The sequence below is a fragment of the Strigops habroptila genome, chromosome 10 (assembly GCF_004027225.2).
Source record: "Strigops habroptila isolate Jane chromosome 10, bStrHab1.2.pri, whole genome shotgun sequence".
In the NCBI taxonomy this organism is placed as follows: Eukaryota; Metazoa; Chordata; class Aves; order Psittaciformes; family Psittacidae; genus Strigops; species Strigops habroptila.
The window spans coordinates 18,406,382-18,550,560 of record NC_046359.1 but is presented as its reverse complement, the minus strand read 5'-3'; the positions used below and the strand labels follow the sequence as shown (position 1 = coordinate 18,550,560).

At 38.1% G+C, this 144,179-nt stretch overlaps 4 protein-coding genes across 6 annotated transcripts; 2 read left to right on the top strand and 2 right to left on the bottom strand.

Moving 5' to 3' along the window:
* Positions 1–8,025: 8,025 nt before the first annotated feature.
* MAP1LC3C (microtubule associated protein 1 light chain 3 gamma) lies at positions 8,026–10,034 on the top strand. The gene is made up of 4 exons (XM_030499448.1): positions 8,026–8,124; positions 8,198–8,253; positions 8,395–8,501; positions 9,510–10,034. Exons 1-4 carry the CDS (start codon positions 8,067–8,069, stop codon positions 9,718–9,720), a joined length of 432 nt encoding a protein of 143 aa, XP_030355308.1. The 5' UTR covers positions 8,026–8,066; the 3' UTR covers positions 9,721–10,034.
* Positions 10,035–41,075: 31,041 nt separating this feature from the next.
* On the bottom strand, positions 41,076–74,545 carry EXO1 (exonuclease 1). Of its 3 annotated transcripts, none has more exons than XM_030499754.1 (14): positions 74,490–74,545; positions 58,541–58,714; positions 57,259–57,378; positions 56,254–56,377; positions 55,214–55,351; positions 54,787–54,999; positions 52,947–53,134; positions 51,981–52,077; positions 51,146–51,362; positions 49,542–49,794; positions 47,780–48,260; positions 47,172–47,273; positions 43,287–43,480; positions 41,076–41,422 (listed from the first exon to the last, which is right to left on the bottom strand). In XM_030499754.1, the coding sequence occupies exons 2-14, from the start codon at positions 58,699–58,701 to the stop codon at positions 41,326–41,328; spliced, it is 2,385 nt and encodes a 794-aa protein (XP_030355614.1). In that variant the 5' UTR covers positions 58,702–58,714; positions 74,490–74,545; the 3' UTR covers positions 41,076–41,325. The 3 variants fall into 3 exon arrangements, with proteins under 3 accessions (XP_030355614.1, XP_030355613.1, XP_030355615.1); XM_030499753.1 differs by lacking the exon at positions 74,490–74,545 and adding an exon at positions 59,121–59,237; XM_030499755.1 differs by lacking the exons at positions 41,076–41,422; positions 74,490–74,545 and adding an exon at positions 59,121–59,143 and having other exon boundaries at positions 43,283–43,480.
* On the top strand, positions 66,273–70,599 carry LOC115613794. Its single transcript, XM_030499756.1, has 2 exons — positions 66,273–66,367; positions 68,300–70,599. Exon 2 carries the CDS (start codon positions 68,349–68,351, stop codon positions 69,297–69,299), a length of 951 nt encoding a protein of 316 aa, XP_030355616.1. The 5' UTR covers positions 66,273–66,367; positions 68,300–68,348; the 3' UTR covers positions 69,300–70,599.
* Positions 74,494–140,495, bottom strand: WDR64 (WD repeat domain 64). The gene is made up of 28 exons (XM_030499952.1): positions 140,348–140,495; positions 139,504–139,634; positions 132,562–132,664; positions 131,934–132,037; positions 129,503–129,532; positions 123,382–123,480; positions 121,554–121,768; positions 120,933–121,067; positions 118,109–118,188; positions 111,087–111,226; positions 99,129–99,255; positions 96,881–97,029; positions 94,877–95,000; positions 93,384–93,553; positions 92,181–92,357; positions 91,155–91,285; positions 89,771–89,863; positions 87,975–88,068; positions 86,540–86,582; positions 85,139–85,260; positions 84,208–84,313; positions 82,454–82,515; positions 81,945–82,054; positions 80,980–81,165; positions 78,061–78,160; positions 75,581–75,661; positions 75,367–75,400; positions 74,494–74,608 (listed from the first exon to the last, which is right to left on the bottom strand). The coding sequence occupies exons 1-28, from the start codon at positions 140,493–140,495 to the stop codon at positions 74,565–74,567; spliced, it is 3,138 nt and encodes a 1,045-aa protein (XP_030355812.1). The 3' UTR covers positions 74,494–74,564.
* Between the last annotated feature and the right edge of the window lie 3,684 nt (positions 140,496–144,179).

The window sequence follows — 144,179 nt, the reverse complement described above, 5'->3', positions numbered from 1 at the left end:
TTTGAAAGGCGCAGAGGCATCCATCTGTCGGCCTGACCCAGTCTTGAGGGAGGTGTGTTGCCTGCCAGGGGCTCGGATCAGAGATGTTGCTGAGAGGCTGCCTGCTCTAGTAAGTCCTGCTGACTGTTACCCACTTCTAGTGGTCCATGTGGGTGCTAGAGATATAGATAGGAGTAGCCTGGAGAACATTAAGAAGGACTACAGAGCCCTGGGAGAGGTGGTTAGGGGCTCTGGAGCTCAGATAGTTTTTTCATCGATTCTCCAGGAGAAAGGGGAGGACCTTAAAAAGGCTACGCGTGTTTGGCAGGTTAATAATGGTTAGAACAGTGGTGCCATAGTCAGGGGTTTGGCTATTTAGAACATGGGACTCAATTTGGGAGGCCAGGTCTACTAGAGGCTGGTGGAGCTGGTCTGACAAAGAAGGGGAAGAGCTGTTTTGGTAGGAGGCTTGCCAGGCTGGTCAAGAAAGCTTTAAACTAGATGTGTTGGGGGAGGGGGTCACTGATCCATCCCAACACTCCTGGTCAGTTGCCAGCACCTGTAATAAGTGCTTGGAGCAGTGTAGAGGTATTTCAGCTGCTCCAGCCGTTGAGTCGGCTTCATTTGGAGCTCAGCTAAGATGCCTCTATACAAACGCCCGTAGTATGGGGAACAAGCAAGAGGAATTAGAGATGTGTGCAAGGCTACGGGAATATGATGTCATTGGTATCACAGAAACATGGTGGGATGGCTCCTATGACTGGAGTGTTGGAATGGAAGGTTACAGGCTGTTTGGAAAAGACAGGCCCGGCAGACGGGGAGGGGGAGTTGCTATTTCTATCAGTGATAGACTGGAGAGTATGGAACTCTGTCTGGGGACAGGTGATGAGGTAACAGAGTTTGTGCGTCAGGGTCAAAGGCAGAACAGCGATGGGGGACATTACTGTGGGGATCTGTTACAGACCACCTGATCAAGAGGACTCTGTGGATGAAACGCTCTACAGACAGAAAAGAGCAACCTCACGCTCGCAGGCCCTGGTCCTCATGGGGGACTCCAACCATCCTGACATCTGTTGGAGGGATGGTACGGCCCGGCAGAAGCAATCCAGGAGGTTCCTCTATTGTGTGGAAGACAACTTCCTCTATCAAGCAATAGAGGAGCCGACAAGGAGAGGTGCCATGCTTGACCTCGTGCTCACCAACAGGGAGGGACTGGTTGGAAATGTGATGCTTCAGGGCAGCCTTGGCTGTAGCAATCATGAAACGGTCGAGACTGAGATCCTCAGGACAGTGAGAAGGGCATGCAGCAAGCTCACTGCCCTGTACTTCAAGCAAGGAGATTTTGGCCTCTTCAGGAACCTGCTTAGTAAGGTTCCATGGGATAAAGCCCTAGATAGAAGGGGGGCCCAAGACTGCTGGTTGATATTCAAGGATCTCCTGCTACGTGCTCAGGAGTGTTGCATCCCGACTAGAAGAAAGTGCAGCAGGAGGGCCAGGGGACCTCCATGGATGGATAAGGAGCTGCTGAGGAAACTTAGAGGGGAAAAAAGAAGCTTCTAGAAGGTGGAAGCGAGGACAGGAGGCCTGGGAAGAATACAGGAACGTTGTCCGGGAACCTAGGGACCAGGTTAGGAAAGCTAAGGCCCAGCTAGAATTAAATCTGGCAAGGGATGTGAAAGATAACAAAAAAGGCTTCTACAAGTAGGTAGCAAATAAAAGACAGACTAGGGACAACATGAGCCCTCCATGGAAGCTATCGGGAGAACTGGCTACCCTGGATTTGGAGCAGGCTGAGGTTCTTAATGACTTCTTTGCCTCAGTCTTCACTTGCAAATGCTCTGACCACACCACCCAAGTCTTGGAAGGCAGATGCAGGGACTGTGAGAATGAAGACCTTAGGCCCACTGTAGGAGAGGATCAGGTTCGAGACCATCTTAAGAATGTGGACGTGTGCAAGTCCATGGGACCTGATGAAATCCATCTGCGGGTCCTGAAGGAGCTGGCGAATAAAGACGCTAAGCTACTGTCCATCATATTTGAAAAATCCTGGCAGTCAGGTGAAGTTCCCGATGACTGGAAGAAGGGAAATATAACCCCCATTTTCAAGAAGGGGAAGGTGGAAGACCCGGGAAACTACAGACCAGTCAGTCTCACGTCTGTGCCTGGCAAAATCTTGGAGCAGATTCTCCTGGAAAGCATGCTAAGGCACATGAAAAACAACGAGGTGGTTGGTGACAGCCAACATGGCTTCACTAAGGGGAAATCCTGCCTAACCAATTTGGTGGCCTTCTATGATGGAGCCACGGAACTGATGGACAGCGGCAGAACAGTTGACGTCACCTACCTGGACTTGTGCAAAGCGTTTGACACTGTCCCGTGTGACATCCTTGTCTCTAAATTGGAGAGACATCGATTTGATAGATGGACCACTCGGTGGATAAAGAACTGGCTCGATGGCCGCACGCAAAGAGTTGTGGTAAATGGCTCGATGTTCAGTTGGGAAACGTAACGAGTGGTGTCCCTCAGGGATCGGTGTTGGGACCGGTCCTGTTCAACATCTTTGTCAGCAACATGGACAGTGGGATCGAGTGCGCCCTCAGCAAGTTTGTTGATGACACCAAGCTGTGTGGTTCAGTTGATACGCTGGAGGGAAGGGATGCCATCCAAAGGGACCTTGACACACTTGAGAGGTGGGCCAATGCCAACCTTATGAAGTTTAACCAAGCCAAGTGTAAGGTCCTGCACCTGGGTTGGGGCAATCACAGGCACAGCTACAGGTTGGGCAGAGAAGAGATTCAGGGCAGCCCTGCAGAGAAGGACTTGGGGGTGTTGGTTGATGAGAAGCTTAACATGAGCCGGCTTCAGTGTGCGCTTGCAGCCCAGAAAGCCAACCGTATCCTGGGCTGCATCAAAAGAAGCGTGACCAGCAGGTCAAAGGAGGTGATCCTGCCCCTCTACTCTGCTCTCGTGAGACCTCACTTGGAGTATTGTGTACAGTTCTGGTGTTCTCAACATAAGAAGGACATGGAGCTGTCGGAACAAATCCAGAGGAGGGCCATGAGGATGATAAGGGGGCTGGAGCACCTCCCGTGTGAAGACAGGCTGAGAAAGTTGGGGCTGTTCAGCCTGTAGAAGAGAAGGCTGCGTGGAGACCTCATAGCAGCCTTCCAGTATCTGAAGGGGGCCTATAAGGATGCTGGGGAGGGACTCTTCATTAGGGACTGTAGTGGTAGGACAAGGGGTAACGGGTTCAAACTTAAACAGGGGAAGTTTAGATTAGATCTAAGGAAGAAGTTCTTTACAGTGAGGGTGGTGAAGCACTGGAATGGGTTGCCCAAGGAAGCTGTGAATGCTCCATCCCTGGCGGTGTTCAAGGCCAGGTTGGACAGAGTCTTGGGTGACATGGTTTAGTGTGAGGTGTCCCTGCCTATGGCAGGGGGGTTGGAACTAGATGATCTTAAGGTCCTTTCCAACCCTAACTATTCTATGATTCTATGAATTAATGTTGAGAGAGATCTGAAAGTCTTTAAATGGAAGACAGAGCACTCAAGAAAAGCACGATTAGAGCACTTGAAACCTAGCATAAGAATATTAATCCATCCCAATGAGATGAACACCAGCAGGACAGTTAAAGCTAAGAGAGAAGGGATGAAATGAATTTAACTGAAGTTTCTTTTGCAGAAGAGACATTTTAAGCTCAGAATCCCAAGATCTGTTGCAAAACAGTTGTGTAGTGTCCCATTTAAAATAACAGAACTCATTTCTAATCCTTGTGGCTATGCTAAAAAAGCTGTAACAGCTATGATCTAGGTTCAATATGAGGGTTAAAAAAACAGAAGACAAGGGAAAAGAATCAGAAGTACATATAAACACTAGTCAATCAACCCAGAAATACCACTGGTGAATTTTAAACTTACCTCAGCATTTTGAGAGAGGCTCAGTTTGTGATCTGAGTCTTATTAGCAGATGAGTTCAGACCATAAATCTGAGATACAGGACTAAGCATTCCCTAAAACATAAGAATACTCCGGCTAGTTTTTTTGCATAAAGACTTCTGAGTTCGGAGAGTTAGTTACTGGCACACAATTACTTTTGGCTTACCCACAAGTGTAGGTCTGTTTCTGTGTAACAGGAAGAGAAACAGACAGGTTTAGAGTTGTTGAAGGGAAGAAGGCGGCAAAGGATTCCCTACTTGTAACTAGCCAAGTTCAGGGAGCGTGAAAATATTCAGGATGGTTCTTTTAAAACTCATTAAATTAGCTGGCTGAGTCTGACTGCTTGAGGGCTTTTCAAACCCCTCTTGGCTATTTTATTTTCACTTACAGACAACCCGCATGAAAGCATGCATTTAAGATAACTGCATAATACTGTAGAACTTCTTAGGCTTTCTCAGTGCGACAAATAAGCCTTCATTTTGCCAAGTCACATTTTTTCCCTAGAACATCATGCTTCAGCTTCTCTTCCTATTCAGTTAGGCTGCTTAAATAAATAAATCTTGGTTCCTCTAGCTCTGTATCATTCATATTTAAACCATTAGTCTATACATAACTGGTTTGTGCCTTCTGCACTTCATCCCTCATCCTCTCTTGCTTACCTATCCACTTGTGTTCAGGATTATTAAATGCTGTATGGAATTTATAGCCAGAGTGAAGCCCTGTTTGTCATCCAACTTCTGCTACACTGAAATTAACTCAGTAGAACCTGCATACTGACTTACAAAGAAAAAGTAATCTCAGTTTATGGCATACTAAAGTTCTTTTCACCATGCAAGAGCGAAGCAAATTTCTTCCACTGGAATGCAAATGACTTCTAATGCTGTCCACATTTTTACATTTACATTTATATATATATATACACACGTTATTTTTTTCTCTTGGCTAAGTCTGACCCCTGGGCTTGCCTTCATCAGGCATTGGGCTGTTCAGCTAGCTTGGCGGAACAGACTAACAAGCTTCAGTCCAGCTTCAGTCTGGGAGCCCTGCATCCTGAGCTCTGTTAGGTAAACCTTTGGTAGTTTAAAATGCCACTGCCCCCACCCTACCGATGTGCCAGATGCTACTGCCCTGGTGGCAGGAGTGGACAGGCACTGATGCCTCGCCTGCCCTTGGCTACTGTACTGCGCATTAACCAAGCCGGGATCAGCTCTTGGCTGCTGGCACAAGCTGCGCCGGCTGGGGAGGCAGCCTCCAGCTATGAGGAGGGGCAGGCAGCCAGGTGGTTAGTTTTAAACTACCATGGCTTAAATTTCCCAAGCTCAGGAGTTAGAGCCCCTTGATTATTCCTATTCCTTAAACCTTACAGCACTTTAAACCATGAGGGTACAGGAATACTAGAGAGCACTGGCAGGCTTCTGAAGGCAGAATGCAGTGCAATTACCAGATTTAGCTGTATGCTTACTTCAACAAGCAAAATCTTGACAAGAGCCTCACAGCAGTCACACGTACTACTTGAGCAGTCTGATCAGAGCATCTCGGTTCTCTGGCTAATGTAGGCAGCTCTTGATTCTCAGCTCCACAACAGCTCACAGATCCACCCAAAAGGGTGCTGCTCATCACACAGTACTTGGAGAAAAATAGATGTCTGCTTTTGGGTGTGTCATGCCTCTGTGACACATCTGAGTGTTCAAGAACACTGGCAGAGGGGAGGAAGAGAACTCCAATACACCGATGCAAAAACCTCAGCATCTTTTACACCTTGTTGTTGTTGTTGTTGTTACAGAACTTATTATAACCAACCCAAGCCATAGGAGATCACAGATAGCATCATTCAAACTTTCATACCTGCTGCAGTGATGTAATTCAAACCTTTTGCTTCAGAGCGGGAAAGAACGGAGGAGAATTCACAAAACCCAAGAAGAAAAATTCACCATTCAAAGCAATGTTTAGCATTTCTCTTTAAGGAAATACTGAGTTACAGATCCACTAGATGGCAACAAGTCGCACCAGACAGGTTAACATTATGGTGTTATCCTGTCTTTGTGGTATGTCAAGGCTAGACCTTTTTGAAAGCAACATGTACCTCTCTGCTTAAGCTCTGCTTAAGTACTCTGTACTTTATATCTCATCTTTCTTCTTGCAGCAGTTACTGTACAGCTTTGGAAGTGTGATTTTAGCATGCAGCAAGCAGCTGGCCAGGGATTCGCTAGTTTTCAAATCCAATCACTTTTTTTTTTTTTTTTTTGTTAATTCTGTATTAGACATGGTGATCCTGTGCTCGTACTCCAAAAATGTGGAACCAGTTAACGTTTGTACCACAGCCTTATCCATGAAGTGGTGTTCGCAATGTTGCACGCATTCTTTGCATCTTGGATTTTTGCAGCTGCCATGATTATTTCTACCTCATTTTATCTTGCCTGTGACATTCAGATTTCAAGTTCTTCAGAGCAGGCTTGGTTTTTTTCTGAGCTGCCTATATTTTGCTTGATGACTTGCATATCCATACAGACCTATATGATTTGCATGAAGAATAGCTACCAAACAAGAACAATTTGAGAGAACTTACTTTTTCTAACTCTTCAGGCCTTTTCTCTAACACTGATAAAGACCTTTTTCTGAGAAACATGAACATGAATGAAACAGAACAGTCTAAAAAAAAGGCATCACATTAGAGTCCCTTCATCACTCTCCCCCTACTTCCCTACCCACTTCCCAAAAAATTCAGAAATTTGAGATGAAAAAGTGCAAGAGACAGAGTAAGCAGTGAAAACTGCTAACTTCTGCTGAGTCAGACTCTATATGATTAGGCCCATGAAGCTGGGATCACTTCAGTATAGAGAAAATGGGTATACCAAAAATCAGTTACACAGCTCCAAACCTGGGACTTAGGAAGATGCTATGTACGTGGCAATGAAATTGGACTAGATAAAGTATGCAACTGCAAGTTTGTGCTTTCATGTTCAGGGACTTACAGGACTCCTACGAGTGTAGTCTTTGGACATCAAGCAGGTAAAAATAGAACAATTCCCTTTGGTCCTTCCATTACATCAGTACCACATGGGGGAGCTTGTGCTGTCACTAAAGCTCATCACTTCCAGACCAAGAGGAAAGGACAGCTCAGCAGTACTAACAGCAGCCACTGGAAACTCGGTTCTGGAAAGGCTGGTCTAAAATCATGACATATGCATATGTAGTGCACACACACTTTAATAAAGATTTTCCTTTTCAAAATGATCTTAGGTGACAGTCATTGATTTTGCTTTGAAAAAGCAGCCAACCCTATAACTCATAAATTCTGGCTCATAAATGATAGCAACTTCCAGTTGCTCTTAGCCTGGTAGATCAAATCAAATAAAAATGACTGTATTTTTAAAGGGATAAGCAAAGCAAATGAGTGTTGCGGATCAGTTCCAGCATCCACTGAGATGACTTACACAAACAGCAACCAGCCTTAGGTTGCCTGTACTCCTTGCTGAGCCATGTTTGTCTGCAAAGCCATCTTGACAGCTGGAGTAAAAGTAGGTCAATGAGCCAAAAAGGCAGGGAATCTGTCTCATCATATTTGGCAAACAGATGGACCTGAAGTCTGTTTGGAAACCCTTAAAATCACAACCATGCCTTAGAGACAAAAATAGAGTTAAAACTCACTTCCCAAGTCAGTCAGAAGATAAGCAATCTGCTAACCTGAGTATATGAAAAATGGGGTTGGTTGTTTTTTGGGGTTTTTTGTTTGCTTGTTTGTTTTGTTTTGGTTTTGGTTTTGTTTGCAGGTTTTTTCCCCCTTAAAACCAAAGAAGTAGTTTGAAGGCAGTTTGTAAATATGAAGAAGGTAACTGACCTTTTGGACTGGCCATCTGGAAAGGGAAGACAGATGGAGACAGTCCAGCCTTGAGCTACCGTAGGGTAGTCCCTACCCCCTCTCACAAAGTATTATATTGCCTCGCATGTAAAATCTCTCGCACTTTAAGTAATTTAAGAATAGAAAGGATGGCGCCTCGGGGAGAAGAAAACGTGCGGAGAAACAAGACTCGGTGCCGAGCGGAGCGGCTCAGGCAGCACCGGGCACGGCGGGGCGGAGCCTGCGCTGGCCCCATAAGAGGCGCGGCGCGGGGCAGCGGCAGTGTCTCCCGGAGCACTGCGGCGGGAGGGAGGATGCAGGCGGTGCCCGGGGCGCAGCCGGTCCGGCCGTTCAAGCTGAGGAAGAGTTTCGGTAGGGGTGGCGGGGGCGCGGCGGGTGGAGGGGGGCTGCGTTCACGCGTAACGTTCTCCTCTCTCCCGCGCAGCCACGCGGCTGGAAGAAGTAGCAGGAATCCGGGCGAAGTTCCCAACAAAAATCCCGGTAAATCTCAGTTTTGTTTTCGGAGGTCATTGCTGCTAGTTAAAAAGAACCGCTGGGAACTGTTCTGTGAAGTGTAGGAGGGGTGGAGGGAAGGGACCTGCATGGTCTGGAGTTTTCCAAGTATGACTCTAATTAACACAGGTAATTGTTGAGAGATACCATAAAGAGAAATACCTTCCTCTCTTGGACAAAACCAAGTTTCTTGTTCCCGAGGAGCTGACCATGACACAGTTCATAACCATCATCAGGTAGGTAGTGAGTGCCTGTGCGTCTGTGCTGCAGTTGGGGCTTGCTGCTGTTCTCTGAGCAGGCATGTCTAGTGCTGCACTGGAGCATCTTGCTTTCTTGGCTTGTGAGGAGGACCAAGGTGTTAGCAATGGCTTCCCTTTCTTGTGAGTGTTGAAAGAAAATCAACAGATGTTTTCGCAGGTGCCTTTGGGGAAAAGATGTGGTCTAACCTTTTCTGGATTCATAAAATCTTCTGTCTTCCCCCTAACTGTAGTGAATAAAGACTACATTGGACTCCTGCTCTGCTTTCTTCCTGCCTGATGAACTTGGCACTGGAGCTCTGAGGTTCAGTTCTGCTTATAGCTCTTGCTGCCTTGCTCTCCTTCTGCACTGTGCTGAATTTGCTCAAGGTCAAAGCAACTCCTAGGTGTGGGTGGCATGAAATGTGCTTCAAAATTATTCTTAGTAAAACACTACAGAGAAGAAGCCTCACAAAGTGTTAAGGGATGTTCTCTGACAAAGTATGAAAGCTATGTGCTTACCAACACACTTTTTAAAGTATGGAAAAAAATCTTTCTAGATAAGTTGTGTAAAAAGGTGCTTTTTGCTCTTGGACAACTTAGGTCCTGATCTTGCTATGTAATGCCTCTGAAAAGGACTCTTCTTTTGAAGGTAGACTTCATAATAAGTGTGACAGACCATGTTGGAATCCTTTACTCTAGCTGTGCTGCAGAAGTTCTTGGTTTCTGCTCAACACTTTTTCCCTGGTAATTGGGAACTCAAAGCCCAGGCTCAGTAGCACTCATGGTCTAACAATGTAAGGCTTTCCCCAAAGCACAAGCCTTTCAGCTTCCAAACATACAGTTAACTTCCTGTTGATGAAGACACTAAACCACATGATGACTTTCCACAGCATTTCTTGTATGTAGTTCATGCAACTGCTCTGCCCAATGTATTTCATAGACTGAAATTGAAACCTTATTAAATTTGCTAATGCTTAATCTTCTATTTCTCTTCCCTTCAATTAGAAGCAGGATGGCTCTAACTGCTACGCAAGCTTTTTACCTGCTGGTGAACAACAAAAGCCTAGCCAGTATGTCCTTGACAATGGCAGAAGTGTACAGGGACTACAAAGATGAAGATGGCTTTGTGTATATGACATATGCATCCCAGGAGATGTTTGGATGCTCTTTACTCACTGCTCAAGGGAGAACTATGGAATGCCTTCAAAAAACTTAAGGTTGGGACCATGTGCCGCACTGAAGTGGTTTGCTATGAATCATGCCTGTGACATGAACCTTGGAGATGCTCCTTCCAATATGAATTCTGTAGTGAGGAGTCATGACCCAAAAGCTGGCAGGACCAGCTAAAGGCAGAAATGGTGGCACACTTTTTCCTAGATGATAATTTGGATATATTTTTATATTTGAAGACACTATGGGTGTTTCTGGAACTGCACCTCCACTTTTTTGTAATATCGATCTTTATGTAACTGACTTTTAAGGTGTCCTTAAAGCCTAAGTCTAAGAGCAAAATAAAGCAGCTTTTAAGTATTGAGTTGAATGTTAGTTTTAATCTGGGGAAAGACTGTAAAAGTCTGTGTAGGAGGAAGTCCTAGAATAATTCTAGGAATTTGAGCTCAATGCTTCTTAAATGAAACATTGCTTGCACTGCTACTCTGAATTTTTGAATGGAATAACAAAGCTTAAGTTGGGTCACATGGGGGAGAAAAACATATCTATAAATGGTTTGTCAAGCTGAATATCCAAGCTGCAAGATTAGTACTGTACTAGTACTAGAGCAGGGTTCAAATGCAGTGTTAAGTTTGACACCTGAAAAAACTACTGTCAGTTGTTACAGAAAACACCGAGTATCTGTGATATATAGATAACTACTTGTTTAAGCAAAACTGATTGATAGTATAATCTAAATGCAGATAGTATGATTTAAAGTGTAGCTTAATCAAGTTTTCAAGAGTCAAGTTTGTTCTTGCTACTGTATTCAGCTAGTCTGGTTGCTGTAGACAGACTATTGTATCCATCCCCACTTGTTGTATCCATGACCTGTTTGTCAGTTCCCCCAAAGGACTTCAGTGACCCTTCTTTCAAGATGGATGGAGCTATGTCATGTATCTTGTGACTGAAGTATGCTGGTGTCTCTAGAAAATGTCAGAACTGCCATGTAGTGAGCTGCTGATTCATCTTAACATACAGGCTTTGTTCCTAAATGTGTATTAAAGGAACACTTGACATGAGGCTTAGACTGAAATACAGCTCAAGCTATCTTTCCTGGTCCTCTCATATGTGAGGAACGTAATGGAAAGTTAAAATGCCCTGATCATGTATGATCAACTTAAAACACCAGGTCATGTAAAAATCTGTCACAGTGTGCAGTTAATTAATGAACCTCTGGCAGCCTTAGCTTAGGATTGGTCAAATTGTTACAACATGATGCAATCTTTCTGTTTAGTACCAAACTGATTTGCAGAATGATTAATGTAGGAATTACTAGACTGCAAAGAAGTGTTGACAGTATCTGAATTATGCATGAGGAAGGAATGTGTGTGTAAGCTTTTTGTGGTGGTTCTCTTGCACTAATAATCTCTTGAATTTAAAGCTCTGAACAGACCTGGGTTCAAGCCTCTAAACCAGGGCTTTAGAGCAGTACCTGCCTTAGTGAAGGCGGTGTTTGCCAACTCATGTTTCATGAGCTGAGGAACAAAGAAATCATCAACCTGACTGACTCAATGGAAAGGCTAAGGCTATGTCAGTATAGGTTATGAAAACATGTGCACTTTGGGATCCCAGAATCAGTTGCTTGGATAGATTTCACTTATGCTTGTAATGGAAACAGTTTCCCTTGCACAAATTGAACTGAAGCAGTCATTTGTTACCAGCCCTCAGGGAGGCAGAGACACCTGTTTGGCAGGAGCACCACACAGCAATGGTGAACAGCTGCGTGAACCTTGGGGTGGGGGAGCGAAGGGAAGTCTCGCTATGTTCAAGCTCTTGTGCCAGTCTAAGAGCTGGGCTGGTATTTTGCTTCATTGTCTCCTCTGTCTTCCTGTCTTGTGTGGTACTTGGTACATGAAGAGAAAAGCACTACAGATTCTTAGCTGGAACAATTTTATGTCTAACAGCCAACTCTGGTTTGTAATGTAGTGGCTGAGGCGTAATTGTTGATCCCTCCAGCATTTATTGATGTTAGGCTATGATGTCTAATAGGCTGAGCCACAGATCGAGCCAAAAAAGTTACACAAGGAGAAGGTCAGTTGCAGGTAAAGAGCATCATTATAAACCTGTTTAAACTGGCCTGCTGAACCTAGGGAGAAGTCCTGTGAACTGGGAGAGCTTCATCTTTGGGTAATAGTAACAGACCTACCCTTATACCAGGTATTGAAGCAGGTAGGATTAACCATCAAAGACTGCTTTCAAAAAGTCTTAAAATAATAAACTAGGAGTTAGATCCCCAAATAAATCAGTTATTCTGCTTGTGGAGCTGCTTTGGTGTGAGTAAAAGCTTTGAATTCAACCTATTGTCTCTTGAAGTGCAAAGAACAAGGATTAGAAAAGAAGCAAATAAACTTTGCTCTGACACAAGCAACTGAGATAACTGCAGCTACTTCCAATGTAGATGCTCTTTGAAGAGCTAATATTTGCTTGAGCAAATACCTGTTGATTAGAGACAGGTACACAGTTTTCGCAGTGAAGGACACCATACTGTGATAAATAAATTTTCATTCTAAAATACCCCCAATGTAAAAAGAGAAGGCAGAGATGCCATTTGTCTATTAAAGTATCTTCATTTCTGAATTAGGGTATGGAATTGTGTTCTTTGATATCAGTAATATCCACCAGAGAAAACATTTTGAGGATACTTCTGCCATAGACTGCCAACTAAATCCTGGAAATTGCTCAGTGTTCTGGCTTCAAAGTGCTTATGTATGTACATACTCTGCTGAACTTGTTAGATGGGGTCCACAGCACTCAGGCACTTGTAAGAACAAGCACTGTGTCCACCTGCAAATATAAAAGCAGTTCAACCGAAAGGACGCTTGACATTGTGGAATAAGGGCTGAAATTGCCTTTGCCATTGAAGTGGGGTTTTTTTGAGTATTCTGTAAAATGGAGTAATGGGGGAGACAAGTGGAATCGTGAAGAAAAAAACCCCCAAACATCTAAGTTCTGATTTTCATAACTTCAGGGTATGAGCTACAGATATTGCTAGAGTTACTAAAAGGGAAATAGAAAAGCAGCTAAAATCTGAGACTGCAACCTTGCTGCAGAAAAATGGTATAATGGAAAGTGCCATTCATGTCTGTAATGTATCCCTGCACAGTGACTGCTCTGGGAACAGGATAGTTTTCTTGTCTTCAGGACCTGAGCAAACATCACTCCTGTGGTGCATGCTCTGGGCTGCATGCACTCTGAATGCTCATAAGGGCAATTGGAGAAGACCAAAGTAACAATTCATAAAAACATCATAAGCTCTTGGGCTCGGTTAAAAAAAAAAAAAAAATATTCTTACCAGTGAATTTGAAGTGCGTAGAAATAATTTTTTTTTCCTGTGCCAGCTAGTATTAGAGATTTAGCTGTCTGTAGTTTCCTTCCTACAGCCGATGTCGTACAGCCGTCTACAAGCACAGCTACAAACTGTACAATGCTTTATAGAGTGCAAATTGGCATTTGTTGCTGCAAGGCAAACATGATAACCTCAGCTTGGGCTTTAGCACATAAGCAACAGCAGGAGCTTTCCAAACTGTTTGGATTTGAAAATTACTTAATATTGTGTGTGAGTAGAATCAATGAATGAATGGGGATACTAATCTCAATCAAGTACTGCAGGCAACTAGTCTTGTAAACTTTGATGGGCTTTTTATTGTTTTCTCATGCTAACTACTTCCAGATGGTGGTAGTGTGTTTAACTGTGCATCTTTAATTATTTAATTTTTTTAAACTCTGAAGCTAAGTTGGAGGGTATCTTCCTCCTCAAATGAGTTTGATTTGTTTATGTAAGATACAGTAAATTAAGAGGGCCAATGGAATAACAGGACGGACCATAACCTTCAGCATCAAATTGCACTGCTGTATTCCCCTTTCAAGAGACGCCCTATAGAAACCATGAGGAGAAAACCAAAAGACCTAAACAGGAAAGAATCTATTTTTAGAATGCTGGCTTTTAACTTATGGACTATGAAAGGGAAGAGAAGAGAGGGAGGGTTTCTGTAGGAAACTTCCAAGGTATCCATGAAATGCAATTGAGAAGTACGATTTCATATATATTTACAGTACAACCCAGGTATAGAACTAATGGCGCACACACTTCTCATGCTTTGCAATGGTAGCTGTACCTGCTTTTTTCCCCGGTGTTTTTAAGTTGCTGCCTGAGAGTACAAGCTTCTTAGTTATCTGCTACTTGTTCTTATACAGTCCACAACATGCAAAGGCAGTGAGGTCCTATAATAAATAGCACTCTGACCCTAGTAAAGAGGAGCATAAATATAATTCTAATGAAGGTGGCTAACGCCCTGAAGGCTCCCCTCCAGAAAGTCACAACTGTATCACCCTGCCTCTCATTTTCCACCTGGTGCCTCTCTTGTGACTGTAATGTTCCTATGGCACACAACTGTAGCAGCATTGTCCAGGTGGGTTTTGAATAACGTATAGCAAGTATTGATGCTAGAGTTTGAAAAGCAGCGCTGTCCCTTCCCTTGCAGTGCCAGACCCTCTAGAGGGAAGGAGTGTGCCCAACTGGGTGCACATGGAGTTTCCAGAGCATGCAGGCAGGGACTGAGGAGGGGCTGCTTGGGCCGCTCAACACTTACATCATGTCCGGCAGGGACTGTAAAGGGCCTTTATGAGACTGCTCATGATTTGTTGCAGGGTGGGCTTGGCTGATGGTGTTTATTTTTGCAAATACTTTACAACACTTTCTTTCTGTGAGTAACAGCATGGTCTGGATCTTAATCAGCCCTTCGGCCCAAGCCTGTTTAATGTCAGAAAAGTGAGAAGGCTATCGATTACGCGTTCCATGAGATGATGCAAAAAGAACCTGGTTCAGTTGCTGTTGATCAAGACATCCCTGGTAGATCTAAAGCTTATTTCCCATCCTTAAGAACAGAACAAATCCAGCCTGCCAGATGGATTTGCAGGGAAATCTTTAGGTCAGCTAACCAATGAGTGGCTGAGGAGAGGGGATGGAGTGGGCTAGGGAGTTAAGCGTGTGTATCCATGCTTCCACCCAAAGCAGCTGCAGACATGTATTCTTCACAAGCCTGCCTGTGACTGCCTGGAAAGCCTGAGCCTCAGTGTGACCTCACTAAGGCAACTATTATGCCCATTAGCTCACAAAGAGAAGTTATGAGAAAGAAAACACAGACACACATGCTCACAGATGGAGGGTGGATATAGCCTTTTCCTGAATAAAAAAGCAAAATCTGTCAATGGAAAAAACCACACAGGAGGGTGCTGAAAAGAAGACATGGCGAGCAAAGAAATTCTATTCTTGGTGCTGGCACTACTTCACAAGGCGATTTGGCCTTTACTCTGAGAACTTAAAAACTTAATGTCAAGTGATGGATATGATGATACAGTATCTGTCTGACTCTCCTCCACTGAAATGCTGCATCTGTGGTCAAAAATTAGAAGAGAGATAGTGATATGAGCTGCATAAATGAATGCTGACTGGCTGAGAGAAACTAATTTTCCAGCAGCTTGATGTGTTAGTCACCAACAAAATAAAAAAGGCATCAATAGGAAAAACAGCTGTTGTGCTGCAGGTGAGGGCAGGATCATCAGCTTAGTGCAGACACATCTGTGCTGTCTAGACTGTGAGGGTAACCCAAGCATTGCAGGGGTTATGAAGATAATTTTGCTATTCAAAACTATATTGGCTCTGTTATAAACCTGTCAAAACTGTCAAGAGAGGCCTCAAGAGGAAATGCTGCATTTTCCTAGGAGGCAGCTGGATTTAGCTTAACCCTCAGCTCTTCCCAGCCATCCTCATGCTCGCTGACTTTTGTTCCCATTCTGTTTTTGGACAGCGACCAGGCCTTCTGTGTTTGCAGAACCTGGGTACAGATTCCAAGATTGCTGAAAACTATAAATAATATGCCCTTAGTTGCCATGTAACAAACTTGTATGAGAATTCACAGCTGTTCTGTTATTGTAATTCAGCTTATGCTGGAGCCACAAAATTTGGCTATGCCTTGGTCTTTCTCAGGCTTCTAAGGCTCTATCAAGTCTGGAGCAGCAGTTTAAATGAGATGGCTGAGGCTGTTACTGCTATTTAGACAGCTTCCCCCCTTACAGTGAATTCAGTTAAGACAGAAAAGGTGTCACATTCCTTCTGAAGAACAGCTGAGTGTTTTAGCCTTGCTCATCAGTGTGAACTGTATAGCTACAGGCACAACAAGGTACGTTAATGTAGCAGCTTAATCCCATGCCCCATCTTATCCAGCTGATTTTGCCATGGAAGGAGGAGGATGCCTCACATGAGCTCACCCAGTGGCAGGCTGGTGAGAGGTGACAGTCTCCATGAAGGGGTTGGTGCTAGGGGAGGTTATGAGAAACTGCGGGAGGGAACTGCTAGTGGTATAGGTAGATCGTGAAGATTATATGGTCTGCAGGCTAGGCCATGTCAGGACCTTAAAGGAAAGTTTCCTTTGGCTCTGACATCCAAGGCAGCTGGCTCATTAGGCAGGTGTTGAGCAAGATTACTGTCCTGTGTTTCACAGAGGAGCATTCTTTATAACTTAGTGGACAAAGCATGGGGGAGACCCTGCTGTGATTCCCTTTTCTCCCTGAAGAGGCTGAGCCACACTCCACACTGTGAACCCACCGTAGCACCTGTCTCTCTGGACCCAGCACATGAAATTAACTTCCTGCTGCTAGCAGCTATGGCCTTCATCAGTAAAGCCTAGACTGACAGTGGAGGTGTGTGGCTGAGGATCTTGAACCCACCTCCCAAACTAGACCCCCAGCCTACCTTTCCTTTCTGCAAATAACTCCAAATGCAAGATCTGTGAGAGGCTTCAGTTTTACTAGTGGAAAATTTAGGCAAAACCCTATAAAGTAGATGAAGCAATTCCAGTAGAAGCTGGAGCATGCACTGAAATTACTGCCTGGAGCCATAAAGGCCGCAGAGCTAAAGCTACCATGTTACAGTTGATGAGAGGAAGCACTTATCCACAGGAGGTGGAGAGAAGAAGGAAAGGTCAAGCGCTGTAGCAGACATGAAAGGTTTTATGTTTAATTTTCTGCAGAGTTTTTCTTCAAAATACGGTTTTGCCAACTATCTTGTTTCCCAATTCAAACTGCTGTATTTTTTTCCCATCAAATTAATTTTACTTGTGCTGGTTTGTCAGGAGGGAAAATCCAAATCTCAACTTACTTTTATATGAGGGAGAAGATGAATTAAAGAAAATGCTTGTTGGCTATACAGTTACACCTGAGCGACTGCCATAAAAATTTGCAATATGTATGGGAACACTCGGGTAACATTGAAAAGCCAAAACAGGGGTTATTCTGTTCTAGACATGTCTCCTCATTTTAAAACGAGGTGGAGCTTTCTGCTAATTCTTAGCATAGGAAATTTTGTGGGGGTTTTTGGATGTGTTTTGGTTACATATAAATGAAATCCACTTTTGTTCAGGCTATGTTTTCTGATCTTTTACTAATGTATGATTTGTTAACTGCAGAACTGCATAAAAAGCTATAGTGAAGTACCTAAATGTCATGTTACAAAAAACAGAGCAAGGAGATGCAGCAGCAAGCAGTTGGCCAGCACGCAGAGGAAATAAATCTATAATAATTCGTAATATTTTATATGCATAAGATCCAGAGCTGGCCAACAGTAATTTGCAGAGTGGACACCCTACATGTATTCTCGTCAAAGAGAACAAGAAATAAGAAACTGAAGAAGGTGAGCAGTTAGAAAAGATGTACTTTATCCAAATGACTCTCCAAAAGTAAACAAGTCAGCAGAGTGCCTGCAGGCTGAGGCTGTGATGCCTTTTTCAGAGCTTTCTCTATCCATAAAGCATGTTTTGAAATGGTACTGGCTTAGTACTCACACAGAGCTGAAGAAATATGTTCAGTTTCTCATTTGGAGGAATAAGCCCATCTTGAAGTTAGTCTTGATTTGCTGTATTTCGTGTCTAACTTGTCTATTGAGTGATTAGATTGCTACCTCATTTGGTGATTCAGAAAAAACTCCAGGAGATTCTAGTGGTGAGCTCCCCTGCTCCTTTCACAACTGTTTCCAAAGCACTTCATTTATGAAACATACAAAACCTACACACACACACACTATATACTGCTGAAACACAATTTCAGGTGAGGAGGGTAATAGCCAGAAGTACAGTGTCTCTAAAACAAAGGGAGGAAAAGGGAAGAAAGTCATACATGGCAATGGAGTGAGTGAGGCTCTTGTTAAATAAAGCACCATGAGACTGCACTTCAAGGTATCCTTCAACACTTATCACGAGGTGGGACAGAGGAGAATGAGGAAGAATAGCTGAAACAGTTACAGGAAAAATCCATCCCAACGTGTGTGCAGCAGAAACCACACATTCTGACTGCTTGTCGATCATTATTTTCTCAATGCAGCAGTCCACTGTTTGGTAACTATATCAAATACCTCTTTAGTAAGTAGTTACCTCTTAGTTCTCCTTGTACTTATACAGAGATACAGAAACTGTGTGCTGCTCCATCTTTTCTACGTAACTAGAACCAAAGCTTAAATTACAGTTTAGGTAAGGTTTGAATAGTTTCTTTGAAGGCACTTTGGCAAATGTAAACTAGGAAAAGCCACAGCACCAAGCAATTAGACAATTTTGTAGATTCACAAAAATAGTTTTGAGAATTACTTTGCACATTAGCAGATTAATCTGTGAATCTTAGAATTTTACTGAAGTAAGAAAATACTGAATCAAGGTTGCCTTCAATATGTTTGTAAACAGGGGAGCAGGAGTACAACACAACTTGTCTATGCATAGACTGTGAAATTCAGTAGGTTATTGTTGGTAAGCTCCTTAGAGGATGTTATAGTCAAATTGAAGTTGAGAAAGACAGTCATGCTGCAAACTGAATCTTTTAGTCTGTATGTATATATCTTCTCATTTTGATGTAGGGCCTACCCTTCTGAAAACCTTTGTGTTTTGTGAGATTAGTACTATAAGAAATATAGATAGCAGGGACAGCACCTATATTCAAGATATTTGAAAATAAAATCTTTTGCACAGCCCAGGATTTTTCTCTATACTTTTATTTTCTAACACTTAACTAGGCCTGTGAGTACTGTTTGTGGTATTTATGTAATCAAAGTTAATGCACCACTGAAGTCTGCAACACAACCTTCATCAATAACTGCTTGAGGGGTTTTGAGCCATGCTAGATTATGCAAAGAATAAAATAGGTGTTTCAAAGTATTCTTGGTCTGGTTCTGGGACACTAGAGGAAATAAATTGGATGATTTAAAAAAAAAATAAATCTACAGCAGGCCAGAATTCAATGCTCAGACAGCTCTCAGTGCTCAAAATGTGTCTTTCCAATTAATGAATTTGGCCCAGTTTATGTTTTACTGATTTAAAACAGAGAATAGTTTAACAGTGATTTCAAAACCGTAGAAGTTGAGGCCAGAAAGAATCCTGATGCTTTGTGGGTTTGAAGTGAACATGCTAAATTTAATGAACCTTGCATCTTATATCATAGTTGCCACTGCACCTGAATGCTTATGTCTACCAGCAAAAGAATTAGTAATACAAAAAATGTGCTCAGAATCACACTTAATGATACTTTTACTTACACACATTTTCATATTTCTGTCATATTCTCAGGAGTGTTCAGCACCAGTTTGGCTCCAGAATAAATTGCCGAAGATGTGTTTATTAAATTGTGGTTCTAAGTGTGAGCTAAGCACTGTATGAAGACTTATTTTTACAAAATATTGGAAAGAGATTGTTTTTGTTGTAACTAACTCCTTGATTATTTTGCAGCAGAAGTCTTGATGCATTGCAAGAGAGCACAAAGGAAATCTATACATGCTGGAGGTCTTCCTCCTGACTAAAATTTACTCATCTGCTTGACGTCATGGAAATTTACAAAGATTAATCAATGTCGGCTCCTGTCTTTTTCGTCTTAATGCTGTTTGCTTTATATCTGGGTTTAATCTCTGGTTTAAACAATCAGATTTTATGGAGTTTACCACACAAATTGAGAAGTTTCTTCTCTATCTCTTTGTTCACGTATAAAGTATTTGCTAATACAGTTGGTGCTCATCTAGCACCATTATTCCCTATGCTTCTGAACAAATGAAGACATAAATCCAAAGGCAAAAAAAACCTCCATGTAATAGCTAGTCCTGTGTATCTTATGGGTTTGCAATAAGAAACATAAATAACGTTGGCAAAGGGTTTTACAGGAAGAGTGAAGAGGGCTTTCCTCACTGCCTGGGCACTATTCAAGAGGGATAAACACAGAAACTACATTTGGACAAGATAACCAGCTGCACAAAATACAAGATGGAAAACAAGTGGCTGGTGACAGTTCTTCTTAAAAGAGTCCATGGATAGACTGAATCTCAAGCCAAGCATGAGTCAACACTACCATGCTGTTGTGAAAAAGCAAACACCATACTGGGATTGCTAAACAGGAGTACAGCTGCAAGATGTGTGAATAGGCCTTCTGCTGCACTCAACAATGGTAGGACTGTAGCTGAAATACTGTGTGTAGTTCAGTCACTACACTCCAAGAAGGATATGAACTACCTGAGAATTCAGAGAGTAATGATGACGAGCAGAAATTCAGACTGTGCCCTATGACAAAAGATGCTAGAACTTAGGTGGTTTAGCCTCAAGAAGAAAAGGCTTGAAAAGGATATGATATTCCTCACAAACAAAAGGCTCTTTGAAAACGAGGGTAAAGAATTTTTTCTCTTGTTTACATTGGCTGTTATGAGAGGTAATGGGCTTAAATTGCAGCAAGAAAAATCTAGGAAAGCTTCCTAACAAAAAAGGTGGTGAAATGCTGTGGTGACTTGCCTGCAAGGTTGCGGAGTGTCCATTTCTGGAAGAGTCTAAATTAATCCTGTCATGAGGCAATGCAAAGATTTCTGGAGGCCCTTTTCCAGTCCTTGTTTCCTTCAATTCTGTGTTTTCTGTTAAAATATCTTGTTCCTTAGACATGAAAACATTTTGCTTGTTAGCCATGGACTCCACTCCTACTGTCACTTCCAGACCCTCTATGCCAAACTCACAAAACATTGTTAAAACAGAATGTTAATGTCCATTTGCCAAGATTATTTATGTATTTTACAAAGGTACTTTCTATACCCTGCCACCTCCCATACTGTGCTTTATCTGAAATTCTAAAAATATTTAGAAAGAAACACACCACCACAACTGAGTAACAATAGCTGAGATGTATTAGACTGTTGATATTTCACAGGACAACAGACAGGGAGTGAACTCATGAGCAGTGCAGTAGATGGTTTTCAGTAGTTCCATCAAATATCAACCTATTCCACCGTCCCCCTGCACCTTCCACAACTATCTGCCTGGTCTCTGTTTTGGTACCTGCCTAATATTTCAACTACATTATATATGATAAAGATTTTTTCCCAAGTTTTCTGTTTCTAAGAGGAATTTCATCCTCTGTTACTTGTCATAAAGTAGAGACACTATGCATCAAGTTTTATTGCCGTATGTGCCTGCCTCTGTGTGCATCTCTGATGCCTAAGATCTCTTTACAATCACTAGGCTGAAAACACATAGGTTAACCAGAACCAGTTTTTCTTTACACATCACCTACTTGCCACACACAGAAAATGTACAGGCTACTTTACTTTCACACGGGTGCTGTTTTAGGTCTGCTTTCAAAAAGTTTATATTGATGCAGGTGTATGGGCATGGTTTCAAAACAGCATGGGGTGATTTTAGTCTGTGCTGCTGCTGAAAGTGTTAATGTTTGAAATTAATCTGACAAAGTCTAGGTCTATGATCCAGCTGTTCCCATGAGGTCAGCAGAGCCCCTACAACTGGAGAAGTGTCTTCGATCTCTTGGCTACTCATGCAAGTGAATCCTATGATTAAGGCAAATTTGTTATCCTTATTAAAGATATAAAATTGAGGAATGAAGTTATGCTCTGACTTTATAAGAGTCAAATGTCAATTACAATTGCTAGACCATAAAAGAGTCATTGTTGATATCACTTAAGACACTTGAAAAGTCAGAAAGGACTAACTGAAATCTAATATTGTGACAGTATTTTGAAAGAGTAAATGGATTAGCAAAGGTAAACACACACCTTCCAGCCTGACATCAGTAATGGTAGGGCATATCAAGGACTTGATTAACTGGTAGTTTAAAAGGAGATTAATATTGATGCTAACATGTGCTTACTGAAAAGATATCTTGTCTATTACAGTATTCACTAAGATTACAGTTTAGGATTAAACAGGTACTGATATTCACATGTTAAAACTTCCACTTAATCTGTCAGATGCCTGCCTTGGTATTATGCAAGATTTTTACTAAAGGAGCTAGAAAAATGCGCTAACCTATAAGCAAATCTCAAAAAACTCTTGAAAATTGGGAAATCATCACCAAGTAGTTATACTTCTAATTCAGTTCGGTATAGGCATGTTTCTAGACCTGTACTATTTTTAGCACAGCATTTTAAACAGTAGTCTGGAAGAAAACCAAATCAATATTCCCCAGCATAAATTTGTCACTGATAAAGCCTGCAGACGTCTCAAGAACACTAATAAAATGTGAAGGGCAGGTCACTGCTACTGGGTGACACAAAGGTGAGCACATACAGTGGTAACAGAATAGCCACATACAAAATCTGATCAGGGCTATAATTACAGGAGAACATACTGGGTGTTGTCTCATAGAAGAACATGAGAATCATCATATGGTAGCCACTATGTGTTGCCAATCATCAAAACCGGCTAACAAAATCCTTGGACATGTGTACAGGGAAAATAATTTTAATCTTACTTCTGCACCTGGCACTGGAATGACTGCTGCTACATTCAGTCTAATGCATACAATTCAGGATTGATGTTGCAACTTGGAGAAAGCTCAAAGAATTGCCAGGAGAATGATTCAGGGTTGGGAAAACAATAAAAGGAGAGAGAGAGGTTCCAGGAACTCGGCTTATTTACCTTACCGAGGACAATGGATAATAGATGGCTTAAACTACTCTTTCTAAATCCTTAATAATTGAGGCAGAAAGCATTGATAATGGGCTTTTCGGTCCAGCAGATAAATGCATGGCAAGCTCCAACAGGTAGGCATTGGAAATAAATGAAGCAAGACTGTACACAGAGATACCTTTTTTGTTTGCTGAAGGTAATTAACACAGGAAACAATGTGTTAAAAGTAACAAGTGGATTTTCTCGTCTCTAGGAATTTAATAATTGAATGTTTTTTGACAAGTGACCTTTAGTTCAAACCCTCAGTGTAAATGAAGCCTTACAGCTGTACTATGGTAAGAAGATATGACCTGTATTATGTTTACATCTATGTGAAAACTCACCAGAAGAAACCAGCAGTGGGAGATGGAAGAAGGTAGAAAAAAATGAAAGAATGGAAATAAGTAGAATTTTGTTCCATTTATCTAGTTTCTTGAATTGCTTGTTTTGACAAAGGTCTCTATCCACTAGAGTTCAACAGTATCATTTCATTCCGTTTCTAGAGCAACATGCAACATTATTATACTGTGTCAAAGAGCAGCAAGGGTTCAAGCACACAGCTAGCTGCCTCAGACAGGTCTACCACTTGTGTCCTGTTGGTATATCTGAGATATAACCTGGCATTCTTTCCAGTCATGTCTCCAGAGGGAGACTATCACTTTCCTACTGCCCAGATATACCCACATCTGAAATCTAAGAAGAAAAACAAAAAATGGTTTGCCCTCATGTTTAGGATGACCATGGGATCATCCAAAACTGGACATATATCATTTAAAATTTCTGTTCTCTCATGTCAGCTCCAGAGACCAGGACTGATATGGCATGGAAAAATCCCTGTGTTGGACAGAAAAATTGAAGGGAGTTGTTCCATGTTTTTCCTACTTAACAGCCTGTGTCTACTCAAATGTAAAAGATGGTATAAGCGTTGATTTCATATAAGGAGCAAAACATGTTACTTTTTTGTAAGATGATTTCTTTTTCAGACAAAACCAGAAAACATAAACTGTATCTATGTAGTCTTTTTCCATTTGTGACAATCCTGTTTCCATGGGCTTATCACTGCCATGCTTTTTATCACCTTTTAAACATACAAGTCCACACATTGCCACAGCCATATGCTCTGTTCCTTTTTCTCTTGACAGCTGCAGTGTGGCAGTCACATGGTGTGAGCTCCTCACAAGCCACAGCATCATCAGCTGAAATAGAAAAGCCTTAACCTCATCCTTTCACCGAAGACTAAGGAAGGGATTAAAAGACAGGTACTGTGCTTTGATGCTCATGATGCGAAAGTCTCTTGCACCCCTAGAAGAGACCACTCAACTAGGCTGGTTATCACACAGATACTGTCATTTAGAAGGTACACAAAGTGGAATAATATAGGGAGAATTTTCACCTCGAACAAGTGGAACCAGGGGAAAAAAACCTCAAACCAACCAAACCAAACCAAAACGGCCCATGAAACAGCTTCTCCCTTGAGGTTCTGTTCCATCACTCTCAGTTATAAATTATTTCCAACTATAACTGTAATTCCTCACCTGTTCACCTTAAAGTCAGTTTTTGCTCCTACCTACACATTTCTCTTGATAATATTCTTGCTACTCTTCAAACACGTATCCCTCCCCGATGGCACTGGATTCCCCAAAGTGGAGTGAGGGGCACAAAAACTTGGATTACCTAAAGTGGGAACACCAACTCACCCTGCTCCTGACTTCCAACCTAAGCTCCAGCAATGAATCAGCAGAAATACCCCCCTGTCCTCTGAGTCCTGAAGCTGATCTCCTGTCACAATACCTCAGCTCCTCCATGACAGTTTTCCTCTTTTCTGAATCTTTCCAGATACTCCCAGCAGCTGTCTTTGCCTGCCTACAGATGGAAACTTTGCCCGCTTACTAAGCAAATAATTTTAAATGGAGCCATGGTAGAAAAGACAAGTAAATTTTAACCTAAAAGTAAGATATACTCTGTAGCCGTATATTTTTTAACCAGTCTGTAAACTCCAAAGATTTTTGCAGATTAAAGTTTACTTTGGTTTGGCCCTCTATGAGACATCAAATCCCACTATACTGTATTAGCTACAGCTGCTATTCCTGGCCCTATTCCGCTCTCAAAATGTTTTCTGTCTTGAACCCTATGTTCACATAGAGTTACTTAAAGAGTTTTCACTAGCTAAGCCTGTTGAGATGAATCATCCCTCCTGCAAAGGTGTTGTGGGATATGCAGCAGAGTAATAAGAACATTAACTTGGTTACATCACATAAATAAAATCATACATGTCAGTCATGCATTGCTGTGATAGAAAAAGTGACTCAAATGAAAAGAAATCCTAACTGATGTGGAATGAGCTTTCCCAGCCTAGATTACCTAATAGCAGGATAGGTGTAGCTTTAAACTATACTAGAATTAGGCTGGGTTTGTGTACATTAGTTACAGGGGCAGCATCAAACACATCTCTGGGTTTAACTGCTGATGTCTATGAGATTTTTGACCTAACAACTATCCAGCATAATAAGTCAACTTTTGGTGGGTCATATGCATGCAAATATGGCCTCAATAATCCATCATTCTTACCGTGCTTTTCAGGGATTATTTTGCCTCACACTAGCTGCAACAGACACTTTGTGAGCCAGAATCTCTCGTCCAGTCACACCAGGTTCTAGGCAAGCCTGATGGGTAGAGCTAAGGTAGGTGTGAATGACTTTCAATGTCTGCAGGTGCTGCAACTGCTCAGGATACAGGCCAATTCCTAGATTACAGCACAGCTGGCTGCTCTGACTGGTGCGGGGTTTCCCACGGTCCTGAAGTACAAACATATAATCTGTCCCTAAAAAAAAAAAAAAAAAAAAAATTAAAAAAAAGGGTGTTTTTTAGAAGAAATCTATGATAAGTGATGGATTCTCCTTCAGCACAACTGGAATAGACCTCTCAATGCAGAATGCCACATCTATTTTTGGAAAAGCACAAGCGGAGCCAATTGAATGATCTCACTGGCTAGTAATTTCTTTGAAATAGTTTATCACATACATGAAAATACACTGCATTACATCACTTCAGAAGTCATCGCTGTTTTCTTTTTAATTAACTTATAGTATTTTTTTTGATATTTAAACTTCAGTACGTGTGGCTTCAAGTGGCATTGTAGAAACCATTGGATATCATAGAATCACAGAATGGTTTGGGTTGGAAGGAACATTGAAGACCATGTAGTGCCCACCCCTTGCCACAGTCAGGGACACCTTCCACTACACCAGGTTGCTCCAAGCCCCATCCAGCCTGGCCTTGAACACTGCCAGGGATGGGGCAGCCACAACTTCTTGAGGTAACCAGTTCCAGTGCCTCAGCACCCTCACAGGGAAGAATTTTTTCTTAACATCTAATCTAAATCTCCCCTCTGTCAGCTTAAAGTCATTCCCCCTTGTCCTGCCACTACACGCCCTTGTAAAAAGTCCCTCTCCAGCTTTCTTGTAGGCCCCCTTTAGGTATTGGAAGACTGTTATAAGGTCTTTCCTGAGCCTTCCTTTCTCCAGACTGACCATACTCATGTAGTTGTTTGGGAATGCAGCACTGGAGAAGTTAATTATGCATATGCAGTATTTATTGGTTGACCCACAGGTATTTAAAAATTACAGAAGACTACTAAGGCTATTTCAACCTACTCTTCTCTAACACCCAAACAGACATATACACATTGGCATCCAAAATCCATATCACATATAGGAGACTGAAGTTTTCCAAACCTAAATTAGTGGCATTTAAATAAGAAACCCACAAAACCAAATCAAGTATTAATGCTGCTTGCTAGAGCATGCCAGCATTTCACAACAGATATAAATGTGGGAGATTTAGCATTTTTGCTCTCATTATCCTGCAGGCACAGCTGAGGAATGTTCAGACGATCTCAACCACAGCCATATTAGGATAGCATTAGGTACACATCTCAAGTCCAGAAGGAGTTTTATAAGTTATTCTCCAGACAATGAAGGCTTAGACATATAACTCACTGGACTGATGCATTCTTGGCCGTCGTCCATTCATTTAGTATTGTACAGAATAAAAGTGCATCTTTGGTTTCCTGCTGAAATACAACTGTTTTCCAAGAATATTGTTTTATCACCCAAGGTTATACGCAAGCACAACTTTCAGGGCCAGGAGAGAGGGGTATTGAGATGAACTTTTGTTCCTAGAACTAGGTCTGGGGTGCGTGGACATCCCTACTGCTTCCTTTTACACATCTCTACCATTTGATGCCCCTCTTTTTAGCTTTTCTGGTGGAGAACCTAAACTAAAGCAAGAGAGACAGTGCTGTTTCTAGATCTTCTAAAAGGTGACTGATGGTAAGTTTATAGTCATTCTTTCTTATGAATCAAAGTTTTTGGGCTTCTGTATTTATACCATTCCTTTCTGACCATCTATGACCCATTGCAGAGGGACCCTATTACCAGATATAATTTTCAAGTTGCTTTCAGGTGATTTCAGGAATGCTGTCTTCTTGTTGCAGTGCAGCGTTGGGATTCAAGGTGCCTGAGTGCTATTTTTGGCTCTGTCACTAGTTAACAGGAGAATAGTGCCTAATCCTCCAAGACCCAATCTTACTGTTTCTGTTTTTTAAAAAATGAGGACAGTACTTCTTACCTCTGTTGCTTTGAGATCTGCTACAGAAAACTGTAAAATCTAGAAGTGACTGCAACTCATAAGTTACTCTTGCTACAACTGTATGTACCACACGTATCATATTCTGTCAAGCAGGTAAATACTCTGGAAAACTTGCATCCTTACAGAGATAAGAAGGTATGGCACAATATATAACACATTAGGTAAAACATAAATATGATGGGGTAACTTCATCTACCTGTCATGTCTGTGATTTCTAGTAGTACTCTGAGTAGGGAAGCCCAGCTTGTGCACCTTTTCTGACCAAGTGTATTTGTGAATCACTGGTAAATGGTCTCTTCCAAGATATTAGGTCTCTAGAAGCACAAACAAAGTAAATGTAATACAAATACTGTAAACTCCTCCCCACAGAGGAAGTGTAAAGTTCCAAGTTGCAGTTCAGAAGGATGTAAGTTTAAACTGTCCTTGAATCTTTATGCACTTTTAATATGTGTATCTACACTTAATCTTCATGGATTGCTCATAGCTTGGCTTGTTTACAGCTTCAGTGAATTTATTGTTTAGATCTCTAGAAAGAAGTAGGAATGGAGCAGGAAGATAAGGCTGAAAACTCAGCTTCAAAACATTCAAAATTAATTGAAGAAGATTGATCTAAAAAGGAAAAATCAGTTTCCTTATTTAGCATAGAAAGATTCAGAACAACTGGTTTGAATGTCTCTAAAGTCGTATTTCATTTCTGTTAATATTAATAGACTAGGAATAGAAAGAGATCCAGGTCTTACACAGAATTAACAACTATGGCTATGAACAAAAATAATAATTCTGTTCAGTGGTCCACAGAAAGACAAATTGAAATGAAAAATTGTGATTGAACCATCACCACCCTGTGAGATATTCTTGTCGGTCTGAAAAATGAAATGAAAACCCATATGAAAATAGAGAGCTGCTACTTATAATGTTGACAATAATTATGTTCAGCTTCAACTCAGTTGCATTCAGCAGCTGACATCCTATCATCCCAAGTGGGCATGACCTACTGCAAACATTTGTCCAATATAAAATCTTCAAGGGATCCTAGGGAGTTTGCTGTTAAGTTTTCAGAATGGGCCTACAAGTTACAACTTGTATACAAATTTTACTTGTGCTTCGCATCTTTGCTAGATATTGGTATTTAATTTATAAACTGAAAATGAAGTTTAGCCAAAAAACTTTACCAGGTCCTTAACCAATCTATTCAAGGGAAGTTACTTTTAGCAATGATGTTGACTTTCTGCTGCTGCACTTTTTTCATTAGCTCTTTTCCCATTTACAGTTTCTATTTTCTTCTTTGCAGAAACATTGTTCATGGTTATGGGCTGACACCTCATCTTTCCTTAGTCTTTTCTAGACTAAACAATGCCAATTCCTTCCACCCTCCCTCATGTTCCCTCTAGACTGTTGCTCATTCTTTTTTACTCCTTTCTGGATTGTCTCCAGTGTGTCTACATTTTTCTTGAAGTATGGTGCCCAAAACAGTACTCCTTGGCACTCTCCAGGGTCAAGGAGAGTGGAAGAATTATGTTATACACCTTATGTAGAACATTTGTACTCCAAAATCACTTTATTTTGCTTAAATTTGGTAATACTTCATACGTAACTGTAGGGATATAATTTATTAAACTGAAAATGTATATTCAGAGATAATCTTTCTGTATGAAAGCCGGGTTCATGTATAGTTTTGTGATGAGGGTCTTAAGGCCTCAATATCGTAAACATTTGTTTTTCTTTACCACAAGGCATGCCAGTAAACCAAAAGTCACCTCTAATGTACTATACAGAATGGTCCCTATTTACAGATCCTCTAGCAGGCACACATGGCTTTCAGAGATGGAGGGCAGTGGTCCTATTTTGTGTTTTATTAAAATAGCAACAACTATTGCCCTGCTTTCTAAAGACACGGAGCGAGTTCAATTTGAGAAGAGCTTTGCCTACACGAAACATCAGACCACCGTTACTTTCGGAGATTTGAATGCTGTTACAAAGTATAAAAGTCTTGCTACCTTAATATACCTTCAAGCTGAAACACAGTTTCATTAAAGTCAATTTCATATTGTTAACTTGGCTTTCACCATTATTTCTAAACCTTGTAGGTCACAAGTGTTGTTTACTATTTATAATTGCTCTACCAAAATACTCTTGGATAATGGTCTATAGAGACTAATGTAGCATAAATATTTATTCTAGTAATTGATACACCCCTGCACCCCCCACTATTACTTACTGTGTTGCCTTAAATTTTTGCCTCCTACAAAGAAAGAGGATTTGGGACAGATCTTAATGGGATTTCCTAGCAAAACTTGAAGATTATTTTCTGGTGTGAGAGAAGGTAGGAAGGATGTAGAACAGCAGTAAAAATGTCCTGACCATAGATAATTTACTCCTTATTCTTCCACAAATTTCTTGCGTGGCATGAGCAAGTGACTGAACTATCATGTGTCTCTTTGTATTTCATGAGCTATTTGAGAAACAAACATTCTTTTATTCCTTCAAAGCAAACATTTTTCCCTGTTTATTGTGGGACAGATTCCTGTCTGACAGCAGAGAAAGAACAAGTGACTTTGCCAGTATCTTCGCATTAAAGTATATGATATCCACTTTGATTTTGAGACATTATTAGCTTCAGGGGTGCAATAACATTATGCTCCTATGTACTGGTCATTACTTTTAAGCCAAATTTCAATTGGCTTTTAAGAAGGGTGGGGGAGCACACCCACTGGCAGTGCTCAGCTATATCAATAAAAGCTACAGATAAAGACCACCATTTGTACCAGTGCAAATTTTGCATTCTCTCAGTTTCTTCTGTTAAATAATGATTTAAAATACATAAAAGCTTCAGGTAACAGGTAAGTTAGAGTGGTCAAAGTTTTAAGACAAGTATAGATAATTTTTTTTTTTTAAGATTTGGCTGCCATTCTGGTATTTGCTCAGCAGAAATAACATTCCCTTCTTTGCCCCAGTCTCCATTTAAATTTATTTATATATTAAAGCATCAAAGTTTCTTTTGCTCCTTAATCTACTTTTTAAGCCAGCGGTGACAAGTGGAGAGAAGGAATTTTGTGAATTTTCTGGAAAAGTTACAATAGTCTACAGCAGCAATTTTCCTGAAATGAATGGTTGTTTAGTATGTCTTCAGTACAGTCCACTCAAGAGTTCTGTAATTTCCTAGGGTATAGATTGTTATTCTAATCTTATTTACCCAACCTTGAATTTAGTTCACTGACTTCATTGTCTTCAAGGCAAAAAACACTGCCTATTGAACTCTACAGCTATTAACTCCTGTTTTCACTCACTCCTTTCTTTCAAGTTGCAGACTTGCTTAGTAGCGCCAGTATGAAAGTTGAGTAGTAATTTCAAATATACTTATTCTAGCTTTCCTCTACTATAGCAAAGAACAAGATTTGACCTGCAGTCACGCTTTCATTTTCCCATGCAAAGACATACACAGTAAGAGACGGTGAGACTAGATGCCTGAGACAGTTCCATTTTACTCAAGACTCGTTGACTTCCATGAATTGACATAGGTGCCTAAAACACCAGCCCAAGAAGTGAATTTTTGTCATGTTTGCCCAGTCCCAAGTGTACTAGATCTTTGACCTCTGGATAATATTTGAGCAACAGCAATAAATATTACTAATTATTCTGTGTTAAATGTGACATGCAACATTTCAAGAACAGAAGAGTTAACGATAAAAGTTTTTATTCACATCTATTTCCTTATTTGTGTTTGAAATACTTGACTTGCGCAGTTCAATTCCATAGAGCTGGAGGCAATCACTGGAAGTCACTAGAAGCCATAGATACAGGACTATATCTGCTAAAACTTTCTGGAAGATGCTCACTGAAAAAGCTTGTGAATTTTCAAACATCATTTCCTATTGCCTAATTCAAATTCTTCTTGTTGCAACTTAAAATCATTACTTCTTATTTTATGCCAATGGACATAAGTAATAGTTTATTTCCTACTTTGTTTCTACCCTTTATGCACATGAACAAGATGAGGGATAAGGGCCATTATCCCCTTATCTCAAAGGACATGGCTGGCCACATAAGTATGCCACTAAGCCAGCCTCCTCTGTCCCCCCAAATCCATTTGCAGGTATGGAATTTTAGTGTGGACTCAAGTTTTTGGTTTTGGTTGTTTGTGGTTTGGTGGTTGTTTGGGTTTTTTTGTTGTTGTTTTTTTACTTTTCATTTAACTACCACTATTTCTGTTATATTAAAACACACTTGAAATGTATGTGCTAAACTGTGCATTTAGTAATGCAGCATCAGCGAATTCAGACCAAAATGTCAATGAACCAGACAGTACACCACAACTTAGCCCTACTTACTTCTGTACCCTCTCAGCCAAAGATTACACCTTCTCCCCAAACCCGAGCACAGGACTTAAACACTGGTTTGTCTATGTCACAAATTAATTACCTCTAGACAATACAGATTTGCGCAGTTCAAATGCCATTTGGTTTAATCTTTTCTTATAAGACAGCTGATTGCGGTAGAGCATGTGTTAGTAGGAGTGACACAGTAGAAGCCCGTCTAGTTACGCAGCACTAACGGGGACAATTGCAATGATCCCTAAATTAAATTTCGTTAATTTGGGGTGACATTAGTTTCCCCTGCACTTCCATCAGCAATACCTGCCTGCAAACATAGTCTCCTGGCCACCCACCTTCCCCATGGAAAAAAGGTCACACATCCTCTGTTCCACTCAATTTCTTTTCTCATCCTGATGTTGCTCTATACTAAATTTATAGGGATGGAAAAGGCAGAGACGAGCTCATTTATACTGGAATACAGACAATAAGATACTACTTGAGCATTAGAAGTAGTAAACTGAATTAGCAATTGACATCCACCATAGTGCATTCTGAAACACAATTAATTTGCTCAAAATACAATTCATTCTGTTTTGAACCTGAAGCTGCTTAGACCTAGTGCCAAAAAGTACTGTTTCGCACAAACAGATACCTTAGTTGTTCCATTTATGGCTTTGTATCTTTTAACCCTTGCTGCCTTTGACAAGGGATGCTTTTTGGTTATAACCAATTTCCAAAAGAGGATTAAGGTTTGGCAGTTGTCAAGCCACAAGATAATATTGGGTTGCTGAGAAAAATAATGTACTTTTAGGCAAATTAAGACCATCTGTCACAAAAATTGACTAAACCTCAAGAAACACAATGCAATATGCATTATAATGTGAGGAGGTTGGAGTGCTGTAAAGGTCTGATACAATCTTCTAGAAGAACCCTATTCATTCACAGGGGAAAAATTAACTTCAGAGACACAGACACTTTTGGATTTTTTTTACAGTTATAGGTAGGCAGCTCTGATAGTCCCTGAGAGGCAGAAGATACAATTCTAAATCCTTTGTTTTTTTAACGATAGCTGGTTTTATCTGTTACGATACTTAAATTAATGTAAATTTGCTAGTTGCAATGTACACTAATAGATGTAAATGTACTTAACTGCAATCCAAGAATCCAGGAACCTGGAACATTCCCTCACTGGCACATTTCTGAGAAAGACTGAAAACGTCCTCTGCTCTTTACATTCCAGATTAATATAATCCTCTCTCTGTATTAAAAACAGAAGATGCAATTGCCCCACCAAGACCAAGTTCTGCTCTCTGATCTGCGAAAAGTCTGTCAGAAAGTGGTAATGGAGAAGACAGGGTTCAGCTTCCTGTGAGCACACATCTTCCAGTGGCAACTTATGAGTGATATCATTTCAGGACTCTGGTATTGGCAAAATGTGCATGCCAGACACAGGAAACCGAGAAAAACAAGACAAACCACAGAAGCCTCCAAAATTGTATCATTTTTATAGTTTAGTGAGAAGATGGATGTTCTCACTGCAACTGACCTCCAAGAACTAGATTTTTAAGCCAATACAAATATTAGCTTAGTCTCTGAATTTTCATGTAATATTAGACACAGGACAATCCAGCTTAGTTTTGATCAGCTTTTTAGACCATTAACCAATCTGGGTTTTGCTTAACAACTCCAGATCAGGAGAATGGTTGCTTGTTTGTTTGGGGTTTGTTTTACTTTTTAATACTGGTTACCTTCAAAACAAAACCAAAAACCAACCAAACAAAAAATGTTCAATGGTTTATAATACTTAGCAGCCATAATCTCAGAAGTCAGTGTTCTTTATGTTTATTCTAGAAACTATTTATAAATCAATATTTACATTATTTAGTTTTAGCTAAAATTTTTTTTAAAATGTACATTGTAATTCAGATGAACACTGAAGGTCATTATATTTGTTAATAAAAAATGGTTTTAATATAGTAAAATTAGCATTAACTAATTTTAAATGGTCTTGATTGGAGAAAAAAGTTGAGAGGTGAACTAACTAAAATTGTATTTAGTTTAGCCAAATTAGCTAATTGCTAAAAAAAAAGATGCTAATGATAGAAACATGCTAACTGAGCTCAAAACATCCACACTCACGTGCATTCACTGAGTGCCTTGAATGAACAACTATCAGCTGAATGCATATTTGACAACTGTTCTACTTAAAACTACTTTTATTTGTATCACAAAAATGGTTTCTGCAACAGGCATTTTTCCCAGGTTGGCCATAAATTCTAAACAAGAGAATAATGAACAAGACAGCTGTGGTCTGGATTTTTGTTAACATTACCTTCAGTACTAAAACGTAATATTATTTTTAGCCAGTATTGCTAGTCCCTATACAGCAAAAATTGTTTCAACAGTTCCAGGTGTGACAACAATGCCAGTTAACCCAACTAAGAAGTTGGTATTGCATTCTTGATGCCCAGAACCTTCCCAAATCAAGGTACTACAGCTCTAAACACAGCAAGTGTATTTATTCAGGTTGAGAAGAGTTCCCTCTTTGTCTTATGGGTATAAATATAAATAGGATATACATTTTTTTCTTCTTGACTATAAAGAATCATAATCATTAACTAAATTACTGTTACACAATAAATGTATGTGCAATCTCCAACAAGAACGAATTGTAGGGTGTCAATACTAGAACATGCTGAACCTCCCCCAAGATGCCAGTACTTGGCTTTCTGAGTAGAAGTGTTCCAAATTCCTTATGTCTGAGCATTTGCAAGCAGAAGTGAACAGGAGAATGAAGTGTCAATCCAAGTAAATAGAGCAGAATCTCCCCTGCCTAGCACTTGGCTTTGTGCCAACATAATACTAGTTATGAAGGAAATACTGCCTTTGGTCTAAACAACTATTTAAGCAATTCTAACTACTGTAAGAACACAATTGTATCATAAGGTTCCATATATCAGTCAATTTTCTTTTAAAGAAAAGAAGAATCAGTTTGCTACAAGTGGGGTCTCCACTCATAAGCTGATGAGAAGGAAAAAACCAGTGAGATAAGTAAATCATCCTTGACCTGAGATTTGTGGTGAACCATAACAGGATCTCCTGAAATGTGAGCCTCTCCACAACGAGATGTCTTGTGTGTTCAGCTGCATCCTATATGAATTCAGATGTATTCATTCTCTTAGTATACTTTTAACATAACTCACAGCAGCATATAATCAGGAATTCCAATGGACTGCTACAGACACATAACCAACTTAAATATGCTGGTATAAAAAACTCTTCCAATTCATCCAGCTTGAAGAGAAGCAGTAAATATCTGGAGTAAACATTTGAAAAATGCCCTAGCCAATGCTATTTTGATAATTTGGCTAACCATGAAATATTGATAAAACGTAATCTATGTTCTATTTACTATTTGCAATTCTCTCACTTTAGAGTATAAGGAAAAAAGCCTTCGCGTACTTCCTTCTCTAAAAACAAGCACTCTGTTCAAATACAGGAAGCAGGAAAGGTAATTGTTTCTTGAAAAAATACTACTATAATGCTGTAACACCTAACTGCAGGCACTGCAGGAAGTAAAAATATATCTGGATTTTTAAGTTTCTAGGAAGCAGTCTTATTAGCCTTGAGTTTAAAAGCTCTGTTAAACCAATAACACGATTTGCTGATTCGACGTTGTACTTTGATATATGTCCGTTGTATCACACACGTTTCAAGTGCAATCCAATTCTTGTTTCATTTCACTTGACAGAATTTTATAATTATTGTTTTGAAAGTGCTGACTAGTAAGAATGTGACAACAAAATATTAATGGTTTTTGTTAGAAAATTTAGTTTAAAAATGATGAAGTAGGAAACTTTTCTGCTGTTGACAGCCAAAAAGTTTAGTGGTCTATGTAAAACTGATCTATTAGTCTCATTTGTAACCAGCTCTGAATTGGCATAAATATACTTACAATGGGAGCAAGGGGCAAGCTGCGCAGGTTTGTAACTACTAAGTAGTTTATTTTAAAGAAACAAATACCAAGCAATTAAAACAAACACCCTCCACCCCTCAAAAAATATTGTAAGATCTAAGCCAAATTTTCTTTCCGTTACTACCATGGGGGTACTGACACCTTCTGGAAGCGAGTGAGGTGGCCAGACAAAAGCTTCTGATCCACTTCCAACTGTAAAGAACTGCCAAAAATAAAATTCATTTGGCTTCAAAGTGGTAAGTTCTACCCTATTTCCAGAGGCACTCTCACTCAGAACTGAATATTGAGTTCTGCTGAGTACTCAAACAAATCATTAATGAGGAAGGATAATAATAATTTCAGAGAAATCTATGAGAATTAAATCCAATAAGCATGAGCTTAGAAGAAATACATTTAGTCGCTCCCTTCATGACGCAACTAACTGATCAATATTGTTGAACTGACCTCTTTTAATACAGCACACAAAAATAACACAAGCCAATAGACTAAAGACAAGCCAGACAAACTATAATGCAAATCCATCATTTGAGTGCTTGTGCTATTACAGTTGTTGCAATGATTTCTCCTTCGCTGCAAGTAATTAAATGGGATGTTTTCTAAAAAAACAAACGCTTGTGCTCCCTGAGATACTGGACTTGAAACAAGCTGAACAAAATCCTAAATACCTGTTTGACACAGGCTGTATAGTAGTTCATATTAACTCCTACTGTTTTTAAAGTAAAGCAAAGAATAAAACTTCCGATTTTCCCAAACTCAGTCTTGTCTGTCTTTTAGTACTGATCTATGTACCTCAGACATTTAGAGTGCCTTGCTACAGGTCATATGTACATTTGTAACACTAAACACTATTACTTTGAAGGCATTGAAGAATCCTTCCCAAAACAGGACCTCACACAAGTATATGCCGTGTTCCAAACCCAGAATTTTACATCTGTTAGAAGTAAGAGTTTGCCTGGAGCACAGAAGTCTAGGAAGGAGAGCTATTGGAACAGAAACTAGTCCTTCACACAAGGCAAGTCTCCCCGACAAGCATTTTTATCCTCCTGACCTAATGTTTCCTACAGTCTCCTATATGAAGGAAGAAAATATGTAGTCCTATATGCCACAGAGAAGAACTGGAAATCAACAGTAGTCACATGTTGGATTTTGGGATGCATAACCTGAACTCAACAATGAAAAGAAGGCAGAGGGTCCTACTCCAAATGAGGCATTAACTCATATCATTCACTGCAGAACATTAGTCTTCAGTCTAAAGTGAAGGTCAAAATTTAAGTTTAAAAAGTGATCACAAATGATTTAAAAAAAAAAAAAAAATCGCAATAAAAGTAATTTAGATGCAGCATCAGATTTTAAACAGATGGAGTGGTGTATTTTATTGTATTACATAAACTATTCAGGGAACAGTAGAGGTGTCCTAATCTGTTTCTCACAGAAGTTATTAGCTGTACCTCAAATTAATTTAACTCCTCTTCTTGCAAAATCTGTCAAAATTTACTCCATGCCTAGAATATGCATTCTGCGGACACAAAGAAGATGCGAACTGTTTTAAATACATGCCGTAAGCATGGAATTCCTCAGTCTCTACTAAAATAGTCTGTAATTGAGAAGGTTGTTATGCAGGATTTGTAATAGTAAGAAAAATACCTGCTTAATACCGCTCCTGCAGTAGTTTCAGAGGAATCCCCCATATACTTCATGCTTTACGGTGCAAAACACCAGGAGAGACAACCCTTTCTTAAGCCTCTTTCAAAGCAATATTACCACAATCAGCCAAAAAGAAGTCTTAAAACTCTGGATACTTCCAAAAAGTTATTTTTCCATCTGAGCTTGAAGGAGACAAGTTTTAAATGTCTATGGAGATACGCACAGGTATACGTGCATGTTTCTCCAGCAGTTACTTACTGCTGCAACTGTTCTCCAGCTCTTCTGATTTCCAACACCTTCTTCAAACCTGATCCCTAGAATGGTTGTTTTGTTGTTAACTCTCCCTGCTGGTTTTTCTTTTTATGACAAATTCTGTTATTTTTCCTCAATCTCTTTCCCTGTCACATTTCAGTTTCATCATCCAGTGCAACTACTTTTGTATGCAGAATTCATTCTACTTCTGGCACAGCACAAACACATATTCTCTGTAAAGTCATTGTTCTGTCTGTCTTGCATTCCCTAACAGTTGTTATTCTATGAATTCAGAAAGGCTCTACAACATATGACCTATCCCACAGATATGGAAGTTGCTGTGACTTACCAAATATGATCATAAAAGAAGATTAAGGCCTCATCAGACCCAGGGCCTAATCATCTAAAGCCCTTTCTCATATTCTCATGATCATTGGGTTTTGCCATCCATAATTCCTAAGATATGTCATCAATATTTTACAACAGAGACACTTGAAGCCCATATTTGTGATGGCTATTCTTTTAGGGTACTTAGATCTAGTTTAAGTTTTTAACTTGTTGGAGTGATCCAGAGAAGGTCCACAAAGATGCTCAGAGGACTGGAGCACCTCTCTTATGAAGACAGGTTGAGAGAACTGGGGTTGTTCAGCCTGGAGAAGAGAATGCCCTGGGGAAACATCAGAGCAGCCTTCCAGTACCTAAAGGGCCCTACAAGAAATCTAGAGAGGACTTTTTATAAGGGCATGTAGGATGAGACAAGGGTAATGGCTTTAAAACTGGAAGAGGGTAGATTTAGATCAGATATTAGGAAGAAATTCTTGACTGGAATGTGGCAAGACACTGGCACAGGTTACCCAGAGAAGCTGTGTTGCCCCATTCCTGGCAGTGTTCAAGGCCAGGCTGGATGGGCTTTGAGCAACCTGATCCAGTGAAGGTGTCCCTGCCCCATGGCGGGGTGTTGGAACTAGATGATCTTGAAGGGCCTTCCCAACCCAAATCATTCTATGATTAAATTTATGTACTCAGCAAGAAATAGTAATTCAGCACTAGCTCATCCTATACCTGTATAGCACTTTTGAGCTAACAAATTCAGGAATTGTTTTCAGTCTTGTCTTTCCCTCCCCACACTTTCTCCTGTCCTGTTGCTATCAGATTAAAGCTCTTTCTAATTCTGCTCTTGAAACTACATTGCCTGGTTTCTGCATTACCTACCCAGCTGGCATAAATATTCAGACACCCTGTCATCTCACTGCCAAACTCAAATTAACACGAGACAGCCACAGGAACAAGTATATTAATTTCTAGACTGTTACAACCGAATTGGGGTTGCTGAAGCCAGATTCAGGTCTGTTATCAGTATAAGATAATCTCAGCAAGGGATCTCCCCCCCTTTTTCTTCCCTCCTAAACTAATAATTTTAATTTGGTACCATATCGTTCCTAGACCAAGGTGCTGTTGAAACAATCAGCAGGTAATTATTCTTTGACGCAAATACTAAGAGCAAAGAATTGTCTCTCAGCTTCACAATCTCAGAATTATAACCTTTTTTGTTACCAACAAAATGAACACACTAATTGATATATAAAATCTGAATACTATGAGCTTCTAGTATTTCATAAAGCAACAATATGCCAATAATACATAAAAAAATGCCACAGTACTGCAAATTCTATTAAAATACTATTATTTAAATGTAATGACTGTTTTTACAATCTCTTTGCAAAGCCTTATGGTCTTTGAATTTTCTTCAGTCCCATAAAAGTGACGCTAGCCACTGTATTGATTCAGGTGAGAGGGAACAAGTGGTTAACAGCAACTGCTGTAATTAGAACAAAAAGGTTTAAGCAGAAACACTCATTTGAATTTGGACCAGTTACTTACCTACAGTTTCGAAACCATTACTTGATTTGGATGATCACAAACACACATATTAATTCTCTGTGATACTGAATATTTGCAGTTCATAAGACTATTCTGCTGAAGGAATGGCTAATCAGCACCTTGATTAGACCACCATTAGTAAATTTATTTCTATATTATTTCCAGACCAGATTCACCCTTTCAATAGGATATAGCAATGCCATCTGCTTTGTGAGAATACTTTGAAGTCCTGCTGATAAAATTAGAGAGTATTAGTTATAGAAACTAAAAAAGTAAAAAGAATATCAGATTAAAAAGCAAACAACACACAAAGACATATGCCTCCAAGTTAAGTTGCCATCTGCTTTCATTTCCTCCTACTCATTTCTTGTTTTCCGACCACCCTCATATCCTCCATCTTTCAAATCCCTGTTTTTTAAAACAACTGAACTCTCCCTCCTTCTTGCCAAGTGGTTTGTTTGGGGTTTGTTTTTTTTATTATTATTATTATTTTCACTGGGGCATGTTTTATTTTATTTCCTCCACCCCAATTTCTCCTAGTTTCAGTTCTTTATATCCCATAACTTCAGCACAAATGTAGAAATCAGATGACTGCTCGTACAAACATACACATGACCTACTCTTGTAAGCAGCTTTTTTGTGATTTAATGTAGCTGGTCACCTTAGATTCGCAGATGCAAATTCTCTTACAGAGAAAAAAGGTACATTGAAAGAAAAGAGAAACAACCCACAAACCCCCACAAAAAACCCACCAAAAAAACCCAACCCAAAAAACCCAATAAATCCAACCTGCCTCTCATAGGTTAATTTCAAACTTTAAATATCTTCAAAAAGCTCAAAGATGAAGGGAAAGTATTCATCTCAGGAATGGAGAGGATACATTTCACATATCTTTTTGCATCTTCACCTGCTGCAGAAAGAGATATTATTCTTTCCTAAGAAAAGGAAAAAAAAAAAAAAAAAATCCCCTGAATCTTTACGCTGACTCACATCCTGATTTTAATGGTAGAAATCTGAAATCCCATCTTATTATTTAATGATAATTTAGTCACCCAAAGCAAGGACCCTAGTTTCTGGAGTTTTTCCTTTTAGTTGATCAGCTGTTGAAGGCTGAAAATTGATTTGTTGCAAGGACACTTTTTTGTAACTGTTAGCTCCAAGCACTGATATTTTCCATACCTGTGGCTGGATAAGACTACAGATGTGGAAAGAGTAAGTATAACAGAGGAAAACACTATTTCTTCAGAGATCATTCTATTAATGTGAGAATTTGGGACCATGTGATATTCCTTTCTGCAATCTCCAAGTTATTCCCACCAATAATATGACTGTATCAAACAGAAAGCTAACTGCTGAGAGAGCGGATCTTACCTTACAGGGAAAATATATAGTTATCAGAGTGCTGGAAGTATAGTGAAGGGTGTTATGAACACTGAACAGCAGCTATATTCCTGTCTTGGAGCCGGCTTAGTCTCAAGAGGAAAGAAGGAAGAGGCAAAAAAAAAAAAAAAAAAAAAAAATTGACTATTAAAAATAAAGGCACAAACTTGTTCTGCTGCTGTTGTGTACAGGCAAAGCCACGGCTGCTGTAGAAACTCGGACTGCATGTGTGACCTACATAAAATGCCCAGGAACAGCTGAAAAAGGTTTGGACAAAATTTAGCATGGGGACTTGGAATAAGAGAACATAGGCATCTGAAGGATTTTATTCCAGTCAGTATAAAACTGCACTTTTCAATTCACACTTTTATAAAAGAGATGACAAATCACTAGTCAGCCTAAAATATAGTTGGTTTTCTAAGAATCTTTTCTATATATATGAAATATCCAGAAGGTAAATTTATATGATGATTGAAATTGCACCCTATTGCGCACAGCATACAGGTCATTGGAATATAGCCCTCTGCACATGACTATGTTCCAGATGATTAAAGATTTCTTCTTCTGTTTCGGAGTAAGCTGTATATTATCTTTGATTGGAGACAATGGATCCGACTTTTTACAAGAAGGAAGTTTTCGTACTCTCTGCACAAAAAACAAAGACAAAACAAAACCCAAGAATGTTATATTATATGTTTCAAACCACAGGCCTGTAAGAAACATATGGTTTAAAGCAAAGCAAGAGGCCTTGTCTAACTACCCATTTACTTACCTATGAATAAGCCCAAAATAAAAATCTGTGATGGAAAGTTTTAATTTCAATTTCACTACAAACTGAACAACTTAACTGAAATGATTTCAACTGCTGCCGTTATCCTGTGGCAGAATGATAGCTATTAGCTTTATATCTGAAAGACTGTATGTACCCAATCCTACTGTGGGTCGTATGTGTTCCTTAACATTTAAGTCTTCTGAATAATTATAGTTTCGTATAAATGCTGTGAGTCTTGCCATTAGGCCAGGACAGATTACTGTCCCACAAGATTCCCAATGTAATTCTTAAGACATAAGGCTAATTTAGAAACATTTTACAATCTGAAAAAAAAAAAAAAAACCAACCCAAAAACCAAAACCAACCCCAATAAACAGAATACTCAGAGCTAAGTAAGTCCTGACAGTGAGAAAAACCTTTTTGTGAAATAAACAAAGAACCATCTAAAAGCTAATAGAAGTACTCGAGTACTTTATTTATATAGAAGTAATATATACAAAAGTATATACCCCCAGTATACACCCAGAAGTTACAGACCAACCAAAACTGGATGTATAAAATGTGGATGTTGGGAGTGAAGTCTTGCACCATCAGCAGAGAAAAGGAAGAGAGTGCCATCTAGGCTCACTCTGTTCTATCTGCCTGTATTCTGATAAACCAAAATACATTTGTTTTCTCCCTGTGAACAACCCTGGTCAGACATTACCAATTAGAGGTCAAGCAACACATACACAAACACTTTCGCTTCCTCTTTGAAACTATCATTCTTAACCTGCATCAAAAGGATAATAAAAAGCAAGCTTTCTGAAAATGTAAATACTGCAAGTAATATTTTTGAACAGAAGTCAATTGCTTGTTTCTAATAGTCTACAATAAAGCCCAAACTGACTAAAATATATTCAACTGACTTCACACCTGCTCACCAGTCTCACATTTATTACTCAGTGCAAAGATAATACTTTTGTCCTACTCATATTTGGTTTCAGGTTAAAGAGAATAATAATTTTATTTAAATAAGTCTTATTTATACAAAGTTTAGATTTCAGCTAGGAAAACTCTGTCACAGGAGCTTTTGCTTGAGCTCACAGAAATAGTGTAAGCTATACTTTTTTAATAAAAAATAGTAATTGCCCTTCAAGTTCAAACCTTGAAGATATTTACAGAAACTTCCAGTTAGACAAGTCATCTGCACAAGAGAAAACAATAGAATTTTATAATCTGCAAAAATGTCTCTTGTAACCAGAGACTTCATCTAACAAATGTTCCATCAATTCATCATCATTTGAAAGCAAAACAGTTCTGACAATCACCCATTTCAAAATGTGAGAGGCACATAAAGTTAACTAGAAACAACCTTGTATTCGGTTAAGTTTGGCAACTTTTATGCAGCTTTTGCATTTAGACTAAGAAATACCTTTTGGAATTTGATGCCAAACAATGGTAATAATTTTCATATAAATTACATTAAACTAAATGCACTACTTGAATGAATTAAATTTAGCTGATACTTTTTCTTGGTTAGAAAGAGAAAGAGTAATTAGAAAAGCATATTTACCAGAAATCATACTTCATGATTTTATCAAGATTAGGAAACTAAAAACTGCATGTAGAAAATACCTACCTTAAGCTATTATCTTTCTTTACTGTATGGAGGAGACTTGTAGAGTCTGCTTTGAAAATTGTTTCTTTGGGGAAAAAAGTATACAGGGTGCTAAGTAAAGGGTTAAAGCAACTCACCTTTTAAACTGGAAGTTTTTCCGGAGTTCACTGATGGTGGCTTGCAGTCCCAGTGTATTTTCAGCATCGCAATGATTTCTCTTCTGCACAGGTGACTGTTTCCTACTTAATCCGCTTACTTTAGCTGGTATTAATGGCTTGAGCTTTGGTACAATACGCGGCCCTATACAACTGGATTTATGTAAACCAGGAACCTGGAATTTTAATATTACAGTACAAATGGTTAAAATGACAACCTTATTAGTTAGTGACAGGTATTACGCTGCAAAGCTTATAATAAAAAATAAAGCAGTTCACATTGTGTTGAGATAATGTCATCTGAATTGCCATGACAGAATATATTTAGATAGCTTCTATAATCTAAAAAGGGGCATCTCAAACACATTAGACATAATGCAGCTGGAAGAACTAGCAAACTAGTTTCCATAGTTCTTTGTATTCTAAGAGGTTGCAAATACACATTTCTTTTTGAATGCTTTTTTTGAAGTCTATTGAATATTTATTTTCTCATCTGTTTACATGAGAGAAAAACAAAAAACTCTTCAATGTCAGCTTTCAGAATTTTAAGAGAAGCTACTGTCTGGTATCACTCTCTGGGAAACCTGGATATCATGAAAAATGGAGTCATAAACAGAGCACAGGTGTCAGTAGGATTACACTAGGAATCATTAGACCCATAGCTGGACCTTCTTATCCAGTTTCTATACCTGGAACTCAAAACAGCTGTGCTTGGCCAGAATACCACTTTCACATGCAACCAGTCGAAAGTTCAACACATCAATTAAAAGAATAATAAATTGCTTCGTTAGATAGTTTAGCTATTCACCACCCTTATTATTACAAAAAACGTGTGCCTTAGCAGTTTCAAAGCACTGAATCTGTTTTTTCATATTTAGAAGAAATGAAACTCACAGGAATTAGGTCATGTAAAAATAATTATGTCAGTGTAACTTTCACATTTCACATTCTTATCCCTAACCACAATCTCTTACATTCCTGTCATTTTTCTGGGGTCAATATCAGCCTACTTGGCTGATAGCTATTCAGACTGCTGCTATCACACATTCTAATACTGATACAACACTGTTGATCATTTTTGCCTTCTCAAACTTCATGCACAAAAGGTAGCGAGTTTATTTTGAATAACAGAAGAAACACAATAAAGCCCGATCTGTAAGATTACCTTTTTTTTTTTGTGAATAGCTTACCACATTTCATAAACTAATTTATACCTATTGCTATTTATTTAATCACTCTCTTCCCATCACAGCACAATAATTAAACACATGCAATATACTTTTGGACAGAGTTAAAACTTTATTTGCCAAATAAGTTCAGAAGTGGCAAAAGGCCAGAAATAGCTTACTCTTATTTTCCATTATATTCTTCTGTCTTACATATGCTTACCATTTTCCCCCAATTTTGGGGCAAGTAGCCATTTGGAAGCATTAGCACACTTTACTGTTTGAGCCATTCTGCCACTTTGTGGTAGATATGAACTACTCACAATTATCAGCTTCTAAGTGATCATTCACTTCTAGCCTGCTATTTTAGCTTTTGTCTGTCATTATGAGGACCAAAACATAATTATCAAAATACAATACCTGCAGAAGAGAAAGTGAGTGTCTACAATTGTGAGTTCTTATTTTACAGTTGGCTACGTAAGGTAAGTTTAAAGACAGCTAGGTTGTGAATAACACTCATATTTCCCATTTGGATCATGTTAAGAATAAAGCATTTTGTGCTAAATGAATCACCTTTTCTGTTTTGCTGGATCATCTGTAGAAGGTGGCATAGCTCTGCCCACTTCAGGTGCTTCACTTAACTAATGCAAATAGCTCTTCCTCATCCAAGTGTTTGCTATTGATCACATAACATTTCTTTATCTTAAAATACAAGATGTTGGCAGTTTTTTTCTTCAAAGAGAACTCACACCTCAGTTCTTTCCAAAAGGATACTTCATTTTGTTACACGCACTTGTTATATAGTTTTTTTTATCCAAATGAAGTTGTTTCTACCTGAATAGACTAAGCAGATATTGGAATCTCAAACAAAACTGGGGGCAGGGGGAGGGAGAAGTTTAAAATGCAGACCAAAAATTTCCCCAAGAATACTAGGAAAAATAAAATCCTAAAACTCTATGCTTTATAGTATTTTGCTCTATATCTGTCACCTCAGCCATTTTGCAACAGCATGTGAAGTCACCCATAATCCTACATTTCTTTGTGGTACTGTATTACATCAGAGTTATAACTTCATTTAACGAACCCCAAAGTAAGCAAAGATGAGAAACTTTAAATCAGAGTAAATTGCTCCCTTTGGTATCTTTTACTGTGCTTAACACCAGTAAAGATTTCTCTAGTTTAACACTTGCAGTAAGCAATCCTAAGGGAAAAATTGAGCCAAAAATAGTGCTTCTTATCTCTACCTCCCCCCTCTTCAAGTCTGGCTACTTTTTCCAATGGTCTCACTGGTGCTATGACTCACACCAGCCTGAGAGTCTGGGCAGGCCAAAGTTCCAATACCACTGACCTTTTGGGTGCTGTCAAGTTAGTTTTCAGCCAGGTCAGTTTTCTGGTCCAAGTCATGATAAGTATTATTTCTAGCACATAAAGGAAGTGGAGGAAATGCATGGCCAATAAATGGGGGAAATACTCCTTTCAGGAGCTTGATTTTAGCTAACCTTACTGTCCTCACAGATTTTCAGGAGATTCCTATTTCTGAAGAGCTCCAAGCATCCTGAAAATTTGTTTATATATGGTGCTTATATTACCTCAATATTTCTATACTGTGTATTCCGCCTAATTTAGTATATTCTTTCTCCCAATATACTTTTAAAGTGAGTAAAACATTGAAGCAAAATGTACGAAACATTCTTCAAAACAAAGTAATACAATTGTGAAGATTTAATTTCATTGGTCAGTCTTATTTAGGAGAAAAAGTGGGCAAAATGTTAATCTAATGAAAAAGAATCAATTCTTGTACTCAGGTGTTCCAGAATAAAGATGTAAATTCCAGCTTAACACAGAAGTTACTAACAATAACCACAAGATGTCACTATTATACAAAACACACACAATGCTCTTGTTTGGCAGGGATAAACTAGTGATTTTTAGACTGTCTAGGAGAAAGAAGTTGGTAGGGGTATGCATGAAAGGATGAAAGAGTCTTCTTTAGACTAACCTTTTGGCCAATTCTAATGACAATGCCCAAGGAGTTAGTGCACTTTTAGCTGTTAAGGTGTTGGAAGTTTTGCAAATAAGACAAATGAGTAAAGCTCTTGGAAACATCACAAATACAAGGGGGACATAAATTTATCCCCTTATTACCCTTAGACATCTACAACGCACATAGAAGACAAATTGCCTGTCCTTCCATACTGATTTATTAGTGCCTAACTAGGCTTTTAACTAAAACCATTAAGCAAGAAAGGCTGAATAAAACCTTTCCAGATTCTGAAATTTAAACACACTTTTTCTAGTTGAAGTGGAAGGAGACTGCTAAGCTAGCAAATTTATCGAGACAAGCAATGAAATAAGGTTGTATCTTATGACTGTATTTGGATTAGAACATAACTGCAATTTGCATCATAAAACCTGTGTGTTTGGCACACCTGAAGAAAATTAAGAAGTGGGAGTTTGCCTTAGATTGGCTTATTTAATACCAAATTGTTTAAAAATCACCAGAGAAGTTGCAACTTTGATATCAATCATAAGTGGTAGGGTATAGTTCATCTCAGAGCTGATATGGATGAAGAGGAACATAGCTTTTTCTTGCCAGCACATGCATTGCTTAGGATTCTTTCATGAAGAATTCTAGCATGAAGTAGTAGAAAGCAAGAATTGATTTTCAGTAGAGCACACAGTAAAGTTAAAGAATTCTTACCTTGGTCTTTATGATCGTATTTTTTCTGTCAGTTTGAAGAGCAGAAAATACTGGAGACCATGTACACTGATACTTAGCCAGTTTTGAATTGGAGTCAGAGTCCTTAATCAAGAGAAAATTCATTTGGTTTTAAAACTTGGGGGTTTTTGTGGTTTTGGTTTTTTTTTTTTCTTTAAACAAAAAAGTATATTTTTATCTCTATACAAATATAATTTAAGATATAATTTTTTCAGCAGTTCTAAGAACTTATACAAAACCCTGAACTTCTTTTCAGCAAGCGACACCATGGTGACACACACACACCTTCTGTAAAGGACTAACAACAGGAACTAACAACAGCAGAGCACAAAAGCTAGCCTACCAGATATTTTTATGACCCACTGTAGTGATAGCAATGGAAAAACTGAAGACAAAGTAAAACCAGAGAACAGACTTGATTTAAGCTAGTAAGTCAATCCATTCCACACAACTATGTAAAAGCATTGACTAGTTTTGTGAACACAAGCTACATAACCTACAGGGTATCATTTTGAAGCAAGATTTGCTGCCTGATTTCTTTTACAATTTAAAATGAAAGCAAATGGTGAAATAATGTCTAGTTTCCTTACTTCTGCATCTGAACGGTTGTTAGAGAACTGCGGTATTTCTGAAGACTCCAAACTGCATTCTGATTGCTCACAAGACCTTTGAGACTGTGATGACTGTTCCAGTTCTGTTAAGAGGGAAGATTCTTCCTCCGATTCGTCACACACTGCCCCACTCTCTGTTTGTACACCATTAATCTGACCTTCCTGGGATACCTTGCAGTAGCTTCTCTGTTGGTGAAACTGCTGTGAAAATACAGTATGAGATGGACCATGGTTTCCCGAGTTAGTTATAAGGCTGCTAAACCACCGGAAGCAGTTTTTCTGTGTTTCTCCAGGAGATGTAATGATAGTCCTCGTTGATTTTTCAGTTTCTGAAATCAGGGAAACATCTCCTTCAAGTTCTACTTGCTGTTTCTGGCAATCCTGCTCAGCATCTTGAGTTAGATCACAGCCATCCTTCTTTGCTTTACTGTCAAACATAATTGCATCATCGCAGAAAAACCTAAAAAAGTAAAAAAAAAAAAAAAAAAAAAAAAAAAAAAAAATTAAAGCAAAGGAGAAGAAAGTTACTGCAAATGGGTATGGTACCTCAAAATCCAATAGCTCTCTATCAATCAATTTTGTATTTTAAGGGCACATGCAGACACAAATTATTTTGACAATAGGCAAAGTTTTAGTCCCTTGGGAAGGTTTTTAACAGATAAAACTAAAAAAGGGACCCCTCCCTCCCCATATGTAAACATGTCATAGGTCTGAAATACTGATAAGTAGTTCATCTGAAAAAGAAACACCCAGGAATCCTACAAAATCTAAGAATATATTCATTAACTATCATAAGACTAAAGCAGTGAAGTGTTTCATTACTGTCATCAAGGAAACTTGAACTTATCTAGTTCTTTTCCATGCTATAGCAGCAGCTCCTAAAAATAAGTACAAATCAGAGATTTTTAAGAAGCTGAGAGTTGCTTTAGAGAACAACCTACCATCACTGACAGCTCTTAATTTTTGATGCAACATAACAAAACCTTCAGCTCAGGAAACACCTTTAAGGCATATGACCTTAAAGCTAAAGAACATCAATATTAAGACTGTTCTGTAAAATTACACTGCACAACAATACTTAAATTATTTAAGATAAAAATTACACAATAAGAGATATAATAGTGATAATGCCTTGTAAAATCAATTCAAGTAGCTGTGGCCAAATGCAACCAAAAAAGCCATAAACAAAGAGCCAATTAAAAAACCTAAAAACCTAAAGTCCTTCTCCAAGAGTTGCTGCAGAGATCAGGAGCACTGACTGAGTAGGATAGGATAAGAGGCATATGTCACTCAATATGACCTCATTCAGCTTTACTGAAACAAACAAAATCCTTGTCAACGTAAGTCAATATATTCATTAACTGCTTACACATTTGGAATATAACCGCTACTTTTTTTGGACATATGACATATCTCAAATGTCATATCATATATATGACCTTTACCAGGAAAAGAAATATGGTCAATTCTCAATTAATTTCAACACCCAGAGGCTAGACTGTGTCTGGTCTCACAGTCTTCATTACTGCAGTAAAACACTGACATTATTCACTTACCTATCTCACACATAGATAGGAGGCCTAGCACGAAGGGTTTTCCATCTCAGCTCAGGTGCATTTATAGAATTTCATTCAAAACATCCGAGATAGCATTTTTCTCATTTTTGGTGTTGAGGTTATTTCAGCAGTCAGGATAGCAAGGAGGATTTTGCTACTTATTAAAGTAAGTGACGCAAGCATACCTGCTTCTTGTTCCTGGAACAATTACAGCATCCTTCTCTTTGTTTTTCCTTTGTAGAAAGGAAGCAAATTTATTTCTAACTGTGGGCAGAGAGTTAGCGCTTTCTTGAGTGACAGAATTCCCTGAAGAATCAAGGCTTTGTATTGCTGAGACACTCTTTTGTGTTTGGCCATCACGATCACTCTCCTTGATTTTTTTTGCTTTTGAAAACGAATATTGGCTCAACAGATCTCCATCAGAGATGTCTTCTAAATCTAAAGAATTAAATTTAAGCATCACTGTAGCAGATGTTCTAGAATTAACCAGTTATGAGAGAACTGAGCATTACATTCTGACCCTACCAGGCTTAAAAGTATTAGTAAGGTCTGGTAGGAACATTCTTGACATTACGGTTTAGAAGTCTTTAACACAGTTGTTTTCTAGTACATAGCCTTAAATGTAACTTTCTGTGAAAATGGAGATGGAGTGAAGGAAGAAAGGCTGAAAACAAATATGATTTCTTTTCCTCGTTGTAATTTTGGTTTTGTTTTTTATTTTAAATACTTCAAAATGAACTTTAGAGGGATCTGGACAGGCTGGACCAATGGCCTGTGGCCAATGGTATGAGGTTCAACAAGACAAAATGCTGGGTCCAGCATCTGGGCCACAACAACCCCATTCAACACTGCAGGCTTGGGAAAGAGTGGCTGGAAAGCTGCCCGGCAGAAAAGGACCTGGAGGTGCTGATTGACAGCCGCTAAACATGACCCAGCTTGTGCCCAGGCAGCCAAGAAGGCCAACAGCATCCTGGCCTGTAACAGAAACAGCGTAGCCAGCAGTTTTGGGGTAATGGCTGGACTTTGCGATCTTAAAGGTCTTCAACCTAGTTGATTCTATGATTCTATGAAAGCAAAACTAAAGGTGATTTAAAAGGCAGGTTGCTAAACTACAGATCTCAGTAAACCTGAGAGTAGGAAGATACCAGGAGTAATAAAGGCAATAAAGTAGTCCTGGTAGCATAATCAGAAAGCAAAGGAAACAGAGGAAGAGAAAATACTTAACACAGCAGATAAAGCACAATGAGAATAAAGTGCCCCTTCTATTACAAGTCTACTGGTTATTTCAGCACATATAACTTAGGTGGTGTAGAAGACAAAATACCACAGATTTACTGGAGAAAGTGAGAAAGCTGGAAATAAGAATACCTATACAAGGGATACAGGCAGCTCTGTGTTAGAACACAGAAAATTTTCTGTCTGGCCAAACATCAACTGTAGGAAAACTAAGCTATTTTCATTTCTTCACAAGCCATCATAAGGTAGAAATTAAATCCAAAAATCTCACAGATGTTATTAAACATGACAATTTAAAATTGAAAATAACATTTTATAGCAAATTCATGTAAGTTAAAACTAAGTGCTGCAGAAAGTTTGCTGCCACCCTTAATCATTATGTAGGCTTTAATACTATGGCTCATTAATCTTGCAGCTTGTTGAAAACATAATACAGTTAATAAAAGTCAGAGTTAGACCTCTAAAATCTCATGCCATTAAGCCCAAGATAAAATCCTTTCTTTTCCCACAGCCTTCTACTGTTATTTATGTACTTATTTTAGCAAAAACATACCACTCCTTGGCCTTTTTGCTAAGAGCTCTTTGCCAGAAAATTTTAGCCCTTTAACACTAATTATCTTCTCAATGCCTTTGGTTGTTGGTTTCTCTAGTAAATGCATTTTAGGAGGAACAGTATCTGCTTTAGGGCCAAGCTTGTAGTCTCTGCTCCAAATGCTATTTACGTGATCAGCAGGCCTGTCATTCCAGCCACAACTTTTCTGTCGCACAGGCTACCAAAAAAAAAATAAAATGAACAATTAAAAAACCAAGGCATAGGTTTACAATTTTGCCTTCTACATACGATTGCTTGATTTACCATGTAAGGACACTTTGACATTTGCACTACAACTAGTGACATTGTCTACACAAGCATTTTCTTTTTTGTCCCCATATTTCTCATGCTTTTCATGCAAATTCTGTTTTGTGCTGCCATGACTTCTTCATTCCAATATGGTGCAAGTGACTAACTGCTCACCTCACAAAATTAAAAGTTTCAATTTTATTTCTATTCAGAAAACTTAATTTGGGAAAATAATTTCCACAGAATTATATACTTGGAAGAAATCCAAATCTCTGAGAATTTTCTTTTAAACAAGTTACTTCTGTCAATAGTATTAAAGACTTATCAAAAAGTCTGAAAATAAATCAAGCATTAAATCAAATGTCATGAAAAGTAAGATTTTACCTGCACAAAGAATGAGAAATGTGTGTGGGAACATAAAGTCTCCATAATAGCACAACAATTTTCACTGCCAAGTCATTGCAAATAACGTTCAGTCATATTTTTCCATGAATGTTCAAGATCCGCACCAAAATCTTAACACGTAACTTCAGAACAAAGATGTTACCTGTGCAGTGTCAGGGTTATAATTATCAATTTGTTCCATTGTGTCGATATCAATGTTGCCAATAGCAATTTGAAAAGCAGTACCATCACCAAAATGTCTGTTCCCACCATATTAAAGAAAATAACTGAATATTACGTTAAATTTCAAGAATGGAAACTCAAAAGTTATACTAGCTGTTGTTTCCCATTTTCATCCTAAAAAGCACTGCCAGAATATTAACCAAAAGCATTAATACTAAGGCTCAGGGCTCAATCTGATGCAACAGCAATTGTAATAGATCTGCAGTGCTTGGCAAATCACAGAAATCAAAATGAAAACCTTCAATCATCAGCAGGAAAGTTACCATCTTTCTCCTTCTTAATTTCTGGAGATATCAAAGACTAAGTGGTTTGAAGAACATACAAAGCTAGTAGCTGCTTCAACAGTCCCCTCTCTTTCTTCATTTTCCTAACCTTCCATGCTGAAATTTATGCTGTACAAATGTAGCAAAATGCTACTTATTCTGTAGGAAGAGATATCTGGTAAAACAGGATATGCTTAGATTAGGGAAGGAGTTGTACACAGATTGCAAGAAATAAACTGGTAGGGATTATAACACACTTAACAGACAGAAATTAAAGACAGTCATACAGTAACTCAAATATTTTAACTATAACCTGTATTTGATGATTATATTTAAAAAAAAAATAAAATAAAAAAATCAGTACCTTCTGCCTAAAATGATCTGTCAATGAGGGGTCACTCACTGTACTTTTTTTTAATTCATTAAAATCAGAGCAAAAGAGAAAAGAAGAAGAAAAAAAAAAAAAACTCAAACACTTTTTAAGGTTGTACAAAAGCCAGGCTTTAGTCAATAGCAGAGATGCAATGAAAACCTGCAAGCACCCACAGATGCAATGAAAATTATAAGACACCACATCTGCTCACCCTTATTTCCCCACTCTGCTGTTTCAACACAAAGGATACCGTCCTGCATAAATTAGTGTTTCTGGATCAATATCATCTCCATATGCATTCAGAGGAACTAATTTTCTGTTGACAGGATCAAAAACTAACTGATAAAGGAATGTATTATTGGCCCGTGTAAAACCCTGTATGTATTCTTCTGGTACTGTTATATTCATCTTCAAGTACTGCCCCATTTTCTTTACAACCTGACCAAAAAAAAAAAAAAAAAAAAAAAAAAAAAAAAAAAAAGGAAAAAAAAAGCTTAACTGTTTCTTTTAAACCAGGTACACAAAAGGTTAAATATATTTCAAATAAGTATCTTATCTTTGCTTGTAATTAAATGTAGAATGCATTGTTACAACAAGCAGATTCAACTTAAACAGGTGAAGGAAAAACAAGTTTTGTACATTATTTTCCCACTCTCAAGTTCTTTACAATCACATAAATCACACATTTCAACTCTTTGTAAATACTTCTTGTCCAATAAATAAATAAAGACAAAAGCTGAATAGAAATACGGAGCATCTCTTTAAGGTATACTTGTTAAAACTAATGCATATCAAATTGTATCATTATCAGACCACAGAAGTGATACACGGTACCTCCTGTATATTGTTTCTGCACTACTTTAAAAGAAGTTCCTAATACTTCAGTGACCTCTACATTTTCCAGATTTATACAAGGCAGATTATGTTCTTTCAAAGATTAAGTTTCTCATACTGCTAGAGGCAAGAGTTTCTGCTCCTCTCCAAATAAAGCATCAGCTATGTTTTGGCCATGCATTCTAAATACAGGCAAATTTACTCATTTCAAGAGTTTGAACTGGCGCTGTTGGACTCTTATCATCTTCTGACTTACTCATGACTTTCCAGCACTGTTGGAAAACAGCAGTGATGAATTACATGACAAATTACTAAGTAAAAAGTTTCTTGAAATTATTAAGTCTTGATATTTTGTTCGAAAAGAGATACATTAAAAGAAATCATGATTTGTATGGGAAAAGTTCAAAGTTCCATTTTACTTTCACAAAAGCCAACAAAACCTGTTGCTTTGATGCCTGCTTTACATGATACAAAACATTTTAAAAATAAAAATCATAGTTCTTTGGGTACAGCCTGTGAGAGAAAAAACCCACTAAAGCATACATGTAACTGAACAAAGAAGGTAATACAGTAAGTTAATTAGACTCGATATTTAAATGCTCTCCTGGATTATTCACCTGCCTTCAGGACAGCCACTAAGGTTATTTTTCTTATTAGCTCTTAAAAACCTCTCCTCTCTCTTACTAGCTACACAGAAATTATTCCACTCTCTTAGCCTCTAAATTTTGTTTTCATTGGATAAGAAAAAAAACCCAAACAAAACATAACAAAAAATTCTACTGTATTTCGTTTTGCACCATATCGACCTTTTCTTCCATAATGTTTTACTATATAAATGTCAGTATCTATATGTAAATAAATGCAAAAAATAAATCAAATAAGATTCCAAATCCCTGCCCCTCCCACACATAGATGAAAGTGTACCTATGCAAAACTAATGGAGTTCAACAGTTCTGAAAACTAATCTGCAAATCCAGAAGAGCAGGTAATGAGGGGAAAAAAGATCCAGAGCTTTATAAAAAATTAAGTCTCTGCTCAAACACAATATTTAATCCCTTGAGGGATAAGAACAATTCTTCATTTAAGTTTACTTCGGTGTATTTCATTAAATACATGTATTAGCTTCAACACTCAAGTTAAGCCCAGCATCTTTCAGAATTCTGCTCAAAATGGACACATTTTTAATTGAGTGTTAACTTCCTATCTACTGATACATTCTCCCAAAAAGCCAACATGCAAAGAGAAACCAAGTTTACCTTTATAATATCTGGATTGTTGGCTAATTTTAGTAACTTGCACGCTTTAGCTAAACCAATTCCATGAATTGATGAGAGGTAGTCACAACCAGAAAGAATACACATGTAGCGGAATTTCTCTTCTGTAAATACATTTCCAAGCTGCTTGCAGTTCCCTAGTCGAGCTTGATCTACTTCTAGTCCATTTCCAAACTTGTCAATTTTCAGAAATACCTGGAAATTAAGAGAAATTGAAAACAATCATTTGCACCCATATAAGCTAGTTTGTTGCACTTGGTGGAAATAACAGAAGCTGAGTGCTATTCCCGTCTGTTTCCCCCATTTACTGTAGAAGCATAAATCAATACACCAAACACATTTGGCAACTTCAAACTCTGCTTTGAAGACATCAGGAAGAAGTAAAGGATATTAGTATTTTCTTCCATACCTTTTTACATCCAAAAGCTAAAAGATCAGAGTCTTCGGTAATTATAGCTTGAACAATGCCAGTTTTATTAAGATAAGCCAACTGAGCATCAGCTTCATAAGGAGCAACAATACAATCAACTCCCCGGGCTCGGGCAGCCTGTACATAAACAAGAAGCATACAAGTACTTTGCATTAATCTTCAGTAATTACCTGAAGACATTTGAAAGCATAAGAACCTCTACCTTAAAAAACTGAAACCATGATCTTTTTAATAAAACACCCATCCTCCTCCCTTTAGGGCCCAGTATTTCACATTCAATGCCAAATTTTGAGCAGCTTAGGCCTATATAGACTACAAAAACAGCCTTTCCTGGGCTGGCCTGTAACACTATACTCACTGCATCTGACCACAGTTGCCAGCTTCAAACTCATGGAAGTTACATTGTGAACAAAGGAAAACAGCACTAGAACAAATGTAATACTATTTAGATAAAGATCCTATGGCTGCAGTGTAAGGATAGCAAAAAGCTACTAGAAAGGTTTTAAGCAGCCAAATATTTTTCTGTAGTCTATTCTCAGGGAACAAGCTGGGAGGAGATGAAATTGTGTTTAGTTTTTGTGCAGCAAAGGTAAAACTGTTGGTGTTACCAAAGTCAGTTCTTAGCAGTATATATTTCAATTGACACATCGACATAATTACTTATCTAGTCAAGTGCCTCTATGTGCAGACTAATTTTTTAAATTAAAGTTTGAGAACACATCACAGGGTTGGTGTGGTAAACTGTAAACTGGCTTTGGGGGTTGGACTAGATGATCTCCAGAAGCCCCTTCCAACCGTAACAATTCTGTGATTTATACAATTGGGCATAATAAATTTGAAGTTCGCTAACTGTGCCTAATGTAATCCAATGTAGGTAGGACAATTAGAGACTGACAAAGGGGAGATGTTTTACTTGCCTACATAGAAGCAGAAGCCATACAAAAACAGAGTAAAGAAATGTTGCCTACTGCGTAGATTATTCTTAGATCTGTTGGTATCCAACAGCATTGACGGCTTACTTTAATAACTTCATGAGCCATAGCATGCGTAACATTCACACTGCGCCCAAAACATTCCCTAGCTTCTGACAGTCTCCCTTCCTGCAACAATTGTTTCCCCTTCAGAAGACTGGCTTGACGCTTCCTGAAAGATAAACAAAAATACCCACCAATCTCAGATTATTTTCTCTTAAAAGAACAAGTAGCAGAAAGGACTGCAACAGGTAGGAAAGGGAGGGGAAATCTGCTCTACTGTATCATTTTTTAAAACATAAGAATAAGTCATTGTATCGACAAGGACAATTATATTGGCATGTTGAAACTTTTAATGTTTTCTCAGGAAAACCAATGACAACTCTAGAAACTGAAATCCATAGTGTAAAAGGAGATGTACCCACTCTCAGGTTGCATATCCCGCAAAATATATGTAACAGAATTTGGGAGTATCTGACATTAGATACTTATTGGCTTAGAGGACAGAAGGCATCATTTACTTCATTTCAAATATCGGCAATTGTTTGCCCCATGCTGAAGGAAGCACATGTCCCATGAGAACTTACAAATAAATAGACTTGGTAAAAAATTCTCACTGCTTCAGCAAGAAGTCCAATTATATAGAGACCTGAATCCAAATGTGAAACAAGTTTATCTGATTATTTGTAGAGAAAGATGAGGAAGGTTATGTTATTTTTAAATAAAATATATTGGCAATTTTTGTCCAGAGATCATGAGGGAAGGTAAACTAAAAGCCTTTAATACATTACAGGAAGTAATGCTCAGAGGTTTACTTCCTTCCTCTATAAGAAGTGCTTTCATTTATGAAGTGCATTTCTATTTTTGGAATAAAACCTCTAAGAAGAGGTTTGTATGATTTTAAAATGTAAATTAAATGAAATAACAGTACTTTGCAAGAAAGTTTACCAGAGATTACTACCTATCTGAAGCTTGAGGTTTTTCAATTTTGAAAATGACCTGTAGTGTTAAACATACTGCTTTGCTTGCAAATCAAGACAGTTCAGTACTTACTCTCTTCGGGCCTTTTCCACTTCCTTCTTAGAAGGCAGGGTGCATCCATCAAATACCAAAATTGGTATAATTCCAAATGAGAGGAGCATATCAACAAGTTTCATACAAAAAGCTACATAACTGTATCAATAATAACAAAAGTAAGAAAAGTAAGCTTTATTGTTAATCATAAGTCTATTGCATATTTTCTTGCAGGAAAAGAGAACTGTATGTTTAGGACTAACTGTTGTTCAAGATCAGCCATCATATGTGCATGGAAACAAGATTTGATCATAAAATATTCATGTAGTTAAATTCAACTGTTCCAAAGTTTCCTGTGACTTTCAATGTTTCTCCTGTCAATCAGTTTCTTTCTCAACTGAAGTGTATCCTACTCTTAGGACTCTGAGGGATCTCCACTACTACCTTCAGACGCAGGTAGCAGGGTTGGAGGAAACACTACAGTTCTTCAGCAGAAGCAGAATTTAAAGATTTGAACCCATTTGCAAGCCACCAATTCCTTCTTGCCTCCAATTAAACATTTAACCAAAATTTCCTAAGTGAAGTTTGATCTAGACTAACCAGTGTAGCTATATTTCTGGAAATATAAAGATTTAATACAGTTTTAAATGAAGATTAATCTAGAACAAGAGTTCAACCCAGTTTTCCAGAGGTGAGCAAGAATTTATGCAAATCTGATCTAAGCTCTAAAGCTGAACTTGAAATACTACCAGTTTCTCTTTGTTTCCTTCCTTAGAAATACAACTACAAGTAAAAAAATCCATGTTACATTAGGAAAGCTACTCTAAAAGTATATTAAGCAAAACCACAATTTATTCAGAGCACAACACATATGTCACAATTTCTCAGTATCATTGTAACTTGTCACAGCAGTATTGACAAACTATCACTTCGTACAAACAACTTTCGTGAAAATAACACCGAATTTGAAACTTATGAATTGCATCATAATTGAGAGCAAGACATGCTGGGAAAAAAAACAAACAAAATAACAAACCCCCCAAAAACCAAAATAACAAACTCACCTAACCACTGATGTTATAATAGAAAATATTTTAGAGTTTTTTCCCCCAGCATATACTTCAAAATTTATTTTGCACAGATGGAAAACTATGTATTTATAGCCAACATTCCCATTTCCAAACAGTACAACTGGTACTAGCAATTCAGAAGCAAGAGTAAGAAGTGAAACTGATTTATCTTAGTTTTTAGCTCAAGACACGTCAAGCTACCAAAACTTTAACTCGTAAGAGGGCCGAGAGGAAACATGTCAAAGACTCACACATCTGTTGGCTCTCCTCGGGCCAGCTTCTCAGCACAAGCATAAGCGCCTTTGTGCAGCCAGCAGTACGTGTCCACAGCTACTGCCTGCCCTTTGTATTTCTTCACGTGGGTAGGTTCCGCGGCCTCCTTGATGAATTGGAGCAGGCCCTGAATCCCCATGGCGTTGGCCGAACTGCAGGCGGGAAAAGCAAGCGCGTGAGCACAAGGAGCCGCCGGTCCGGTTGCGGACAGGGCGCTACGCTGGACCCGAGACACGAGCAGCTCCCGCGCAGCCGGAGCGATGCAAAGCCTCGAACGCGGCGGGAACGGGGCGCACAGGCGGCCGGCGGGCAGGGGGCACCGGGTCGGGAGGGGGCACGAGAGGCGACAAGCGCGGACCTACCCCCACCGCCTGGCTCGGGGGTCTCAGGGCCCTCCCCCGAGCGGCACGTACGGACACCCGGAGCCGTACCCGTCCCCGGGAGGGCCTAAGGCAGCTCTCCGGGCTCGGGGCCGCACCCCGCGAGGCGCCGCTGCCAGGGGGGGCAGGGAAAGAAGGTCTGAGGGGAGCGCGACCGCCAGCCGCCACGCGACAGTACCTCGCTGCGGGAGGAGCGGGATGCCACGCGCCGGCCCCGCCCGCGCCGCGCTGCGCCGCTCCGCTCGGCCGTGGCGCGTGAAAGCCGCCTAGGGTTTTCAAGCAGCGCGCGCTCAGGGCGCTGGCCCCGCCCCGGCAGGGGACTACAAGTCCCAGCGTGCGCCGCTCGGGAGAGGCCCCGTCCCGCAGCGCGCGGGCTCCACCCCCTTGAGGTAGCCAGGCCCGGCCTTTGGGGTGTTGTGGCCGTAGGAAGAAAGAGTGGAAGGAGAGGAGAGCGGTGGGGTGTGGGCGTTTAGGTCGCTGGGCAAGCTGACCCTGAGCTCCCGGTCATTTAGGACTCGCTCTCGTGCAGGGTACCGGGAGATTTCTGGAACCTCCTCTCATTTGAAACCGAGCTTGAAAGATTCAGTGTTCGCAGGACAGCTGCAAGCGCTGGGGAAACGGGCTCTAACATTGAAGAGTAAACCATGAAGTTTGCAAAGGAAGTGCAGCTAATTTAAGCATCTCAAAAGATCTTAAAGCTTATCTAGTTAGAACCTGCCTGCCATGGGCAGGGACACCTTCCACTAGAGCGGGTTGCTCAGAGACCCGTCCAGCCTGGCCTTGAACACTGCCAGGGATGGGGCAGACACAGGTTCTCTGGGCACCCTGCGCCAGCGCCTCAGCACCCTCACAGGGAAGAATTTTTTCCTACTGTCTAATCTAAATTTACCCTTTCTCTGTTTAAAACCATTCCCCTTGTCATACTGTTACATGCCCTTGTAAAAAGTCCCTCTCCAACTAGGATGACAAAGGACCATGAAGTGCCAATCTTGATTTCTTCCTGTGGCAACACACATGCTGGAACCTAAAATAGTTTCAGATTGATCTCACTCCTGATGTTAAGTCTTCACATATTGCTAAAAGGAAAAGTGCAGTGTGGAAACTTTGTAAAGAATGGGGAGAGAATTGGAACAGACAAGAGACTATGCATGCAATACTGGATTATGCCATTTTTCTCTACACTCATAAAAACATGCATGTCTGCTTCGTTTGTTAATCTAGTACTTAGTTAAGATTGGAATGAATACAAGGGTATGTGAACGTTTCCAGCTGCAAGTAATGAGATCACTGGACCAGAAGTATTGCCAACACTCTAAAGAATAATCAGTGCACTGGAGCAGGTGTTTTTATTCACTGATTTTCTCAAATTAAAGAAGAAAGCATGATGTTTAACTGCTTTATTAAGCTGCTCTTAGTGAAGGTCTGTGAAGCTGGTGGTAGAATCCTGATTAGGACACATGCCTGTCTGTGAAGAGAGTTTGAGAAATGATGATCACTGTCTTGGAATGGAGGAAATGTGGTAAAATGAAGAGGAATCAATGTAGTACTTTGCTTGAAATTTCATGGAGTTTAAATATCTGGTATGTTTGTAATTATAAACAGGAAATTACTTATTTATATGATTAAAGTTTTCCATTCTTGAGCAACATGATTGTACATGTCCCTCCAGGCCTCATGGAATAACACAAATGCCATAAATAGCATAAATAAATATTGCATAAATGCAATAACTAGTATAAATGCAATAGCATAAATTCACTTAAGAATATCTTTGAAGAGCTTTCCTTTCCCTTCCCTCCCCATCCTTGCCCGTTTCCTATACAGGTAGGAACTACCAGATGGGCTTATCCTTGTGTGATGTGTCTGTTGTGTCCTGATGAGATCCTGCTGTCGCTCCAGAAGGTGCAGCCAGAACATGGAAATGAAGAAAACAGCCCTCCAGCAGTGGCCTGGTCAGAGCACACAGTGACATCTCCCACATCAGAGCCAGTGCGAGCCACGTTAGCCGCAACACAAGCCATCTGAGATGTTAGTATTGCAGTTCCACTGCAAAGATTTCAAGTTACAAGTGAAAAGTAGATTGTCTGGAGTAAAATGATCAACAGTTGATGAATTTTGAGTTTGAGATACGTCATAGAGCTTCTTTTTCTTGTTAGTTAACATAAAGGTATGTTTGCTTAAATTAGAATTTGCAGTGAGAAATATATCTGAGCTAGCCATTTTGGAGTCTCTATAGTTTTTTCGATACTTTGACTCCATTACATGGATGACTCAGTCAGCAGGGCAGAAAAACAATGTTTCCAGACAGTGGACAGCAAGGCCTAAATTCAATGCACTTTGGAAAAAGCACATCTGAATTACAGCTTAAGAATATTGCGTGTGCACTGAGAAATGCATGGAAATAATCTGGCCATGGTGACAGTACAAGATGTTTTAAAGCTGAAAATACTGATTAAATTTCTTTTTGCTGATTCTTCTTTTCACTCCATGATTCTGTCTATATTTGATATGCTCTGGAAGTTTTAAATTCAATTGCAACTAGAATTCTGTTTGGATTAGGGTCTCTTAAGAGTATGTTCTTATATCAATTCTGACATTTCTTTTTCCTTTAAACTTCTGTGTTAATGGGAAGAACAATAATCAAGGCAGACAATATGATATATATCCGTGTCTTCCAAAATGTCAAAAGCAATTCAGTTGAATCTACTTTTGATTGTTTTCTCTAGATTACATTAAAAATGGTCTTAAGGTGAACCTCAGAGTCAGAAGCACTGAAGCCAAAGAACTTGCATTGAAGGAAGCCAGAGCTCCAGAATCCTTGCCCAGCTCCTCTTTGATTCCTTAAATGTGAAAGGGTGGCTACCTTGGAGCTCAAGAGTTAGCATGATATGCATTAACATTCAGTTTGTTACAAATGTCTTCAGCATGATTATCTATGACCCACCTTCATTACATCTCATACAAAATAATAAAGTTTTACACAGTGAGTCAAAGGCTTTGCTCAGTAGAACTATCTTGACTTAAACTAGCTAAAGACACTGGTCTTTAAGCTCAACAGTGTCTCTTGGAAGGAAGTAGAGGATAATACTTTGGTGAGTGATTCCTTTAAAGAACAGTGTATTATTGCAGTTTTATTTCCCATAGATACTACATGAAACTGGGAAGTAGCATGTGTTGTGATTAGTTATAAGACTTATAATAATATATACAATCCTTTCCTTTCACAGGTAACTTGTGTATCTGGAGAATTTGCTAGGACTAGGAATTACTATGCCAAATCCCTGTTGTGTGTTTTTTATTTCCTTGGCTAGTTTTGTAGCTGTGACTGGCAGAACACATTTCAAACAGACATGCAAATAGGAAGTGTGGCAGGAACATTTTTGTTTCCTTTACAATTGTTTTGTATCATGTAATAAAAAAGAAGAGCTGGAAATTTAAGATAGGTGCCCGAGATAAGTGTGCTAAAGGACCTTGAGAACTGCTTCTTTCTCAACACTGACTATAGAGAGAAAATGGGATCACTAGGTTGGATGCAGACAACTAACCTTTTCACAGCCAAGGTCAAGCAAAATTAATTTTGTCCTCAGTGTGCACCACAATGGACAAGGACATTTTACAGATTTTTAGTAAACTTCATTCCCTACATTGTCTGGCACTGCTGAAATTGTTTTCACAGAGTAGATTACAATACTTGGAATGAAAAGAGGTGCTTTGCAGAAGCTCTCAATCAGAGCATCAGCTCTGGTCACATTAGCTGATCAGGTGTCTGATTTATACTAGTTTTTCAAAAATTTCAGTGAATTCCTTATTATTGCTACTGTATTGTCTTTACTGCATAAGAATTTGATTACTTATTTCAGAAAGTCTGTCTGCCAATTAGTTGGACTATTCAATAAATATATAGGAAAAGAAATTCAACCTCTCTCTGATAGACAGCAGTATCATATTTACTGCACCCTTCATCTGCCTTTTATTGAAATTTCTGTATTTTCACACTTCTTGTGTTTTAAGCTTAGCTAAGAAGCCAGGCCTTAATAGCACAAGCAAACTCATGTACACACTTGTACACACTTGAGAGAAGTCTACAGGAAGACATTCTTAAAGCTGTATTTAGTAGCAGAGGAAATATTTTTAAAAGCTCCTCGTTTATTAGGCAAACATTGTATCAATAATGTTAGCAAAGTAATTAAAACCCCAGATTATCTAATTAATATTGCAACTGCCATCTGCTTCAGTAAAACCAGGCCAAAAGCGTGATTTATGTGAAAGGTATCTCACCAACAGAGATACTAGTGACAGGATGCAGGTTTGATAGAAGATTTGTATTTTCTGGATTCATAAGTGGTTCCACGAGAAATATGCTAAGCAACAATCACTCTGATGTGCAAAAATGATATTAGCTGGCAGTTAATTGCTGTCAATTACTCGGAAGTTATTGCAAAGCTCAGCTTTATTAGTTGTATTTATCTGACAGTGTGTACTGAGTGTATCGTGGTTTAAACCCAGCCAGCAACTCAGTACTATGCAGCTGCTCACAAACCATCCTCTTCCCCCCACCCCGGGGTGTACGGGGAGGAGAATCAAAAGAATATAAACCCCACAGGTTGAGATAAGAACCGTTTAATAACTAAAGTACAATATAATACTTCTAGTACTACTACTAATGATGATAAGGGAAATAACAAGGGGAGAGAAAATAAAACTAAAAGGGGAAAGGAAAGAACTCCAATAAACACAAGTGATGCACAATACAATTGCTCACTACCTGCTGACTGATACCCAGCCTGACCTGAGCAGCGATCGGTCCCCTCCAGGTAACTCCCCCATTTATATACTGGTCATGATGTGCTGTGGTATGGAATATCCCTTTGGCTAGTTTGGGTCAGGTGTCCTGTCTCTGCTCCTTCCTGGCTTCTTGTGCCCCACCTCACTGGCAGAGCATGAGACTGAAAAGTCCTTGGTCAGGGTAAGCACTACTCAGTGACAACCAAAACATTGGTGTGTTAATCAGCATCATTCTAAGACTAAGTCCAAAACACAGGCCTCTACCACCCACTAGGAAGAAAATTAACTCCATCCCATCCAAAAACAGGACAGAGCATGTTCCTCCTTTCTTACTAAGCTGTAGCTTACCAAAACTCAAGTAGTCTAAACAGAGATCATAAATTACGTCAAAGAAGTTAAAGCAGATGACCAACTGTAACAGAATGAAATAAGCCATGGAAGCTCCAGATCAATAGTATGGATCAGCACAATGATTCAGTAGCCATTCTAGCTTCCAGAGTGATAAGAGGTATGTAACACCTCTATTTTAGTTCCTGTTAGTAACTAGCAAGCTGATTCACCAGCCGTTTTTTACATCGGAGCACAACAATTTCCAGGAAGGCAGAAAAGCAAATGCCTGAGGCAGTCTCTGTGTTGGCCATCTCAACCTAATCTGTTCCTGTTTGTCAGCAGCCTCAGATCCTTACACAAGCCCTCTACAGTGTCTTGCCTTGATAGGTTGTGCTCTGTTATGGATGAACTGAAAACGGGGGAAAATGCACTCTTCCTTGGTCTTTACAATACAGAAGAGGCATAAAAGAGTTATACTTCAAATTGCTATTTACCTTCATAGAAAACTTTTTTGTACACATTGTCAATACGAGGATGTATGAGCCACAGGCATAACACCCCGTCACCAACTGTCTCTGAAACTTCAGATGCTGAGTGCATTCATTTTGAGTATCTGTGTGGACACAACATTTGTATAATGCACTAATGCTATGAAATGCTATCTTATTACTCACCAGAAGTTTGTCAGTGCTAAAGTAGGGATGTGTAGGAGAATTAAGCCAAGAAGGAGTGTTATTTGTAGTACAAATCCCAAATCCAAGCAAAATGCTGCTGAAGTTTGTAAGGCTTTTGTCAAAACAAGATGAAGTAGCTCAGGACCTAGCGTGATTTTTGCTTCTTTTTTCAAAATTCACCACATATGTATCACCAAAAAGCATTTTCATCAGTTCATAAGCAACAATCAAAGTATGTGTATTTGCAGCAAGTTTGCAATTACAGCAAATGGGTACATGCATGCAGGAATATTCCCTATAACATTCTTAAAATCCTTCAGGCTCAGTATGGTTCTAGAGGCACTAGAATGCTAACCACTGTTTCTTCATGTAAGGGCCCGACAATTTTTTTGGTGGGGGTGTGTAAATGTTTGAATTTTTAGAAGGAATTTCCATTTACGAAAAACACATAGAAGTAATTATTTTTAATATTTTGCATAACTGTCTGTAGAAGCTTAATAGGAACCTGGTTCATGATTTACTCTACAATGAGAATCCTCAAAGAAGATGCGGAAAAGACGTGCATTTTGCTGATCTCTTCTTTAAGAAAATACTGAAAAGGACAGACACTACATCCAGTTACCATAGTCAAGAGACAACTGTGATTCTGCATTCCTTACTAAAAATAATCTGAAGTGATACATAATGAGAAGCAGAATGGGATCCTATCAGTCAGCAACATGTAGCTGTGAGCTGCTGCGCATCAGTAACAACATAAGTGAGAACACCAGGAAAAGAGATCATACTATGCTGGGTCATGGATGCAAAACTGAATCAGCATCATGGAAGACTCCTGCATTTAACCCTACTTAGCCCCATCTTTTTCTTCCTTTCTTTATGCTTCTGTGCTTTCTTATTATAAATTGATGTATTTTCTCCTTTCTTCATGTTGAGATCCTTCTCCTTCCAGTAATCCAAAGGACACCCCTATCTCCACCCTGCCAATCTGTCCTTTTGTTTTTATCTTTCAACTCAGAGGTCTTTTCAGTTTGCCATCTCCAGTTGTTTCCATTCTTTTCTCTGCCAGGCATACTTTGGATTGATTCTGAGTGCAGAAAATGTATTTTCTCATAACGGATGGCTTTAAATGCATAGATGAGTGTGCACAAAACCAGATGTATCCTATCACCTTTCCTACAGTGAAGTCTCAGAAAAAATTCTAGGCTTCCTCCAAAAGACCCCAAAAATTAAAACCAGAAGTATGCCATTAAACCTCAAAACCCTCTTCATTACCGGTTTTGCCACCTTTACTGATGGTATTAACTATTCTGAGCTTTCCTTTGGTATGGTTGTGCTGCTTGCAGCTATTTTCTTTTTTTTTTTTATCTGTAGAAACATATTTCAATATAGACAACAAAAGCACACTAAACTTCTAGTATACCAGTGCGTATTTTTTTCCCTTTTGTGATCCTTTGTTGTGAAATGATACATCCGGGTGCAGCTGAAGCCTGTGTGTCACATACCTGCACAGCTCAGCCCGGCCTCTAGAGACCTCTGGGACAGAGGGAGCCTCAGCTGACGTGAAGTGCCGTGGTCAGTCCAGTTTCGCTTTTGAAGGTGCAGAGGCAGGAACAAATCTCTCTCCTTTTTTTTATAGGTAAGTCTTCAAACTAGTCCCACAGTGATTACTACCAGTGTAAAATGTTGTGGATTTTTTTTTTTTAACCTCATGGTAATATAAGTTTAGCTATAATCAGCAGAGAACTTGGAGCCTGTTACAGTTATTTTGTTCCTTTTGCACTCAGACTTCCACCCTTGTGCTGAAAAAGACAAACGGGTACATTTTCTAATATACTCCTCCTAGCTGCACATGCTTCTGTGCTTCTCTGAACACTATCCCTTTGAGTTAAAATCCTTTGGAAAGGTGTGTGTTTTGCTATGATGAAGTCCAGAATAGCAGTTCTAGCCTGTATTACTGTGACTTCATATTTTATCTCTGTGGCCCCTGGATGTTGTCCAGAAAACTCTTTAAAGCAATCTGGGGTCATAAAGTTCCTCCAGACTCCCCAGGTCTGCCCAGAGCCTGAGCTATGCTGAGGCAACTTTCTCCCAGTTTGGGAATTATACAGAGCTCTCTCTCCACATATCTTTAAGGCCTGATCTAGTAGTGTCAACAGCTTGATTCAATCATTAACAAGAAATTGCAAAAAGACAAGCAACCTGCCACAGATGACAACAAACAGCTTGGCACATGGTGGGAAAGGAACAGCTGTGTCATCCTATTTAAGATGAGAGCCCAAAGCAAAGGAAACCTGAGTCCTTCTGGGGCAGGTGAGCAGCACCTGGGAGTTGTTGCTGTTGATTCCTACACTTGCACTCTCTGCATGTGCAGCCTATTTTTCTGAGAAAAGAGATTTTGAATGATGGTTGGAAATATTGTTTTCCCCAACATTTCTGGTAATGCAGTGAATTAGTAGGTGAAGGTCTGTGTCTCAAGGAGATCTAAGGAAGCATGAACTATACAAGGACTCAGATAAAAGCTTGTTTTTAGCCAGTAGCTCAAGTAAAAGGACTTGTTAACTGAAAGGTTAAAAAGAAATTAAAAAAGCTCTTAATTATGCTCTGTAGGAAAACTGATTAGATTCTCAGGGGTCTGATTCCAGCTCAACTGTTTTGATACTTTCAGCCCAGAAAGAAGAGAGGTAGATAGATGTTTGCCTTGCATATACAGGCTCCTCAGCATGGAGAGGAAGATAGATATTTGGTTTTCATATACAGGCTCCTCAGGGTAGATGAGCTCAGCGGACAGCAGAGGTTGTCTCTAAAAAGCCAGCAGGATTCCCTCCTCGTAGGATAATAATATTTTGCTGCATTATTTGGGTGAAATTGCCCTTTTCTTTTCCAAGAGCAGGCGGCTGCTGGGAGGGTGCTTCCATACTGTATCCTGCCCCCTCAATATTACTGGCTGCTCTTACACACACTCTCAGGCCAGATGCTGTAGACAGATTCTTGCAGATCTTCTTTCTTACTCTTTCCATTGTCTGCTCCTCTTATCCTCTGTATTTCTGCAGGTGACGTAATGATAGGGGCACACAGGAGACAGGGCAGCCTGCCTCATCTGCAAATGCATCTGTTTGCATACTCCTCATCTGACCTATGTTGAGGTTTGTTGGTTTTTTTTGTTGTTGCGGAAGTGAAAAGTATCCTTCTCTATTCTGCTCTTCACTGACTTGACTCACTCATTTTATACTCATCCAACACAGTTACACTCAAGACTCTGATCTTTCTACAGGTGTAATGCCTTCAAACCAGAAAGCAATGCCAGCATCTTGCTGAATTCCAGCTTTCCAAAAAAAGGCAGAGTTAGCGAAGGCTTAAAAATGTCTTAGCTCCCTTGAAGAGAATGGAGACTTGAAACCTAAAGAGAACAGAGTCACTCCTTAATGCACTCACTGGTACCTATCTATAATGCTAGATGGAATAAAATTAAAATAGGTTAATCAGTAACCAATGATTCCAGCAGCAGCTAAACAGTCTCTCATGTGTTCCTAGCTGTAAGTAATCTAAACCATCTTTTTCTTTTATGTAGGTACTGATATATTCCGTACTGCTGAGTCTTCTAGCAGCAAGTGAAGAATATGTATCTGTTCCTCCTTTCCATTTTATATTTGGGTTTGAAAGCCACTGGCACCAAAGAGGTTATATTTGGTCATAATAATTTCACAGAATATCAAGTGGGCAACATGAACCTGATTCTCTCTGTCCCACACGGTGGGTCAATGGAACCCAAAGACATCCCTGATCGAGAGGCTGCCTGTTGGGATGCAAAGACATCCTCTTGTATTTTCTCTCATGAGTGTCCTCCTGGAAGTATTCAAAGTTATAAGAAATGCAAAGTGTCCACCAACCAGGACAGGTATACTATAGAGGTAGTTCAAGCTCTTGCTGAAGAAATCAACAACATTACTGGTGGCTTCTTCCCACATATAATTATAAACCACCTTCAAAGATTCAAGATGGATGCTAACAGGGTAAAGGAAGAAGCTTGCTTTGGAATTCCCCAAGCAGAACAGGCATGGGAGGAATATATGGGATTTTTGACCACTGCAAAAAGACAGATGACAGGAGGCCTGATTCTGGATATCCACGGACAAGCACATCCTGAACGGTGGATAGAACTAGGTTACACCCTTTCAAAAACTTCTCTTAACTCAGGCTTCTTTTCTGCGTCATGTTCCTCAATTAGCCATCTGGCCAGTCAGCTAGTCAATGTGTCTTCCGAGACTTTGGTTGCAGGGAACAGAAGTTTGGGTAAATATATTGAAGAACAAGATAACAGTTATGTTTGTGTGCCTTCTCCATCCAATCCTAGCCCAAATAATGGGAGCTATTATAGTGGTGGATACATAACAAAGACTTTTGGTTCTCGTAGCTCTGGCACTGTTGATGCCATTCAGCTTGAACTACCCCAGTGGGTGAGAGCAGCTGAAGAATGTCCCAGATTTTGTAAAGCACTAGCAAGGGCTGTAATGAAATTCTGGCAAACTAACTACTGCAGCCAGCACAACCGTGAATTTCTGCCGTGCTGAAAGATGCTGTTCTGTAAAGATACCTTTACATTATACAGTAATGATCTCGAACAATGGAACAGCTGGTACACCTGGAACATTTAGGCCTGCAATATAATTGTGAATGATGGTGGAAAGAAACTAACCTGCAAAGGAATACAGAGACATCTACATAGAGAAAATCCACAGCTAATACCAGTAAGTCCGTCAACACACAGCTTTGTACTACATCCAGCATTGAAAAGACTTCTTGAAGATGAGTGGGTATATTTGGAAGTATCACTTGCCTGGCATGCTTCTCTGTGCATAATTTTTTTCCAATAGCATCCTCAGTTCTCTAGCACACAATAAACAACTATTCTTCTAATGAATTTTGTGCAGTGTCTTACTAGATGATCTGTTCAAAGAAATGAAGCATCTCTGCTTTTCTCATGACACTTAAGACAATAGGATAATATCGTTGTGTAAAATGTTTGGGGCTGGGGCCAGTTTCCATTTGGTGTTTATAAAGCCCTAGGAGTTGGAATTCTTCAAGTAAACAATAACGTTGAGCAATGACACCCAGTCTGAACTACTTCAGGTTTTGTTAATTTAATGAATTATGAAAAAAACTCTGAGAGCGTTACAGTGCTGAAGTCTTGTCACAGTTTAAATAGCACAACAGTAGCGTTGTAACTGGATGGAAGGCTGCTAAAGATAATGATGTCATGCATTTTTGACAGTTTTCCTTACAGCGTGATTCTCTCCGGAGAGCTGGTCCATTGATTTCATTCAGCATAGGATTAAATACTTGATTGTTACTGGGAATAGTGTTACATTATGGATTGGCTCTTCTGCACCATGGAGAATATAGTGGCATAAATAGTCAGTCTATTTATGCCATGATAGACAAATTGGCTCTTGGAAAACATGGGCAATTAATAAGGAAAACTAAAAGGAGCAAGACAGCAAGACTGAAAAGAGTAAAATTCATAAATTAAGAACCTATGAAATCCTAGCAGTGCTAAAGGTTTGGTAAAAATGAAAGAATGAGTTAATAGTCAGTTCTGAGTAAATAGTTCTGAGTAAGTAGTCAGTTAATCAGCTGAAGAGAAGCAGGATTTCTGCATCTTGCAACCATAGTAGAATAATTCAGTTCTAACTATAAATAGGGACAATATCAAAGAGAAAATCTTGACGTTTATAACGCATAACACATTAAGACCATCAAAAGCAATGGAAGAGGAGCTCTCTGAACCTGAACTGTTCACTTTTAAAGATCTTTGAAGACTAGGCAATTTTCAGATAACTGGAAGAGAGCTGATGTAGCTGTCTTTCAAAGGCAGATGAAGGAAACACTGATAGTAAATGGCAGATTACACTTTATCTGGTGATACTTGGTTTGTCAGACAAACTTGATTTTAGTTTTAATCACAAGGTTAATTGTGGTTATGTAGTGGGTTGGTCCTGGCAGACACTAAGCACCACCCGGTTGCTTGCTTACTTGTCCCAGTGGGATGGAGGAGAGACTTGGAAGGGCAAAAGTTAGAAAACTCATGGATCAAGATAAAGACAGTTTAATAGGCGAAGCAAAGCTGTATGTTCAAACAAAATAAAATACAGAATTCATCCACTACTTCCCATCAGCAGGCAGATGTTTAACCTCTTCCTGGGAAGCAGGGCGTCAGCACGCATAATGGTTACACGTGAAGACAGATACCATAACCACAAATATCTTGATTTGCTCCTCCATTCCATAAGCTCTTATTGCTGAGCAGGACATTGTATGGAATGGAATTAGGTTCACCCCAGCCAGACCCAATACTGTTAACAATAGTATTTTTAAATATCCTCCCACAAGATATTTTGCTAAAAAAAAAACCAACCCAAACAACAAAAAACAGTATTACCCCAAAATCCATCATAGCCCTATAACAAGTTGAAGACAGGTAAATCATTGCAAGTCATTGTATATTCAGCTTATCAGAAGACAGTCTTTCCAAGAAGGCCAGCAGATCAAACATCATTCATTATCAGTAATATAGAAACCCCTTTGTTTTCCCCAAAATAGTTGGTAATAATGGCACTAGTTACATGAATTATCTTAAATACTTACCACAGTGACACGCTTGGCAATGATTTGTACCTTTAGCGAGACAAAGAATGATAGGATATGTATTCTGTGACTTGTGTCATGTTGTGACAGTGTCCTGGAATGCTGAAATGCCAGGAAGGATTCAGGGAATCATGACTGATAATGAATTGAATATGAGCTCAGCATGTAGTCTTCTGGCTTAGAGGATGAACATGCTCTCTGAAAGCATAAGCAAGGAATTAAGAGGCAGAAACAGCAGGACATATTAACTCCTTTTTGCGAATCTGATGTTTACCTGATTGTGAGTATAAAATGGAGTTCTGACACATTAGACACGCAAAAAAAAAAACCAAAACCAAACAAACTACTGTGGTGGAAAAAGCTAAAAATTTTGTCTACAGAAATCTGCCTTGTAGTGACTTGCAAAGTTCAAATTACAGTTAACTTTGCTACCAAGAACAATTGTGAGGCTGACACAGCCTGGGTAAAGGAGAATGCCGTTTTGATTTGCTTCTGCCTTCAAAACACTTCACAGAGTGCAAGGTGTAATTTCTCTGTATCATGCTCCTCTGATTTTCTGTTTTATATGGGCTTTTTAGGGGAACAGAACTAGAGGCCCTGGGGAGCACCTGCAGGGATACAGGAGCCAGACCTGTGCAGAACCTACTGGAGCTAACAGGGCTTGTTAGTTCAGATCAAGTGCCATGTTAGTGTAACACACTGCTTCCAGACCTGAGCTGGCTCCTGAAGCTGCAGTGCACTGCCCCTCTGCTCCTTACTCTCAGCTCAGACAGGTTGGCTGGATCATGAAGAGCAGACACTGACTTCTTTGATTAAGAAGAATAGTCTCTGGAAAGGTTTTTCGATGGCTGATGAATCTTACTCTGGCAGAAAAAAAGACAGTATAATATCCAACATATGAAAGTCCAACCTGCACAACTTTGGAGCAGAGAGGAAACGTGTGGTTTTGACATGGAGAATAACTGTCCGCAAATGTACATTAAGAGCCCTAGGATGCTCCTTTCAACTAGAAACCAAAATAGTAACACAAACAGGCATTTGGCCACAGAAGCTGTTCATGATGGTTTCTCTGCCTTGTGCCATGCAGATGATAGACCAGTCTCCTTTGGCACTAAAATTTATGTATCTTTCTATCGGAGGGTAAAATTACTTTTATCTGTTCCTGATTATTTAAGTTCCTTGCAGCATCTTCCCTAAGGAAGCAGATGTTTAACCTGAGATCTCAAGCAAGACTATTTTGTTTTATGTTCTACTATACTACACTGGTCTTGGTTAAGGTCTGTCTCAGGGCATCATGAATTCTTAGATGTCGAATGGGCTATCCACTGATTTCAACAGGAATCATTTTTACATAACCCAAGATCCCTTCCCCTTTTGCCATGCGCTTTTCCAAGCAGAGGGGCAACTTATTATGCAGCACAGGATGAATGATGCGTTTAATATGATACTGTTATTAACTGTGCTAGTTAAAGCATAGGATTTCCTATTTAGGTGATAGAGAATAAAGCATGAGACAAGCAAAGCTTTTTGACATTACTGTACCATAGAAGAAAGGACGAACCTATGAACTGGTTTCTTAATATTGGTGAGGCGATCAGTTTCCAGCATTTGCCAGTCCTCTTCCAGTGCTATCCAAAATTTCAGTTTTAGATTAAGGGTTCAGGGTCCAACCATAAAAATAGGGAAGATGTTAAGTAGGTTTTAGTACATCCCAGAAGGGAATAGTTTAAGACTTTCAATTAATGCAAAATCCACCAGAACAACATTGTTACTAGCTTCTCATTAAGTAAACAGCCACTGGCAACTGCTGAAAAGGAGTATGATTTCTGATCACCCTAAAGTAAGCTGAATAACTTTTATGAATTTTGGTCTTGTTTACAACTGTTCAGTGTGAGGAGTTCATACTGAGTCACAATAATAATAAAATAATACTATTGCACTTTCACCGTCATTACATCCTGAATCATATATAGATCTTCGTTTAAATACATCTACCATGCCCTAGTCTTGGTTTGCACTATATAATAAAAATCATGAAAATAATTGGGGTCAATTGAGTTGACCTATATTGGTTTTTACTGTTTTAAATCTGCAGAGCTAGGATTTAAATTGGTGCAACAAGGGATCAGGATTTTGCCCATAAACCTGAACTGACAGGCAGTAAATCAGTCAGAAAAACTAACTAAAAAAAAATCTAACGTGAACAGATTTTCCCTATTGTGACATGTTACTGCATTTATGAAACGAAGTAGCATAAACCAGAAGCAATCATCTGAGCTGCTGAAAATGATTTTGGGGGGTAATATGGCCATTTCATTCTGTTAATAATTCTGGTCAAGGCATCTTCTGAGCAAACAAAAATATTGGCTAAATATTCTAACTAAAAGGTATTAGAATGATAATTCCAAAGACTTGTCTGCATAGCATTAACAAAACAATTGCAAGGAGCTTTCCTTAGTTTGTGCCTTTTCTGGTTTTGTATTTAAGCTTAATTAATGTAAAGTAACCTCAGCTGAAAATAGTGCAGAGTTAAAGACAGTGTGTTCTATCATGCTGTAACCTAAATCCAGGTATCTTTAAATAGGGCTGTTTCTCATTATTTGGACCTAGTTCTCAATCTTCTTTCTGTCTTATCTCCACATGATTAACAAGGAAATCTAAATGTTTCTGGAAGAAGACATTTGACTAGGATACTGTGGCATATCTGTGCTACCTGTGGAACATCCCATCATCTCTTTGCCTATCTAAGAACACCAAAGTTCCTGAAACATGAGAGAAAAGTTAGAGCAGTACCTCTGGAATAACATTTCTTGTTCTTCAGAGGAATCTATATGGCTAGCAAAAGCAGAATTTTTGCAGATCTATGGCTCTGAGTCTTTAAGCAGTTAATCACAGTAAGGTTATTTTTCTTCTTAACCATTGAAAAATGGAGTGAGATGGGCTTTTCTGTGAGTATCTTGTTATAAACATTCACTATCTCTATTAGAATTTTTTATCTGCATGAAAGACTGGAATAGAAGTAAAGGTTTGATTTCTAGATGTTCTACTCAATCATGAAATGGATTTAAATACAATTAAAAATTAAAAAGAAACAGAGAAACAATGAAATAAGAAACCTGCTAATCCACTTGTCCTGAAGATGGACACTATGTTTATTTGTCTTGACCTTGTTCTCCACCTGTCTGCATTGCCTATCCAGTGGCACTTGATGTCTCAGCTTTTCTCTTCTGAAGACCTTGAAAAATAAATTGCAAAATTTCAAGAACTAAATAATATATTCAGGTGAACAGGCCAATTTGATAGTGTTTTGTAACAGCACAGACAAAAGAAAATATTTATTGTGCATGTAGCTCACAGAAAAAGTCTGATCTCATTTCATTGTAAATCCGTTGCAGTGTCATTGGTTTCAGTGTAGTTACCCCTAATTTGCCAAGGCACAAGACCCCCTGTATTTTATTTTCTTCTTCTGGAAGAAAATGAAACACAGATTTCCAAGGCACATTAATGGTCAGAAGAATAGCATATATGCCAACTGTTTGAACATTGTGCTCCCAAGTTTTCTGTTTTCCAAGATACTCTGTAATGCTGCATGCAGAAGCATTAAGTCGTATAGATTTGAATGCAGAGTACCCTATTCATCCCACCTAACTAACCATCTAGATGTTAGAGGCTTATCCAAGCTAGTTTTCTAGGCACCCTCTATAGAAAGAGATCACCACCTCTGCTAGGGGTGATTCTTTCCATCCTATGATAGGTGGGATAAACAACTGTGGACATTCTGGTCTTTCTCCACAGACGGAACAACCTAGGAAGCCTTGCTAGACAGCTTGCAATAAATCAAACCAATAGTACCCATAAAACAGTATTAACTTACAATAGCCAGATCTTTGTGCAAATAAGAATAAATTTTTTGGGGCTGGCTAAGAACGTCGAGTGTGAACAAAGTTAGTAAGGTGAGATTGAACAGGAGAAGCAAGTGTCTGGAATACTCACTTGGCGGCATTCTCTCTTCAACTGGCTTCTCAAGCTTCCACCAAATGGAGAATGGAGTTGGATAGGTAGTAATGCAAACCATGTTAGAAAATTAAATTGAGAAGCAGATAGTTAACAATAGAATGTCAGAGTATGTGATTGTAATAATTTACTAGTGCTAATGGCTTCTGCTTTATGAATGCTACCGCAAAAGGTAGAAAACACTTATGCTTACCTTATATATAGGAAGATGCCCAAATACTGCTCCAGCCAATCTGTTTCCGGGCTCAAAACATTTCAAAGGTTGTTTATAGATCTGACCAAGGGAAGTCAAAGTCAGTGCATTACTAGCTGAAGACAAATTATAATGAAGACATTACTTCTGTTACTGAATTGCATGGTAAGATTCGTGTTATCTGAAGAAATGTATATCACTACTGTCTAGAGAGATTAGGGTTTATGCACAGGTTTTCTCTGTACCATGTAAAGGCTGCCTTGAACTTTTTTTTTTTTTTAAATAAGAGGGATCATTATTCTACTACAGAAAATGCATAACCAGCAAAATCCCAGCTTCCCAAACAACACAAAATCAAGAGTTAACAGCAAAATGCCTTTTATCACCTAAGTTAAAGCTAGTTTTAAATGCTTAGTTCTCTTACCTATTAACACCTTGGATAAGCTCAATAAAAGAATAGTAGTAACAGTTTAAAACATACCACATCTTCAACACTGTAAAACATTTAGAAAGGAATCTCTTCAGTATCTGTCTGTCAATTCTAAGCATTACTCATGTGCATTAATTACTAGGCCTTATCTATTTCAGAAAGATAGGACAACTGAATTATGGTGAGTTAATCGTATACTCTAGGTATTTGCACAGCCACTGAATAGCACACCCTAGTCTAAAGTGCAAACTGAAGTCCACTGGTTTGTTCTGCTCTATGGCAGATGATAGGAAATCAAACTTTTTTCTCACCAAAAGCTTAATCAGAAGGGGACTCCAGTACTAACATGTATCATGTATCTTCTGCTATGAGACCTCCAGTAAGCCATCTTTCCAAATGTCTATGTAAAATGCAAAGCAGAGCCTACCTCTACTATCTTGACCTATAATGTACCCAACCACTGACTTGCTACAATAAATTTCATGTTTTATACCCAGCACCAACATATTTTTCCCACTAACACTGTTCTCTCTTATTACACAATGCTGTTTCTACAGTTGTCAAAGAGCAGGGGACCAGTGATCAAATGCCAATACTTTGTAGTGCATCCTCCTACAAAAAAGTAGCTACATCAGTCTTCCTGTGATTTAAACACAGGCTTCTCTGGAGATTGTGCAGCACCTGTGACTGGTACAACTGTGGCTCAAGGGAGCTCACCGACTTGTTGCTGTCTTGGGGTGAAATGGTGGAATGCCTCAAAACTGCATGCTTGGCCACCTTTGTGTAGCAGCAAGTAATCCACTAGCTTCCATAGTCAAGCACCTAGACAAGATGAGAGTTGATCTCGAATATTTGGTGTCCCAGTCAGCAAGGACAAATGAGAAAGGAAGAACTGGCTAGCAAGAAAGGGCAAGGATAGAGGTAGGACAAGTGGTAATGGGTTTAAACTTAAACAGGGGAAGTTTAGATTAGATCTAAGGAAGAAGTTCTTTACTGTGAGGGTGGTGAGGCACTGGAACAGGTTGCCCAAAGAAGTGGTAAATGCTTCATCCCCGTCAGTGTTCAAGGCCAGGCTGGACAGAGCCTTGGGCAACACAGTCTAGTGTGAGGCGTCCCTGCCCATGGCAGCGGGGTTGGAACTAGAGGATCTTATGATCCTTTCCAACTCAAACCATTCTATGATTCTATGATTCTACAAACAGTGGAGAGGTGTCTTCCGCTCACCTTGTCATTCTTTCTCCCAAGGTACACAGAGAAAAGTAGCTGGCATCATGGAGTAATGCTGTCTTTTACCGACTACTGTTTGAACATTAGCTGGCCGCATTAGGATATCAGATTGTGCTACATAGGAGACTCACGGTACCACAAAGTTTAGGAGACATTTTTAAAGCATTCATAACCCTTACTGGGTTTTGACCAATAAGCTCTGAGTCAGAGAAAGAATGGTCAGAAAGGTGCTAATGGAAGCTTTTTTGGCAAGTGGTCACAGGATTTGTATTTTTTTCCTTTTCTGCTACAACTGCAAGAGAAGTTTTATCTGTTCCCTTGACTTTAAAGGGCTAAGCCAGGTAAAAATGGAGGAGCTCCACCATTATTCAATTCAAGTTATAGAAAGTATTCATAACGATATCTAAAACAACTCAGAACTCTCCTGGTTTCTGATTTCACGGGAACCCTAAAAGAACTATTGTGTATAATCAGGGACTCACTCTTGTTCTAGTATTTTCACACTTCCTTCAAGTAAATTTAAGATATTTAGAATTTCTGTTGGAGCATGTGAAAATTCTAGGGGTTTTAATGCTGTTAAACCAAATCATTGGTGAATCGTTGTGTGCTACCTTCTAAATTGGAATTTGGAAGTGTGAAACAATGGGAATGAAAACCAGAGAGGTTTCTTCGATCCCTCTGTTTATGCATCTTTGTTCTAGCTTGTCCATTGAATGAGAAGGATATGTAGGATTATTTATGGCTAATTTCCAAATGAGATATACAATTGCATTTCCTGTATGTTGCACAGAACAGAAACAAGTTTGTCATATACATTAGCTACCTTTGGAGAAGCCAGAGATTTGAAAAACTTTGAGTCCTGAATTGGGTCCACATGTTTAGGACCTTTTAAATCTGAAGGTGATCTGGTCAGTGACTTCCACCTGTACAGACAAGACAGAAAAAATCTGATGCTCCTATAAAAATGGCAGTTTTGAATGCAACATTCTTAGCTGGCTCCAAAATAAAATTATTTTGAAGTATAAATTATTCCATATATCTTGAAAATACAATTTATATTAGGACTTTCATAGGTGTCACAAAGTGCTTCACTAACACATCTTTCAAAGGCTGGCAATGTTAATATAAAAAACACTAGTTACCACAGCTGGGTGCTAATCTGCTGTCTGATAATGGTTTTTTAATTAGAACTGTCAGCAGTTCTGTCAGTTCTAATTACAGTTCCTGTATGCTGCTTTTGTAATAAAGAAAGTTTCCTTTGTTCATATATCTGGTTTCCAAATTGAAGAAGAAATGATCTAGAGTGTAGATTAACAATTTCATTTATAATCAGAAAAATTAAGTCAGGTCACACAAGCTAAAGTATTGTAAACTACAGACTGAAACGGAGACTGTTCTTTTGTATGGGCCTATCTACATGCTGGCATTTTTCAATAGATCACCTGAGCTGCTGGTTTAAACTGTAAGCACCTATGCTATTCAGCTGGGTTTGTACCTTTCCAGGTATATGCACATTTGGGTGATATCTGTAATTAGCATTTATAACATGTTTTGTCGATTGAAATTCTAAAATATTATCTTAGTGACTTGACAGCTATCCAATAAGCAATTGTAACAGTATCATAAAGAAAAGTGACGACCCAAGAGAAGCTTCTGTATCCTATAAAGAACAAAGCCTAGCATCCATAAGTAACGCAGCCTTTTGGATGATGGTTGGCTAGCTATCTGTTACACATTTGATACAATTAATCCAGAGGTATCAAGTTAGTCTTAAGGTGACAACACATATAGAGTATGCAGAATAAGACTGAAACTTTCTATTGTGCAGCATGTGTCCACTTCCCCTCCCTGCCCCTGCCACTAGTTCTCTGCAGAGTTAAGCAGGCTTTGCTGCCAGTCTGTTTAATTAATGTGCTTTAAATGTATGATAGCCGTTCTACTTTACTGAAATAGTTGAAGAGTCCTCCACAAGTAGTCACAGTTTGACAGAGGCATGTCATTTATGGAAAGGTTCTTTAAAGTTAGCTGGCTTAATTATAGTATCTTTGATTCCAGAGGTTTCAAATCAGTTGCTGACTATTCAAAAGGACTACAGAGGTTAGTCCTTCAAACACAGCCAAGCACATCTCTATATTGATGAGTTAGCGTTTTGATTTCAGTGGGACTACTCACACTATAAAGAATTCTAAGGAATAAGAAGTGTTATCACGATACTGACCTAAAAGAAGTAACAGAAAGGCACCTGAGAGATTTCCCATTGTCCCAAACTGCTTTGGTTAAAAGGCAGCTGTTGTAGTTTAAACCCAGCTGGTAACTCAGTACCATGCAACTGCTTGCTCACTCCCCCTGTATCCTCCCGCCCTGGGTGGGATGTGGAGGAGAATCAAAAGAATGTAAACCCTACGGGTTGAGATAAGAATGGTTTAATAACTAAAGTACAATATAATACTTCTAGTACTACTACTAATGATGATAAGGGAAATAATAAGGGGAGAGAAAATAAAACTAAAAGGGGAAAGGAAAGAACTCCAATAAACACAAGTGATGCACAATACAATTGCTCACTACCTGCTGACTGATACCCAGCCCAACCAGAGCAGCGATCTGGGCCTTCTGGGTAACTCGCCCCAATTTATATACTGGGCATGACATGCTGTGGTATGGAATACCCCTTTGGGTAGTTTGGGTCAGGTGTCCTGTCTCTGCTCCTTCCTGGCTTCTTGGGCCCCGCCTCACTGGCAGAGCATGAGAGACTGAAAAGTCCTTGGTCAGGGTAAGCACTACTCAGTGACAACCAAAACATTGGTGTGTTAATCAGCATTATTCTCAGACTAAGTCCAAAACACAAGCCTCTACAGTGACTAGGAAGAAAATTAACTCTATCACAGCTGAAACCAGGACAGCAGCATAAGAATTGACATGGTATATGAAACCTTACCACTAAAGCAGGCATGACTTTTAAGTCTGGGAGTAATTTTTCCCATATTTGGACTACTTTGCTATTAGTGGTACTATGTATATTGCCTCTGAAGATTCCTGCTTCAATATTTATGTTTCTTTGGTCAATCCACTAATTAATGAACCAGGGAGCTCCAGGACTATAAATATGACTTAAGCTAGAAGACCAAGGCTCTCTGGCTTGACTTGTAACTAACCTAAATTCCTTGAGAACTCCATCTAGAAGGAGAGAGGTCCAACACTGCTATTGAACACACAACATTTATGCCGGTGTCAGAATGTTATGATTGGAGGTATGTGAATGTATCCATAAGATCCCAGCAAATTTAAGAAGACCATTTTTTAAACTGAAAGATTAAATCTGGCTTATTTTTAAATAAGGATTTGGGTTTGAGTTGAAACTAATTACATTAAGATTTTAAAATAAATTTTCTGGAATCCCAGAAGTATATCAGCTTGTGGAACTGGAAAGGAAACAGGCTGCTAACCTGAACAGTGTATGTAACATACAGACTCTAATTAGGATAAAATATGAGACAATTATCTAACCATCACTATTACTGAATTCAAATCCCAAACATCACTTCATCCTGGCTGTCATCTAGTCATTACAATTAAGAGATCTATCCATGCCGTGTAGAAACATTTATACAAAGGATTTTTCTAAATAATTCAAAGGAAATAATAATAATTCTTTCTGACCTTCAGTTTAAAGATGCTTTTTACACATATTTTCAGAACTGTTCACACAGTCCTACATGTATGTAAATGTATGAGATCTTACTTGTCCCTGTCCTGCACAAGAGGATATTCAAGCTCCTCCTCTTCCATATACTTGCTTTCTTCTTTAATTATAATAGGAAAGGTATTAACATCACAAGGCAAAATCAACCGACTAATATCTGATGATTCAAACTTCCTGGGTTGTCCGTAGTAACCAAGATAGTATCCATTCATGGCATTCCAGAGCCTACAGGCATAGTAGAAGCAGTGCCAAAGGACAGAAAGGAAAAATGGATACTTTTAGAAGTGGGGAAAAAAGTGAGAAAATACCTGTCTACATTATCAAGTTCTGCAGCACTGTTCTAGAGTTCAGTGTGCTAGTCGTAAAAAAAAAAAATCAATGTGATTGAAGTTCACTGTTCATAATGTAAGTAACTTGAGAGTAAAACAAACTCAGAAGGATGTTGTAAAAATCAGAAAACAAACATTTCTTCTTTATAATTACGAAACTGAGTAAAAGCAGCAATATTCTGAATTGCTCCTACAGTAAGATGCTGCCACCAAAGCAGGATCTACACAAAATTTCCTCATTGATTCTCCCAAATACCCCAAAGAAACCCCTTCAAATGTACTTGTTAGCCAAGAAGGAATTACCACTGTCTATAAAGTATTTCAGACTGCAACGGATTAATTATATAAGCATTGGGTAGAGCCAGTGCTTAGGACCCATGTCAGTTTAACAAGTATTGAAAGCTAAATAGGTTTAGAACAGGTGGCCATTTCTAAAATGATGGGGCCCTTAACTATGCATTCAAGGTCACCTTGCTGGAAGAAAATGATAGTCTGCAAAAGGTTTGACTTCCTGAGAAACCTGGAAGCATTACATTAAAAAAATAGTTCTTTCAGGTGCAGAATAGAAAATGCACCCAATGTATTTATTTCAGTTCCAGCCTATATAGAAGTCCAGCAAGAAGAGGAACTTTGGAGACAGTTCAACTGATTTGCCATAGCCGTAAGAAGCAGTACCTGACTGAACCATCAATAGATGCTGTTACTACCACATTTTTCTCCTCTTCATGAAATAAGTCAACCACTTCAGTAGCATGTGCCCTCCAGCAAGCCTCCTCCTTTATTTGCTGAGGGAAAAAAGCAACATAAGCACATTTCAGGCAGTTCTGTATGATTGGTAGCTTAGTGGATTTGTCAGCATGGCTTTCTGAAAATTAAAAAAGGTGGAAAAGTAATCCCTCCATGAAACAGTCTGTGAATGGCATATGGTAGAAACACCACTCAGAGGACATGGATAAATTAATTCTTAATGTAGCCTCTTTGAACACAATGGAATAATGCTAACAGCATTTTACTTATGTTTTTCTTGCTTTTCACAACATCAAGTTATTATTTCAAGCAAAAGACATGACTTTTATGTGCATGAAACATTTTTAGTCCCCATAGTGCTCTGAATCCATTTTTCTCTGTTTGTCATATCTTGGTATACTGTTCAAGTTAAGAAAAGCCGACAGATACTTGCTTACATTTTTATCGTTTTGTGGATCTTCTAAGAATGAGGTAATGCACCAGCGCATAATACGTCCCTCTGTTTAAAAAACAAAAAAACCAAAACATTAATAAATTTCATTAGTGCTGCACATTCTCTTGTTACTATCATATGCTCTTGGTAAACACTGGGCAGAATAAAGCAGAGATTACAGGTCAGTGAATGTTATTTTAAGTTGAATGCCACTATCTCATTGTAGAGCACAGAGCAGAAAACTGTGGACTATTCACTAATATGTACGGAAATATACATACTCTTTTTGAGCAAAGTGTCATTAACTGGACAGGTTTGAAACGGAAAGAATGCAAAGTTTTTTCTTTAAATGACATGAGTAAAAAAGAAGTCATCTTGCCAAGACAGTTTTCTATTGTACAAACTAGGTATGAGAGCTTCCTGGGGATTAAACTGTTTTTCAATCCTGGTAAAACGGACAAAGTTGATTAATTGCAGACATAATGAAAGCTTAATGTTTTACAACGTTTTAGTGCACTATGTGAAGGTAGAATCAAACAACCATTTTCCTTATGACTCATAGCTGCTCAGTTTCCTGCCTAGGTTCCCTCTTTCCTCATGAAGTTGCCTCTTATCTCTCCTTTCTACTACCAGACAGAAAAATCTTTTGTGTAATTCCAACTTTCATACTGGTCACATCTGGTTTCTAGGACTGTATATTTTCAGGCAAGCAAGGAGGCTGACAGAGAAGTTGACCTTTCCCTAACAAGGAAGAATCTATAATGGGAACAAAAAATTGGTAGTAGCACTGCAGGTTGAAGAGAAGGGTACAGAAAGCATGAAAAGCAAATGCATAGTGGCACAAACACAAAAGGACAAAGGGAGAGTATCAGATGAATAGGTCATAGGGTGGATACTTTTCCACAACTAATTAAAATCCTGTTCATAGCATGCTGCCTTCCTGAACTCATTTACTGATTTGCATCAATGGGGAATGGAAACTTCTCTACATTTTCAGCATCAATGTCAAGCTACTGCTCAGTTTTGCGATAAATGGAGAGAATGAGAAAAAAACTTTCTCCATCCAACCTCTGACAGCATAAGAGCAGGAAGCTGGCAGGAAACAGTTCTAATAGTAATTTTAGAGGAAAAGTGACACATTAAAGGTCAAAAATCTCATATGACAGATGCAGAAGAGGAAAATTGCCAAGGTGTTTCTAAAGGTTTGGAGGAGAAGCAGACAGCAGATGACTTTCTGTCAAAACGAAAGCCAGATTTCATGTGAAATTAAATCTGACAACGAGCTGCTAGCACAGGCCACAAGTGCTTTCTTTCCTTATACAGCAGCATAGTGCTGAAGCCATTACTGTACACTCCACATCAGTGTCCCAATCATGCCTCTTGGTACAGCCACAGCTGCAGTTTCTTATTTAGTTTTATTACTATGGGTGTGAAATTTTTTCTTTTTTTTTAGGAGTAATCTTTGCCCTTGATATTAACACAATAATTCAGATGGAAAGTTTATGCAGGGCATGTGAATGAAGAAAATTGAAATGTCTTTTATAAAACCAATTCTACTGGTAATGCTGCTAACACTAAGCTTTAATCTACCATCCTTTCATACTAGAAAATACCTTTTTCAGTTGTTTAATTATAGCTTTGATGGAGAAAGTCTGGAAGCATTTGGACATTCATTTCCACATTTCTGGCACATTTACAACATGATATTTTGTGGTCCTACAGACTGTCCTGAACAGAATGACTATCATGTTTACTCACCCCTACTGCCTGCCGAAAGTATTTTAGTGGAGATGTCTGTACATAGTGCTGTCAGAGGAACCGAAGGATGTTTTGAAAATGGCAAAAGTTCTTTCACTAAGTTTCCCTAAAATAAACAAACACACACATATTTCTCTTTAAAATATATCCACAAAAAAAAATAATAATCACTGCATGAGAAGTTGAGTTCCTTTGATTTGATCTATTCAGCATTACTCACCTCATTTCTATTCAGAAAGCTGCTAAAAAGGTAGTTATCTAATCTACTGAATGACCAAGATAGCTGGGGTGTACTCTGGATTGCTGTCTGTTCTACATCAAAAGAAAAAGCTATTTCACTCTTCAGTGATTGTACCATGGTACTCCCCCTCCTTACTGTATTTACTTTGTGTATCTTGTTTAGAGTAACATGTGTGATCACATATTTTCTGGAATCTGAAGTGATAAGACAACCAAGCCATTGACATTCTGGTGTGTGACTGGCTTTAAAAGCTGATTACAGCTGTAGACACTATGTGTTAGGTACTATTCTCTCCTGATTTGTAACCTTACTAGTTCTAGCTGGCTTGTGCAAAGTTCCAGAAATATTTCTCATCTTCTGTCAGTAGGACATTCTGCCTTGCCTATTATCCTTTCTTAGAATATAGATGTTTTGGGTGAAAACTCAACTTTCAGACTTTGACATAACTTTACAGTCAGTTTTTGTTATAATTATTTCAAGTCATGTTTCTTCATTTTCCTCTTGCCATTATTCCTGCTACAGTTATTAAAGCAGGACTAATTTGTATTTGTGGAAGAAACTGTTAACCAAAAAATTCAATAAAATATCTAGATGCTGCTGCAATTGCTAGTTAAAAAGCATGTTTTCGAAGATTAGTAGAATTACCTTCTCAATAGTCCAGTCCCATCCCAAAGACATTCAGATAGCTACCTGAATACTCCATAGGCAAATACAGCCATTTTCATGAGCAGAAGCCAGTATCGGTGAGTGTCCTGCTTCAGCTTTGGGTAACTCTACGTACTGGATACTCTTGCAACTAGTTGTGTCTTCTGCTTTGGAACACAAATGATCATACATTTTCTCAACAATTTTTAGAACTGCTTTTGAATGCTCAGAAATTACATAACACTAGAAAAAAAGTAATTTTGAAAATAAACTCCATCATCAAAATGACATTACTCTGAAAACATTACAGATATGGATAAAAGACAACTGAAAAGAAATTAGAACAGTCTTCATGATCTTATCTAAACCAGCCAGAACTATTGCTTCATGATGTGAGGGAACCTTATTTAGAGCATAGCAAGATTTTACAGAAACTGCAAGCACCAGTGAGAGTGGAGGGGAAGCGCAAGACAGTGTTCACCAGAACAGCTGAGAAGCAGTTCTGCAGCCTCTGAACGAGGCTTCTAGAGATTACTGTAAATTCAACAATGAAATGAAGTTTAATAACTAAATGACAATTCTGGAATCATAGATTTCTGTACTTACTTCTGCAGTTCAAAACTTTAGCTAAATGCAAGGTGGTGGTTACAGAGAATCTTTTTTGAGTTCCTGCTGTGACTTCCCTAGTGTTGGAGGAGCTCAGGGGGTCTCAAGAAGGTCCTCAGTGAAATGGATATTCAGTGGATGCAGGAATGAGTGCCTATTTCATTGGGCAGCTACAAGGCTTAGGGATATTCTGGTTTCAGAGCATGTTTTCTTTGCAAAATAATTCCAGCTTAAATCCATATTTCAGATGATCAGATTTCTTGTTTTTAGGAAAGTCTGCTCTCCAGCAGAGGATGGCTAAAGGATTCAGAAGAATCCAGAGGATTTGCTTCTTGCAAATTAACAACTCCATTTACACAGCTTTAACTCTTAAGCACTTCGCTTTCTGTTGTTTCTGTTGTTTTAAGGATATATACCATAAGGAAGACTTTTCCTTTTAAAATTTCATCTGCTTTTGAAGATTTTGTCTGTAAGGTCATTCACTCATACAGGAATCAAATTGCTTTCGATATACCATTTCAATAATTCATTACTCAAATATTTATGTGGCAGACAAGTGTATATAGTTGACAGACTCAAATCCTGCAAGGTTTTCAGCATCATGTCTACTTAGAAAAAACAGCAATTAAGCCCTTGAATATCCTGCGTTGTGGCCTGGCTTTTGGGAAATAACTGCAAATCAGGAAGGAGCAGAAGATTTTGAGGTGTGTCATCCACGTACCAATGATATCCCAATTATTATAAATACAGCTTGCCATTCAAACCATCAAACTCATTTTCTGTGGTAATCTGGACCACAAAATGGATCAGCATTCAAGAGAATGAAAAACGTTTCCATACCTGTTGTTATTTCAGTATTAATTTCATCACTTTTTACATTTTCCTAAAAGCAAGGAGTAAGATGTAACAGAATTAGAAAACAGAACGTCGGTGTAACTACAGAACAGTTCTCTACTTGAAATTACTTTAAGAACTTATTTTTTTTTAATTGAAGGACTCAAGTATTTCCACAATTTCCATTCAATCTGGGACAGCGCTGAGTGAAAATAAGAAACATTTCATCTGAAGAGAATCAAAATCACAGATGAACAAATCACAAATGAAATTAATTGGAATTTAGGTAAATTTGGCTGAATGGCATTAATTTCTTAGGATAAGCAAAGTCAATCACAGTCATGTGGATGTAACCTAGATCTCTAAGAGAGTTTAATTCAGAACATGCATATAGTCTTGACACTATCTTGAGCAAAGATGAACAAAGTGCATAAGTAGCAGTAACATTTACTCACACCTGCATCTTCAGTATGAGAATTGTGACAGTCCTTCATTTGTGTCTTACTACATAGGCTTCTGAGTATCCCCAAGGCTGACAGTATTCTGGCCTCAAAAATTGCCAAGTCAAATATGGCAGGAAAAACCATGCAATCACCAGTGTTTGAGATATTGAGGTGTCTTAGAAGAGGACAGGCCACTTCAATCTCATCCTACCTATTGATCTGTAAGGCTTGATATGTGGGGGTTTTGGGGATCTTTTTAAGAGCTGCAAATGGCTGTCCATTTTGTTACTCTAAGACATTGTATACTTTAGTTTGCAGATGACAGTCAGGCCTACGTCTACTTGGGAATCTATGAATGTGCCATACTTTGCTGAAACAACATGCTGGAAAGAATCTGAGAGGTAGAAGGTTTTTTTCTCTTTTTGCCTACTTGCTATTTGTTACTCTGCAGACATGGCATGTTCTTCTGGCATAAAAAGACAAAATGTGTCACAAAAATCATAATGCTACCCTTAGTAAAAATACATAGATTGAGACGCTTGATGGTAAATTAAAAAAAAACCCCAAATATACTGTCATTTGAAAGACTGTATCCAAGCAAGTGTGGCTGAAATGTAGATGTAGTTCCAATTTTATTCAAGTACTTCACGATTTCTCTATTTTACCTTCGAGTTCTTCTGTACTCAGTACTTGAGTACTGCTGTTTCTCACCATTTGAAAATGAGCATTGCTAGTGATAAGCATCTGACAAACACTTTGGTAGTCAGCTATTCCATGTATCAATCACAGAGCCAGCTGCCCGACAGAATGTATTCTTAATTCCCCACCTCATTCAGCTTAGGGGAACAGAGTTTATTTCCCTGTAATTTTTGATATTTAGTCGTGTGCGTCTCTTTATGGAGGGATTTTAGTAAGCTACATGATTTTAAAACCAAGACTAAGATGAAAACAGAAATTTGCTTTGAACGCTACTGAACCCATGAAGCCAACATACCTACCTCTTGTAGGCTCAAAGAACTGCTCTTGTGCTCTGGAATGGCATCAGTATGACTCCTTACAGTAGCAGTAGTAGAGGGCAGGGAACTATATTTCCTGTGTGAAAGAAATTATTGCAGATCACTGACATTCTGAAAGAAACTGTTTGCTGTCTGGAAAACAACATCATCCAGTGTAATAAAGCATAATAAAATAGTGCCTGAATTGATCACACTAAGGGTTGGTGGTGTTTTAGAAATTTATGCAAGTAACCAGGCAATATTTGCATATTACACAGCCAACCTCTCCTGTTAGGAGTTTTGAGCAAATTAAATCCATAGTAAATCAAAATAAACACTGGCATTCATCATAAGAAGTGAAGAGGAAAAAAAATTCAGTGCATGTCAGTGGCTTGTCCCCTTTCACCTTACCCAGTACTTTGTTCTGCAATTTTTTTTTCTATTAGTTATTGATTATTTTCAATCTGTTAAGAAAATCTTCAGAAATGGGATTCTGTGGAAGAAACTCAGGAAAAAAAACTGTATGTGGTCTTCAATGTTTATGTTTCTGAGTCAAGAAAAGATCTGACTGTGCTAATGAGAGGTTCTTGCTGCATAACTTAACCGATTTCACATCATCTGCTCTGTTTTTGTATCTGAATGACAGGGATAATGTAAGACCCAAATAGACAGTATATAGCTGGGGTAGCCCACTTAAATTTGGACAGGTGGCCATGGCTTTGTAGTTTTTTAAAGTTTGATTTCACAAACTTGCTAGCATTCTTGAACATTATGTGTCTGTATATTATCACAGTCAAATTCATCCAGGTACTTTCCTAGTACATACAAAACATCCTAAGCCTATATGATTCAAAGTCATTGTAGGATCCTCCTGTTTAAGCATAATCATAATTTTTCTTGATTTATACAAATTTCTATTTGTGAATTGTAATCACCACATTTTTAATTTAGCTAGGATTTCCTAAACTAATCATTAAGCTATAATGTAAAAAAAGCAATTTTATGTTCAGTTAAGTGGCACTGGTACATTTAGGTGTGTAGTAAATGCATAAGCTACTTGAAGGTTTTTTAAAGCATCATAAGACCATAAATCATTCTTATGGTTCAGGAGAGCAAAAATGCTGCCTAATTGCTTAAGACCTTAAACTTGCATTAAGTATTTAAACCATATTGAGTCCTTCTGGCTACTGTTGCATTTGCATATCCACTGGAAGCCAAGCTGCTGAAGTTATGTACACGTGCAATGCCTTTCTCTCAAAATGAGCATATTTGGCTAAAATTCTGTTCTCCATCCAACACTAACAACCTATGCCAGCTTCTAGTTTGTTTTAAGATGAAACTTGAGGCTGCACACTTCAATGAGCTTGCCTCCCTCTTTGTTTGATCAGAGCATCTAGTAGCATGAGGATTGTATCAGTTTTGAAATAAAGAAAAAGCCTGCTGTCACATAGATTTATCTCACAGAGATAAGAATCAAAGAAGATATAGTATACAGGAAAACCGATACCTGACAAAAGCTGATTTCTGTTGAATCCTTCAACAGAATTGAGACTTATGAGGTCAGTTAGAGGACAAAAGAATAGCTTAGTGGAGCAGTAAAAGAAGAATTTATAATATTTATGATTGATAAGCATTGCAAAAGTTTAAGGACAGGAAAGCTAATTAACTGTATGAACTTGAACTGATTAAATGCAAAGAAAATCTCAATTTAAATCAGCTGTCTTGGACAAATGTTACATTAGTGTACTACAACAAATGACTACACCTGTCCTGGTGGTAGGTAAAATGCACACAGTTACCTGGAAGAGAAAGCGCTATGTACAAGGAATAACATGACATTGACTCCAGATGCCTGAAGAACTGAAGCCTGTCTGTCTTCATTAATTTTACACCTGAAAATGAAGGTGTTCATACAGGATGTGTCAGATAGGTCGCATATTGTTCCCAGAAAAAGTTGCAAGCTTTATTTGTAATCTAAAAAATCAAACATCTCATTTCCCAGAAAGCATGTCACCTAAAAGATTTAGACACAGTTTTTCAGAATCAGTTAATCAGTTATGATGGATTAATGTCAGTGAAGAGTAGGTACAAAATGTGCCTGTGTCAGGAAATCCAGGAACCTGATGGAATGATGAACATTTCATTCAGCCAAATATTTTTTTGAGAATTAGTATCTAAGAGAAAAGTAAAGTAACTTATGTTGAAGTTAACTGCTAAGTTAATGTTAGAAAAGTACCTGTTCCTCACATTCAAACCAGTCATGTGAACGCTGGGTAAAATACTCTACTTATAAATTGACTTTCCTATCTTCCATGCATCCACATTAATTTGCCCCCTCATAAATGAGGAGGCAAAGCAAAAGAAGAGACAGAATGTGAACTGCAGTTAAGTTTCATTATTTCCCATGGTACAGAAAAACTCGGCTCACTTTCTCAGAAACATGCCAATTTTACATATGAGGGATGCTGTAAAACTATTGGGTAGGATAGGTAAATATTGACTTTGTATAGTTGTAAAAGGCTTGTATTCCACCACCAACACAGAAATACTGCCATGCTGCTCCATACAGTCTAATCAGACATGTTGTAATTTTTCATTTTCCTGATGTAGCAGTTTAATCCACATGAGAATATCTGAAACCAGTATGCTCATATTTTGTCACTTTCTGTGAAAGTTTTTAACTTCCAAACCTCCAAATCTACTTCAGATTTTCCCTTGCTGAATGTGACTTCTAGTCATCTAGGTATTGACAATTATACCGATATGATAATGTAGAACATCTGCCATTATCATCTGAAGTAGCATTATTTCTAGCTGCCCTCCCGAACATGAGACTTCCTAAATAAGGATGTTTCTTCAGCTCAGTAGCAGCCTCAATGACAGAGTGATTTACATAGAGTTTCCTCAGTGGCAGTGTTAAGTTATGTTAAAACACTATTCTTAATTAGATCATCCCTTCCCCCAATGACTCTTTCTCTTGACCACATCTTCTACCTGCAATGTCAGGAATAGTTAACGAAATATTTTGAAGTGGGAGAGAGGGAGGCCCACATAATTTGCTACTTTAACTCCTGCTTGTCCAGCACCCTTTATAGCTGGGTGTTTTAGCATTTCCAGTATGCCATTTAAAATGTTTGTATGAAATACCAAAGATCAAAATGCCTCCTTGAAAGCAATACTTACAGGCATCTCACAGTGGCAGATTCGAAATCCCACAGAATTATTGCACCGTTTGCACTTCCTGTAGCTATCAGATTGCATCCTTCTACTTTTAAAACAGCGAAACACTTAATTTCCACAGAAGGTACAAAATTCTACAAAGAATATTAAAAAAAAAATTGAGTAGGAGCAATGTGGACACTAGAGAGTGAAATGTTTTAACTGTTAGTTTAATAAGGTGCCTAAATTGACAGTGTCTGCAACAACTGCATATTGAATGCTACTCTAGTGCTATTGTATTTGAGCCATACAGAAGCACCAGAAGGAAGCAGGGAGTGATAGTACTGGAAGACTCCCTGCTGCAGAGAACAGGAGCCTCCTTCTGCCAACCTGACCTGCTACCTACAGCACAGTTGCAATTAGAGCATGTAAAAACTGCTGTAAGAACTGAAGATTAATCAGAAGTAGGTACTTATGCAGATACTGTAATCAGGTTAAAGGAATAAGTCACTGAACAGAAATACGATGATATTTCCTTAAACATCATCTAGATCTATTACAAAGTTAGTGAAATTATACAAAACAAAACTTAAGCCTCATGGACTAAGTTAAATTGGTCAACAACTGAAACATAATTTGGCGTTTTACCAAAGCAATAAGAAGAAAAAATGGAATCACTTTAACACCCAGCTTGATCTTTATATGCCACTATTCCTGATGGTCAGTCTAGTTATAGTAATGAATGGCATTTAATTTCTAGAAGACTGTATACAAGAACCTCAACTTACTATTTTTTACAGGAATGTGAAGTGTATGTTCAGAGCAGCTGCTTCATCATGGTAAAAACCGTGCAATGGATTACTAGGCAGATATAGCCCTTGGAAACAATCACTTTCTTACATGATTTATTTTAGACCTTCAGTGTACCGATAACTTGGAATACTTATTTGGTTCTTATCCTGTTACTTAACATTAAATCTTTGAGGGCACAGTAAACATTTTACTTTCTAATCTTCTGTAAATTATGTGGAACCTTGAAGTGTTTCTCACCGCTATATCATCCTTCGGAGAACTGGTGTCAGACAGAAGCTGAATATCCGGGAAAAAATCATGTGTTTGTAAGGTGCCAGGCTTCAGTAACAGAGAGACAACTGGATTCTTTGGTGGAAACGACACTGCCTCAGGAAGCACCCATGTGGCATACAGGTATTTTTCAACTGAGTTACCCTATTAAAATAACTGACTTACTGAAAAAGGAAGGAAAAGATTTCCTGTTCATAAGAAAATTATCAGTGACTACGTATCGAAAGCCTGTAAAAAGATCCTGTGTCAAACTGTAAAAACTGTTACAGGTATCAACTAGCATATGCCTACACTGCAAACTGACACATCAGCCAGAAATATTCTAGTTTACTTTAAATTACCTGCTGTTATATTAGAAGCTGTGGAGTTCAGAGCTTTTGATTTTACTCAGTTTAACTACCTTCTTAAAGTAAGTTGTCCCTTCAGTTATAGCTGCTTATTTTATTAGCACTGCTTGTCTGCAGTTCACATCTACCATACCAGCAAAACTGGTGGTTGTTTCCAATTGCGTGAGAAGAAGAAGCCACAAGTCTACAGCATACAAATGACTGGGGTATGTCAGCAACATCTGAGTCTGAGGACTCAGCTGCTGACTGGGACAGTGATGTCTACAAACAACAGAGATCCAGAACCCAAGGAGGTGATGCTGTGTCTTCCACTGCCCAAGGAGTGCACTAAGGCAGAAAGGCAGCCATGAAGCAGGAAAAGATACAGCTTCCTCATGAGAACATGGCCCTAGGTGTGAGGTACTGTTAAAAATCAGAGCTCTGACCAGTGCAGTGGGGCTAAATATGTAAACAGGATTTGCAGGAACAGTTCTAGCCAGTCTCAGTTGCTGGTGAACTAGAAACTCTTTAAACAGGGTAAACACTGTCTATAATAACAGCGGCAATATTGTAAAGCTTTTATCTTAAAGTTTTGACTGAAATGTTGATCACAAACAGAAAAGCAAATGCAAGAAAAGATATTTTCAGAATGCTGAAAATCAATGGACTAATGAACATAGTAATACTTAGACAGAAAGGCAGAAAGCTAATTTGATGATATGCAGAAAGTGGATTGTTCCTTGGCAATTTCTAAAAGTGTATCTACTGTAATTAATGAAGTCCTATTTTACCTCAAAATCTAGGAGCTACCAAATGAAAAAAAAAAAAAGTATATTTGGAAAACCTGAATCATTTTCATCTTCCCACTCTGCTCCAAAACAAGAAGTGCATGTTGACTCTCATTAGCCTTCAGGTAAACTATCTTCAGCAGACGACAAGCATCTTTGCTGCACTGGGCCAAAGGCAAGGCTTTAACTTCCTGACCGCTTTCAAACACCCAGATTTTCACTGTTCCTACACATGGATGATAAAGATACACAAAAGGGAAGAAACTTTTCAGCATCTGTGCTTCAAGCCAGAAACTTGAACTGGATCAAACAGGGAAAGGAGAAATAAAAAGAAAATCCAATTGAAGGTTCCGAGCTATGTCACTGGCCTTTAGAAAGCCATAACAGTGTGTGTGTTTCTTAGGAAAGCACTCTCAGTGACACCAAACTTACCAGAAAACGTCTTCACCACTAGGCCCACCATTTTTCCATCTTTTTTTCCATGGCTGTTTTATGCTACAGCCCAGGATAAAAGACAACTACCTATCTTACTTCTGTTTCTGAACTAACATCATCAGAGAGCCGACAGAGTGTGGGCTATCAGGCAGAAGACTTCAGGTTCTCAGCTACAGGAGCAGTGGGACCTGGCTGCTGGGCATGTCCCACAAAACTAGTGGGGAGAAGGAGCTACAGCATACAGCATTATCTTAAGTGAAGCAGTTATTACATATGACTGCACTTTTGTAAGACTTGATACCATTCACCTTCTGTCATGCTCTTATAATCTTAAGGGTGCAGTTTCTATTCTCAAGTATAAGCAAGAAACATTAGCCAGTATACCATGTGGAAAAGGCCATCTCTTTATGTGATGCAGCTTTCACATACTTAATATGTTTTAATGCTTCAGGTATGTACTCTTGAACATTTGAATGTGAGAAGAATTATTCAGTTATGTTATCAGATTACAAAATTATTAAAGTTTTCTGCAGAATTCAGTGTAGCAGTTGTGTATTGGAGAGGTCTTGTCACATTACCTAAACTTGGTGCACTCTAAATAAAACACGTGAAAAATTCAGGAAACATGTAGATATATGTACTTGAGTGTTCAGTGCCTGCAGATGCTATAAAATTGAGCTTGGATACTATAAAATTGAAAAACTGCTGTTCTCTGTCTGTAGCCACTTTCTTACAGATCTAGGTCCTAAGTGCTATGAGTAAACATCTTTTCAGACCAAGAGCTTTGAAGAGAGTCTTCTGGAGAGAAATAGGCTAACCGAAAAACAGAGACCAAGCAGCCAAAAATCACCTTTCTATGAATTATCTACCAAATAAAACCCATCCAAGACACACCCCCCCGCTGCCCTCTTCCCCAGACATACAGCTGTGCATTCCTTCCTGCGCACCTTGGAAGAAAGCCAAAATTCATTCTTCTGTCACTATAAGAGTCAAGGCAAAAAGTTCTGTCTCCTCTTGTAATATGTCGTTTTAAATAAATGCAATAAAAATCCTCTTGTAATATGTCATTTTAAATAAATGTAATAAAAATGTGATAATTATTTAATTAATTTACCATCACATGCTCCAGTAGCGAAATAAACCCCATGTATTTCAATGTCTGCGCAGGTCACTTCAGTATTCAGCCCATGCGCATCTTCCATCTGATATACTTGATATCCTGTTTCCAGGTCCCAGACCTGATAAAATAAGACGGTAATTATTTTTATTACATCCTCTAAAACTTATCACACAATATGTTGTAGTGTGAAGGACTAATACTAGAGAAAATTTTCATATCCTGTGGAATAGGTCCTCTTTTACAATAGCACACTGCCATGTTCTATTACTGAAATACTAATGTAATTTCCCTGAAAATGTTCCCCTCCCCAGAGAAGCCATTCTGCCAAGCGGGAACTGTATTTAGTATGCTATGAGAAAGACCCTTGTTAAGTCAGAGAGACGTTGTTAAATGGATTTTTACAGTGCAAAAGTGAAGAAATCTAACTAGAAAGAATGGAGCTATAATTTCTATGCTGAATATCAGAATGAGGCTTTTCACAAACATTTGATCCAAAAACGTAGGAACAGCTACATCTGATCATTATCTAATCCTTTTGGGAATGTAAGCAATGCCTTATAATGAAGTACCAATACAAAGTTTGGTTGCTCTAGTGGGATAGCCCAGATTCACCTGTATTTATGCAGTAGCCACTCATGTCACACGCACTTTTGCAGCACCAAGTGCCGAAAACTATCTTGTAATTGTTATAATTCTGTAGCCTTTGTGGTCTAAGTAAGGAGGGGGTTACAGTGAGAAATAACATCTTTACTGCGTGTATAAAAAGAGCAAACCTTTACACAAACAAGCCTTTCTCCACAGGGATGACATGCATCACCAGCTGGCCCAATAAGAGATGCTACCTCTCGACAAATCTTGCCATCAAACCCATCAACAGCTGATGAAAATTGCACGTCTTTGGTACCTCTGATGCTCATTGTCACACTGATGATTACACTAGTAATGAATCATTTTATTAATCTGTGGGTTTTCTGACACTTGCATGGCAACTATTTTTAGTGGTTCAAATGCAAGTAGTAAAGTTATTAGGCAAGTTTAATCTTTTCATTAATGTTTCCACACAGAGCTGTGATAAAAAGTGATAGAAGTGATCTCCATCACTTTATTTTTCTTGTCAGCTGGCTATTATATGAACACTTCTCACACACTATATACCCTGAAATCCTTATGGCTTAGAACAACATGGTCTAGGAAATTATTTGAATGAGAAAAGGATCTACAGAAGGTCAGCAAATTGACTTCAGAACTGCTAACTAAATAGAAACATATCAGACAAAAAGATAAAAAGCAAAACAAGGATAAAAAGTCAGGTTTTATAGTTTAGGCACACTATATGTACCAAGGCAACTTTCCAATTTTAGTGAAGGAATTTTTTACCTGAGAGCAGCATCTTTGACAGACCTGTTTTTACAAAGTAACTTTTTCATGTTGCATACTAATTCGTAGAATGTCTAAAGTACACATTTATATTCCACTAAGCTGACTGGGACTCAAGCACTTTTTAAACTTTAAAGAGAAGCTTATCAGATATGCCTTCTGAATTGAAGAATAATATATAGCTGTGCTTGCATGAATTGTTGATTGGATGAACAGTTTGACATCATGGCAGTTAAAATTTACCTCTGTAGCTACTAAATAGCCAGTGGACTTTCACTACTGTTGCTATAATTGCAAGAGTCCATTGCAGGGGCAGGTGAAGTGTACCTGTGCAGCTAAAGGAACAAACTCCAAAGTCTTGCTCAATCTGCATGGTGCTTGCAGTGCAGTTATGTGCAGGTCAAGGAAGTAGGTATCTCAGAAAAGTAATGATGCTGAACCCAAATAGTTTATTCATCATGGCTACCACTTCCCTATGGAATTTGAGCACAAAATAGCCACAAAACCAACACTTTGAATAATAAAGAGTAACTAGTTACCTAATTGCCAAGAAAACTATTTGTAATTTAAAAAATCTGTGACTTTTCTTTTTCAGTTTAAATGGTGACAACTTACACTCACCTTCAGTATTGACTCAGAACAGATAGTGAGAATCTGGCGAAAAGCCCTGTTGTAAACTAGAGCATTGATGCTTTTCTCATGTGTCCTTGGCATATATTTTGTATCTTGTATCATATGAGTTAGGGGATAAATATCAATGACATCTGAACCTGCACAGGAAGAGAGGAGAATATCTACATTTTGAATATAGTAGCAGTTACTTTCCCTGCATATAAAAAGATTTTCTGTAAAACAAGGTTCATTTGAGTTCTTCTGAAGACGATAAGGAATATTGTCTGTTTCTTGAGAATATCTGTTCTCTAAACCAGAAAACATTCACATGCGCTCCCCACAAAGCATGTTGAACAATGGCTAAGTATTTACCTGCCTTAAACAACCGCCTGCCCACCTTTGATGGGACTGATACCCTGACTCCAAGTCATCAGGAGCCACAAATCCCCCGTCCCAGATGTTAGCAGGCAATAATGATGGCTTTCCAGTACCTTTCTTTATACGGCACAGTGAGTATGAATGGTGTTTTCCAGACACTTTCCAGTGCTCTCAGATTAGAAGGATTACAAAGACAGAGATATAGATGGGGACAATAAGACAAAAGAAAGTACAAGGTTTTTACAGTGGAGGCTCACAAACCAGACTACACATGCAGCCACCTATTGCAGTTCCAGTGTTACTACAGTTCTACCAGCAGAGGAGCAGCAGTCAGCAGTGAGTATGCAGCAAAGGACCAACTTGCCTAATACTTGGCATAACTCCAGGCATAGGGGCCAGCAGCTTGGAAAAAGGCACAGAAGGAGAGCTATGGCATTATTTAAATGAAGCATGAAGGTGAGTCATGATTTATGGATGTTAGTGAACTAAAAACTGAAAATCTCTGTAAATCTAGGTATATAGCAATGAGAATTCATCTGCCCATATACAGTCTCAGTCTCGTGCCTGCTTCGGGGGCAAGGAGACATTCACTTAACCTTTTAATGGATTCATTAACGGAACCCAGGACCAGATTTTTTCTGATATTTAGATACTGCTCCAATCATCGTATCTAAGGTGAAAGTTACCTCCTTTTGTCAAGGATTTAGCCATGCAAAATCTGTATGTTGCTAAGCCTTGAAAATCTCACTAACGAATTTGAAGAGAAGATGGTATCTTTTATCCTTTAGAAATTAAAATAATCTTTAAAACTTGACTGATTAATATTCTTGGCATTTTTAAAGTAAGACCTAGAATCTGAAGTTTCATAAGATTTGCAATGAGTACCAAATGCCTAAATAAATACAACAATTTGTGGGCTCTAGTCCAGTGTATATATTTGGGCTTTTAAAACAACTTTACTGGCAAAGAGATTCAGCAGAAACTACCAGATCACTGAAAAAAAAATAAAATGAAGTCTCACATTCATCTCGCTCAGATTTGACAAGTTTTGAAAGCTTTGTGCCTTGTTCCTAATCCAAGGACAGAAAAAGCTGTCTCCAAAGACAGCGATCTTATTTGTCTGGTATGTCTCAGGCCTCTATAACCCCAGAAAAAGTTCAAAGGTAGGTTTTTTTCAGTGACTGCATCTCTGGGGAAGGCAAACCCTGCCAGTTTCCAGAGTCTCTGCCTTAAATACAGAAGGCTAACACCCTTAGTGACACTTGTGAAGCTCTGGTCCCTTGGAGGTTCCAGGCTCCTTGCTATACAGTCAGGAAACAGAGCTCAGAAACTGTGAGTTGAGTTCCCACAATATTTTATTCCTGACCAATTGGATAATGCATCTGTTGACACCAGAGATTGTGGGGCTTTCTGTAGCTACTGAGTTAAAGAAGGTGTTTGAATGCACTTGTGAGGTCTCCACAGAGACTGTACTTTGCTGCTTTGATCTCCAAATGGTAGGAGGGTGCTAGATGAATAGTTAGGGGAATATCAGTGGCTTAGCAGCTTTCAAGATATGGCAAGGCTACAGAAAATATCTGTAGTTTATTTTTTCTAAGGAATCTTCACCTTACCTTCAGAAAAGTCTTTCTTGTTTCCTTTTATTCCTGCTGTTAATTCCCATGCCATGTTTTTTTTGATGCATAATTCTATATTGAAATTAGCACCGTATATAACAAGATCCACTTTAAAATGGTCTTAATGTGCAAATACCCTTACGTCCCAGTATTATGTACATCTTATATACTTTATTACTTTACTGAGCTTCACTTTTATGTAATCATAAAGGAAATCTCATTCTAAGAGAAGGGACATTCATACATCAACTGCAGTAACATACCGGAGATAAGCACGCCACGATCATTGTCAAATACCATGACAGAATTCTCCATCTCTTCAGGATTGACTTGATTATCATGGAAGACCTGCAGCAGTGAAAGAGTCTGTATATCCCACACTCTAAAAATCTGGATGGAGAGAGCAGGGAGAAAATCTAGTACTATATCACGACTGGATTTAATTTCTATGATAGTAATATTATAGCCTCCAATGAAAATCACATTGTTAAGCGTGGTACATCCCCAAATTAGCAAAACAAAGATCAAAGGTATCTTTATCCCCATTTTGCTAAGGACAAAATGCACAGACAGGCTGGGCTCTGTAAACTAGACCTGACAAGTCCATAGTGGAGCCAAATCTCCTGAGAACTGGTTCTACTCCTTAATGACAAGATTACTCAATTGTGTCATACTTTTCAGTCACGTACAGATAAATGCCAATAGTTCAAAAGCTTGTATTTGAACTGGACAATCAAATGGTGTGCAACAGTACAAAGATAAATTTCGCAGGGTTCCAGGTAAAGGAATTCCTGTAATCTTTGACTGACAGCAGACGTTGGAGCAAATCAGGATCAGGAAACACTGCAGAAGGATCATTTTAATGCGTATGTAGTTCTTGCACTCTCCATAACCAAATGGTAGTGATCACAGCCCAGAAACTAATCTGTAAGGAGCACTAGATACATTAGATATATTTGTTTTTACTTTCAGTTTCAATGGAGAACACGATGGAAAATTCTTTAAACCATAGAATTACTCCATAATAATTGTATATTATTCATCCTGCCTGATTGCCTAATCAAAAGCTGTGTTGAACTTACTGCTATCTCATGCAAACTGCTCCTAGTCCTGCAAGAAATCACGATTTAATTTCTCAGATCTCATGGCTTTTAGTGTGATGTGCTTCCCTGCATATATAATCTTATAATTAAAAAAATCTGAAAAGTCAGTCTGTCATCACATCTGACTGCAATTCTTATTCAGCTGCCAAAACCATGGTGAGTTTTGTGTAGGCATTTTTGCAAGGTATCTGTATTCATTCAGTTGTGTTACTAAAAGGTGGGGCTGCATTTTTAACTGGGATTTTGACAGAAAGACACATGTTGGTACAGTGCTCCCATCAATACTGGGAGTGTTGCGGGCACTGACAAAAAGTCATTGAATCATTGCATTTAATGCTCCATATAATGTAAGTTGATAAAACACATCAGGACAAACCCCTGAAATATTTAACTGAATTTGATAACTGAGTTGCATCTCAGACAGAAATTTTACATCAATAATTCTGCTTCTTGTGCTACAGTCCCTGGAGGTCTTCCTCTCTCAGCTGTTCCTTATTCTTTGTTGCTCAGTTTTTGTCAGTCAATTGACATTTCAGCGGCTTTTCTTTGGTGATCTTGATGCAGTTAGTCAAATTCTAATTTCATGGTCTTGGCCAGGAAGCATGAAGCAACCAGCCTGCCCTGACTGGGGCTGGGCTGCTCTTTGTCTAAAATCCGAGTGAAATCTGCTGCTGTTTGTTTGATTCATCCCAGGATCTTTTATATTAATATTATGCTAAAGATAGGTCCAAGCCCAAAGATGTCTGCAGCATGCCGCTTAGGTGCAGTTTCTTGCATTATATTCCTGAAAACCTGCTTAGTTCACCCACAAGTAAAACCAGATGTGTTGGTACATTAACCTGTCCATTGTGGATAGGTTGTCCAGTAGGCCTCTTGAAACCAGCCTGAGCATCAGCCTGTAACAGATGAGCATTGTAACAGAAAAAGAGGGAAGTGGAATTGGGACACAAACTGGAAGCTCATTTTGAAATTACTGTTTTTTTCTTTTTTACTGATACATTAGACAGCACAATGACTGGCATCTTAGAAAAACAGCCAGACTGAACAAAGAACATAGAACTCTATTTGGCACTTTCATATAATTTCATAAATGTTTTAATGACATAAGCTAGTTGCTAAGGCCATTAACAAGTTATGCCCCAAGAAAAGACTTACAGCCAGTCTTATATCAGAAGTGCTAGAAACTACTATCTATCTGATGTGTAACTCAAATTCAGTACAGTCAGGCTGCTATTGACTTATAAAAGCTGGTGACTGGTAGAAGGAAAATGCATTAAATTACCATTGAAGAAATTTGATTTGCAAAGTAATTGCTTTTAGCTCATCTTGCCTAATACCAAGCTAGAAATATGACAGGAAGAACTCTGAGGAAAAAACAAGAGCAATCTGTCAACCTCATAAATAAACCAGCTACAATAAAATTCACTGCTGAAAACTCAGAAAATTCAGTTCCGTAAAGTTACTTGCCTTTTAATACAAAGATCTTTGAAAACCTAAAACAGCCCTGAGAAATACTTTGTCTGCCGATTTGCAATTAGATAATTTTGTGTCTGTAGAGTACCACTACCATATGTCCATTTGATCCCATAAAAACTTAAGCTGTCTGTTGGGTTGTTTTTTTTTTTTAATATACCTATTTCAGAAAAAAATTTCATTTTACTCCTATAAACACAGAAAGTAAGTGGTTTCCCAAGTGGCACACAGCAAATTGTATTCTGAAACATAACCCACAAGTTTTGACTATTTCAGCTTTCCTCACCATAGTTTATTCCCTTCTTAATTCTGAAATCTATTTATTTCTCTGTTGAACAGGCATGTGCCCATTACAGTTCACAGGCAATATGTCATGTCCTTGAAAATGCGTTTGATAATGAGGAAGACTTCACTTGTGCATATGTTCATGTTATGAGAAGTTCTTTTCAATTGCCAGGAATTATTTCTTCCCAAGACATGTACACCACAACTGAGAATGAATGTTTGTTACTCCATATGTTATTAAATGTTAAGATATTGCTCTTTTTTTCACTAAAAAGAGGATCTTAAAATAGGGAAAACACCATTGCCAAAAAAAAAAAAAAAGAAGCCCAAACGAACCAAACAAAAAGCCTCCACAAATGGAAGACTGTTCACTGTATGCAGCATAAAAATAGGGACAATAATGGATGAAAATTATTCAGGGAGATACACAGATTTTGAGATTATTGGAATTTCCATTAGTAACCTGATTTTAAAGGGAGTTACACTGGATCAGCAAGATTCTGAAAAGGATGTAAAGAAAAGAAACAGATACACCCTTCGGCCCCACAGAGAAGTTCACACTGAGTGTTTCAGAATTTTAAGTAGAAGAAAATTTCTCCTGAATACTATCTTTGTTTTCAGGAAAACTCAAAAGGAAAATGCTCCAAAGAACTTCTTACTGAGATTAAATTTTCCCTGCTACAGTACTGAGTTAGATGAACCATTTCCAACATATTCTTCTGATAGACTTCTGATTACATTTCAGTTTACTCAGACATGCAATTTCTAAAGCATACCAAAAGAGAAACAAACAGTGAGAAGACTTGAAAAAAGAAATCCAATTGAATAGAAAAAATGATGAAACTGTTCATCCACCTGACAGTAGACCAGCAAAAATAGAGAGAAGAATTGGTGGAGAAAGTTGAGAAAGTTAGGGCAATGTTGCAGGTAGATCTCCTAGCTCAATTCTGGCACAGTCACAATTAAAGCATGTAAAAACAGTTGTTAGTGCTGATTTTACAGCACAAGTGAATCTAAGTAAAAGCCTCTTGTGCTATTTCTTGCTGCGTGTTCAGCTATAAATGCCAGTACCACATTAAGAAAATGCAGTCACTTAAAGTGACAGCAAAAACCTGGACAAATCATAGCATTCCTAAATCTCTTTCCTCCTTCCAATCTTCTTCCTTTCCCATCCCGTGGGCAGGGATGGGGAGATGACATAGACCACTGTTCCACATGAGTAACTCCCACACAAGGCATCCCCAGCATGGCCATGAGATATAGTGTCACTGCTATTCATCTGCATCAGCACACACATGACTGCATGAATTCAGGCACAGAGAGTGGCAACGAAAGGTGTGCTTATTTGGAAATTGGGAGAAGACTAGGGGGAGTTGCCTCAGGGACGTTTTGTTAATAGTAACTTCATTGTTCTACTTATTTATTGAAGAACTTCTTTCTTATCTCTGCTGCAACAGCTTCAGCAAACTACTTTGTTACCCTCTCCAGGACCACAGTCTGCATCAATTTCTTCTGTTCTAGGGTGCTCTTCTTGTGTCTTTCATTTTTCAACCCAGTGGCAAACCCACATAGTTACAGATGGAATTTCCACAGATGAAAAGCAAAATTTGGAAACAGATCACTCCAGAATTCAGTGGGAGTTCTTGTCAAAGCCTTCTGAGATCCCTTTAAAAAATTAAATGTGTATATTTGCATACATAAACACTTCTCTTCCAAGCACCACCTTCCTTTGAGCCGTAAAACTCAGAGCACAGAGAAAAGCCTAAACTGTCTTTTCCCTCTGGTCTAAAGCCTATGTTTTACGAGTATGTAAAACCAGTAACACCCCTCTCTTCTGTTTTTCTTAATACACACAAAAAGACAGACAAAGAGCAAAAGATTCATCTTACTAACTAAAATGGGAGCATCAGAGGGAGACAGAACAAAGAAGGGAAATAGGATAAAACAAAATTGGTAAAGAAATATTTTACATGTTCTCAGTACAATAAAGTTCAGGTTCGGGAACACTTCTTTCATGCTGGGTTGTTATGAGGAGGCCACTGTGGAAACATGCTTTGACTTTGGAAGAAGTGAATCCTCTTCTGCCCCTTTCTATCTGCAGTTAACTGAGACAGAAAAGCACTGAAGAAGCCCAGGATTTGCTGAACCCCCCCCACCCAGCAAGAGATAATCCCTTCAAATTACTGCTAGTTAAGAATAAGAAAGTGACCTTAAAACACTGCTTTGAAGAAAGTAATAACTCTCAAGAGAAAACAGTAACTTCTTTTTAGTACTTCCAATCTCTCACATCCTGCAGATACTTTTTGTAAGTTAAGGAAAATTTGCATTCTTCTGAAAGACAGACAATTTTCCTCAGTTTTACAGAATGGTGATGCTGCAAGTCTTTAAAACAGCTTATGAAAAAACACTTGTGCAGGAAAATCCAAAATCCAACCACTCTTGGGGCAGAAAGAATTTACACTAGCTACAGCATGCGCTGTAGGCATGGACAGGAAAAGTAAGTAACAATTAAAGCTGATTTTCTGGTGAAGCGTTTAGTTCATCTGCCCGTTTAGTTCAACTAAACTGCGTTTAGTTCAACTGCTACACTGTTCAAGTGTGGTCGTTGAAGGCTCCGTGGTCTATGTGGAATATTTAGAAATTCATACAGAACCTCAAAGACAAAAATCACCAGGTATGAAGCAGAGATCAAACTGCAGTTCTGCTTGCTGTGTTATTTAATAGAGTAAGTTATCTGCAGAGAGTGCCATTGTGTGTCTTGTGATCCCTGAAGGTGATCCTGCAAAGTACTATAACTCCCTGTAGTTATTAGAAGACTTAGGAACAAATTGATGTCAATGGGATTACTTGTGAGGCTAAGGCAAGGAGGATTTAGCTCTAAGCATATTAATGCAATGTGGTGCAGCAGATGGTACTTTAACTAGTGCCTTATTCAGACAGTAATTTGGCAAAGTTCAACATGATGAACATTTCAATTCACTTCCTCAGACAGTAGCATTAGGCTGGTAACATATAAGGTTACTTTTCTTTTCCCAAACATGGAGGAATGCTGGAAATAGATCAAACTGGGTTATATGCATTAGTGAGTCTAATCGTGCAGCAATGAGCCTGCAGGGTATTTACTGGGTGCTATGCAATGATTGAGAGTGTGTAAAGGCTCTGTATGCCCCTCTCTGTACTCTGTGTGCTGGGTGTGCTGACAACACCTGATCCCTAATGACCTACCCGATCCCTAATGCAAACATAAAATAACCCCCAACACCTCTGAAAGACAGTTTTAGTGGACATTTAGATAGTTTCTGCATCAGAAACAGGATGTCAGAGGTGCGGGACAGAGGTGACTGGCCATGAACACCTGGATCAGACAAGCTCAAAAAGTCAAGTTCCTCCTGCCAATTTTGAGCCAGTCTTAGAATGATGTCCTCACCTTAGACATAGTGTTTGAAGTGATTTTACTTTTTCACAGAATCGTAGCATCACAGAATGGCTGAAGTTGGAAGGGACCACTGGCGGTTATCTTGTCTAAGTCCACTGTTCAAGTGGGGCCACCTAAAGCAGGTTGCCCAGGACCATGTCCAAACGGTTTTGGGTGGATGGAGACTCCACAACCTCTCTGGGCAACTTGTGCAAGTGCTCTGTTTCCCTCTCTGCAAAAGAAGTGTTTCCTGATGTTCAGACAGAACCTCCTGTGATTCAGTTTTCATGTTTTCTGGTCCTGTGACTGGGCACCACTGAAAAGAACATGGCTCCATCTTTACACCCTCCTTTCTGATAATTATATACATTGATGATCTCCCTTCTCTTTTCCAGGCTACTTTTGTAGGGTTTGTATTTTTGCAGACTACCCAAGGCACAAAGTAATTCAGATAACGGAAAATAGGACAGGAAACAACAGAAAACAGGGCAAGTTACATGAAAAGTCCAGAGAATATTCAACATTCTTGAAGGATTATGCAATATCAGAGGAGAATAAAATTCTTAATATCTGGGTGGAGCAAATAAACTGAAGAGAATAAAAGCACAGCAGCAAGGGAAGGATTAACTTTAACTTTCAAAGCAGTGTATGAAGAATGTATCTGATATGGATGTTGCCACATAATTTCTGTGCCGGACAGCTGGAGCAGATTTCCCAAATGCCTCTTTTTCAAATTATCTCAGTTACATTGAATATTGTCGATATACAGAACATTCCAGTAACAGCCGCGATTAATAATGGTTTGACATAAAGTAAACATTGTGATTCCAGCTCACCTGTTTCCCGGAAGACAAATGACTGTATTGTAAATATATCCTTAAAACAATGTCATGTGCTTTCAAAATAGGCTAGATAAAAATCAACACTAACCTACACAGACATTGATACAATCACAAGACAGACAAAAGACATTTATGACTTTCCACAGGGATATTACACAGCCAGATTGCCATTATGCAGGTCTGGAGAGAGAGCACTGGAGACTGACAGCATTAAGGTTTGAGTAAATATGCAAAAGCCAGAAAATACAAAAATACGTAACCTCACTTCATCCTCCCTGAAACACTTAAAAATCTGCCCTTGAGTTCCGTAAGAATAACACTAACATATATATAGCAGAGTTAATTTAGCATGGGCAAATTTCAGCAAGGAACTGTTTATGTGCTTGCATCAAGTTGGCTGCATTAGGTTTTGAAGAAATTGTGAATGGAATGAAACTCTGCCATGCCCCAGAATGTAGAAGTGAGAAGTCACCCTGTTCATTGCATTACTCTACTGCCATGTGTAAATGTGTGCATTGCTCTTTCGGTATTTGCTGCCAAAAATGAAATTACTTTTAAAGAGAAGAGAAAGTCTAAAGAACACTCCCTTCACTGATTTGAAACAAAGGTTTTGTGTTGTTTACAAATGACACCATACAGTGGTGTAAAGGCTGGGAACATATACTCCTTGCACTAGCCCTGCTGATCATCAAACAAAACTGAGATTGTTTTTAGACATTGAAGCCTGTAGGTTTAAATCTTGCTCACCTGGCTTACTTAAGTGATCTAATTCAACCAAACCCGTCGCTGGAGGTGTTCTAGTAAAAGAAATGGAACAACTGACAATTTTTGCTTACTGACTTCCACTAACAACTCAAGTAGGCAAGACATGAAATTGTAGCCTCCACTGTTCCAGTTGTGAATCCCTTCTCTACACTAAATGAGAGATAGTTTGTCACTGCTTCACAGCCTTTCAGTACAAGGGCTATGCAGTCTGGTCTCGTCTCTGCCATGGCCTTAATCTTGTTTCCACAGAGCATTAAGAGTGTAAGATAATTTTTCCTATAATGATCTGCTTCCTGCAACATCTCCAGGTTTAATAGCCCCTGTCCCTATGAGTATTTTTTTTTAACTTAATGCTTTCTGAATACATTCAGAGTTCTGTTATAAGAAAAAAATGAAGCAATGCATGTTTCAGGCTGCAGAATGAGAATAAATATGAGTAAACTATAGAGAGGAAGAGGCAATGAAGGACTGAATGACATGGAGAGTTAAAAATTAACACAGCAGAGGTTTCCTGGGAAGCATTCTTCTATCTAGGCTATAGTGTCAGGTCAGTTTTCCGTTATTTTTCTACTCCACAGATTGCTCTCCTATTACCATATACTTGGTAGAACTAATTCTTCAGCTGATTGGGCCCATTTTAAAAAAGGCTAGCAATTTCTATTAAATTTGTAGAAAAATGTCAATAGTGCCAATGTAACAACCAAGCAGATTAAGTACTTTTATAAAGGATAGTCTTGCCTTGCCTGGCTTGAAACATCCGACTCATGTCATGGTTCATCATCTATCTAGTGTATCCTGAAGCATCCGAGGATGCTGTTGAGCTGTAATCCCAAGTCCAAAGATAGCACTTTTTAAAGGACTTTCATATTCTACCAGCATTTCTCTTCAGTAAAAATATATTGCCTCAGTGCTTGAATAAGCTATATTATTGCACTTTGTACCCCCTCAGACCTAAGATAAAAGGTGTAAAATAGTTGTAACCAACTATAGTGGGGAATACAGCACTCTTTCCTCTTTTTATAATGATAATGATCAATAAAATTACAGCCATAAATCAAGAGAATAGGCTGTTGCAACCATTTTGGAAAATATGTTTCCTGAAAGCTGGGTTAGTGGCTTTTGCAGAATAATTCCAATCAAAGAGTTCTTTATATACATTTGTGTTTACAATTAAATACATACACTTTCACTTTCATGCCAATAACCTAATCTATGACTGCAACATGCTGAGACTTTAGCAAAGAGTCCATGTACTGTGTAAAAACCCAAGACTATTTTGGTGCAATGACACAAAGGACCAGTTAATACCTTCAGCCAAATTTAACAGTATTTCCCTTTTGGAAATATTTACAATGAAAAGGGAGACACACTGTAAGTGTAGTTGTGATGAATGTGGTTCCTGTTGTTTTGTGATATATAATTTAACATAGAGAATAGTTTGTGTTTGTGGGAAATCTCAGCGTAAGATTTAGAACATGTTCCTATGATTAAGAACAAGTAGATCACATTGATACTTCATATCTCCTAGTAAATTCACTCAACAGATGAAGGAAAAGACATGACGCAACTATAATTGCAACTATGCACACTTGGCTTTAAGATCTTCAAAACCTGGAAGATCAGGAACAGATCTATTTCCAGGAATATTACATTCTGAAGCAAATCCAGCAGCACAGAATTATGACAGTCCCTGCCTTGGCCTTCCCCTCTTCCTCAGTGTCACTACAGTGGAAATACAAAATCATATGACTAAAAGACATAAGAAATTATTTGCAAATCTGTGGCTCTGCCTAATTTGTAGGTATTATGTTACAAACCCAAGAAATTAAGTTTAACTTTCATGATAAGAGAATTTGAAACATACATTATTTTTAATAGCTGCTGACATCAGTTCAGTAATAATTTGTTCCATCAAGAAATCCTTATAATATTGGAGCAAAGTGTTCATATGCAAAAATGGTTTGAGGAATCTTCATTTTCTTAAAACGAACAATCATTTGAGTTCAAATTCCAGAACAGTTTCTTAATTCTTTCTTAATCTATTTTCAGTTAAACATCATAGAAGGTTTCTTCAATGTTTTCCAGAAAACTGCACTACACCTTGGCCTAAGTGACCCAGTGTAAACAAAGAATCTGCTCAAAACAGTTCACATGAATTCCAAGTTTAGCTTGTTTTGGGCAACTTCAATATTGTCTTTAATCTAGCATCCAGTTATAAGTAATTTATTGGTTCTGAAGAACACTTGCACTTCAGAAACAAAGACAACCCTTCTTTGATTTCAGGTCTACACGATCATACTGTTCTCTTCACAGAGAAAGTTTAATTTTGGGGATGTCCAGAAAAAGTATTAATTTAATTTTCCTAAGCTTTTCACTAATTCTGCTATTCTGTCAAACAGCTAGTGCAAAATCTGTTGAATATAAGGAGATTTGGTTTCCCTTGGTTACAATGCTTCTGTGAGACCATTGATATCTCTCTGATGTATTTTCAGTAAAGATATATAGGCTTTCCTTGTTTTGTTTCAGGAGCCTCCTATATCACAGTCAATGAAAGATGAAAACAAAGTAGAGAAAACTATCTTGATTTTTCTTATTTAGTTAAGATCAGGTGTCCACATACTTGGAGACTTAGAAAATAGATTTTCCTTCCCTTGGGTCATCATATTGAATCAAGTAAGGCCCAGAAGAGACCTCAAGAAATCTTCTGGTCATTTATTTCCCTAGGCCTTCACCTTAGTTGCTTTTCTATAAATATCTTCATGTACATTCATTCCCCTTAAGTCATGTCTTATGTCTTATTCAATTTTTCCTGCATGTATAGCTTTCAGGCTATCTGTCAAAACCCTCCTTAATTCAGCAGTAAGGTATGTCTGTCGCAAATGTCCAGTTACCTACAGAATAGACAGGTATAGATTTATAGAGTGAGGAAGGGGGAATGGCTATGGCTCCAGATTATGTGAAGATGAGAGATTTCTGGTGACTGATTTGCAGCTAGTAGTGCTTTTAGAATGGTATGGATTATTGTAAGAGTAGGATTAAACACATTAAAAGCTGGTATTTACTGGCACCTCAGTGAGCAGTGGTAAGCAATTACAGCAGAGGAGCAGCACAGACAGAGTAGCTCAGTAGTATTTCCTACATCACCCATCAAAAAATGGAAACCTTTGAGATAGATTGATATCTCAGCAGACCAAATATATTAGGTCCTCATTGCTTAATATGAGGTATTTTTCACAGATCATACCTTCAATTTTAATGACCATTCCGAACTCTTAATACTTCTGCTCAGGGCCTCCAGCCTTAACCTGTTTGGGGCAGCTGGTTAATTTAATATATATGCTTTCTATTCCATCATTGTAGATGTTCATGAAAATTTTGAATACTGGTGAATATTGAAAATATTGCATTAGGACCTCACTTGAGAAAGCTCCATAGCCATTCATAACTATTCCTTCAGGGGCTTCTCTGTGAGGGTGGTGAGGCACTGGAACAGGATGCCCCATCCTTGGAAGTGTTCAAGGCCAGGTTGTATGGGGCTTTGTGCAACCTAGTGGTCTAGTGGGAGGTGTCCTTGCCCATGGCAGGGGAGTTGGAACTGAATGATCTTTAAGGTCCCTTCTGACCCAAACCATTCTATTATTCTATGATTCTTATTTATTTTTGCACATATTTTTAGAGGTTGTTATTCTCTCCTGAACAGCCTCATTTTGACAAATGAGATAGATAAACCACTGATGCCGTGATTCTAACAATAACTTAAAGGTAATCTATCCATTTCCAGCAAATCTTGCAATATCTGGTTGAAGAAGTTATATTATTGATTTTATTAATACTCTGTTAATGGACAATGTTTTGGATCAGTAAAACTTGTGAAAGATGCTGTTCAGAAAGAGGTCGATAGTTAAACATGATGTATAGAGTCACCAGTGTAAGAAAAATTCCATCTGTGGATTTAGTAGGCTAACAGGCAGAGAGAAGGGTAAATGAAGCTGTAGGAAGTTTTTGCAGGTGACCACTGCTGAATGAAGCATTCAGGTACAGGTTATGTTATAATTCTAGCAGTTGCCAAAGTAATATGAATATTACCAGAATGTTAATATCTACTATTGTAAGTGTTCTTTTGTCACATTCAGAAACAAAATATGTCAAATAGTTCCATTCTAGTCTTGCTTCTCGATATAAGATAATTTGGAAATTCTAAGCTAAAACTTCACCTTTTATTAACATAAAAAAATGGATGAGATTAGGACTAGATACCATCAAAAATACTTACTCAAAACCAGATTCCTACTTGCATTTATAGCATTGATTTCCATGAAGTTAAGGAAAGTGTTTTACCTTTGCAGAGGAAAGGCTGATCACATGTTGATCTTTTTCATTTGTCACAATTTCCACAACACTATGTAGGTGCCCCGATAGCTTCCCTGAAGGCTTACTATTAACAGCAGGATGCCACAAACGAAGAAATTTGTCATTACCTGAAAGGAAAAAAAAAGACTGAATAGTCACTGGTATTACAAATAAGCTTTGTAATGGAGAACTTTGTGGTTTTAAGTCTCTTGCTTTCATCACATAGGCAATTCCCACATAACGATGTGAATTCTTCATTCTAATAGCTGGATTCCAGCTTATGTCTTCATTGCTTTTCCCCAAACTTGTGTGAAAAACACATAACTGATTTGTGTTTCAAAGCTTTTTTATTTTGCCAGAGGAATGTCAGGGACATGGGATATGACTACACGTGCTAGTCCCATAGAAGCAGAATACTTTATTAGAAATAGAACTGTGACTCAGAATTTTTCCTTCATAGATCTAATTTAGAAAAAACATCAAAACAATTTTTGTGTCTTCTTAGCCAGGAAAGGAAGGGATGACCACCTCTGTGGAACAGGGTGGGCACGCAGAACAGGCATGTCTGTTCATGCCAGGGGAGCAGGCATGAAAGTTGAGGACCAATAGAAAACAACAGCTGCTGATGAGTGATTTTGTGCGTTGAAGTAAATGACGATTAGGTCTTTCATCTTTATTTGTATGTTCAAACATTAAATTTACCTACAACTTCGCGAATAATCCTTGATTGCATTATAGATGAATCTTTCAGTGCTATTTTTGCAATGGTTTCCATAAATATTTCAAAACACAAAGATGTATTAGTAAACTCCTGGGTTTACATACTGATCTTAACACAACTGTGCCTCGTGCACTGAAATAATTCACATTTTTCACAGGAGTTTCAAGAGAACATGAACACAGTTTAAATTTGACATTAATTCATTTATATTTTAATTTCAAATCAAATATTGCAATTGAATGAATTGCATGCAATTAGCTGAACAGTTTATTTTGACACACAATAAATGAAATGGACACATTTTTTCTATTCTTCAGTTTGAGTTTTAGTTTTTTCTTGGCTTGAAGTGCAGAAAACCAAAACCACATAGACTAGGAAGTCCATGGCCACTGACACTGAGCTCAGTTTTGTTGAGAGAGCTCTATCCAGGGATCTTCCTTAAGCTTGTTCAAACTACTGCCATTGGTCAGTCCTTCCCTCCATCTCTCACTCCAGAAATATGTTCCTTTCCTTCTTAATACAGCAATATTCAATTACATTAGGAGGTCCCCATCTTCCTTTTCCTCCATTAAAAAGTATTGTCCTCTCAGTTAAATTGGTTCCACTGTCTCCCATTTAGCTTCTCTCTAAATGAGAGAGGCCCACTGGAGAAATGATCTACTCTTAAAATAGCTACAACAGAAAGTAATTTTGGTTTATGCTGGCTCATTTCACAAGTGTGACTGAGAATGCAACCATGCAAACAGCTGCACTGGCACAGTGGAGGGATAATTTCTGCATAGGAAAGGGGAGCCATGGATAAGTAGCTGACCAGCAGTAATTTCAATGGGTCAAGTTTCTTTTCAGGGCAACTTTCAGGCAGAACTATTCTACATTAGCTGTCTGTGCGGTAAGCATGGCAGGAAGTCACTTAAAAAGCTATAATTGCTCTACTTAAGTCCTTTTGGATGGGGAGCTACAGAACACGATGGGCCCCTGCTCACTTTCTCAGATGTTGTGTTAGGCTGTCATAGATATGTCCTACAAGTTAGCAGAACCCTTGTAATCCAGCCAGTACACATTACTGAGAAAAAAGGCCATGGAAGTAAAACTCAGCTTGCAAACCTTTTATGGGGTCAATAGGAGGACACAAAAAATGGTAGACAGAAGCCTCAAGTGAGGCTGATGAGATCAGTCATAATGTCAGAGGGAACAAACACTGCTTCAAACAACATGCCCTTTAGCATCCCCAAATGGAAACTGTCATGTCTTAAAATTATGGTGAACTGGGTAGGAGCTGTTGACAGTATCTGACCAATTCAACCACTTGATGCACTTTGAGGAACAGGATCTTTCTTAGTCTTCCTAATTGCTTTGTTCTTTATATTCCTGAGGTGATGGCAGATGAATGAAGGGGGGACACTGCCCTTTAACTGAGGCACAGGGAGGTTTTTTTTAAGAATAGAATCACTAACGCATGTTATTTACTTATGTTAATAGGAATAACAAGCAACATTAGGAGAGAAAACATTTTCCTACATTAATAATACTGTTTGCTTCTCATGTGAAACAGTGGACCAGTTTTAGTTCCTTTTACTGATGTGGATTTGGTTTTAGTAGATGTGCTCTCTCCGCTCTTTCTGGACTAATGCCAGATTGGCCTGAACATTTGCTGCTTCACTGCTTCACTGGAACATTTGCTGGAACATTTACTCCCTCTGTGCTCCAAATATGCCTCCAGAATTCAGAATCCTGACACAGAAGACACAGGTACTAACCACATTCAAGAAAAGCCTGAAGAAGATGAATTATCTTTCTACATATCTGCTAGCAAATATTTAAGATTCTGTGAAATCAATGACTGGAATCATAATGGGCTTAGTTCAGTGTTCTCTCATCTCAGCTAAATAATTATGAAAATGTATAGGGTCTTTTGTTGCGGTTTTTTTTTTGTTTGTTTGTTTGTTTTGAGGTTTTCTTTGGTTTTTTGCATGTTTGGTTGATTTTTGAGGTTTTTTGGTATTTTTTTAAAGTCAGATTTTCTGGCCACAGCTCTATTCTAACTGGATGTTATGGATTCCAATACCTTCTTTGAACATGTGATGCTTTGTCAAATCATTTTTCTTGCTTACACAGTTCTGCTGAGATGTCTGCATTTCAGTGATGTTGAAACGCCCTCAAGATCAATAGCATTTTTGAACGGAAAATGCTAGGCTTAGCTTAGCATCCTCTGATAAAGTAGAAATGAAAAATATAACTCTTGTTTTCCTTCTATGCTGCTCCACTCGCACAGACAGACCCCTTATTCTTTAAAACAGCTTGTCATTCCTTCAAGCCTGCCTTTTAAATAATCTTGGGTTGTAACATCTGCAAAACCTCTTCAGAACAGTTTGATACCTGGTAAATTGACACAAGATTGTATGTTTATCATATTGACAAATGTTTCTCTCTGTATTGATATGTTCTTCTTAAATTTAGAATACATCATAGAAACGAGTCTGCTATGCTTCTGAGGGCTAATATTATTCCTGGGATGTGATTTCTGTAACTAGGATTCCTGAGGAATTCCTGAAAATGATGATGCCAATGTATAGTGCCAGTAAAAAAAAGATATGTTACCAGTAACTTCACTTGTGCCAGGAATACACTAAAGATGCTAATCAACTAAAGGGGACTTCTTTTTATCAGTCTCAAGCTGCTACTGCTGTATTTAGAAATCACTAATTGTTTTTCTTCTTCTTTATTGCTCACAGGAGAACCATATCTGGATTTGAAGAACTAATAGTGTTAGAAGTTGCTGTATCATATCATTTAAAACTGATGTTTATATATGTACATGTAGTTTAGTTTTAGCCGTAGCTGTTCCCTGAGCTGATAAGACATGGTTGGAATTAAAATGGATATAGAATAAGAAGAAAACCATATCACTTTACCATTCAACATAATATAAATGCAAAATGCTACACAGAAAAGTTATTCTAAATTACTGTGGGCTACATATTTTAGGCCATTACCAGACTTTTATCATTTTACTGGTTGAAGTCCAACTTTTAGCATAAGAAGTGAACACTGTACCAAGTTTGCTCTTATCTTTCTTATTCATTATTATAAATGTCAAATATCAGGAAGACAAAATTAGGTTGTGTCACAGAACTGGCAAACTCATGAACATAATCACATACCTCTAAATAAATGATGAAAGAGTAAGGGTGTTAAAACATACTTCTGTAATGGCCACTTCACATTGTAATAATACATTGTAGTATTTTGAGTACTATTTTACTATTTTGAATACTATTATACTATTGTAGTATTTGAGTACCTGTCTAAATAAAAACAGTTTGGGGCTTAGTAAAGTCGTTAGTAGATTTATCCCCACTGAAGCTAGCATACAATCAAAGGTTGGATTTTTCTTTTCTTTTAATTGCTGAAGGTGACATATAAACATAGCTTCTGCAAATGTTTGCATATGTCACCAAGAAATCTATATATTATGATACCTGAATTATTTACCTGCTCTGGTCGTTGATTTTTTTTAACTGGATCATCAACACATTTCTCAGCTAGACAAGAGATATGGAAATACGGAAACATAGCATGCTCTAGTCTGATTGACTGTTGTGCCATCATGAGCAGTGTATTTTATTAATATAGCACTGAACTCTAAAGCTCAACTTTTGAAGACTTTAGTAGATGGATCTCTCAAGCACTGTAACATTATTCTTAATTCTGGGTGCAGCTTAATAGTAGCCGTTGGCTGATCTAAACTTCACAGTGAAATGGAAAGAGATGATCCCACCCTGTCTTTGCCTTTGGCCATGCGTTCCCACTGTCTCCTGTGACTCTTAGTAATTTAGCTCAGGAGTAATTTCATTTTGTGCTTAAGGGAGGCAGCAGAGCTAAGCGCTGGGAATAATGGTGAGAAGCAGTAGAATGACATTTAATATCAAGGTGAAGGTCAATGAATGAACAAGCAATACAGGATTCCAACTCAAGGGTATATAAATGTTATGATCCAGAAATAGACTGAAATATTGTTACAAGTAAGTACAGTTCTTTTATACTTTTTCAAAATAATCTTTACAGAGTCCTTGAACACCATATTATTAAGCTTTTGTCATGTTTTGTGCAGTGAGGGTCAAGACAAATTAAAATGCAGAGTTGAGAAAGCTCATCTCCTTCTACAATATTCTGATTGGGTAGCTGTTTAGATGGGATAGGAGGTCCTGCATTCCAAGTCTAGCCTCGAGCCTCTAACCTTTCAAAAATTTCAAGCTCCATTTTAAATGAGAAGGGTATTTCTTTCTGCAACTGCTGCTATTCAGAAAACTCTTCCCAAACATTTCTGCTCTAATTTGTGGTCTAATATTTATTCTCCTGATATTTTTAAAGATAGCAGTGACATTCCTTGTTAATTACCATTTTGCTAGGTTATAAAAATTACACTCTTCAGTCTCTGTATGACAGGTTTCCCCCAGCCTTTTTCCACATTCAAATAATCAGATATTTCAACTAACACATGTACGTAGGGCAAGTATTGCTGCATGATAGCCCTATTCCTATACTCTGCCGTAAGTGTTTATTGCTGGTCACTGTCAATGAGGGGATAGTGGGTTAAGCTGAACTTTGGTCTGGCCTACCATAGTTAGTCTTATTTTCTTAGGAAGTTTATGCAGATTTTTCTCTTCTTCTGCTATTCGTGTAAGAATTTTCAGTGTGTGACAGAAACTTTTATTAGTTCCTGTGTAATTGACCTGTACAATTCAGACACTTCAAGCTGGTTTTATTACTACAGTAATAAATATTAAATAATAATATTACAGTAAAATCCTCCAGTTTTATCTGTAGAAATACTAACCACATTCTGTTTTATAGGGCCTTCCTACTTTATGGCATCAGTAAATTTCTCCAGACTACTTTTTGTGACAAGGTAATCAATGTAAATAAGATCTCCTCCAAGGCTGAACTTCAGAATTTTCACTAATGACTTTGCTATAGCCCTATTGCTTTCCCTTTAAATCTTGTGTCTAGAAAATCAATAGAACTGTCTAGCATTTCTTTTGATATCTGTCACAGTTTTCTCTTTGTTAAACTGCTACAATTCACTTTGAATTGCATTATTTCCCATGTCTAAGTCTTCCACCCCCTCAAGTTTATTTTACTGTCTTGCATATTATCAAGGCTGGACAGCAGAGCCTTGGCCATTTTCTTTTTAACTATGGATGTAACAATTGCTGTGCTGGCTATTGCAATGTTTAAGAAAGTTTTAAGCAAGGTTCTCATACTTAAGTCTCAGAGATACGTAGCATCAATGTCACTCCAGGGCACCACCCTCTCAGACAGAATATACAAATAAGACTGATGCCATATTTCAGTCCTGTTTCTGCAGCACAAAATATGACCACTGCCATAGAAAGGCTCATAAAATTATCAGATAACTGGGAAGAAATTGATGCAAGAGTGCTATTTCTGCAGTCTGCTTTGGGAGAAAGAACAAACAGTTAAGATTTGGGGAAAAATTATCAGAGAGAAAAGCAATGGAAAGTACTAAGATGGGCCAATGTGATTGCTTAACACAGGAAAGAATGGCCAAAGAGTAATAGGAAGGGATGGAAGCCCTGCTGATAATGCAAGGAATAATGTGTATAACCTGGCCAAGACCACCACTGTGGCTTGGAAAGGTGCCTTATGGTAGTTCAACATATTGTTTCTCCTGTTTTATTATATGAGAAGGCTGCATGGACATCTCATAGCAGCCTTCCAATATCTGAAGGGGGGCTACAAGGATGCCAGAGCGGGACTGTAGTGATAGGACAAGGGGTAGTGGATTCAAACTTAAACAGGGGAAGTTCAGGTTAGCTATAAGAAAAATGTTCTTTACTGTGAGGGTGGTGAGTCACTGGAATGGGTTGCCCAAGGAAGTTGTGAATGCTCAATCCCTGGCAGTGTTCAAGGCCAGGTTGGAAGGAGCCTTGGGTGACATGGTCTAGGGTGAGGTGTCCCTGCCCATAACAGGGGGGTTGGAACTCGATGATCTTAAGGCCCTTTCCAACCCTAACTGTTCTATGATTCTATGATACTTGATTCCAGTCCAGACTGAGCCCTTGATAGAATCCTGTCAGGAAGTATGTCTTTTCAGAGTAAGGCTCCCAGCAATTACAAGGAAGACCTCTATTTCCTATAATTTAAGACACTATCTTCAGAATTATTTAAATTCTGAAGATACTAACTCAGCTTTACTTGATCTTACTTAACTGGGGAAAAAAATCACAACAGTACAATCTCTTGGGAAAAAAAACCCAATACTTACCACCAGTGACAATGAGTTTTGCTTTTCTGCAGTATGTGAAGGCATTGACTCCTTTAGGGACAGAAAATTCCTTTACAGGTCTGTAACCATTAATAAAAAAAAAATTATTAATAATTACAGGTAAGAAACATTAGGAAAATACAGTCTACAGTCATTCCACCTTATTTTTCTATAGTATATAGGATAGCTGTTTGCATAATGTATACAATCTCTTGTTAAAAGCAAATTGATTTATAACAGTGACTTATATAGCCTTACAGTGATACTAGCATCAATAAAATAAGAACAGGGTGCACTTTCCATTAAAGTAATAAATCTCTGATTTGAACATCTGAATCCTTTATCAGTCATACTCCAAACAGGGTACTAAAATGGTAGCTGTTGCCAAAGTAAGCCCTCACACACATCTCCATGCTTAAAGCAGTTCATCACTGAGGAAAGTATCAAACCAACTGCCTTTGCCCGTTTCATACATGAAGCGTATTGTGGCCTCTATTTTGCATGAAGTGCAGCTACTTTTCTGCTTCTTATGTATAATTGTATAATGCACACCCTCTGTTTTATCTATTTTGTGTTGTATAATAACACAAAGAGACCACAGGTTTCTGGAACTCAGCTGAATTATTCTGCTGTATTCACTGATAAAGCACAGGAATTCAAACAGCCGACACGGACTGAGATTAACACAGTGTCCCTTCCAAACTCATCCTTTGAGTGACTTCTGCTTGTCTCTCCATGTTGCATAGATTCCTGCGATTAAGTGAATATTTTCTTGATCTTTGGCCTTAGCAATAGCATGACTAACACCCATCTCTCCCAGGAAACAATGACTGTCAATGTAAATAAGCTGTACAGAATTAAATGGGTACACATTTAAATTTTTTCTTTGAAATCCAGACAAATAGGTAGTTCATTTATTCCAGGCTAAAGTGTAACCATAAATATTGAAAACATTACTGTGGATAACAGTAAATTTGATAAAAGACTCTGGAAACTTTGAAGATTAATGAAAGACCTTGTTCTTTCTAGGCAGGTATGAATAAAAGGCTGTTCACTCCCTATTACATAGAAGGAGCAAAGCTTTCTTTCCAGACCTCTGAAAGAGGACTCTCAATTCTCTTGATGGTATAAAATAGCAACTAATTGATACAAATGTGTGTCAGATTTCATCAGGATTTATTATGTTTTTCCCTTAATTCTTCAATTTAATACTTCTATATAACCCTCTACTGGCTCTTTAATGAACAGTCTTGATACTCTTCCAACATCAGCGTGAATAAGGGCTTCTGGCAGTGTGAAGTCCTGCCCAAGTCATGGCCTTGCAACAGAAGCACCCTGTGATCCCAACTACACCCCCTCATTTTTAGATACTTTACAAGAAAAGATTATAACTGCTTATCAGCCATTATCCACAAAGAAACTAAACAGTCACATAGGAGATAAGATCATTGCATTCCTCTTCAAACACAATAACAATTGCTTGCTGCAATGTTAACTGGGGACATTTATTTTGTTGGCACCAGTAAGTCATATGTTTCAACCATAATTATGTATGAAATGGGCATTTCAAAGTAATTTGATCTATGCCTATTTTTCGGGCTATTAATTTCATTTTAACAGCTGTGTAATTTTTCAGTTGTCTAAATATAATTTCATTGAGGTGCTGCATGAAACTGCTTAGAGAAATATATTTATTGCAGTTGGAGACAAAATTGTCATCAATGTTAAATGGAAAACACCTACCAAGATATTTATGGTTCATGTTCTGTAGTACAATGTATGGTGGTAGCATATACTCTTTTGACTATACTTTTGGCTCTGCAGTCTTTGTTTTCTTTCTCGTCAAATTAATTCCAAGACTCTTAACAAAATCAAATGGGATTTCTCAGCTTTTCTTCTTACACAGTGTATGACCTTGGACAAGCTGTAAGCATATTTCACTTCCCTATCCCCAACAGACATGCAATGCTCATAAAACATAAAATTATTAGATTGATGCAAGAATTACTATGTGAATATTTATGGCCTGTGTTATACAAGACATTAAACAGATTACCATAATTGTTGTTACTAGCCTTCAAAATCTATTAATCTCTAGATGTAACTTACAGAGGAATTGTGAAACTGATCTGATGTTTACAATGCTTTGAGATATTTGAATGAACAGTTCTATCTGTAAGTCATTCAAGTTCCTCTTTACATCCAATCATCTTTGTATTATTGGTTTTCTAATTGGGATATAAACTATTCTAAAATCATAGACTAGTAAGGCTTGGAATCAGCTCTAGCACTAATGGGCCATATGAATAAGGATATGGCACAAATAAGGAGGCCACAATCTCTTTCCTGCATAGTAAATCCATTTCACAGCCCTCAGAATAAGAAAAAAGTTTTTTTTGCTTGTGTTTTAAATTGTCTTAAGCTTGTGTAACTGAAATCGTGAAATTCAAACTGTAAATGAAACTTAGATATATTTTTGTATGCATATAACTTTTAAAGAATGGATACATGATATACAGGTAACAAAGCAATCATTTTTCTAACTAAAATTAGCCTGCTGAGGAGAAGTTGGAGCAGACAACACTGCCAACACAACTTATTTTTAAGGGTTGTGAGTAATGAACATATATGGACACTTGTCTCCTACATCAAAAGCTAACAAACAAAAACGTTATGCATTTAAGCAGTTGTATTTTTGTTTGTATTAACAATGCTTATAGAAAAGACAACTTCCGTACAACAAGATGGCATCTTGCAAGGCACTGATCTCATGCAAAGTTATAAAGCAAAAGGTCTGTTTTTTCAGAAGATGTCATATACTTACAAGTTGTCCTCTAGTCGCTTTATGTCATCCAAAACAAACGAACAAATGCTGTCTGAGGAGCAGGATCCAAAACAATTTAGGTCAGTAATATACTTAACTTTCATAACCCAGTCATCATGTAGCTTGCGTTTAACACTAGGGATATAAATTGAGATGTTATTAGGATATACTAGCATCAACTGTAATATGCCCATAGGGAGACAGGCATTTTTTCTGTGAGATTATACATAACCTATGCTAAAATTTAACATCCAGGGCAGATATAGAGCCAGTCTTCCAGCTCAAAAGCAAGCAGAGCTAAAGTTAGGATTGAATCATGCACTTCTCTATTTGCAATTATGTTCCCATGTCCATTATGCTGTGCCTATGTCAAACTGAATAACAGGAATTGTGAATTATTCCATGGAAGTTGAAAGTTCTCTTGTAAGATCCCCTACTGATAATGATGGCAGTTCCTTCACACAGCAGTAAGCAAATCATACTTACTGCAGTTTGAAAAATTATTTTCTTTGGTAGATGGGGTTAATTTACAGACAAAAGCTAATCCTCCATTTACGCCAGAGAAAACCCAAATAGAAAACCAGTTGCTGGACTGATAATATTTTATGTTAAGCAACTTACATGTGAAAAGTTTTGGAGTCCAAGACCTGAAGTTGTGATGCTTTTTTGCTTTTACATTTTTTTAATGCCAAATGATCACTGGTCACAGTAAGCAGATAAACATAACCCTTATCATCTCCCATTAGGATAGTATCCTTAGCCACTTGCTTTGGCATAGTCACCGTGCAAACACAGAGCAGGCAATTTTCCATTGGTTTGATGACAAAGCAAATATTCTGTGAAATATGGTAGGTAGTTTATTAGATATTGCACACAAGCCCTTAAGTTGACTGAACATCATGCTTATCTACCTATGTCACCATTCAATTCTTGACTTTGTTTATTCAAGCTCCCCCTGTGATAGCTGTTTCCTGGTATTAGAAACTCACAGAAGATCATCACCAAGTGAAGTTACATGCAAATTTCAAGGATTTCAATGGGGCTTTATTTTATAGGTTACCTTTTCCATTTCAGTGAGGAAATATTAATCACAAATTTTAGGGAGGATCTCACCATGCTAAGTGGAATGGTGTATTTGCTAAGACTCTATATGGTTTCCTGTTCAAAAATAAGATGCTGTCTAGAAGAAAATGGGAAATAGCCAAATTAAAGAATTATTCAAACCACAAAATGCAGCAGTAACACAGAGAAAGAAATGATATTTGAATCCTAATTATTAATACAGCCTGGGAGAACCAAGTGTACTTATGAGGGAAGGTGTTTCAATTTTCAGGAATTTAGATAGTGGGAATGAATACAGCTGCATGCCACTGTGGTATTTTGCTGGACTGAGAAGGTCTGGGAACGGGATTTTGGGTCATCTGCATTATGCTGTTCATTGGTTCTACTGTCTGACTCCATCTGTTGTTTGATTAAACCATCCTTGCCAACCTAAACTGGCAACTGTTCACATGCCATAGGAATTAACTGCTTCACTGTTGTCCATGTAACAGAAACATTAAAGAGACATAACAGATGTAGAACTGTCTATATGTTATTTCTGTGGTCTTGAAAGAGAACTGCTCCTATTCAGTCATAGTCATAGTCAGGACACTTTCAACTCTTGCTGATGTAATGACTGGAGGAAACCTGGAGAATAATGAGTGGAGAATAAATTTTTGAGCCTTCCAAATTGGATTGACAGAAGAACTTCCATTCACCTGTCTGAGCATGCGGAACATCTTGTTAATATTGAGAACAACAACAAAAAAATCCTAAGACTTGATCTTATTCTAAAAATATTTACTTTGCTTACCTTCTCAGACAACTCAGAACTACTGAGAAAAGTCCAAGAAATATACAGGAAAAGGTATGGATCAGAAATCCTTTCAAAAATTCTATTTAGTAATAAGGCATTCAAGAGAACTTTAATGGTTTGGACATACGTTATCAATATCAAGATGCTTTTGCTTTTGGAAAGTCCTGAACAAAATGGAGGATATGAAGAAATATTTTCTTTAAATCAGGAAGTTACCTCAAAAGATTCTATGTTCAATTCCATGGAAAACCTGAGCTTTGATTCCTAATACATTCTGAGATATACATATGCAGGTGCACATGCATTAGATGTACATGTGTACACATATGCATTAGGTGTACGTAGAAAATAAATTCTTTGGGGGTTTGTTTGCAACGTAGTACAGAATTTTCCTCTTTCTTTCAAGTTTTTAAGACTCTTTAATAATCCCATTTGGTGCAAAGTATAAATTCCACTGTTTCATGGAGTTTCTACAAAGAAAAAATTAATGCCTTCATTCTGATAGAACAAAGGGAAGTGAATTTATATTGAAAACAAAGGCTGATCTTTTTCAGGTGTCCTCTTTAACATTTGCCTGATCCAATATAATACCTGACTTTTATAGTTCCAGATGATGACTGTCCTTTCAGTTACAGCCACGACACATTTCAGCTGAGAGAGGAAATCACACCCAGTGATCCAAGCAGTATCCTGATGAAAAGAAAAAAGCTAGCTAAAGAAGGGTTTTCTCTATACCTCTATATACAGATCTTAATGTAAAATGATTTCTCCTGCAAAGTGTAAGATTAGAGACTCAAATTCACTACCACACAGGCCAGAATTTTGGGTTTGGTTGGGTTTTTTTTGAAACATTAATAGATAGCTGATTTTTTTTTCTCCAAAAATGTAATGGACCTTCCTATATGAGAGTGAGATTGAAATGGAATATGCTCCATTTGCTATGTCTGCAATGGCACAATTAACTATTATTTTAAAATAATTAAAAACATTTATAAAATAACACTGACTGAAACATCTTTCTTTTCAAGATTAAAGTGATAACGAAACATTTGATACAGATTTAAACAACACTGTTATTGCAGTTCTTCGAGTAAGCTATACCCACCTGTAATCTCTAAAAATTAGTTCCAGTGGAAGTACTTGACGAAGAGTTAAAACAGGGACCTACGTTGCTAAAAATACAGTTTACATCCACAAAGTGAGTTAGGGAGCAAAAATCACAATACTAAACCCATGGTGAACTGAAGGCAGCTGATGACACTTCTGCTTTTATTTCCATTGTTGAATGCAATATTGGTTGACATGGTGATGTCAACACTATTGCAGGAGAAAGCTTCTTTCCTCCCTAATGGCCTGTGGGCAAGTGATGATAATACATTTACAAGGACTTCCTCTGCTGTTTTCTACAATAACATGTGGAAAATGTCAGTCCTGCAGAGGCCTTATAGATTGCTTGGTAATTCTTATGGACGACTTTGTTAACTGTGGATTTTTGGGGTCCTTAAAATAGTCTCCAGAGAACAATGACTAGCTGGTGTTGCAAAGCTGATTTTACACTTGTAATTAAGCCACTATTTTGTAGTGCTGGCTTGTGATGATGCAGTCAAAGTAACAGAGCTGCATCTTGCAAAGGTTTTGCTGGCTATCACATGTACTGAGATGGTAGAGAGGCAAAAGAAAAATCAAAACCAAGCAGTAAGGAGAATCTTTGCATTTGAGTTCTTACAAAGTCTAAGCGGCAGATGTCCCTTTGCTTTCTTTTTGTGTTGTAGTTGAATTTTAGGCAATAAAACAAGCCCTGATGAAAGGACTTAAACTCAAAACTGTATTTCACATACTTGCCTAGAAATACAACCAAGAATCTCTGATACTACTTTGAAATTGTTAAACAAAACAAATCACATTACAGGACAGTGATCTGAGAAGGCATGACTACTCCTTATGTACAGATCGAATGTCCTCTCTCCATGAGAAGTTATATGCAGTCCTGGTAACTGAATCTTTCCAAGTTGGTCAGTATGTGCCTTGAGAGGGGACTTATCCCAGCTGAACACAAAGTATTTCTCACCTATCTGGGAGAAACAGCTCAGTTAACCTGTGAATATAATCTTGAAAGTTAGAAGAAAGTCCGATGTCTGACAACAGTTAAGGAAGAATGAGTGGGAAAGGCTAGACATTAGCTTGGCAACTCAAAGGAAACATCTTCATCATACTTAAATGTATTTTAGGCATGTTAGCTCAAGGCTAATATTCTGTTTTCCCACACTGGAGGTCAAATTCAAATACTTTGAGAACATAAGACAGAGTGAAAATGGCTGTTCTCATTCAGGCTGGCAGGGGATATGCTCTTGGGACACAATTTACTAATTCTAATGGAGGAATTACACAAAATATTGGAACAATGATGTTGACATGTCCAGCAGTGAGCTACCATTTTTCAGAGATGTTTCTTTAAATGTTTCAAAGAGCAAATGTTTTCCTCTAACCTCTGCCTCAAGGCTTGCTTTCAAAGTCTACTCTTCTGAAGCTTTCTTCTAGAGAAGCTATAAGTCACCTTTTCAACATACTGTGAAATACTGTCTCTTTCTTCTTCTTCTCCCATGTCTACCTGGAGGTAAAAATGCACTGGGTATTTACTGGGTGCTGGCACCTGACACTGAGACTTCTGCGTTTTTCCTTCAGCAGAGACCAGTGCCCCTTCCACAGGATAGAATAACTGAATAGAGAAAGCTAGATCCTTTTTCGCTGATGGTAGAAACAGATGACGAGGACCCTTTGCCCTTTTCAAAATCTGATATAGCCACTTGAGTCAATTAATTCATTTTAGATTTTCATACACAGAGATAAATGAGATTCAACCTTTCACACCCGGAAGAAATGAGAAACATTTAACTTTCCACAACTAAGTAACTAAACTTTACAAAATTTAGTTAGTTCTTAATTACATTGGCATCTAAGTTAGTCTATATACTTACACTTTTCAGGGCCTTAATAGTCTCTACCTCCCACCAATCTACAGAATAACTTTATTTCCAGTTTTATTATACAATTCTGGATATCAGTTTCTCCCTCACAATTCTCTCCATGTAGCTAATGATGCTGAGCCACCAAACATGGTATGGCCATGGGCTTCAGCTTCCCTCTCTTGTCACGACATCTGTGACTACAAAACCACACTGTCAAACCAGAACTTGCCAACAGTTAGTCGTTAGGCACCCATGCATTGCTATCTAAAGGTACCTTAATGCTTAGCATGTTCTCAGGAAAAACCCTTCTTTCACCAGTTTGAGGACTATTACTCCCCTAAAGAGTTAGCAGTGGAAGGATAACAGATGCTGGAATAACTTGTGCCTTCCGTTCTGGCTGGTTTTACTCCAAATAGGAACAAGTGTATGTAATTCATCAAGGGAAAGGCCTGCTTGCAGTTAAATAAACATTTCAAAACCAGTCAAGGAAAATTCAGCTTGATCTTTCTTTTCCAGTGAAGCATCCTAGCCATTGTACTGTAGCATCCACTGGCTTAGAGACATGATTATCATTGAGACACTATTTCACTAAAAAGGAGAGAAAAACTGACAGAAATTACAACCTAAGAAGCATTAAACCCACTTCTGGTTTGAAGAATAAACAAGAATGCCTGTTCATATGAAGGTTTTTTTAGAAGATCTATACATCAGGAGGAAAATGTTGGCCAAGACAGATTTTTTTCTAAGATTCTCCTCTCTATAGAAGATATATATTCTAATTACCAACTATGAGTCTAAAAACGTAGCTGAAAAAATCAGGTTTCAAGACGTAACATGCAATTTTTGTATGCCAGCAGAAAGCAAGAATTAGTAAAACATACTCCAAATTTACTCTCTTTCCTTTTGTATTATAGACATATATATACACTATATTTATATGTTCTATTTGACAATATAACAGCAAAAGTAGGAAAAATGTGTTTATTGACCAATTTATTAGAAGTTGTCAATCAGAGAAAGATCCAGCATAGAGAAATTGAAGTTTCCTGGAACAGGCAGCAATAGAAGTGTTTACACATATATAACTGAATCATTCTTTAGATTGTCTCTAAATTTGTCTCTAATAATTCCAGTGGAACTACTTAAATTACACCAAAGATCAGTGCTTATACTGGAGAGACCACTATAATAAGTGAGATTGGCTTCCTGCATAGCATGCTCCAGAGAATGTCCACTGAGAATTTTAGAAGCTAACAGAGCCAAAGATTGCTCAAGTTAGCTAGCACTGCCTTCCAGGCCAGTTCTTGCTCCAGGACCTCAGCCTGTGGAATAAACAGGCTGTGGAAATAGTAGAGCACGATGCTCCATTCTTAAGATCCAAAATGAGTATTTTATTTATGCTTCTATTCTTTCCGTAGCTTGATCAGTTAGCTAATGCCAGTATAGATGATGATGATGTTAAACCAGATGAAAATGGTATAATTGTAGTGAGAGAAGAATGGACTGTTATTTCTGCAGATCTGAAAAAGAGGAACGTAAGCCCTGCAAGGCAAAGGCAGCTTTCTGTCTTTAGCTATTCAGAAATTAATAATAAGGTATTATTCATAGTTGACCATTATAACCATTTGGTGCTGAGATCTTCAACTAGTATAGTTCACCATAGTTTTAATAAGTAAATGGTGGGTGATGATTTACAGTCACATAAGATATTGTCCTTTGACTTTTAATAAGTGTTTAGATAAAAACTATTAAAATGCAAAACTTCAATTTTAATAACCATGCTTTACAATATATGAATTGTGATCTGTTTCTAGAGATATCATTCTCAAAGAATCCTCATGTTAATAAATTTAATAACATAATTTCAACTGTCTGGAAAGTGGAATTTATTATCTCAAAAAAAAAAAAACAGAATTTTATTTCATTACAATTTGGAATAAGGATAATAAATATCAATTTTAAGAACATAAAAGCTTAAAATATTATGTTCTGCAAGCATCAAAATCTTTTAACAACCATCAAAAAGTTCAGGAATCTTAAGCCCAGTAACAGTCATTTTAATGCTATTTTTCAGTGCAGTAGTTAGAGGAAGGATGAGAAGGAAGTAAACTGGCTAAGGACATGACCATTCAGTGCAAACACATAAGAATGTTAGATAAGATCGCCTACTCCCTAAGACAAGGCAGAGCACAAAGAGGGAAGTTTTTAACTATACCACCTGAAAAATTCACAATTCTGATACCAAAAAAGTGAATATAACAACTATAGAAGTAACAAGACATAACCAAATACCATTAAATCTTTCAGATACAGAGCCAGAACGATTTCATGGGGTTGTGGACATGGGTTTTCTTTCTTCATTGACTGTCAGCTCCCCAGTCACTTAAATGTTCCTGGGAAGCCAAAGATTTTCCCCTGAAAGACTTTAGACCCTGTGGTAGAGACTGCCGTGCTCAGCAGTAATGATCCTAACCTATCTAGTGATCCCCAGCAGCAATGATCATCCATCCCCAGGGGGAGAAATCCAAACCATTTCTAACCTACTTCTTCCTTTCCCTTGGGAATTCTGAAAAAGTGGAAACATCTCAGTTGGGAAAGGATGGGAGAGTGGCACATAACAACAGAGAAAGCAGATCAGGCTAGGCCCCACAGATCTGCTGCAGAACTGAAGTGGGTGCTCACAGATACTAAACAGTGTTATCTGTAGATACTGAAAGTACCAGTTTTAGTATTGCATTTGTTTGGAATCATTGGTATTACAACATATTACTGAGAGATACCATTATGTTAAACACATCCTCCTTTCACACTTTTTATGGCAGAGATGTCCTTCAAGGGTGCCTAATTCTGCCATGGCTGCCACAGCAGAAAGACCTCCACATCCGCTGAGGAATCATTCTAAGATTAGTGCTTAGTGCTAAGAGAGGAAAAGGACCCTGCAGCCACATGCTGCCCACTGCAGTACCAGGCTGGTGCTTCAGCTTCTTCCAGCTTCTTCCTGATGCCATCTCTAGGGACAAGCATTATTCTGATCTCACCTTTGTGTATTTGGACAGAGGAAGTTGTTCCTGCAAGCAAAGCAGGAACAAACTACTAAATTAAATGCAATCCAGGCCCAGAGCTGTTTTCTGAGGTGGAGTAGTAGGACCTGTGGTCTGGAGTACTTCTATGTATATTGCTTTTTAGAAAATCCACAATATGTGGGAGATAATCAACAAAATGCACCGCCCCCTGACACAAGATACCTACACGGACTTTAAGGGCAAGGGGTCATAATACTTCCTTCAGACTGGAAAAGCTCATTACCTAAAATCTGTACTGATACTCCCATGGTAAAAACGAGCTTTTAAAGTATATCCTCTGTAGCCAACCAATCTATGTAGCAAGATGTAGAACTGTTTTTCACAAATGAACTTACTCTTTTTCATATTTCAATTTTACAGTGACAATTGAAGTGCTGGATCTTAGAAGAAAAAATTCTGGAAACCTAACAGGTAAAGGACAATTTGGTAGAAAAAGCATCATTTATCTGAGGTTTTTTGTGTCAGAAGAGAAATCAAGATATCAATTGTTTCTATAACTGAAAGGAATACATTGAACCTGCTGGACCTATGGCACCCTATGACAAATTATGCAGAAGTCTCAAGGTTGGCAGTAGCATTAGAATAATGCTAAGTTTCTAATTATTTCACTTTAGTACCTGCTGATTTTTACTTAATTTCACAGAAGGAGGAAAACGAACTTACTTCAATAGAGGTGTTCGCCAGAACCTTCATCTAGAAAAAACCCAAACAAAAATATGTTATCAGAATAACAAGTTTGCAATTAAATTAAAAGACTGAAGACAGACAGCTCTCCTCTATCAGGTAGAACAGAACAATAATACTCAACAGAAAGAGTTTGCAGTTACGGTCTTCTGAGAAAGATCTTCAACCTACCTACTCGTGTGCCCCCTATATAGCAAGGAACTGAAAAAACCCACTCTCTTTCTCTCACAGTGGTTTTTTTTTCGGTTTGTGTGGGGTTTTTGGTGGTGCGGGGTTTGTTCTGATTTTGAGTTGGTTTTTTTGTTTCATATTGTTAGGTTGGGGTTTTTTGTTTGGCTTGGGTTTGTTATTTTTTTAAATTGAAGTGAGCAAAATAAGTAAAACAATACAATTTTTTTTACTGTGGAGTAATGATCAGCTGTTCTGATAGAAATGTGCTTCTAATGGTCCTTCACAGCTAGAACAGCTTCAAATCCTGGAAGAGGTAGGATGCGCCATATAGAAACCCAAGCTAATGCTGGCTGAGATGACACGTCTACTAGTGCCAGCAAAATACCAGGTACAAGTAGCATTTCAGGCTGCAAATAAGAGTACCCATGGCACAGCATCTTTCAGCAAAGTTAACTATTGGTGAACAGTGTAGTGTATGGCTCTGAAGTGTTTGAAGTCCCAGGGTGATAGGCATACCTGTCACCATCATCCAGTAGAGACAGGATTGCCTGACCAAATATTCATCCATGTACATGGAACATGCTGACTTCTGTAGGATATACGTGCATCCAAGAACACCTTATGTTTAATAATCTTTAAAATGTGACAACTATGCAAAACCAAGCCTCTCTGTGTATTTGTCAATGCACTGCTCATGAACTCATATTTTGGCCCCTTCACCCAGAGCACAAGTCCTACGAAGCAGCATCTTCATATTCTCTTACCAATATGCTGCAAAGCCAAACTTGAGAAAACAACCCACTAGCTGAGATTTTAATGCCAGCTCTTTTCAAATCCTTGGTGTTTGAGAGAAGAAGAATGATGCAAAAGTTGCCAACTCTATATGTGCCTTTGTGATACAGAGTCATATTCTAGCAAGAGGACTCAAAATGATTGCAATGATGAACTAAAGTTTTCTCTTGCTTGCATGAAGATATATTAGAGCAATTCTAATGAAGTTAAAAGTCGTTTGCTCAGATCAACAGAGATCAGAGATCATATCATGAGTAAATCACTGCTGTTGTAATGCCTTAGTCATTTTCAGAACATACAGTTTTATCAGTGAGGTTTGAGGTCTAATTCACTGCATTAAGCTGCTGGGTATAAGATCATTTACACTGCAGTCACTGATGTCAGAGTGACATCAGTCCAGTCTATGAGGAGGCAGCAATTCAAGTTGAAAACAGCATGGGGAAGTAGGGGGTGGGGAAGAGAGCTATTTTTAACATAATACTTAGTGCAATTATTTTTTGCAGATAGAGGGATAATACATCAAAGGACAGAGAACTAGGCTTTCAAATAAATTGTTTTAGTATTTACCAAAACTGCAGTACCGCTTTGTTGCCTAATCATCCACAGGAGTACTTTCTTGTGTTACATGCTCCTTTCATAAGCATTATGCACTAATTAGCTAAAACCCCTAGAAAGGATTAGTGCTGCATTAAAGCTTTACTGTATTGTCTGAAACAATTTTTATCAAACTGATTGTATGAAAATTGTTCAAATGTAAAGTGTCAATGAGTATAGATGTATGATGTACCTCGTAGCATCTAGAAGTGTGTACCTCTGCATAGCAATACGATAATCTGGGATAATAATTTCCAAATTCTACTTTAACAGCATCTTAACCCGAACTTCTACTTAAAACGGTGCTCTTCTAGAGTTTGCTGATAAGGGAGTAACTGCAAAGCAGTATCATATAGACTGACAGAAAATTCAAGACTTTCAGGCTTCTAGATGTTGCTGTATTGAGTAACTCTTCTTTGCAAACAACTGACAAATATTTCTGCCCATTCTAGATATTTTCAGTAGCTGTAGGAAATAGTTAATTCTCTGGTTTCCACTACAAATGCAAAAGTTAATTCCAATAGCATGTTTTGTGTAAAGGAAAAGTTTTTCTAAAAAGAAATACAGATTATTTTCTATTAAACTATCTTTTGTTAAGAATGTTTTTTATTAGCCATCTCTACTTTCTATCAACTTCTGTGGACTGTTTAGTAGGTTTATAATTGAAAATAGCAGTGTGTATTTCCTACTGTACTTAAAAAAGATAGAAAAAGTTAACTTTAATTAAAAAAAGATACCTACCTTTTTTTTTTTTTGCTTAATGGGTAAGTTTGCGTACTGGATCACAGCTCACTCAGTTCCCATAAATATTGCTTAATGGAAAAATTAAAAAGTTTGTTTGAGTCAGAATTACCTGCTTGTTAAAAACAGTTAGCACTCCTTTCTGAGAGGATGTTACTATGAAATCCAGATTGGGCACTTTCACTATACCTTTAATCGCATCATCTCTCTTCACAACTGTCAATGACAAAATATTACTCTTCATCTTTCAGACACAGAAAATCTAAACAAATTAAACCATAATATCAAGAACATTTTCATTTCTTGAAATGCATACTGGTACCAACTCCAAGACAGTAGTGCATTATATTATACATTATCCTATGCTTGATTTAAGTAATCATGTTTCACCTTCAAATATCACTACTGCATTATGGACGTGCTAGATCTTTTTATATTATTTAAAAATTACAGAAAGGCAAAGTAATAAATAAATAACTGCATAAATAAATACTCTGAGTCAGACCATTCATAATTTCAGAATAATTTAGGAAAATGCACAACTGGGCAAGGCAGCAGTGGAATGTTCAGATGCAGTAAATTTAGTAAAAGAAACATTCTGGAATACCTAAGAAGAAAAAGAAGCATGAATAATAAGCAAAGACAGAAATTCAATCTATCTTATCACTGTACTTTCACTAAAATGTGTAACACACGGCATTAAAAAAAGTTAGTTTTGGATACAAGATGAAGTATGTTACCTGTATGAGTAATCTGCTTTTTTTTGGATAGAAGAAAAACCATGTTTTCTTCTTTCAGCTGGGAAGACATGCCATCACTTTCTCCTAAGAAACAGCCAAAAATCTAAACAAAACAAACCAGAACAAACCAAGCAATTTATAACAAAACTACTTCTGGAATATTTGTTTATATGTATAAAGCCAAATATTTATCTGACATTTTCCTTATTTAATATTCTTTGAGTAAGTTTCCTAGTGTTATTTACCTTAACCTTAGCTGTCAATATGATTTTAGATTGCTGAGGTCTGCTACTAAGGCACAATGTTTCTTGAATGTTTGGAAAGAAGCCAGCACACACAGGGCTTCTAGGAATAAAATCTATCTAATTGATGAAGCTGTTCGTACTGCTTTGCCTTGTAACAATTGTTTGTAAATAATTATCTCCAATTCCCCTTTTCCAGTTAAGCGACTTGTGCTTCCTCAGCCAGATCTCAGCTAGAAGAAAAAACAGTAAAAGGTAGACAAAATAGACTTCTCTGTATTTATAAACTGATAGATTCAAAGCAAAATAGTGACTTAGCCTACACAGAAGAAGAGCTTTTCCATACAGAAAATGTAATTCCCTTTTGCCTGAAAAAAAATTGAATATAAATCTCATTTTTTTTAATTTTTTTTCAGCTAACCCTAAGCCAGGCAATGTTCCACTTTTATTGATCATGACAGAGATCCCTACACAGGATATTCAGGTAAGTAGCTCGTTTCTGTTCCAAGGTGTGATAATACTTCAGCATTTCAGCTCTCCAAACCTCAAGCTCTATACCTGTGTACATTTCCTCAGGAAACAAGTTCAGCCACACTCTGCTCCACAGATTTCTTAATCTCCTTTCTCAGTATATATAATGGACATTATATATGCTCACTTTCATGAGTTCTAAAAGCAATGCCCCTTTGGATGCAAGACAATGCTTTGCACTTTTTTCTAGCTCAGTATTTTTCATGTTATACAACAGAACTCACATTTTTCTTCTTTGAGAGATTCAGATGAACATCTTAAAAAAAAAAATGCTTACACAACATTACTCTTCATCTTTCATTTCACAGCTCCCTCCTTACCATGCACACAATTATTTCTATTATACATCATCAGTCAATACATTATCTGTCTATTATAGCCCCTCACATTCCTCTTTGTAGTTTCTTGTAATATCACCTTGTAACTTTAATGACAGACTAATGACAGACTTTAATGACCTGGTATCAGGTCACTCCCAAATCCTGACAAGATGCCAGATGCAGTGGTTGGGCTAGGCCAGTAGCTGTACTAAAGCCAACAAGAATGGAAGTCATCAGTGAGATCAGTGAGATACCTAAGTGTGCCCTGTTATGCTTCCTGTATACATGAGGTGGTGCCACGTCTGATCTTTTGCTCAGCAGGCAGAACACTGATGCCCAGGAAAGGGCATCTTAGAAATCCCTTTCAGGTGTATAAATGTCTTCTGCTGGCTCCAACACAGAGACAGGGGATACCAATAAGCTCCACCCCATAATGTCTACCAGAGGTTGACAAAGAGCATAAAAGATGAGGCAAAATGCATTTTATATGTCTCTCAGATGATTGGCATTCAAAAAATAGAGCTTTCAAAGCCCCAACTACGTTTAAGAAAGAGATGCAGAGGCCAGTTTCCCAAGACATTGATATCTATAGCTGTTAGACTGTCCAGGATAGGTATTTTAAATTTTGAAGCCAGTATATGACTAAGGATAGATCTAACTAAAGAGAATATTTTAAATTTATTTAATGTTGGGGGTTTTTTTTAAATAAAATAGTGGCCTTTGAGTACGGGTATACTGTTGTGGAGACTGCTGGAAACTTAGGAAACCCTTGAACATGGAGGTACTTGAAAAAGAGAAATGTCAGGAAGAAATAAGAACACTCACACAAGGACGTGATCCTTTAGGTCATGGAAATATATTTGGAAGATTCTGTCAAGCTAAAAAGAGGCCAGATATGAAGAGGTAAATTTGAAAAAAAATAAGATCTGTGAGAGTAGGAACAGAGGAACAAAGGGTCAGGGATAGAGTTCTAGGAAAGGGGGTGGGAGTAAGGAGAGGCAGAGATGATATAAGGGAAATATCAAAGAAACACAGGGACTTGTATCCCTCTTCCTTAACTTTCAAGACTGAGGACATGCTCAGCAGTGCCAAAAGCAGCAGGGGAACTCAGAACAGGGATGAAATACAGTCTTTTTAGAAAAAAAACCAAAACATTAGAAAACTGCAGCACAAACAGCTGAAACCATGATGGCTATTTAGGATGCTACAGAAAGTAACTTATCAATGATACTTGGCTTCATTCCTGACTTTAGTACCTCTTCAGGATTACCTGAACCATTTTGAAAACGTAGAGTTTGTCAAGAAACAAAATTTAAAAAAGACCACCACCACATAATATATAGAATACAAACCAACCCTATTTTATTTTACTAGAACCCATTCAAATAAGCCTGGAAATACCTGGTTTGATGCAACCATTACAGATAGGATGTTACCACAATTGCAGTAGATCAAAAGCTGACCCTGAAGTTATGATTGAGGCAAATTGGGCTTAGACAACAATCAATTGATCAATGCAATGATTGTTCTGTTTCAGTGTAAGATAAATCTGGAGAATTCCAGTAGTCAGCAGTTTTCCTAATTCGGTTTTCAACTTTTTCTCTATACCCTGGCTCTCTATACCCAGACTACCCATAAAACAAATCTTCTCCTTTTGACCTGAAAGGAGCTTAGCTTTATATTCCACAATGTATAGATAGTTTGTAACCATATCACTGTCAGATTTCCCACTAAATGGAAAGAAAATAAAAAACCCCAAAAACTCACTGCAGCTTTTCCATGCAGTATTGTATTTCAAACTGATGGATAATGTTGTTTCAAGGTAAAGAAATCCATGTCAGATTGAAGCTGATTAAATAGTCTGATCTTTGTCTATTTCATAACTGAATTATCACCTCCATCATGAATGAATTTCCATTTACATTATACTAAATATTTCTCCCCACAGGAGAAAATAAATAAAACCTCACATGTTAACACTTTAATCAGGATTCTTTTGAACAGAGAAATAAAAAATATTTCTATTTATTTCACTCCTTACAGCACTTAATATAGCCTCACTGTTATCCGTCTTCTACATGAAATGCATACTGTGAGATGCTGAAGATTCATTGAATGCCACACTCCTCTTTTTTCAGGAAAGTTTATACACAGCTCATTTTAAAAAGCTGTCGTCAGTCAGCTCACACTTGGCAAAATTTGGGGAATGCTCACAGAAATGGTTCTGGGGAATTTTATCCCAAGCAAATCCCACACACATTTCATAAGGAAACTAAAGGGGCTTCACTTCTTTCATTAGACTGCATACTGCGCTTGCTTGTGTAATTATGTAACCCAGGTAACAAGTCTGATTGCATTGGAAACCTCAAGTAAGGTTTTGGAGTCAAAGATGCACATTCCAGTAAACAAACCAAGCTTCCTTCAGGTCTCTTAGAAACTAATGAGCCAGAACATGTGCTGCTGTTCTGCTACCCTAAACAAAGGACAGTTGGTCTAACAGTCACCATGAATTCAGAAGTACTATCCTCAACCAGACCTTGCTTCATACCCATAGAGCAGAGCAGATCTTACAATATATACGATATGTGCCTAGCTTGCCACATCTACACAAGAGACTATGTCACCTCTCTCTAATCCCACACAAAGAGTAGTAAGAAGTTTGAAATGAGGTAGAGAATTTTGAATAGTACAAGAATTTGACTAGTGCTGCAATTATGCAGTTCTTCAGTATGTCTGATGGCAGCTGGCCATTTCAGGAGCTTAGCTTGTACATCATGTACCAGCAAATCCAGAAATGTCTTCCTGTCCCCTATTTTTACAGAATTTCAAAGAAATACTGAGCAGAGCCAGGACTTCACCTTTAAGTTTCCTCTCATGTTGAAAGAGGAGGGAAGAAGGGATGACATACAAGTAGGAGACAGGCAAAGATAAAAGATTTCAAATTTAGCTCGCACAAAGTGAATTTAATAACAGAGGAATTGGATTTGGCCTTAAGTTCTATCTGTTAAAGAGGGCTTATAGGCAAATTCTCTAGAAGGCAGTTATGTGATGTTTAATGTCTTTTACAGGTAACTTTCACAGATTTCCCCCAGGCCTTCATTGAAGAAAACCTTTAATGCCTGACATGAGCAAGGTTTGCGAGTAATGTGACATTGTAATTAAACACAATGCTGAGAGGTATTAATCAGAAATATTCCCATACGAAACCATATTAAATTGAAAAGATTGAACACACTGGTTTTAGGATGGTATTAAGAAATTGTAGGAATTGCTGATAATATGTAAAAAACAGATGTTGGGTATCTTTAAGGTTCAAATAATAATGTGGTGTTCCAGCATAAAATAAAATAAAAATCTGCTGATGAATTGATGGCTTGGGCCACTTGTTAATACCTTGTGTTATGGATTTAATTCCAGCAAGGACTTGTCATATATGTAATGTCACCTATGCTATAGTAGGAAAGTACTCTGTACTGGAAGTTATATCCCATCCATACAATTCTGTTTTCAGGTGAAAAATAAACACAGAATCTTTTAGTAACATATGATATGGATGCTCTTGATAAAGATTGGCTCCAACAACATAAAAATCAGTAATTTTTATAGAGCAGTTGCTTGAAACACTACCCATGGGAAATAACTTAATAGAAGATACTTTTCTAGAACAAGAGTTCATAATTTCTTGTAACGTGCAAAAAACAAAGAGCGACATGTTTAAAGGAAACATGACTGTACTTTTTCACAAGATGTGTAAAACTGTGGATGCTATGAAAGTATCCTTTATAGGTGTGTTGAAAAGTAATTTACAAATGGATAGATCAAAAATCCATGAGGGATATTAAACAGAGTGCAGTTGCAACTCTGGCACAGAAAATCCTTAAGCTATGCACAGCCAGAAGTAAGAAGGGGTGAAACAGAACTACTATTTCATAGTTACCTCATTCTTATACACTTTTTACAAAGATTTGCTATTTATCACCATTAGAAACAGAAAAATTGTTTAAATGAATCTCATCCATCTACAGACTCAAATAATGCATACTGCATTCTTTGGTTAAAACACTCTCTACTAAAATGCTGCCATACCTCTCATGCTTCACATTTATGGGCCAGATTTATCCCTGTGAAAAGGGGAAGAGGAAGGAGAGGAAGCAGAGGAAAGAGAGAAAAGAAAGGAAAGAGAGGAAGCATTTCTGATGGTTTAGCTATAGATAGACTTGTCATGAGAGCACAAATTGCATGCTGCAGTCATAACAGGTTTTGCATTTTATCAATAAGCCTGCGGCCAATGCGTATCACTGAAGTAGTTCAGGAGAAGACCTGGACATACTCAGGCTCCATGTTCCAGATCCTGCTGCCTTGTCAGGAATCTAGTATATCAAACTTTGTGTGAGGACAAGCAGTTCTGGTAGATTGCTCAGTGCTCTTTTTCAAAAAAAGCAGGAAAAAATGTTTTTATTTAGTTAGATCATCCTTAAACATTTATTCATGTGCATCTACGTAATAGGCCCAAGGATCTCCGTTCAGAGAGAATAGATACCAACTTCCTCAACTCATGTAAACCAGGGGAGCATAATTGATGTTTAATAAAGTATTTGATTTGCAAGTTCAGCTACCAAACAGATAGGGGCAGGAAAGAAAAGTAGTTCACCTACAAATAAAAATTTAACTTAAGCAGGCTTCATTTAATTAATTCTAATTAACCTTTCTTATCAGACCTCCAATGACATGCCTTTATGAGGACAGATGCCTCTCAGAGTTCCAAACAGTGGAATAATTAAGATCATAAAAAATTTGGAATAGAAGTCCTGCTTGCTGAAATTATTGGACTGATTTTGTAACCAGTACAGTATGGGCAAATCTTGCTCTTAAGAACCTGCTACAATTAGCAGCATGGATTCTCCCATGTGTTAAGCTGGTTTGCATGTTATATTTAGAAGTCTGAAATTAGACAGAGGTAGTCAGCAGAAAATCCAGTACAGGGAGCTTCTTAGCAAAAACTTATAGAGACAATGTTGTAATTTCAAAATACCCACCTGTTTACCCATGTGAAAAAGGGGGAAAGGCAGGGCTCAGCAAAGGTCTTCCGTGCTTTATCTTTCACTGACATGCTGGCCTGAAAGAACTAGCCCTCACTTTAATGAAATAGGTTAGGGATGCCTCTAGGAATTATTTCGATATTTACAACTTCCACTTACACGGAATACTGATCTTCTGATGCTGAAGTTTCACATCGCAGGTTTTGGCATTAGGAGCATAAGATTTTTCTTACTTAAACTAAAGTTATAAGGGCTAGAAAGAGCTAAATTTCTACAATATTACAAACGCCTTCAGTTCGCAAGGTACATACCAGAATAGACATCATTACTCAAATTTCACAAGAGAAATTCCAAAGACAGATTTTACTCTCCCTTCTTCAAATGTCTTTCCTGGAAATTTGCATTTAATCAACAAACGGACACATGTAAGTTTCTAAATTGTTTATTATCAAGGTAAATATGGAGCCTCTTTCTCAACTTGTCAAAATCAAACATCACTTCTTGAATAGGATAACAGCAACAAGTAAGCTACTCTAAGCTACTTATTCAATCTAGTTTTCATCTACATTAACCAAAACAATACATTTAATTTAATTTTCTAATTTCAAAGGCATATCTCTTTTCCAAATAATATTGTTTTTTGTGGGGGAAATGGTGGCCAGGATAAATAACAACATGAGAGTGCCCCATTATGCCATGGAATACATGAACAGCAGACTCATGAACAACACATAATTAACAGTTAAATACTGTTACCTTTTAAGATTCTAATTGGCTGTTTATATTTAATATAGTTTTAGAAATCCTTACCTCACACCATTCTATCCTTACATCAGGGTTGTTGATGATCTTCCAGAAAAAGGCCTTAACATTATAATTCTTCACTTCTGCACCAAAAAGTGCCTGTGTGGCTGCATAGAACTTTTCATAATCTATCTCATCTGTATGGGAGGAACAATATCCAGAAAGTTAAAAACAGGAAAGCTACAGCTTCCTTCCTTATCCCCCCTACCTACTGGTTTATTTCTCCTTCAATATCAATAGCATGTCAGTTCTAGCTCCTCATACTGTATTCACTGAGGTATTTTGCAAAACAACAAGAAAGTTCAGTCTTAATGTTGAGTCTTTTTAAAACTACCTGATTTGCAATGCATGACAGGAAACAGATAGATAAAAGAACAGGTGACAAATTCTTACCTCCGCTTTCTTCCCTTACTTTCATACCATGAGTCTGATATGTTGTTCTGAACCTAAATGGTGTCTGGGATAAAGTTTATCCTTTCATGCAACAATAGGTACTTGCATTGAGTAAAGCAAACCTTTGCCCTCATTATTTACAATTAAGCAACTAGATTTACATGATTCATTGGGTTTGTGTTTTTACAGATCAGTAGAAACATCACATTGTGCTAACTTGTATATGTGGCAGCTCCACCAATTGTATTTTGTGAACAATAACCATAGCATTATAATTTGACCTGAATCCTAACAGAAGGAGAAAAGAATTTTCACAGTGCAATCTGCCTATTTCCTGCAAAAATCAGTAAGTCACAGTTCGAACATTAATTTGAGGTCTTTCTTATAGTCTTGTCTCTGCCATACCTTCTCTCCATATGAAAATTACACTTTTCCATCAGAAAAAAGTATCTCTTACCATCGTCTTTAATATACAAGCCTAATTTCTCCTTTGTCTTCTGGGTTACTAGTTTTTCAACTAGTTTCTGAAACTCCTTCACAGCGTTCTTGAAATCCAGCAATTCAAGAGCAGAGCAACTCTCCTTATCAGAATCCTTCTCAGACATCTTTTATTAACAGAAGACAAGGTAGATAGAAGATGGTAAGGAAATGTAAGAAGACCTTCTTACAGCCTGGTCCAAGCTGTTTTTCACTTCTTATATCTTAAACTCCCACATGAGTTCATATGAGATGCAACTGCATGACAGGTATACCAAGCATATTAAAGAGGTGACTCAAGCTGGCACCTCAAGCTGGCAAACATAGTATGAACTGCTGATGTCACAACCTCTATTACGTCACGGAATCCTACTGGCCCTAGGTTATGAACCAGAATCACTAATAACCTGTCAGGTGAGATTATATCATGGCATCTCATGCAACTGGTGGTTGAACAGGCACAAACTTTCTCACTTTCAGAGCCAGACAAGGATTTCATCAGGGTTCAATTCTGCTATATCAGGCACCCCATTAGTAACATGAGATCACATTCTCCAGTAACAAAACACCTTTGAGACTAGCTGTTGCAACTTTATCGTATATTTCAGACTTTTGTATGCAGTGAGGAGGAAGAACAATTATACCAGTTATCTCTAAGTTTCATATTGTTTTCTTACGCTTTAGATTTTTTTCAAGTTTTCTGCCAAATGCTGTGCATCAGCTAACACAGTTAGGAACAACTGCAATTGTGTATTCGCTTGGATCCACACTTCATTTGGTGAAGAATGACAGAGCCAATTCTCTGTTTAGATATGCTATGTGACAGGAGAACTGAGACCAGCCTGATGATATTCTAGCATGTGCTACTGCTGCAAGGCTCAGCCAGGGAACTCAATCTAGGTGGGGATGTCTGGTTTTATAGTAGCAATAAGAGCATTTTAAGAAGGATAGTAAGTTATGAATCAATATTTGTGTAGTACAAAAAGGCCAAAGACATTCAATTCAGACAAAAAAGAACTAGAAAAGCACCTTTTGACAGTTCTTGGAAATAACACTGAATGTTTACTTCCTTAGTCAATCTCAATTTCTTGAATATATGCCTTCTTGACCTCTGCTGTATTCAAAATCCCTACTCAATGAACTAGAACTTCCAACCTAGAAAACAAATTACCCTACAGAAACATTTTTTTAATTGTATAAATCATTATAATTCAGATTGCAAGAAATCCAGTTATGGAGTGGTAGAGTTTTAGTTATTTTCAGCTGTCCAGTTGCCTCCCCTTTAAGCTCTTACAGCCAATCAAACTCCTTTACTTTTCTTACTTAACTCCCAGTCAAGTTACTATTATTTTTTTTTTTCTCCAAACAAACAACTAATTAGCCCAGAAATTAAGTGTTGGCTCTTAACATGTGCCAATCCAAAGCTCAGCTATATGCCTTAAATGGTTACTGTTTCGGAAAGGGTCTGCATTTAACTTGCACCTAAATTCAGTCAGGATAATAAAATCAGAATACTATATCAAGGTACCATTCCGGTTTTCGTTCTTGGGATATACTTAAACAAAGGCAGGATGGGGCTATTCAGAGTGCAAAATTGCAGCTACCACTTTCTTTTGAAAGTGGCAGCCCAGAGCACCCACTAACTAATCAAAATTGTTGGATAGTCCACCCAGTGTCTTGAGATCAAACATAATTTTTGCCCTACAAGAGAACCAGTTCCTGCATTATATCTGTGTTACCCTTCTATATCACTACATCTTAATTTTTTTACTGAATAGTGGAACCCTAAGGTATCCTACTGGAGTGGTGGAAAAGTGGATTTTTTTTTCCTCTGAAAAAAAAGAAAAAAAAGAAAAGCTGAAAGAAAATGAAATCCAAAACTATCCTCTGAATGAGTAACAGTGACTACTAAAGAAAAGGCAACACCATTTCTTGTGAGAACATTCTTGTGAGAATAAAGAATTAAGCTTCATTTGTTCTTTGGAAAGGAATGATATAAAAAGCTTTCTTCAAAGAATGGTTCAGTGCAGTGACTTTTAAGAAAGAAGCGTTTTCCTGAAAAAAAAACGGTACTTGAAAAAGAAGTTCTGTGATTTGCACCTGTGATCATTCGTAGTCTTTTATTGACTAAACTGTCACAGGTTTTTTAAAAAGGCTTTAAGTATTGGTAGTTAATATGCTAATTACTTTGGATCATGTTATAATCACAGATTCTCTGCATACGGAAGCTAGTTATCTTGATCAGGGTTCTGGATTCTATGCTACACCTTAGATGATCAACTTTTATTTCCTAACCCTTTACTGAATCTGACCCTTTAAGCTTGATAACATTTTGCAAATTGTAAAGGCTTACCATTTCTTGACACTGTCATCTGAGGCAGTGCGTTCTACTGTTTAGTCAGAAGAACTGTGTTCTTGTCTTGGCTCTGCTATTTCTTCTTTCTTGGTAACCTTATCAGGTTGCTAAAAACTACCTGTAAAACAGGAGCAACATCCCAACCTGGAATGAGTTCCTTCTTTGTAGTATTACTAATCCTTAGAAGTTAATGTCCATATTTTATGTGACATATCTGCAAGTTGCTTTTGTATCACTGCACTATGCTGACATTAAATTCTGGCATCTTTCTGCTTATCATGCTATTCTCATGTCTCCTGTGCATTACATGAATATTATTGGCATAATAAATATAACTGAACTGTAATTGAAGGTGAATAAAACTGTTCATGGTATTAGCAATGTTTAAGCAAGCACGCATTTACATTTGTTCACTGATCTTCCAGTTAATGAAATCGTTAATTCCTATTCATTACATAATCACAAATTTCTGTGATCAACAAAACTCTAAAGTACTTCAGAGAAGCACATCAGTAATGATGAGTAGAGGCTGGTATCTCCTGCAATTACAAAAAAAGTGGAGCTCATGAAGAAATCGCAAAAAAACTTGTCCACCTTTTTATTGCCCTCACCAAGGTAATTTACATAATCCTGGATTATTTTCATTTTTATACCAGTGCAGACAGTAGTGCTTTATTAAGCATATCATTAAGTTTGGGATGAGAAAATCCAACTAGAACAACCAGGCCAAAATGTCCCCTTTGGCCCTAGTGTCCATGCTCCCAAATTTAATAGAGGCATCATACATTCATAAGGTTTAAATCCAGAAAAGACCTTGATATCTTCTACTTTCACCTCCTCTATGTTGCAGATCGTTAAATATCAGCCATTTATCACTATAACGAGCCAAACAACTTTATTCTAAAGCATAACTTGGAGAAAGGTATGAAGTTTTAATCTGCAGATGCTCAGAGATGGAGAATCCATGATGTTTGTTCCAAAGGTTAATTCATCACACTGTTAAAATTTAAGCCTCCTGTGTGAATTTGTGTAGCCTCAGCTTCCAGACAGCAGTTGTCAGAGTGTCTTCACTGATTTAGAGTAATCGTTAGCATATTCTCCTGGTAGGGGCCTTTGTACCTGAATTACTTCTCCATTATTCATTTTTTTTTCTCTTGTTAATTAAATCAGCTTGAACTCTCTGCCTCCTACTGCAACACTTTCCTTCAGGCCTCAAAATAATGTTCGTGATTCTTTTACCCATTTTTTCAGCTTTTCGGTATCTTTAAAGAACGCAGATGCCATGTTGCCATGCTATACCATAATAAGCAGACTGGTACTCTGGTCAAATAATGAATTTCAGTCTATTTGTTAAGCTCACTCTTCATGAGACCGTATTTAACAATTTCTTTTTATAGTTCTTTAGCTATTGATCTCCAGATCAGCTTTTCTATACTTCACCCAAGGCTGATGACAG

Coding starts and splice junctions, on each gene's coding strand:
- MAP1LC3C (XM_030499448.1), top strand. CDS start 8,067: ATGCAGGCGGTGCCCGGGGCGCAGCCGGTCCGGCCGTTCAAGCTGAGG. Junction 8,254..8,394: donor AGTTCCCAACAAAAATCCCG/GTAAATCTCAGT, acceptor TAATTAACACAG/GTAATTGTTGAGAGATACCA. Junction 8,502..9,509: donor CAGTTCATAACCATCATCAG/GTAGGTAGTGAG, acceptor CCCTTCAATTAG/AAGCAGGATGGCTCTAACTG.
- EXO1 (XM_030499754.1), bottom strand. CDS start 58,701: ATGGGGATTCAGGGCCTGCTCCAATTCATCAAGGAGGCCGCGGAACCT. Junction 57,379..58,540: donor CGAGGAGAGCCAACAGATGT/GTGAGTCTTTGA, acceptor TTATTGATACAG/TTATGTAGCTTTTTGTATGA. Junction 55,352..56,253: donor TGGCTCATGAAGTTATTAAA/GTAAGCCGTCAA, acceptor GTTTATGTACAG/GCTGCCCGAGCCCGGGGAGT.
- LOC115613794 (XM_030499756.1), top strand. CDS start 68,349: ATGTATCTGTTCCTCCTTTCCATTTTATATTTGGGTTTGAAAGCCACT.
- WDR64 (XM_030499952.1), bottom strand. CDS start 140,495: ATGTCTGAGAAGGATTCTGATAAGGAGAGTTGCTCTGCTCTTGAATTG. Junction 85,261..86,539: donor TAATACTGAAATAACAACAG/GTATGGAAACGT, acceptor TGTGTTCCAAAG/CAGAAGACACAACTAGTTGC. Junction 84,314..85,138: donor TTTGCCTATGGAGTATTCAG/GTAGCTATCTGA, acceptor TGTTTATTTTAG/GGAAACTTAGTGAAAGAACT.